The sequence below is a fragment of the Mobula hypostoma genome, chromosome 27 (genome assembly GCF_963921235.1).
Source record: "Mobula hypostoma chromosome 27, sMobHyp1.1, whole genome shotgun sequence".
Classification (NCBI taxonomy): Eukaryota; Metazoa; Chordata; class Chondrichthyes; order Myliobatiformes; family Myliobatidae; genus Mobula; species Mobula hypostoma.
The window spans coordinates 7,173,977-7,318,155 of NC_086123.1; the positions used below are offsets into that span (position 1 = coordinate 7,173,977).

General features: G+C 42.9%; 2 protein-coding genes across 2 annotated transcripts; one reads left to right on the plus strand and one right to left on the minus strand.

The window, feature by feature from the left end:
• Nucleotides 1-4,451: 4,451 nt before the first annotated feature.
• On the minus strand, nt 4,452-93,254 carry LOC134338487 (coiled-coil domain-containing protein 60-like). The gene is made up of 15 exons (XM_063034332.1): nt 93,167-93,254; nt 92,790-93,079; nt 92,174-92,263; nt 82,515-82,594; nt 61,701-61,886; nt 50,629-50,781; nt 44,475-44,579; nt 37,662-37,752; nt 36,315-36,588; nt 23,415-23,502; nt 16,646-16,744; nt 10,661-10,801; nt 8,154-8,288; nt 5,818-6,007; nt 4,452-4,841 (listed from the first exon to the last, which is right to left on the minus strand). The coding sequence occupies exons 2-15, from the start codon at nt 93,075-93,077 to the stop codon at nt 4,734-4,736; spliced, it is 2,028 nt and encodes a 675-aa protein (XP_062890402.1). The 5' UTR covers nt 93,078-93,079; nt 93,167-93,254; the 3' UTR covers nt 4,452-4,733.
• Nucleotides 93,255-118,777: 25,523 nt separating this feature from the next.
• On the plus strand, nt 118,778-136,644 carry LOC134338427 (heat shock protein beta-1-like). The gene is made up of 3 exons (XM_063034233.1): nt 118,778-119,310; nt 131,544-131,607; nt 136,006-136,644. Exons 1-3 carry the CDS (start codon nt 118,959-118,961, stop codon nt 136,367-136,369), a joined length of 780 nt encoding a protein of 259 aa, XP_062890303.1. The 5' UTR covers nt 118,778-118,958; the 3' UTR covers nt 136,370-136,644.
• The last annotated feature ends 7,535 nt before the right edge of the window (nt 136,645-144,179 follow it).

A 144,179-nucleotide genomic window follows, 5' to 3' on the forward strand; every position in this document is an offset into this window, starting at 1 on the left:
AATTCAAACAGGACAAACCAATAACCAGGGATACATAGACAGGTGTGGGACTGAGTTACCAGTCTTTGAGGGCTGGTTATAAGTAACTGTGAACCTACATGTGGCCTGCAGGGTAATTCATATGCTTATGCATCTGCTGGCTGAGCAGAAACATTTAAAAGTGTTTTAAAACCGAATGCCTAGCACTACATTGCTTCTATTGCAGAGAGTGCAAATTAAATGTGATTACATCCACTCCGTGTAAAACTGATTCGTCAGCAATATGACACTTCAGGGAAAATGTCACCTCAGCAGTAACATCATGTCTCAGCACATCACAGAAACCAGCCTCCCCTCTATGGACATGGCTGACACTTCCAGCTGCCTCAGTAACACAGCCAGCAGAATCAAAGTCTCCCATCTACCGTGAACATCTTCTCTTATCCCCTATCCAATCGGGAGGAAGATACAAAACCTGGAAGGCACATAGTACCACACTCAAGGACAGTTTCTACCCTGACTTTATAACTAAATGGATCCCGACACTCCACTTTCTCTGTAGCTGTTACACTTTAATTCTGCATTGTTATTGTATTGCTCCCTCAATGCACTGTGTAATGATCTGATCTGTATGAACAGTATGCAAGACAAGCTTTTCACTGTATCTCAGTACATGTGACAATAATAAACCAATTCAAATTCTCATTCCAAAATGACTGCATTCCTTGAATTCAGTTCAGGATTATATCACCAGAGAGTGATTAATTTCCAGACTGCGGGTGCATAATAGGAAAAGCTCATTTAACAGATCTGGCAAATGCATTATGAAATAAAACAGAAAGTGCTGGATGTACTCAGTAGGTCAGGCAGCATCTGTGGAGACAGAAACAGAATCAATATTGCAAGCTAAATCCCTTTATCATAATCTTTTATTTTGAATTTCAGATCTCCAGCGACAGCAGCATTTAGCCTTCTCTTCAAATCGGAGGCAGCCAGAATGGTAATGGAACAACCTTCCACCTTAACAGTTTACGTACAGCTCTTACTCGGAGTGAGGCAGGTAACTAGAGAGTGGGAGGGACGAGGATGTGAGATAGATTGGAGAGAAAGAGTGTGTGTGAGTGAGTGAGAGAGAGAGAGAGAGAGAGAGAGAGAGAGAGAGAGAGAGAGAGAGAGAGAGAGAGCTCAAGGTGGGGATGGGAAAACCTGAGATGTGAATTGCCAACTTTATTTACTTCTGAGTTTGTTTGGTTTAAATTTAAGGAACAACGTCATAATTAATTCTGCTGCTGTCTGTAATGAGTTTGTGTGTCCTTCCTGTGAATGTGTGGGTTTCCTCTGGGTGCTCCAGTTTCCTCCCACATTTCAAAGACATACTGGTTAATAGGTTAATTTGCCATTGTAAATCGTCCTATGACTAGGCTAGGGTTGAACAGGTGGATTGTTGCGTGGTGCTGCTCACTGGACTGAAAGCACCTGTTCTGTGCTGTGTCACATGGCTTTGTACTGAGCAAGTTGTGACTTACTGACTTGATTAAGGTTTTTGACAAGGTGATGAGAGTGATTGATGAAGTTAGAGCTGTGGATGTTGCCTACATGGATTTTAGTACTGTGTTTGTCGAGGTCCCCCATGGGAGGCTCATCCAGAAGGTTAAGGTGCATGGGATCCATGGTGAATTGTCCGTTTAGATTCTGAACTGGTTTGCCCATGGAAGACAGATGGCAGTGGTCGAAGGGACTGATTCTAGCTGGAGGTTTGTGATTAGCGGTGTTCCATAGGGATCTGTACTGGGACCTCTGCTGCTGGTGATGTACATAAATGAACAGGATAAAAATGTACCTGGGTGAGTTTGTAAGTTTGTAGATAGCATGAAGATTGGTGATGTTGTGAATAGCACAGAAGACTCGCAAAAAATACAGCGGGATATAGATCATTTGCAGATATGAAGGAGAAATGGCAGATAGAGTTTAACCTGGACCAATGTGAAGTGTTGCACCTTGGTATGTCAAATATAAAGAGACAATACACTGTTAAGGGGAAGACCCTTAACAGTCTTGATGAGCAATGGGACCTTGGGGTCCAAATTCAAAGCTCTCTGAAAGTGTCTACACAGGTTGCTAGGGTGGTTAAGAGTGCATACAGCATGCTTGCCTTTGTTAGTCGAGGCACTGAGTTCATAAGTCAGGAAGTTATGTTGCAACACACATTAAAGTTGCTGGTAAACGCAGCAGGCCAGGCAGCATCTCTAGGAAGAGGTACAGTCAACATTTTGGGCCAAGACCCTTCATCAGGACTAACCGAAGGAAGAGCTAGTAAGAAATTTGAAAGTGGGAGGGGGAGGTGGAGATCCAAAATGATAGGAGAAGACAGGAGGGGGAGGGATGGAGCCAAGAGCTGGACAGTTGATTGGCAAAAGGGATATGAGAGGATCATGGGACAGGAAGCCCAGGGAGAAGGAAAGGTGGGGGGGAACCCAGAGGGTGGGCAAGGGGTATAGTCAGAGGGACAGAGGGAGAAAAATGAGACAGAGAGGAGATATCCCTTGCCCATACTCTGGGTTTTTTCCCCCTCCCCCTTTTCCATCTCCCTGGGCCTCCTGTCCCATGATCCTCTCATATCCCTTTTGCCAATCACCTGTCCAGCTCTTGGCTCCATCCCTCCCCCTCCTGTCTTCTCCTATCATTTTGGATCTCCCCCTCCCCCTCCCACTCCCACTTTCAAATCTCTTACTAACTCTTCCTTCAGTTAGTCCTGACGAAGGGTCTCGGCCCGAAACATCGACTGTACCTCTTCCTAGAGATGCTGCCTGGCCTGCTGTGTTCACCAGCAACTTTGATGTGTGTTGCTTGAATTTCCAGCATCTGCAGAATTCCTCGTGTTTAAGTTATATTGCAACTTTGTAAAACTCTCATTAGGCTGCGTCCGGAATTGTGCACACAGTTCTGGTCACCCCATTACAGGAAGGATATCGAAACTTTGTGGAGGGCGCAGAAGAGCTTTACCAGGAGGCTGCCTGGAATAGAGAGCATGCACTATAACCAGAGGTCGGACACACCGGTGTTGCTTTCTAGGGAGCAGCGGAGGGTGAGGGGAGATGTGATTGAGGTTGATAAAATCATGAGAAGCAGAGATAGAGTAAATAGATAGTATCTTTTTTCCTAGGGGGTTGAAATGTTGAATATCAGAGGGCTTGCATTTAAGATCAAAGGGGGTAATTTCAAAGGAGATGTGAGGGGCAAGTATTTTACACAGAGAATGGTGGGTGCCTGGAATGCACTGCCTGGATGGTGGTTGAGGCAGATACTTTAGGACTTTTAAGCATCATTTGGATAGGCACATGGATGTGAGAAAAATGGAAGGGTATGTACATTGTGTAGGCAGAAGAGATAAATTTAGTTGGCCATTTGATGACTAATTTAATTTGTTCAGCACATTGTGGGCCAAAGGCCCTGTTCCTGAGATGTACTGCTCTATGTTCTGTACTGTATCTGTCAGGAATAACTAACAATGGCAAGTTTGCTTACTTAACCATGGCTGTCATTAACAGCAAAAAAGCCATGTGTTAAATTCTGGTCAGTCTTCTGACCAAATGTTAATTAGTAATAGCTGAAAACCCATTAATTTTGGACCCTCAGTTACCAGTAGATACCTCCCAGAAAACAAGAAATCATGTATTGAACACAGAGGTCAACAGAAATCATATTGATTAATTGCAGGATTAATTTCAAGTGAGATGGTAGTAGTCAAGGAGAGTTTAAAGATTTCTTAAAGAGAGATTAGCTTTGTTTGCCACTCATACATCAAAAGATACAGTGAAGTGCGTTGTTTGTGTCAAATCTAACCAGCGAGGATGTGCTGGGGGCAGACCGCTAATGAAGCCATGTTTCTGGCATCATCACAGCATGTCCATAACTCACTAATCCCTATAGCCCATATGTCTTTGGAATACCCCAGGCTTAATGGTATTGGTCCATTGTGTATAACCCCTTGTATTATTTCAATGATACCATAGCAGCACTGGATGGCAGAACTGATGATTTTTCACTGGTTCATCCTAGCACAAATTCTAATGGGTTGCTAATTGCCATTTTTTTGAGATTCTTTCTCCTTGTAAACGGGTTCTCGCTAGGTGTGTCGAGAAATCTTGCTCCTTCACTTTCAGTATTTAAAGTTTGGAAAAGTGTGCTTGTTAGTGCTTGGATGTTCAGAATGAGCAGGAGAGTCACCAAGAGAATCAGTGCACATACCCATGCCCTTAAAGCAGAAAACAAGAAAAGAAAAAGAAGGAGGGATGCACTAAGAAAGCTACAACAAACATCCAGCAGTTTAGGTTGATGCGGTAACTCATGAATGATATCCATTTAGAGTTGAGAACAAAATTTGGAAAAGGAAGTATCATTTCCATTGGTCTATAAATGGAAGGAATCACTTGTCAAAATAACAGGAGCATCTATTACCATATTAACTCCTTAGTTTAATCCATGCCCGGTTTATTATTGGAAAACTATTTAAATAATGTGGGCAGAATTACATGAGATGTTATTAAGGCTAACGAGCATCTGTTTTGCATTGCATTACAGTACAGCTGGCCAGTTTACGAGACTCTTCAAAACAGCAGCTACTTAAATCCCATTTGTGTTCTTTAACATCATACACAGTGATTTCAGTTCATTTATAATTGAAGAAAAAGGTACAGAACACTTCCAGAAGCTTCCATGTAATAACAGCTCATCACTTCCTCCTTCTGTGATCTTCACCTCATGGGTGGAGCACTCTGTATCCTCTGTGGCGTTTTCAATTTCAGCTGCAGCCAGCTGTCATAGTCCTCCATGGGCATCTGAATCACTTTGTCTCGCATGAACTGTGAAGAAAATGGTCAGGACTTGATGGGGGGGGGGGCTTTCAGATTGAGCCCAGCAACAGAAAACCGAGAATGATGGAAATAGTCAACATGTTAGGCGGCATCCAGGGAAGAATTAAGCAGAGTCAATGCTTCTCCAATGATGAAAGGTCATTGATCTGAAGTGTTAACTCTGTTTCTTGCTCTGCAGGTGCTATCTGACCTGAAGAGTATTTCTAGCATTCCGTCATTCCAGGTTTCCAGTAGTATTTTGAGTCTGGGATGTTGTACATACTCACAGAGGTACAGTAAGTTCCCTCTGATGGTTGGTCTTAATGTAAATAATGATAATAATGATTCTGTGCACCAGTTTTTAATCACTAACGTCTGTAAATAATGTTTAATTTTATGAAGGAATTTTATGAAAACAGTTAAGTATTGAATTAAAATAAAAATAGGTCATCAGTATTTTAACACATCTTTGTACATTTAATAAAATGTAGAAATTCTTCCCTTTTTTCATATTCATATTTGCATCTTTCAGTTAAATTTAATAGGAATAAAGGACCTAATCTGATTTGAGGAGACTGTAGTAATTAAAATGGAAAATGTTGGCATCTGTGGGCGTCACAGTAACCTAGGGGTCAGTGCAACACAATTACAGCATCAGTGACCCGGGTTCAATTCCACCACCGTCTGTAAGGAGTTTGTACGTTCTCCCGGCCACCGTGAGGGTTTCCTCCAGGTGCTCCGGTTTCCTCCCAAATTCCAAACACGCGCGGGTTAGTACCACCTCAGCACCATTGCATCCAGGCAAGGAAGGAGCAGCAATAAATAACACCTGGCCAGTGTTACCCCATCACTGAACATACACCTGAGCCCCTCTCTGTCAAGACTCCCTCCTTCAACAGAGCAATAAGGTTCAAGGTCCTTCCCTGCAGGAATGCTTTCCACCCACATAATCCCTGGCTGTTAATAATTCCATTAACGGCCTCACCTCAACTGCTGCGCTGATGTCCGGCGAGCAGAGCTCCCAATTCCACAACCCGTGAAGCACCTTGAGGAAGTGCTGTGGCCAAATCCTGAAGTTCTGCCGTACTCCGAACTTCTCCAGTCTCCTCAGAGCTCGGCTGATCTTCTGATTCCGTTGTACTGCCTCGGGAACTCTGGACAATAAACTGGAATACCTGAAACACAAGAGAAGGCAGAAGTTCTCAGTGCGTCATCAGGAACAACACTGAATGTAGAAACCGCTCAGACAGGATGACTCTCAACATCTCTCCACCACTGTAGCTCTTGCTTCACAATCAGGAGCTTCATGAAACACATATTGTGAAAGTCTCAGTGAGGATGGTGCCAGAACGTTCAACTGAGGTGGAACAAGATTCTCAACCTTTGCAACATCAACAATATTAACTCAATGACTATTTTAATTCATTCATTCAGTTGTATCACTCCACTTGTTCCCACCTGAGGGAAGCTACCATGGCACTAAGTGGGGTCAAACCTGTGATGTATGTTCAACTGAAGAACAGGGCATCTTAGCACACTAGGGATTGAAGGAACAAAGGATGTTTTGAAATATCTAGCCACCTCACCTATCTGGATCATATTCTTGGTTCTCATTTTTCACTTACTATACTTTCCCAGAGTATTTCAAGGATGCAGAGGAGATTTACCAGGATGTTGCCTGGATTGTCACGAGCCTTGCAATTTGCTTAGAGTGTTGAGCTTCCAGGGTTTTTGAGCACTTGTATTTGCCAATCAATATCTTAACTAGAGTCGTTAAGCCCTTGTGTTTTTGGTTTAATCTTGTCCATTTAATTGTGGTTGGTACATGTTTCATGTATTCTACGCTTATTTAAAGAGGATTTCCATTCAGTGTTTTGGAGGGGGCCATTGTGTGAGAGAGAGTGAGTTGTCTTGTGGTATCACTCTGAAGCTGTGCTGGTATTTTGATGCCTAACCTTTCTGTTTCCTCCTGGGGATCCTGCCTTTCTTCTGCACCTGGGTTCAGTCCTTTGAGAGCGCACCATGACAGAATTTCCCCCCCCCGCCCCCCAACCACTCCTATGGACCCAGTGGAGGTTCTGAGCTTCTTTAGTCTATTTTCAAGATTTTTTCCAAGGTTCTCTGGGTCACAAGGTCCGTACGGCCTCCCATGTTATGCAATGCTTCCGAGTCATGTGCTATGTTTCTGAGCTACATATGATCCATTCCGGATTTTCCAGCGCTCCCTCAAGCTCCAGGACTGCCTTGAGAGCTCCCTGTACTCACAGCTGCTGGCCTTAGGTGGGGAGGTACTGTCACCAGCCCTTGGCTTGTCATAGAGCCTAAGCTTCTTGGGCTTTTGAGCACCTGTATTTGCTAATCAATTCACACAGATACAGTAGTGTTTCTATGTTATATTGACTGTCCTGTTGTACATACTGTTTATTACAAATTACTTTTAAGTTGCAGATTGCACATTTAAATAGAGATGTAATGTAAAAATTTTTACTCCTCATGTATGTGAAGGATGTAAGTAATAAAGTTAATTCAATTCAATTCACTATCTTAAGTAGAGTTGTTAAGCCCTTGTGTTTTTGGTTTAATCTTGTCAAATTAATTGTGACTGTCACATGTTTCCCTCACTCTTTGATTATTTAAGAGGACTCTCATTCTGTGGCTTGGTGGGTGTGGGATCACTGTGTTGGAGAGAGTAAGTTGTCTTGTGATGTTGCTTGGTTGCTCCTCTGATATCTAGCCTCTTGTTCCTGTCTCTTCCTGGGGATCCTACCATTCCTCTGCTCCTGGGTCCAGTCTTTTGAGAGGATGCCATGAAAGGATTAGATGGTATGTTTTATTTTAAAGATTGGGGGAGCTAGGGCTTTTCTCTGCTGAGCAAAGGAGGATGAGGGGCAATGTGATAGAGGTGCATAAGATAGTAAGAGGTGTTGATAGAGTGGACAGATAGCACCTTCTTCCCAGAGCAGCAATACCTAATACAAGAGGGGGCATCATTTTAAGGTGATTGGATTGGGGGAAAGTATTGGGGGGGGGGGGGAAATGTCAGAAGTAGTTTTGATTACACAGAGAATGGTGATGTGTAGAAAGCCCTGCCAGTGGTGGGGGTAGAGGCAGATGTAGCAGGGACATTTAAGAGATTCTTTGACAGGCACATGATGAAAGAAAAATGGAGTGGGTATGTGAGGAGAAGGGTTAGATTGGCTTTGGAATAGTGTGAAAGGTTGGCACAACATTTGGCTGAGGGGCCTGTACTGTGTAGTACTGCTCTGTGTTCTGCGTTCTGCTGCAGTAGGAAAGATTTTGCGGAGAGCAGCTGACACTCACCAGGTTTCTGTTGTCCCTTCTGTTTTATTGCCTCTGGATTCCTGAAGAGACCTCTGCAGGTCCTTGCTGAATGTATAGAAGCTGGTTATGTTTTCCAGCGCACAGAATTTCTGCTTGCTGGTGTCCCACCGGTTCCTGTAATTGCCATTTGCAGAGGTAATCAGGAATGAGCTGACTGTCCCCCCACCACCTTTAGCCACCTCATTTGCCTCCTCTCCACATCACCACATCCTACCAAAGACAGCAAACATACTTTGGTATGTCACCAAAGACATAAATTTCGACTGATGTACTGTGCTTCCAAGGTTGTCAAGCCGAGGGGTGGTAGTGGGGACAAGTTCCCACTACCTAAAAGTGCTCCTCATGGCATATGCCTCAAATAGCCTCAAACAACCAAGTCCAACTCCTGGCCTTCTCGTGTGGTTTAGCCTCTAAGCCCGGCGGAACTGTTTCTACTGATGGGAGAAGGGGTGAAGGTGGGTCCTGGTGCCTTAAAATCAGTGCTTTGGGTAGATGGAGCTTGTCAGCCTGGGAAGGCAGTCCACCTAAGAGAGGGAAAACACTGATTTCAAACCTCCGCTGCCTTGCAGCCATACCCACTCATAGGAAAGGCTTCGGGAGTAAGCCCTGAGGACAAATCCGGAGCTGGAGTCCCTAAGGCAGTCTGACGTTGCCTGCAACCTCGTCCTGGCAACTCCTGCGACAACACTGGTGCCAAACTGTATCGGCCCTTGCCCTTCCCTTGGACAACATCGGTGTCATGGAGAGGGGAGACTTTCTGCATGGGCATCTGCTGGTCTTCCATACAACCTTGCCCAGGCCTGCACCCTGGAACTCCGTGGTCTCGTGAGACTAATGGATGCCACCACTGTGGAGAGCATTCTAACTGCATCACAGTTTGGTGTGGGGGCACTGCACAGGATCAAAATAAGCTGCAGAATGTTGTAAACCCAGTTGGCTCCATCATGGGCACTGGTCTCCCCAGCATCCAGGCCATCTTCAAGGAGCGATGCCTCAAAAAGGCAGCGTACATCATTAAGGACTCCCACACCCAGGTCATGCCCTTCTCATTGCTACCATCAGGGAGGAGGTACAGGAGCCTGAAGGCACATACTCAACGATTTCTGAATGAACATTGAACCCATGACACTGCTTCACCACTTTTTTTGCACTATTTAATGTAACATTTATATATATATTACTGTAGTTCAGTTTTTATTATAACGTATGCAATTGTACTGCTGTTGCTTAACCACGAATTTCACGACTTATGCCGGAGATATTAAACCTGATTCTGATACCATTCAGCACACACCACTTCCTAGTCCCAAGTTCAGGCCAAAAGCCTGATCGCTTTATGGAACCAATGCTCCACTCAGTGGCCACTTTATTAGGTACTCCTCTACATCTTCTCATTAATGCAAATATCTAATCAGCCAATCATGTGGCAGCAACTCAAAGCATAAAAGCATGCAGACATGGTCAAGCGGTTCAGTTGTTGTTCAGACCAGACATTAGGACAGGGAAGAAATGTGACCTAAGTGATTTTAACCATGATTATTGAGTGATTTCTGGTGCCAGATGGAGTGGTTTGAGTATCTCCGATACTGCTGATCTCCTGGGACTTTCACTCACAACAGTCTCAAGTTTACAGAGGATGGTGTGAGAAACAAAAAAAATCCAGTGAGTAGCAGTTCTGTGGGTAAAGATACCTTGTTAATGAGAAAGGTCAGAGGAGAATGGCTAGAGTGGTTCAAGTTGACAGGAAGGCGACAGTAACTCAGGTAATCACGTTTCAACAGTGGTGTGCAGAATAGCATCTCTGAACGCAAAACACATCAAACCTTGAAGTGGATGGGCTACAGGTGCACAGACCACGAACACACAGGAATACGCTCTGTGGCCTCCTGTACCTAATAAATTGGCCTCTGAGTATATTTCTTCATTGGAGACATAGAAGACTGCAGATGCTGGAATCTGGAATAACACACAAGATGCTGGAGAACCTCAATGGGTGAGGCAACATTGATGGACGGAATTGGGCAGTTGAAAATTTGGGTCTGGGCTATTTCTCTGATTCTCTGTTGGAGAGAATAAGACCCTTTGTTTTTTGCCTCTCTTCACTTTGGGAGGTTTTCCAAAGCCATGGTTAAAAGGTGAGTCCAGAATTGTGGGGACACACTCTAGTGCCTCTCCTGAACTTGAGGATTGCTGGTACATATACTGTAGCCAGCTTCTGACAGTGTTAGTTGAGACAATGGCCTTGTGTTAAGGAAAAAGAAAGACAAAATATCAAAATATTAGATCATTTAGAAATTTCCAAGCGCCTCATTCACAATCCAAACTACAAACAACAAAAGTGGTGTCAAGTTCACAGCAATCTTGTACTGTTAACACTTAAAATAAAAATCCCAACAAGGATTTAAACCATGGCATATCAAATTCAAAACTACATAAGAAAATAATTGGATTTCAGCATTGAAATAGAGAAGAAATTATCTGCCCACTTTTCCAAGGCTTCTAGGTTGTCATGGAGACACAAGGCCGCTTCCTTCGTTATCTCAATGAATTTCGACTGCATCTCCAGAGGGAGGGAGGATTTGCTGGCAGAAAACAGGCTGCTTTTTGAAATGGGGCTGGAAGGGGAACTGCATGTGAGAAAGGAAAGATTGTTAATATCATTTCCTTCAGTCCAAATGCATGGCACTTAATCATTCAAATGGCATTCTTAGTCAGCCACACCTGGTAACATTACACATACACAAACACACCCGTATTAAGCTCTGTGCTGACATATGACAAAAGATATAGAAGGATAAGTCAAAAACTGTACATAGCATTAATCCAGCTCTCTGTCTGCAAAAGCCAACTGGAAATTTAATTTTTTCACACAGCAATGCATTTAGCTCCATCACTGTTCTGCGAATCTGACTACTTTTAGATGCTGAAAAGAATTTTCCACCATTGCATTAACCCACTTGTGAGCAGAATAAATTCAGTCTGAACATCTGCTGATCTTTCAGCATCCAAAGTTGCTTACTGCAAAACTGGCCTGATGCTCTAAGCTTTATTCACAGTATTCGACCTGTTCACTGTCACTTTGATAGCATTCTGATTTGCTGCCGAGGATGTGATAGACCCTCCTTTGTCAAGAGTGTTCTTATGCAAGCTCAGGCAAAATGGTAAGGTTAATGCAGATGGCTCTGTCATGTAATTGCTATGGTGAAACTGGCGTGCAATCACTTGGTAACGATGTATCGGATTCCATTCTTCAGCACTGAAGTTGACTGCTTCGATCATTATGGTTTCCCCAGCACCCTTCCCTGAAGCCCAGATATACAAAAGGAAGGAGGTGCAGGGAAAACGCCAAGCCAGTCTGACAAGGGCAGCAACTGGAATACAGCTGAGAGGTATTCATACCATGAGAGTGTGCTAAACACTAGTTTCATTGACCATATCTGCTCTTTAAATATGCGAACAGTGGATCTCTGTAATTTCCCTTCTTCATGACTTTAAACCGAGTGTAGGTGCATTGGGAAGAATCAAGGCTGTGATTACTGTGGTGCTGTGCGTGGTTGAGCCCCTTGTTCCAGAAGCCGTTTTCCCCACAAGTACATGGGGACTGAAAATGAGCTGTGATGCTGAGTGTAAAAGAAAGTCAAGTCTGCTTCTGTCCTCACCTGATGTCCACAATGATGTTAGTGTCTGTCATTAGGTACGGAAACTGAGAATAAACACATTTCTCTTTCTGATGGCACAGCCACCCATGACCACCAATGATTGTGGATTCAACTTCAGACCATCCCACTTATGGTTTAGCTTCACACAGTCTGTACTTGAGGGCAGAACTACTGGAAATGTGTAGAGTTGTGAGGGGGAGGAAGCTCGGGAAAATAAATAATTGCTCCTTTGTTTAACTCCCAGGTCACCACCATGTGTGAGTTTCACCTTCTCAAAATCTCTGCTACAGACAACCTGTTCTGTCGGCAGCAGGCTCTTACCAACTTAAAATGAGCAAATGTCCTAACAACCCGGTTCCTTGGAAATCCCTCCATTCTGCCCCACCTTATGTCATTAGTCTTCTTAACCAACTTGACGTCAATACCAAGAATTCTCTCCCTAAACATTTGTGCCTCTTTCCTTCTAAATAGTCCTTGGATTAAATATCACTCCACGTAATGCTTTTCTTTCTGGTTTGGTATCCATGTTTTCTATGTGACATGCTTTCTTAAACTAAAGACCATGCATTTAAACTATCGTCAGCAAATCAAGAGAATACTCAATCACTTATTACAGATAGAGTTAAATTACTTGGAAGTTCAAAATAAATTTATTATCAAAATACATTTCTTCGGTTGTCCATCGAAATACGATGACAACGTCTACTCACCATATACAACGCTGAGATTTGTTTTCTTGTGTGCATACATAGTACATCCAAGAAACACAACAGAATCACACCCAACAGGACAAACAACCTATGTGCTAAGGGCAACAAACTGTAAAAATTCAAAAGAAAAAAAATAATAAAAAATATGTATTGAGAACATGAGATGAAAAGACCTTGAAAGTGAGTCAGTAGATTGTGGGAACAGTTCACTGATTGGGCAAATGAAGTTGAGTGAAGAGCCTGATGTTTGAGGGATAATAGCTGTTCCTGAACCTGGTGGTGTCGGTCCTAAGGCTCCCATACGTACCTTCTTCCTGAGGAGCAGCACCAATGGCCTGGGTGTTGGGGGTCTTTGATGATGTATGCTGCCTGTCTACAGCAGCGCTCCGTGTAGATGTGGTCAATTGGTGGGGAGGGTATTACCCGTGATGGACAGAGCCATACCCACTTCTTCTTTAGAAGTTTGTCAAAGTTTTACATATCACGTGAATCTTCATTAACCTCTAAGGAAATAATGGCACTGCCATGCTTTCTCTGTAATTGCACATATGCTGGGCACAGGACAGGTCCTCTGAAATATTAGCACCGAGAAATTTAAAGTTGCTGACCCTCTCCACCCCTGATCCCCCAGCCTCTGGTTTCCACCTCCTGAAGTCAATAATCAGCTCCTTGGTCTTGCTGACATTGAGAGAGAGGTTGTTGTTGCGGTACCACATGGCCAGATTTTCAATCTCCCTACTATCTGCTGACTCGTCACCACCTTCGATTCGGCCAATGACAGTGGCATCGTCACCCAACTTAAATCTGGCATTGGAGTGGTGTTTAGCCTCACAGTGACAAGAATAAAGTGAGTAGAGCAGGAGGCTATGCACACAGACTTGTAATGTGATGGGAGATTGTGGAAGAGATGTCTTTTGTCAATCTGAACTGACAGGGGTCTACAAATGAGGAAATTGAAGATCCAATTGCACAAGGAGGTATTGAAGACAAGGTCTTGAAGCTTATTGATACATTTTGAGGGTATTAGTGTTGAACGCAGAGCTATAGACAATAAGGAAACTTCCTGATGTACACATTTTTACTCTCCAGACGTATCAGGGTTGAGATGAAGAGCCATGAAAAGGCACCTGCTGTGGACCTGTTTTGCCAGTAAGTAAATTGGAATGGAACAAGTCACTTCTCAGGCAGGAGTTGATACGTTTTGTCACTAACCTCAAAGCACTTCATCACCGTGAACGTAAGTGCTACTGGACGATAATCATTGAGGCAGATTACCATGGTTGATTGAAGCCTGCTTGAAGCAAGTGGGTACCTCCGGCTGCCAAAGTGAGAGCTTTAAGATAACAGTGAATACTCCAGCCAGTTGATCAGCACAGGTCTTTAGTACTCGGCCAGGATTCACTCTCCTGAAGGATACTTTCAGGTCAGCCTGAGACTGAAATCACAGGGTCATCGGGGGGTGTGGGGGTGAGTGAAGGTTCCTCCATGTTTTGATGCTGAACGTGAGCATAAAAGGCATCGAGCTCATCGGGGAGCAAAACCCTGCTGTCACATATGTCGTTTGGTTTCACTTTGTGAGAGATAATAGCATTCAAGCCCTGCCACAGCTGTTCAGAATCCCCCAGTGACTCAAGTTTGGCCCAGAATTGCCATATCTTTCTGGGGATTGCGCCTGGACCTGAATGCCACTGATCTGGTCCTCAGTAGAGAGCAGACCTCATGGTTTATCCAGCACTGCTGGTTGGGGAGGACTCTGAATGATTTTGTGGGGACACTCTCATCCACAACTATTTTAATAAAGTCCATGACAACTATGGTGTTTCCACAGATACTAATATCCATGGATTCAGATCTTCTGATGATTCCACCGACTCAAAGCAATCCCTGCCCCACACGACCACCTCCTTGTTGTCCTTAACTCTGGAGCCCTGATCTTCAGCCTCTGCCTGTATGCAGGTAGGAGAAGGGCAGCAAGTGATCAGATTTTCGGAAATGCGGTCTAGGCATGGAATGGTAGGCATTCCCATTCACAGGACAGCAGTGCTCTCATATGTTGGGACAGTTGTGGATGCTGCAGCTTATATGCTGATGATAATTTGGCAGCGATTTCTTTAAACAAGCCTGACTGAAGTCTCCGACTATGATTTAAAATGTGCTGTGGTGGGCAGTTTCTTGTTTGATGGCAGCATTCAATGTGTCGAGTTCAACTTTTGATGGTATGTAAAGTGCAGTCAGGATCATGGAGGAGAATCCTCTTGATAAGTAGAACCGTCGGCAAATAATCATTAGATGTTCCAAGTCAGGGAACAAGAGTGCGACACAAGACCAAGAGTGCAACACAAGACCAAGACCGCTGCATCCGAACACCTCAGAGAGGTTATGAGGAAACACAGACCCCCACCTTTTGCCTTCTCCAAATCAGCAGTTCAGTCCATTCTGTGTATCAAGAAGCACTCAGGTCTGATCACTGATTCCAATGTGTTTGGAGTGAGCCACGTCTCCATTAAACATAGAACGCAGCAATTCCTCATTTCCCTCCAACACAGCAACCTTGTCCTTGGGTCCTCAAACGTGTTCGCCAGCGACTGTATATTTGTTAATAAGATGCTAGGTCGAGGAACTTTCATTGCTTGGTGATTCATTCTGGCTTGGAGTCTTCCCCTCTTCCCTTTCTTCTGGCTATGGTGATGTACATTCATCTGCTTAAAGGTGCCATACCTGCATTCTTGAGATTTACGTCTGCCAAGAACTTCAGAATATTGTGAAATTGCTAGTTCATTAAGCCAGTTCAAACATACATTGCTTGAAGGGAAATTACAGACTGCAGATTGCAACGAGTGTAATTCAGTAGAAGAATATTTACAAGTCTTGTAAACAGCCCACAACACGTTGCCCTGGTTCACTAGTGCCATCTTTGGGAAAAAAAACACTTAATTACTTACTTATTTATAGCAACAAAGCCAGAGACCATTCAATCCATCAGGTCCATGCTAGCACCCAACTGAGACATCCCACCAGTCTCACTCACCCTGTGACATCCTTGTATCCCAACAACTCATTTTCCTTCACATTTCCATCAACTCTCCTTTGACCCATTGACCAAGTATCTGCACCAGGGATTGAGTTACAGTATCCAATCACCCCACCAGTAAATCTTAGGGGTGCAGGAGGTAACCAGAGCATTCGATGCAAACCAGTGCAGTCACAGGAAGAACATGCAGAATTCAAAGTCATTCTTTTAATACAGTGTTTCCATTAATAACAGGTAACCTCTTTAAAAAGGCATTCTCTGATGACAGAAGGAATCACCCATTTAGAATCAACATATGCCCAACTCATTAACCATCATAGACCATACTGTATATTCCCATCTTCCTCCAAATAATTTCATTTTGGAATGCACTATAGAGTCATAGAATCGTGGAGCACTACAGCACAGAAAGAGGCCTTTCGGCCCATCTAGTCTATGCTGGCCTAGTTTTCTGCCTAGTCCCATCTATCTGCACCCAGACCCTCGCCCTCCATAGCCCAAACAACAGGAATTCTGCAGATGCTGGAAATTCAAGCAACACACATCAGGGTTGCTGGTGAACGCAGCAAGCCAGGCAGCATCTCTAGGAAGAGGTACAGTCGACGTTTCAGGCCAAGACCTTTCGTCAGACTCTTCCTAGAGATGCTGCCTGGCCTGCTGCGTTCACCAGCAACTTTGATCCCTCCATAGCCCTCTCATCCAAGTACCTATCCGAACTTCTCTAAAATGTTGCAATTGAACCTGCCCCTTGTTCCACACTCGCATTACCATCAGAGTGAAGAAGCTTCTCCTTGCATTCCCTTCAAATGTTTAACCTTTCAGCCTAAATCTATGGCCCACTTATTCCAGTCTCACGCAGTCTGAAGAGAAAAGAAGCCTTCATAACTCATAAACGATAGGGATGTGAAGCTCAGAAGGCTGGGACTAGTTCATATTTGAGAAGATTTAAGTCCTACTCTTATACCAAATGACAATGATGGTTAATTATAGAGATTTGTGATCCATCTTGTCACCATACAAACTTAGATTGCAGACAAACTTAGCAGGTGCTAACTTTAATTTGGAAAGTACCTTTTTGGTCTCTGCTGTAATTTATTCACATCAGCTGGTGGCTCTGTGCTGTGACTGGCCCGTGGATTCATTTTTCCATTACTCATGACAGCTGTTGAACTGCAGGAAATGAATCTTCATTACAAACCGTTAACGTTATTGATCGATGTATCAAAATAGCACGCAAATGTCGTTCAAAGCACATCATTCTTTTGAAGTGGAAGGACACGCTGCAAGGATGGTGAGTGATAGGGAGTCCTAGACAGAGCAGGGAGGCTTACTGAGACAAGAGACTGCGGCATAAAGCATGCAGCTGAAAGAACTCGGCAGGTCGGGCAACTTCTGTAGAGGAGAAAGGACCGTTGAGATCTATTGTTTGGACTGATCTTGTCTTCCACTCTCATTGTTGCAGTAGCAATCTCTCTCTGCTTCCCTCAGTAGTGAGAGAAAGCCTGTCTGAGTTACTGAAATGAGGTAATATACCATCGTTTTGGATAGTCTTGTTGGGGGCTTGTATGTGGGAGGTGGTAGGGCTTGCTTTGGGATTCTGATGTTTCTGTCATTCATTCTTTGGAGTGTTTGGTTTTGTTGATGACTGTGAAGACTAAGAACTTCAGGTTGCATACTGAACACACTCTCTGTTATTAAACGGAACCATCTGAAGGAGGGGTAGTGACCAATATAAAGAGGAGAGGGAGAAGGTGGATCCAGGTGAGTCTGGGTGAAATGAGGAAATAGCGACAGAGGCTGGGAGTTAACTGGTTAACTGTTGAAAAACATCAAAGGTCATAACCAGAGAAATGCATCCAGTTCCAGTCATCACATTTTAGGAAGAGAGTGAAGGTGCCATATTTCAAGGTGGCCATTTTTTTAGGAGAGGCGATTTGGCATTAATGTGCAAGATCATGATGGGTTTAGAAACAGCGCCTATATAAAAAAAAACAATATTTACCTGCCCACCCCCCCGGAAATTTTCATGTTTTATTGTTTCACAGCATTGAATCAGAGTGAATTTACTTTGATTTTTTTGACACTGATCAGCAGAAATATACTATATTGTGTCAAAATGAAAACAAATCCCTACAAAGTGATCTAAATTATTTACAAATATAAAACACCACCTTTAATATGACACACCAAATCATCACTAGTGCAGCCAATTGGTTTTAGAAGTCAGATACAGTAATTAGTTAAGGTGTCCTAGCTATATATAAACCTGTGTGCAGTCAAGGTGTTGCAATTGTTTGTAGTAAAATACATAGGTATCTGGCAGGTTCAAATGCTGGTGAGTCAGTATCCTGGCAAAAATCACACCATGAAGACAAAAGAACACTCCAAGCAACTCCACAAAAAGGTTATTGAAAAATACAAGTCAAGAGGTGGATACAAGATAATTTCCAGGTCATTGAATATCCCCTGGGAGTATAGCTAAGTCAATCACCAAGAAATGGATAAGTAAAATGGCACAGCTGTAAATCTGCCTAGAGCAGGCCGTCTTCAAAAACTGAGTTACTGTGGAAGAAGGGTACTAGTGGGGGTGGGGGCTACCAAGGGACCTATAACAACTCGGGAGGAATTACAAGCTTCAATGGCTGAGATGGGAGAGACTGTGCATAGAACAACTGTTGCCCAGGTGCTTCACCAGTTGCAGCTTTATGGGGGAGTGACAAAGAGAAAGCTACTGTTGATAAAAACTCACATGAAATCTCAGCTGGAGTTTGCTAGAAGACAAGTGGGAGACTCTGAAGTCAACTGGAAGAAGGTTCTATGGTTTGATGAAACCAAAATTTAGCTTTATGGCCATAAGACTAAACGCTATGTTTGGCGTAAGTCGAACATCGCCTATCATCAAAAACACACCATCCCTACCGTGAAGCATGGTGGCGGCTGCATCATGCTGTTGAGTTGCTCCACTACAGTAGGCCCTGGAAGGCTTGTGAAGGTAGAGGATAAAATGAATGCAGCAAAATACAGGGAAATCCTGGAGGAAAACCTGAAGCAATCTACAAGGGAAATGTGACTTGGGAGAAGATTTGTTCTCCAGCAACACAATGACTCCAGGCATAAAGCCAAAGCTACACAGGAGCAGCCAAGTCAGAGTCCAAACCTCAATCCGATTGAGAATTTGTGGCTGGACTTGAAAAGGGCTGTTCACTCATGATTCCCATGCAATCTGACAAGAGCTTAAGCAGTTTTGTAAACAAGATTGGGTAAAAATTGCAGTGTCCAGATGTGCAAAGCTGATATAGACCTACATAGACTCAAGGCTGTAATTGCTGCCAAAGGTGCATCTACTAAATACTGACTTGAGGTGGGTGATTAATTATGTAATTAATTATTTGATGTTTAATTCTTGTAATATATTTAGACCAATTTGTAGAAATTTGTTTTCACTTTGACACAAAATAATCCTTTCTGTCTTCCTTCTGTTAGAGATCTGCGATCACTTCATAGGCCCTGCTGTCAGGCCTGGGTATGGCTCTTCCTTCTCTTAGCGACCTGTGATCACTTTGTAGGCCATGATATCTGGCCTAGATTTGCAGCTGATGATTCCCCTTTTTATAGCTGATGAGAATGCAAACAATATTGAGATGTGAGGAGAATAAAATTGGATTAGCATCGGGTTCGTGCAGAGTACTGACGATCAGCACAATCGGCTGAAGGCCCTGCTTCATTGCCCCATGACTTAATCTTCAGGTTTTGAGTTTTTAGTGTCCGTTAAATACTGGGGATTTGTTGCCTCCGGATGCTCCATTAAACACTGAAGCAAATATATAACTTGCTATAGATCTCACACTGAGAAAGTAATAAGCTGGATTGACTGCTGCTCCAGATAGAAAGGGGGTTAACACTTGGGCTCTAGTGCTGGCAACAGGATACATTAATGGAAGCATCACGGTTAACAAATAAATGATTCCAGTTATAAAACTAAATATTAAAGAGGACCTTATTAACTCGATACAAGGGTTTCTATTTCCTTAAATATCTGTTGAAATAAATATTTGTAAAAAAAAATTGGCAAATTCATGTGCATTACAACTTCTAGACACTGGCAGAGAGAATCAAAATCAGTACTCAGTTAAGGGTCACCAATTTTGACTTTGTACAAGTAGTTTCAGGTGCAGGAATAGGGGACATTAAGTACAATAAAAATCAATGTTAAGTACTTCATTTAAGAAAATATATATTGTTTTTCTCATGTTACAAAATATGCTGTCAGAAATCTTAGTGATTGTCTCATTTAAAGCTGTTACTGTGGGCATCTAGATAACAAAAAAATTCCAATATGATTTGTTTTATAAGCTTAGGTAAGTGACCTACTTGCATTTGGCTAACTATCCATCGACTATCAAATTAGATGAGCTTTATTTGAAACATGTACATTGAAATATAGAGTAAAGTGCACCGTTTGTGTCAATGACCAACACAGCCCACATATGCGCTGGGGGCAGCCCGCAAGTGTTGCCATGGTTCCAACACCGACATAACATGCCTACAACTTACTAACCTTTACTAATCTGTATGCATTTGGAAAGTGGAAGAAACCAGAGCACCTGGAGGAAAGCAGGTGATGACAGGGAGAATGTACAAATTGCACCCTGATTGCCAGTGCTGTAAAGTGTTACACTAGGTGCTACATTACAAATGTAGCTCAAGGAACTAATAAGTATTCTTCCTCTCTTTTTGTAAGACTGCTGTGACGTGAATTTAGAAGATTGAGGGGGGATCTTATTGAAACGTATAAAATCCTAAAGGGATTGGACAGGCTAGATGCAGGAAGATTGTTCTCGATGTTGGGGAAGTCCAGAACGAGGGGTCACAGTTTGAGGATAGAGGGGAAGCCTTTTAGGACCGAGATTAGGAAAAACTTCTTCACACAGAGAGTGGTGAATCTGTGGAATTCTCTGCCACAGGAAACAGCTGAGGCCAGTACATTGGCTATATTTAAGAGGGAGTTAGATATGGCCCTTGTGGCTAAAGGGATCGGGGGTATGGAGGGAAGGCAGGTGCAGGGTTCTAAGTTGGATGATCAGCCATGATCATACTGAATGGCGGTGCAGGCTTGAAGGGCTGAATGGCCTACTCCTGCACCTATTTTCTATGTTTCTATGAGGGCACAGGAAATCACAAGCAACATTTCTCTATGACAAATTCCTCCCCAAATTGTCTACTTTTCCCCTTCCCCACATGTGGTGCCAGTCAGAAGGAGCTCGTGGGATTCTTTTACTCTGCACTTGGATCGGGTCTGTGTTTGACAGAAGGGCGAAGATCAACACGGAGTGGATGAAATCAAATTTGAGAAGAATTCTCCACAGCCTTTCTCTGCTGACCGTCAAAGGGACTTGGGAGGCCAACGCACAAGCTGATGTCCAACCTGCTCAATCTAAACATAGCCAGGAAAAGAGGACACATGCAAGTTTTGAAGAATTGATGTATGAAGAAATGTTGACAACATTGGGCCTACACACTGCAATTTAGAAAAATGAGAGAGATTTATTACTGAAAGATATAAAATTTTGTGGTGGATTGAGACAAAGGGTGTTCCTTGGGAAGGATTTCAGAAATTTCAGAATTCCAAACTCTGACGCCCTAAGCTGTAACAGCGTTGCTGTGCGTCTATTTACTTAGTATTGTATTTGCACAGTCTGTCCTCTTTTGCATATTGGTTGCCTGTCAGTCTTAGCTTGTGTGTAGTTTTTCATTAATTCTATTGTATTTCTCAGCGGATGAGAGGTGACCTGATAGAGGTGTATAAGATGATGAGAGGCATTGATCGTGTGGATAGTCAGAGGTTTTTCCCCAGGGCTGAAATGGCTAGCACAAGAGGGCACCGATTTAAGGTGCTTGGAAGTAGGTACAGAGGAGATGCCAGGGGTAAGTTTTTTTATGCACAGAGCGGTGAGTGCATGGAATGGGCTGCCGGCGATGGTGGTGCAGGTGGATACAATACGGTCTTTTAAGAGACACCTGAACAAGTACATGGAGCTCAGAAAAATAGAGGGCTATGGGTAACCCTAGGTAATTTCTAAGGTAAGGACATGTTCGGCACAGCTTTCTGGGCCCAAGGCCTGTATTGTGCTGTAGGTTTTCTATGTTTTCTATGTTTCTTTGTTCTACAGTGAATAACAGCAAAAAAAAATCTCGGTAATATTTGGTGATCTGCAGCACTGTGCAAAAGTCTTAGGCACATATACATAGCTAGGGTGCTCAAAGACTTTTGCACAGTATTGTAGTAATTTTATGTATTGCACTGTACTGCTGCTGCTGCAAAAAGAACAAATTTCATGACACATGTGAGTAATGATAAACTTGATTCTGATATGGGTCTCTACTGTGGACTGAGGGTGTGACGGGGGTAGGGAGAGGGCAATCACGGTTGCGAAAAGGGGAAAGGAGAAGGGAGAGGGGAGGGAGCGGGAAGCACCAGAGAGATATTCTGTAATGATCGATAACCCAATTGTTTGGAATCAAATGACCTTGCCTGGTGTCTCGGGGCTGCACTCATGTCACTATCTACTCCTGGCATTCCTTCTTTGACGCCTGTCCCACACCCCTCCTGCAGCACTCCACTCTTGCCATTCCAAACACCCTTTACTCCCGCCAGATTTACAGCCTCACTTTCCGCTCCACGTTGACAAATAAACTACTGTGCAAAAGTCTTTGGCACCTGAGCTACATATACGTGTGCCTAAGAATTCTGCACAGTACTGTCAATGTACTTTCATAATAAATTTACTTTGAATTTTGAATCAGTTGCAGAGCGTTCTGATCCCATGGAGGACCCATAAGTTAGATTAGATCCCACAAAGTCATTGTGCTGGGAAGTCATCCTTGACCTGAGGGGCTGAACAAGAAGATCTTTCCATATCATTGCCCCTCCCTATATATCATCCTGCTATCCCTGTTTCTCTTTACATCACCTCTCCTTTCGATACTGCTCATACTTCACATCTTCCCTCCCTTGATGCAGGCACTAGCATGGATATTTCAACCACTTCAGCACTGCACAATCCCTAGGATAATTTATCACAGGGCAAAGTTGCTCTTTAAGGGAAGCACTTACATAGAAACACACCAGTGTTATGTTGGGGTGATCTATTGCAACCCGTGCTCCCGATGCGGCCTCCTCTACATCGGTGAAACCCGACGCAGATTGGGGGACCGCTTCGTCAAGCACCTCCACTCCGTCTGCCACAACAGACAGGATCTCCCGGTTGCCACCCACTTCAACTCTGCTTCCCATTCCCATTCGGATATGTCCATACATGGCCTCCTCTACTGCCACGATGAGGCTAAACTCAGGTTGGAGGAGCAACACCTCATATACCGTCTAGGTAGTCTCCAGCCCCTTGATATGAACATAGAATTCTCCAACTTCCGGTAATTCCCTCCCCATCCCCATTTCACTCTGCCCCCTCCCCCAGATGCCTATCACCTCCCTCATGGTTCTGCCTCCTTCTACTACCCATTGTGTTTTCCCCTGTTCCTTCTTCACCTTTCCTGCCTATCCCCTCCCTGCTTCCCCTCCCCCACCCCTTTATCTTTCCCCTTACTGGTTTTTCACCTGGAACCTACCAGCCTTCTCCTTCCCATCCTCCCCCCACCTTCTTTATAGGGCCTCTGCCCCTTCTCTCTTCAGTCCTGATGAAGGGTTCCGGCCCGAAACGTTGACTGATCGTTTCCACGGATGCTGCCCGACCTGTTGAGTTCCTCCAGCGTGTTGCCAGTGTTATGAATTGTTTCAAAGGTAGTGGCAGAGCTTTCTGACAAAACATGAAACAAATTGTACCTTTGCTCATTGTTTCTTGGATCTTTCTGTTCTCCATGAAGCTCTGTGTTTATGCTCTGGTGTACAGAATCAAGTAGTTTCTGAAGATCTGTCAGAAAAGCACAATGGTGGAATTCAGAGCACACTTTCAGATTTTGCTCCTCCTTGCCATCAAGTTTCAAGTTTTTGGGTGTCAAGATCTCTGAGGATCAAACCTGGTCCCAACATATCGATGTAGTTATAAAGAAGGCAAGACAGCGGCTGTACTTCATCAGGAGTTTGAAGAGATTTGGCATGTCAACAAATGCACTCAAAAACTTCTGTAGAAGCACCATGGAGAGCATTCTGACAGGCTGGATCACTGTCTGGTATGGAGGGGCTGCTGCACAGGACCGAAAGAAGCTGCAGGAGGTTGTAAATCTAGTCAGCTCCATCTTGGGTACTAGCCTACAAAGTACCCAGGACATCTTCAGGGAGCGGTGTCTCGGAAAGGCAGCATCCATTATTAAGGATCTCCAGCACCCAGGGCATGCCCTTTTCTCACTGTTACCATCAGGTAGGAGGTACAGAAGCCTGAAGGCACACACTCAGTGATTCAGTAACAGCTTCTTCCCCTCTGCCATCTGATTCTAAAATGGACATTGAACCCTAGGACAATACCTCTCTTTTTTAACATACGGTATTTCTGTTTCTTTGCACATTTTTAAAACTATTCAGTATAAGTATACTGTAATTGATTTATTTCTCTTCTAGATTATATATTGAATTGAACTGCTGCTGCTAAGTTAACAAATTTAACGTCACATGCCAGTGATAATAAACCTGATTCTGATTCTGCTGCAATGAGGTGTGTGGTCTATCCTGCCAATGCGTGTACAAATGGGGAAATGGCACTCCTCCCCGTGCTGTTCTCTGGCAGCAGGTAAGCAATTTAGCACAATTATTCTCAATCTGATGTCAGACAGGAAAGACCATTGATGGCCAAGACATCAAACAATGGAATTGGAACTGGTTTTCTGTGGTCACAGGGAGATCAGTTGCCATATCAAGACATGATGCATTCAGAAAGGATGCTTTCTATTGTGCTTTGAAGAAGTGTCTCTCCAGTGACTCTGAACGAAGACTCTCTCTTTGATTCAGGTATATATGATCTAATCCACAACATATGATCTGATACCACATATCAGCAAGGTCACTGGCAGCTGAGGTGATATTACTACTGCAGTTCTAGAATTTGGCCAAAAGGAGTCTCCGAAGTTAATTTATAGCCTTACCCTCTTCACATTGACAGAGGAACCACAGAGAATCTGTAATCATGACCGTTGAAGTCCAACTCTCGTTACTTCAGATGGGCCTCTCTGCCAAGGAGTACAGGGAAAGTCTTTGCCAATAAATTCCTAACTTGCTCCTTCAGTTAATTTTGTCCATTGGGAGACATGTTTGATGTACCGCAACTTCAAGACAAATGTAAAGAGTAGCAGCAACCAAATGGTCTTATTCAACCTCAATAAAGCTTTCAACTACGTCAGCCAAGAAGGATAGTGGAAATCCTTCTCAAAACTGCTTTCATCTGCTTCATCTCAAACAAGCGAAGCACACCAGATATCTCAGTGATGCTGTAATTGACTTTGGAAATGCAATACATAAGCAAGACTAATAAATGGTACACTTTTGGAGGCTTGACTACCATTGACTTGTTCACTAAATCATATGACAGATTGGGTCTTACATCAAACATAAGCAAAACAAAGGTACTCCACCATCTTGCTCCCATTCTACAACAACATCCCTTCTCATTAAGTGTCCAAGATGAGATCCTGGAAAACATGGTCCACTACCCATACCGTGGAAGCCTCTTCTAAATGGAGGAAGATAAAACTACTGAATTCACTGCCTCTTCCAATGTTACAGCAATAGCCTTTGGCCACCTGAAGGAAACAGTACTTGAAGAATATGATCTCTAACCTGTCAATAGTTCATGGTTCAAGTGTGACCTCTGCTAACCTATTATGCTTCAGAGATGTGGACTATCTACTGGGGGCAACTTGAAGTTCAAAGTCCCACAAAATGCTATCTTGAGATCCGTTTTCTTTACAGGAGAAAGGAAATACAATTAAATTTTATGAAAAACTATCCATAAACTGTTGAAGACTGACAAACGCCAATGTACAAAAGACAAACTGTGCAAATAAAAATGAGACCGAGAACATGAGTTGTAAAGAATCCTTGAAAGTGTAGGTCATAGATTCAGTTCACAGTAGTGGTGAATGAAGTTATCCACACTGGTTCAGATGGTTTTAGGATAATAACTGTTCCTGGACATGGTGATATGGGACCTAGGGCTTCTGTGCCTCCTGCCCAATGGTAGTAGTAAGAAAAGAGCATTGTTTGGATGGGGTTGTGGAGTCTTTGATGATGGACGCTGCTTTCTTGAACTCAAAGCACTGGAAAAGTACCACCAACACAACCTCAAATCCTTCAAACACAAAAGCAGAATGAACAAATTAAAACCATAAAATATAGAACAGTGCAGCTCTGTATAGGCTCTTCAGACCATGATATTATGCTGACCTTTTATGCCGACCCCATGATCAATCTAACCCTTTTCTCTTGCAGAGCCCATAACCTTCCATTTTTTTTCACACCTCTTAAAATATGATACACCTCTATCAAGTTGTCTCTCATCCTCCTTCCCTCCAAAGAGAAAACCCCTAGCTAAATTAATGTCAATTTCTTCTGCTAAGCCAACATTCCCAGTATCAAAGCTGTAATCGCATAGCCACTCCAATGGTGGACCACATTGTCTCCATGCCTGACACTATATAGTGCTATCAGCTCACTGGTGGGGCCCAATCATGGCAAGCATTTACTCTGTATCTTCTCAAAACCTCATTGAAGAATCTAACATTTTATTAACTTATGAGAGAGTCTGTCCTGAGGGGAAATATTCAGAGAGATACCAAGAACCTCTGGTCTCTAACACAGTAGAATGGAAGTTCAGTGAAAATTTAACTGGGCCAGGAAAATGGATGTGGGTCCTATATTCATCTCATCAGCCAGAATCCACAGAAGTAAGTCAACCTCAACCTAAAGGGATTCTTTTTGAAGAAGGTCTGAAAAATAGAGCCCTGATTCTATTGACACATTTAACACATATGACCAAAAACACACGTTTTTGATTCTTTATGAAACATAGAACAGTACAACACAGTACAGCACCTTTGGTTCACGACATTACGCCAACCCTTTAAACTAGTCTAAGATCAGTATAATTCTTCCCTCCGTTATAGCCCTCTGTGTTTATTAATACCTTTAAATTTCGCTACGCAGAAATCTGCAGAGCTCGTCAACTCAAAATGTTTAGTGTTCAATGACTTTAAATTTTTACAACCACAAGTAATTATGATTGTCAAAAATTGAAGAATAAATAAATGTAGAGTTTTGGGTTCAGTCTTGGCTGTCAGGAAGCTAAAATTTATTTTAAGAGGATTATAAGAAGAGCATCAATTATTTTTAAAATGCTATCACTTTTCAATGCTCCTTAAAAAGAATGATATTCATAATATAAATGTTTACACGTGTGCGCACACACACACACACACAGCCCAAAATAAACTTCAGCAGTAACTGGAGAAAATTGTGTAAATGCCTATATGCATCTCTTTCTCCAGCTTTTCCCTCAAAGTTATAGTGGAAGAGCTGGGTAACTCAGCAGAATTCTTATCCCCGTCCAATGATTTCACTGTCATGGGGTTACAGCTCTCCATTTTAGCTGTTGTGCAGGCTTTGCTTTCTGTGTTATTGCACTGGGGGATTGGGAGTGCTTCGCTGGGAGACTGAGATTACTGAGCTCGGAGGATGAATACCATGGATGGCAATCCACCGAGATCATCTCATCTCGTACAAGCCTGCTTCTGACAGAGTGAACTTTAAAAAAAAGTCTTCAGAGATGTTATCAGGGTTATGTTTCCCTGTGTGCCTTGACTTTGGATCGATCCCAGCAACCTGCTGCTTTTAGTTCTAAGAAAATTTTCCAAGAATGTAACACATACTTTAGGATTAAATTTCTCGATGTACAGGCTACACAATGCTTAATGTTAGCAATAAGTTGCAAACGAGGTCCCAAGCAATGAAACACAGCAGCCTGCTCATCTAACAGCTATCTAAGGGAGAGAAGGAAATAGAGGAGGGAGCAGATATATTTTTGAAAGATCAGGATATTGAGGGCTATGAAGAATTTAGGGGATGACACCTAGGCGGATCTGCCAGGATGGGCTTGGTGGACCAAAGGGCTTACTTCTAAGCTGTACGGTTCTGTGACACTTTAGTCATTTTGAAGTTGATGTGGCCGATGTGAGGGGCCGAGTGGCTACTTCTCCTCCTGTTTTCTGATTTTGCTACATTCAATTGACTGGGGGACAACTTCAGGCTTCCTGCTGGTAACTGAGTTTTCCATTGTGACTGAGTTCAAACATTTCAATTAAATGAAGAAAAAGTTTCTTTGGTTACTTCTAACAAAAAAAATGCCAGAGGCAGAGGTTTGGCAACTATATTATATATATAATTGCAATACGAGGAGTACTTCTCAATGTCTAGTTGCTTATTAAGCAGGAAAACAGTGCTTTGTAATTTTATTAAAAATGTTTTGTGTTTCTTCAACCAAGCCTAAAAATTCTAATATTAGTGAACTGTCTGTGGGTTAATCATTTTACGTCTGTTATTAAAGACTTGAGTGTTCATCAAGTTGCCTGCATCACTGTTGGGAAAAAACTGTACTGTCCCTTTTTAACAAACTCTGGGGATGGCCATGTTACACACCACAGTCAATTTCAGTGAACATTTGTAGCAACTTCACGTTGTGAGAAGCATCCCGAACTGGCAGGGATGCAGTGAACGGCCTAGATAGAGTGGATGTGGAGAGAATGTTTCCTAAAGTGGGGGTGTCCAGGACCAGAGGACACAGTTGCAGAACAGAGCAGAGATGAGGAGGAACAACTTTAGCAGAGAGTGGTGAACCCATGGAATTCATTGCCACAGCTGGCTGTGGAAGTACATTTGGAGTGGAGGTTGATAGATAGTAAAGGCATCAAAGGTTCGGGAGAAGGGAGGGGAATGGGTTTGAGAAGGGTAAAAAGTCATTTCTGATTGAATGGTGGAGTAGATTTAATGGGACGAATGGCCTCACTCTCCTCCTAAGTCTATGCTCTTGTAGTTCTGCTACTCATTTTGTAAAACCTCCTCTGTCCAACACTCTGCTTGGGAGCCCAAGCAGGATTTTGCACTGCTGATCTCCTGGGACTCCTAAGGCTTAGAGGTTAGAGAGAAAAGTGCAATAATCAAAAAATAACATGCAGTGAGCAGCAGTTCTGTGAGTGAAAATGCCTCGTTCATGAGAGAGGTCAAAGGAAAATGGCCAGACTGACTCAAGCTGACAGAAAGGTGATAGTAACTCAGATAAACACGTTACAACAGTGGTGTGCAGAAGAGCATCTCTGAATGCACAACATGTCAAATCTATGGGCTACAGCAGCAGAAGGCTGTGAACACACACACACACACACACAGCATCTCTCTCTCTTACACACAACAATGACACGTACATTTACAAACACTAGACATGGTCACACACAGTATCTCTCACACACGTCACTGAACTTCTCACTCACAGACCCACAGACCTACATGCAGACGCAATCACACACAACACATCTCTAACAAACCTGCACACACACAATATAACTGTTCACCTATTTCCATTCTCTGAAACTGTCTAGAGGTTTGGAGACAAAACACTAAGGATAATCGAGTGGAAAGACAGTATAGAGATTATTGTTAAAATAGCAGGTACACCAATGATTGAGGAACAAAATATGAGCTATCTGGGCAGTGAAGATTTTAAAACAGGGATAGCTTACAAAACAAGCAATTATCTCTGCCACAGTACTGACATCCTGCAATATTAATTAGTGTGGAGGAGATAAGATGAAAAGTTAAGCAGGCAGCGCCCTTCACTGGCTGCTGGTGGTATTACGCCTTCTGTACCAGCAGCTGAGGAATGGCAAAATGATGCAATTCTTTGATTTCTTCTTTTGCCTGGCATTGATTCACCCTAACCCTAACCCTAACCCTAATGTCATGAAGTTTGATGTTTTGCGATGGCAACACTGCACAACACATAAAAAATTACTGTAATTTATAATGATATTTAAAAATAAATAAAAGGCATTCGCTAGTCTTGCGAGACCATGGATCTGTGCCTGGAAAGTCTTCACTCTCCAGGGGGCAGGCCTGGGCAAGGTTGTATGGAAGACCAGCAGTTGCCCATGCTGCAAGTCTCCCCTCTCCGCGAGACCGATGTTGTCCAAGGGAAGGGCATTAGGACCCAAACAGCTTGGCACCAGAGCAATGTATGATTAAGTGCCTTGCTCAAGGACACAACACGTTCCCTCGGCTGGGGCTCGAACTCACGACCTTCAGGTCGCTAGTCCAATGCCTTAACCACATGGCCACATACCCACACTTAAAAATAAGTAAGTTTTACAAAAGTGAGGTTGTGTTCATGGTCCACTTGGATGGGAAGAAGGTGTTTCTAAAATATTGAGTGTGTGTCTTCAGGATCCTGCAACTGCTCACTGATGACAGCAATGAGAAGAGGGCATGTCCTGGGTGGTGGGGGTTCTTAATGTTGGATGCTACCTTCTTGAGGCAATGTCAATCGAAAACATCCTTGATGGGGGACATATTCACACGAGAAATCCCTTGTAGTCTTGCCTTTCTTTTAGTCTTTCTTTGAGCAGTTTGCTGTTGAATTGTTCCACTTAGTTTGGAAATGCATTTTGAACCCACCCCACAAAGTTTTCCCCTCATTACTAAAGTGCTATCTCTGATTTTGTGGCCAAAAAACATCTCTTGAGATGTAAGGTAAAAGGGGGATGTCGGGGGTAAGTTTTTCACACAGAGAGTGGTGGGTGCATGGAATGCACTGCCAGCAACTGTGGTAGAGGTGGATACAAATGGGTCTTTCAAGAGGAGCTTTCACATGGAGCTTAGAAAAATAGAGGGCTATGCGGTAGGGAAATTCTAGGCAATTTCTAGAGTAGCTTACATGATTGGCACAACATTGCGGGCCGAAGGGCCAGTAATGTGGGCCGTCAATTTCTGTTTACAGTGATGTTTTGTGTTGCTACAAAACGTTTGCTATGGCAACAAATTCAACAGGTTTACCACCCTCTGGCTAAAGAAATAACTCCTAATTTCAGTTCAGAGGGGTGCCCCTTTATTCTGAGGCAGTTCCCTCAGATCCTAATGGAAACATCCTCCCCATGTCTGCTTCATCCAGGGCTTTCAATATTCAGTTGGTTTCAGTGAGATCTCCCCTTGTCCTTCTGAACTCCATCATGTCTAAGCTCTGGGTCATTGCTCCTCTTAGGTTTAGCCTTCCCTGGGATCATTCTGGCGAACCTCCTCGGCACTCTCTCCAGGGCAGCACATCGTTCCTTAGATTCAGGGCACAAAACAGATCAGGATGAACAATGCCAACAGGGAATACTGACAACTGGAACATTTCAAGCAGCAGGAGTACGTGCTGAGGTATGCAATGAAGTTTGGTGCAGCCAGTGCAAAGTCTTTGTAGGGAAAGGCTACAGTCTGAGATCGTTCTGCTACTGGACACTGAGGGATGAAACGTATATATACACACACACATTAGGGATAAAGTTTATTTTTGAAATTTAAAGAACTGTTCAATTTGGCACCAAAATGCACACTTGTCAACTTACCAAGTCACATCAGTGGAGGATGAGCACAAAACTTCCACTGGCAAATACTTCAATGGCAAGATAAAATATGTGGTTTGCCCAAGAACTGCCTATTAGTGTCGCAATAATCACCTTCAATTTAGATTGCGAGACAGCTCAGTCAAATACGTTTCCTCTTCACATTTGCTCTAAGTGATGATCTACAATTTACTTGCTGCTTCAGTGATGTGTTAATACAGCTGACATTAAGGAGAGTAATAATTGCTGTGGTTATGAGCCTGTTGCTTGGAAATTCAGCAGCAACTGAGGCTCATGCTTTAATTGTATTTTTGCACTGTTACGGCCTTTCCTTTGTGCCATGTGTAGATCGTACAAAAGTATTCATCTATGTCTAGAGCAGGGCTTTCCAACCTGGCGTCCATGGAGCCCTTGGCTAATGGTAAGGGTCTGGGATATAACAAAAGTTGGCAAACCCTGGCCCCAGAGCTTCCTGGGGGAAAGAGGCAGGGCTGGGTCAGAAGGTGGAACAGTGATGAGGGTCAGTTGCTGACAATCAGTGATCGAGAGGAATGGAAGTGGAGGGAATTCAGCAGGGCCGAGCGCATGTATTGTGTCATTTGTGCCTGGGACAGGGTTGTTGATGCCAGTGTTGGTCACCAACATGAGCCAGTACCATTGAGTGTGGGGCCAGTAAATAACAAACTTCAAGGCCTTCACCATCCAGGACATACTGTACCCTCTTCACATTACTATCATCAGGGAGGAGGTGCAGGAACCAAACTCAACATATTAGGAACAGCTTCTTCCCCTCTACCATCAGATTTTCAAACAGTCCATAAACACCTCAGTATTTGTCTTTCACACTATTTAGTTCTTTCTGCAGCTTTTAGAAATGCTTTTGTTCTGCACTGTAGTCCCGCCACAAAACAACAAATTTCACGACACACGTTAGTGATAATAAATCTGATTGTGATATAATCAGAAAATATCAAAACTTCACTCAATGTTCTGGACTGGTCAAACCTAACCTCCCACTTACAAATCTATGCTGGCTCTCCTTAACTAATGCAGACTTTCTGTTGGGTCTCTTTTTTGGCTGTAAGGTGACGAATCTCAAGGTTGTATATAGTATACATACTTTGATAATAAATGTGCTTTGAACTTTGACACGCACCCTACGCCCTCCTATTATGTTTCATCCCGTTCACAGCATCCCTTCATCCAATGGATACTGGCTTTGTTTGGCTACGGTTTCCTCTTGTGGAAATATATCAATCAAACTGTTCCTGAAACCTCTCCTCCATAAGAACCTCCCATTTTTCTGTTCCAAGTTTCCCTGTCAATCTTTGTTCCCACTTTTCATGCAGACAGTTGCAGATGGAATTTAACACAGGGAGGCGTTTTCTGCAAAAGGAATGTGCAGGAACAAGACACAATAAAGCTCTGATAATGCAATATCTTTGGATGGCTCTAGACTATAGATATTGTGCCTTTTGATACTCTAACACAGTTTTAATGTTCAATAAACTCTCAAATGAACCTCATGTGTTTAAAAGGGGGTGCTGGAAACATGAGTTTAAATTGGTTGTTAGCATTGTGGTAAGTTTAAAGGAGAAGTTTAAATTGGTTGTTGGCATTGTGGTAGGTTTAAAGGAGAAGTGGGGGTGGCAGAGTAATGTAGCAGTTCGTGCAATCCTTTACAGCGCCAGTTGTAAGATTGAACGTCGATTCCCACCGTTGTCTGTATGGGAGTTGTACGTTTTACCCGTGACTGCGTGGATTTCCTTCAGATGCTCTGGTGGCCTCCCATGTTCCAATGATGTATGGTCAGGCTGAGTGAACTGTGGGCACGCTATGTTGGTGCCAGAGGTCTGGCGCCACTTGTGGGCTGCCCCGCCCTATCCTCACTGATTTGATTTGACACAAGTGACGCATTTCACTGTATGTTTTGATGCAGAAAGAAAAGATGCTCTTTCATCTTTAAAATCTGGGCCCCAAAGGACATAAGGGGACTTGGGCCTCAGTGAGTTTAAAAGGAGCACCGTAAACAGCATCCAGAGAGACAGACGTTGGTCTATTGAGATTTCCAAACTGATCAGATCATGGATTATTGGACTTTTACTAGGCATATTGCCATAGTTCTGCTGCATCTACAGGAAACAAGTGATCTTTTGCCGGCGGGGGGGGGGGGGGCGGGGTGGCTGATGTGCAAAGATTTTTGAAGGTGGTTTGATTTCTTAGATAGCAGAAACTCGATCCCACCTGTGTCCTCTTCCAGTTTACACGTCCTCCATTAATGGCTCCTTGACCCTCTCCATCACTAGTCTTACAATATAATGATCAATCTATTTCACTGACTGACACTTTGTCCTCTAGGACCAAGTCATTGCCCAGAAATGCATCACCCCTAATGCATCAATGCTTCCTACTAGTCGGTCTGAGGATTTCTTGGTCATGTGTTCTACACCTGTTACACAGTAGTTGAAAATCATGAAAAACCTGCATGTCACGAATGTGAAATGTGTGCGATGCAATCTAATTTCTGGCTAAAAAAAGATTAAAACTTCCAGTTTAAGATGGCGCTACCAAAGATGTGTGACAGCTTACTGATAATTGAAAAGCAAAGAAATTCAATTAAAAAACATTATTAATAAAACTTTTTTGAAGAAAATGGTGATAAACTATCACTGCAAACAATGACAATGCCGGTGAGGGCAAAGCAAACTCGAGGGATGTGCCCTGCCAAAACCAACGCATTTGGAGTTGGAGCTGTGCTGGTTACAGTGGACGCCTCGGAGAGGAGATGATGGGACAGAAGAGTTCCGATCCCTGTCCAGCTGGCCCAGGAGCGAGGGTGGATCGCTCCAAGCGCTGAGCTGATTTGGAGAGGTCAAGAATAGCTTCTTCGGCAGTGAAATCCTGCTCCAAAGCGGATCACTGGCCGGCGTGTTCTAGGCCCGGAGCGATTCACTGCAGCGAAGCCTGGGTCCCAATGCGAGGTACAATAAGTGGTTTGGACAATCTAAATGCCAGCCCAGGTAGACTGGACGGCTGGGTGTTGAGTGAAGTTTGGTTGCTCTGGGTGCCAAGCCAATTTGGAGAGATTGAGAATGGTTTCTCCGGCAGTAAAATGCAGTCCCAAAATGATTTGTCGTGGTGAGGCTGGGTCCTTGTACTAGCTTCGAACAATTTAAACACTGGCCCAAATAGACTGGGGGGGGGGGGTTTCCTCTCTTTGTGACTCTGAGGCTGTGTGAATGCCCCCCCGGCTACTGTGCCTTGTGTCTGTGATCCTTGCGGCAATTTGCCCTACTAATATGATGAACTGAATGCCGAGGCATTGGACCGACTCTGAGCTGCTCCGGGATCTAAGGACTCGATTTGGTTCGGGATGCTGTTGTTGTTGCTTGCTTCTATTGTTTGCGTGATTTGTTTCTTTCTCTCTTTCTCTGTGGGGACTGGGTCTCGTCTTTTTTTTAATTTGGGTTTTTGCCACTGCAGGTAAACAAAGAAATCTCAAGGTTGTATAATTTATACAATCTTCGATAATAAATGCACTTTGAATTTGAATTTTGATTAATAAAATACCATGTAAAAAGCAAGCTAATGCAAAAGCTGAAGTTAATATTAAATTATTAAATGTCTCAGCCTGAAACGTCGACTGTACCTCTTCCTAGAGATGCTGCCTGGCCTGCTGCGTTCACCAGCAACTTTGATGTGCGTTGCTTGAATTTCCAGCATCTGCAGAATTCCTGTTGTTTAAGTTATTATTAAATGTGTTTTTCATTATATAAATGCAAAAAGCACACTATAGAAAATGTTAGCAAGAGAAAATTCAAACTAGATGGTGGCACAATACAAGTTATATTAATGGATTTATTCCCAGTTGCCAATACACAAGTCAAATTTCTGCTCGTCTGTTCTTGCCTCACAATGGCCTGCAGGTAATGCTCTGTCAGTGTCAAAGAACAGCACAAGTTAATTAGCAAATTAAAAAAAAGAGGCAACTGAGACCATGTAGCAGTAACCTCAGAAGAAATGCTTCCTTTGTTTCAGCGCTGTATTTCCATCACCTACACGTGCCTCCATTATGCAGTTATCATCTACAGGTTAAACGCACCCAGTGCACTATGAATTCTGAGTGACATATTCACTGTGTTACGATTTTATTAATTTAACAAAGTCATTAACCCAAGGTAAATTAGCACGAGCAATGGACAGAACATTATACAAATTGCTGTATGTTGTATTAATAACTCATCAAGGACATTAAACCTATTATTGTGAATAAGCACTCAGCTAAAACTTGCGGATTATTATAGTGAATTAGTTCTCAGCTAAAGACTGTTCTGCAGTTGCGGACGTACATTTTCATTAGTACTCATTGTTCTCACTGTTACCATTAGGCAGGGGGTACAGAAGTGTGAAAGCACACACTCAACGATTCAGGAACAGCTTATTCCCTTCTGCCATCCAATTTCTGAATGGATATTGAAACCATGAACAGTACCTCACGACCGTATTTTTTTATTCCTACTTTTGCACTACTTACAATATTTAACTATTTAATATGTATATCTACTTCCTGTAATCTCAGTTTTTTCTCTATTATTATGTATTGCCTTGTACTGCAAAGACAACAAACTTCACAACATATGCCGGTGATATTAAAACTGATTTTGATTCCTTACTGCTGCAGAGAGAAAGTATTCATTTCATTGAACTCTGCAACCATCAGGCTCCTGAACTGACGTGAGTAACTTCACTCACAATTCTGAACTGATTGCACAACCTACAGACACACTTTCAAGGACACTACAATTATTTATTTTCATTTGAACAATTTGTCTTTTTTGTACACTGACGGTTTGTCAGTCTTTAATTATGTATAGTTTTTCATAAATTCTATTGTATTTTATTTTACTGGAAACTCCTGCAAGAATATGTATCTCAGCGTAGTATATGGTAAGATACCTATACATTGATAATAAATTTACATTGACTTTGAAACAACGAAAACTTAAGAACAACTTGCAGATGGAAGGATGTCTTTGGACTCACTGATTGAACCACTAAGAGGCAGTTTTGACAATTTTTGCATTATTAGCCATTCTATAAAATTTGTAACAAACAAAAGGTTTAGTACATGATCAATCACACTTACAGTCAGATATTGGCTCCTCTTCTTGCTCCTGTTTGTTTTGGGTGCAAAGGCTGCTTATTGTTGAGTCGTCATCCGGAATCTCAGAAAGGGACTCCAACACAGCTGCCGGAGTCCCTGCTCCTACATCTTCAGAGATGGTGACCTCTGAGGCGGTACTGTCAAACACTGGGGTCATAACAGAGGAGGAAACAGTGGCAGGTGAAGCAACTGATAAGGAGGCTCTTCTGGGCCGCATTGTTGTCTTTTGCAGAACCCTGAGAGTGGATCTTTTGAACTAGAAAACAAACATTTCAAGGAGATAGTTTGCATCTGCAGATAGACAAAAATGAATATATACAATGTGTACAAGACCATACAAGATAATTAGGGCTAACTGAGAGAAAGTTTTAATTCTACTAACATGGTCCTGATTCAGATATAATTAACTCTTTGAGGTTAATGGACTGCACTTGGGTCAAATCTGAACATGCACTGCTAATCTATCACGCTAAAGGGTTCAGTGGAACTATAATTGCAGAACATGTGCCACTAAATTCTGTATACTAGTAAAAATAAAGATTTTTTTAAAGATTAAAGATTAGCTTTATTAGTCACATGTACATTGAAACATCATACAGTGAAATGTGTCATTTTGAGTCAATGACCATTCCAGTCTGTGGATTCTATTGTGGGCATGCCCATAACTCAGAAAACCCTAAACGTATTTCTCAGTGATGTGGGAGAAATCTGGAGGAAGCCCTCACAATCATGACGAGAAAGTACATGCTCCTTACAGACAGCGGCAGGAATCCCGATCGGTAATCGCTCGCGCTGTAAAGCGATCGTGCTAATGGCTACGCTACAGAGCCGCCCACATTGAAATAACATCGACATCAAAAATGTTTAGCAACAATTTCTACTCCATTTCTTTTCATAGGTCACTGATCTTCATGGTAAGTAAGTAAGACATAGAATAGCTCGCTAATTGATTCAAGATTTTCTGGTGTCTACATCCCACCAAACCCTCACGGTGACCGGGACATTTGAAATGTTTCCTTAATGCTGGATTGAAAGTTTGCCTTAAATATATTGGCTCAAGTTCTAGTATGAGCCTTAAACTAGATCCTAAAGGCAAAGTATTATTGTCTGAGAAAGGCTATCATTTAAGTATAAAGTACTGCAAAAGATTTCAGCTGCAGCAGTATAACATTTTATACACAACGGTAAAATAGGCACAGTGGTTGTCAAAAACCAGGTATTCCATTGCCATTTGAGACAGGTTAGTGTCTACTGGAAACAGAAAGAAGGAACTTCATCCAACATAACATCACTTTCTACTGTGCCTTAAGGAGTTTCTGGCCACTTTACCTTGGACTGTGATATGAATTGCTCCCACTTGTATTCTATCGATTTATCTTTACTGATTTTCCTGGATACATTTTTCATTCCACCAGAATCCCTGAGCAGAGAAGAAGAGAAAGTGTGAGTTGCCCAGGAGGTTGAGACAGCTCTAAATGAGGCATATTCTATTCAACCAGCTTGCAGTTCACCAACAGAACAGTGCCTGTGTATAAAAAAAACATTAAAAATAGCTTTTATGGTCTCTCTCATGATCGTATTAAAGAGGTTGCAACTGTCAGGTGCTCTAGCAACCAGGTAGACGTGGAGTTTTACATTGAGGTAAAACTTCCGGTTTAAGATGGTGCTGGTGATGCCCAGCGACTATTTATCAGTGTCAAAAAAAAACAGAAAAGAAAACTACTAAGTACCTTACTAATTACACTTTATTAATAATGATCAATGGTGACAACGGAGAGGTGAGCAGCGACGGAGGTGAAGAGGCAGGCGAGAGAGAAATGGTTGAAGAAAGTGGAGGGGAGCAGAGGCACGGGCACAGAGAAGGCATGCCTGAGGCAAGCGAAAGCCAAGGCGGGATCAAAGCAGCGTCAAGGCAGAGTCGTGGCATCCACGAGAGTGCGGAAGGTCCCGATGTCATATCAACTTAAGTGCCAGGCTGAATTGGAAAAGTCAGGGTGTCGGGACCGTAGGCAAAGCGAGGGTCGGTTCTGCTCGCTGCTCCGTGACGCTTTATCGGCTCTGCTCTTAACTGAGGCTGTGATCTGCTCTGTCTGCAGTGATGCCTGGCTTCACATCTGTGATCTTGTAAAGCTTACTCAGCTTTGCGATGAACTGCAGCTGTGGTCGGCACCAGCTGCATAACACCTGGCTTCGTGTCTTTCGTAAAAATTCAGTGCTGTTGCTATTTGCTTACTTCTATTGTTTGCACAATTGTTTTTTTTTTGTCTCTTTGCGCATTGGGTGCTTGATGGTCATCTTTTTTAAAAATGGGGTCTTTTCAGGTTTCTTTGTTTCGTGGCTAACTGTAAGGAGACGAATCTCAAGGCTGTATAATGTGTACATACTTCTTGATAATATGCGTCCTTTGAACTTTGAAGTCTCTGATTGTATTTTGAACTCTGTTGCACAAGTTTCTTTCAAACAGATTATTTGCACTTAATAGAATTTGTGTGTGTGTGTTCATTTGTGGAGAGTGGCAAGGGTGATTATACCTGTTTCTCCCACTCTCGAGAGCACTCAAATGTAAACAGTTTTCAAGTTCCAGCTAAATTGGAAGATTGGAGCTTTATAAGTTACTTAGCCATCCCCTGTACCCTTGAGCAACTAAGGATGGTTGGAAATGTCTTGCACATCAATTTCCAGTCAATTAGTAATGGATTTAGAATCTAATCTGTAAAAGGAATTCCAGAACGTGATCTTCTTATGATTCTGTAGAAAAGCCTGTGCTTTGACACTTAAAATAGACATCGGCACAGTGGCCTCATACATGTGTACAGCATTTACAGCAGAGAGACTAGTTAGCCAACTCATCTAGTTACATTAGTGTTCATAATCTATACCAATCACTGACCATCTCCTTTCTTCAAAATCTACTGGCCATAACTTTCCATTTCCTTGGTCTGATGTACATATTTATCCAGATTTCCTTAAATTTAATTGCCTGTGCTACTCTTTGGATTTTGATTTCCATAATCTAACCATCGTGAGTAAAGGGGCATTAAGTACAAACCCTTCCAAGATTTGTTGAAGACTATTTAATATCTTTAGACCCTGTCTGGATTCCCTCCCCAGACAAGACAGCATCTTCACCTCCACTGTGTCGTTATCCCGAGGCTGCCCTCTTTTGTCCTTCCGGGAAGAAAGAACTGTCACCTGATCAGCCTTTTCTGCTGGGTACAATTTTTCCTTTTGTTCCTAAAGAGATTCATAAAGGGATGTGAAGGAACTATATAAACGTGACCCTTTTCATTCGCTTACACTGTAATTAGCTGTGACCAATGACCAGCTATGTCAGCGAATGGATTCCACGAGCCCCCCGGAGGATGAAGATGGCCTGTCCTGGCATTGGAGACAGTGTGTGTGCGTGGGTCATTGGAACAGGACTTGTTTTGCTGTTGTGTTCTTGTTGTGTTCTGTGTTGTTCCACTGAGCATTGTGGGCTTGCGATTTTGGCACTGGAGAGCGTGGCTGCCATTAATTACATCATTAGGTTATGTTTGTTAATGCCAACAATGCACTTCATTGCATGTTTAAATGTATTTGCAATAAATAAATGAATTTGAATCTGAATCCATTAAGTGAAAAGCACGGGGTTAAGTTACTGGACTAACAGCTCCTTGCAAGCTGTAAAGTTAATCTTCTTATAATGATATAGTTCAAGTTTAATTGTCATTCAACCATTCAAGAATACCCATGAATACAGAACACCAGGTCCATGCTAGCTCCCAGAGGAGCATTTCCATTAGTCCCATTGCTTCTCTCCTTGTTCCTCTATCAAGTTCAAGGTCAAGTTTAATTGTTATTCAGCCATACACATGAGTATAGCCAAACAAATCGGCGTTTTTCTGGGGCTAAGGTGCAAAACACAAAACTAACAGTCACACATAGCACACAGTACATACAATATGATAGCAGAGAGACATACAATTACAAAAAACAATATTAAAAAATAATAATATAGCCCTAGTCCCTGCGTGCCAAGGATTGTAGATTGATGGCGCATGAATGTTGTGCTGGAGACATGCTTCTGCAAGAACGGCCGGCAGCAATTCCTCGTATCATGAAGTGCAGCCACGGATGAGTACAATCCAGCTTGTCTCCCACTAGGGGGCAGCACCCACGGGAGGGACCCACCTCCAACCTAGCGTGGAATCCAGCGGCACACGGCCAGATCCAGCGTCCTCTTCCCCAGCAGCGAAAACAGGCAATCGAGGCATGAATGAGCCTCTGGTCCCCACCACAACTGAGGCCAAGCAACTCTTCCCCCTCCACCGGTCTCACCAATGGACCAGAGAATTGGACTTGCAGTATTCCACGTCACAATTATTCATCAGGGCCTTGCGATCACAACCAAAACGTCCAAGACCATCATCTGCTCCATCCATTGGATCGCGCCCCGCCTCTGCGCACTGACTCTGATGCCTTCTTCCCTGGGTGGCTGAAGCAGGCTACAAGCAGTGCAAAACGAGTCCAGTTCCACCATCATCTGGTAACTCACTGGTGAGGTAGCCCTGCTGTCCTCTGTGTTCTGGATAACCAGCAGTGTCATGTGATCATGAAAAAGATGTAAAGAATGAACAATCACATCTTTGGTTGGACCCAGGAAAGCTGCTGCATCCAAACACGCCACCATCTTACCACTCTGCTTAACCAGTATCATTTATTTGTTATTATACATGCCCAACAACTCCCCTTTGACTCATTTTACCAATAGCCTGGAGGTCATTTACAGTAGTCAATTGACCTATTATGCCAATTTATCTCATCTAGTTTTCCAATTCTGGATTTCTTTTAAAGCATAGAGTTACAGGGTTGTCCTAAAAGCCCAAATGGTTCACTAATATCTTCAAGGAAGGAAATCTGCTATTGGGAAACAACCAGGAATGGACACTTAATGCCAGTGAGGTCCACATTGTATTAACATAAAACAAATTTTATGAATTCTGAAGTCTTCAAGCTAAAGTGGTAACTATTTCTGTTTCCACAGATGCCATCTAACCTGCTAAGTATTTCCAGAATCTTATGTTTTTGTATCAGAGTTCCAACTTCTACAGTTTTCGGATGTATCTGGCATATCATTTAGAAAAACAGCATCACAGATACATAGCAAAGGATGAAGACACAAGAGAGCAGATGCTGGAATATGGAGCACAAGTCATCTGCTGGAAGAACTCAGCGAGCCAAGCAATGTCCGTGGTGGAAGAAAGGTGGTTGACATTTTAGTTGAAGACACTGTGTTAGAGCCAGGAGTGTAGATGGAACTTAGTCAGCATACGGAGACCAGAGGGAGAGGTGAAACAGGTGCTGGTAAGTGACAGGAGAAACCAGCTGGGGATGGGGGTGGAGGTGGAGGAGATAAGGGAGATGGCGGCAGGTGAGGGAGGGGAGGGAAAAGGTAGAGACAAAGGCTGGAAGATAACAGATAAACTCTTCTCGGGCTTCCAGCTGGGTATAGGTATCAATTTTTTACTGACGTTTCGATGACAACTCTGCAATCTTCATCAGGGATGATGCCTAGGCATGTCTAGTCCGGTGGTACAGCCATCATCCGTCCCTCCTGATTGGTTAGTCCTCAACCAATCAGGTTTCTGCTGTCCCTCCTTGTTTACAATCGAAATCCAGTTCTTACTTAGAGCAAGGCCTTCATCTTTGTTAATATTCTTTTTCTCTAGTTTTATTTCAATGGCTTCCTTCACCAGGCAGTCCCAAAAGACATTGGCAGGGAGAGTAGTTTCGTGCTGTCAAAGTCAATCCTACGGCCATTGCAGATATCAGCCAGATGGGGTGCAAGGTGGAGACCCCCATCAAAGACCACAGGAGGTGTATCCGTTTGGGTTATCCAGAGATATCGGTGATGGAAGAACATTGCATTCACAATGGCCACATGGGATTGACTTTGACAGCACAAAATCAATGTGCCATGCCAATGGCTTTCGATACCACCTGGTGAAGGAAGCTGGGTGTGTTGGGGGGGGTGAGTGGGAGGAGATGGGAAAGGTGAACCAAGGGAAAAGAAATCCAGGGTGGATAAGTTTGTTGGTGGTGGGCAGATAGAGCCAGGTGTAGGAGGGGAATAAGCCTTGGAAACGAGGGGGAAGTGGCTGAGAACAGGTGCAAATAGTGAACAAAAGGGAGAGAGAACCGGGCTGACAGTGATATCAAAATAATCACAAGGAATTCTAGTTCAAATGTAATAAAATGTAATTTAATTGTTTACAAGTCATATTCTACATTCAGGACTTTTAATATTCTAGTGTTCCTTTAACTACTGATCATCCAGCTCTGCTTCCATCATTGTAACTAATTGGAAACATATATGCCTTTGCATTTCTTTAAATATCATTTAAAGTAAATCGAAAGAAATGCCTGATAAATAATTTCCTTCTCCAACCCCTCAGGTCCACTGGAACAATTAACAAGAATTCTTCAAGTGACCACATTATTTTTAATTTCCACATGTTTACGTGATACTGACAAATGACTTCCTTCCACAGAACAGGGCTGAAGTTTACAACCAATACTTGATACTGGCTTCGGTAATTACTTATTGACGGTCATTTTACATTTGAAGGAAGCAATTTGTTCACAGGACCTCCCAAAGCACTTAGCATCTAACAAAGTGCTTTTGATGTATAGATTCTGTTGTAATTTATTCATCACAGCAGTCAGCTTCTCTGCAGAACTTTCCAATTTCCTGCAATGTAATGACCAGCTAATTTGTTACAGCGAGGGCAGCAAGGACAACAGCATCTGGAGCAACAAACAATTTGCTGGTAGAACCAGGGGAATCAAGCCATTATCTGTGTGAGGAAAGGAGTGGTCAAAGCTTTGGGTCGGAGAAAAAATACAAGCTCCTTTCAGACAGTGGCAGTCTCTGGTGCTGCAATAGCATTACATTAACAGCTACACTACCAACCTGCCCCAGAATGCCATTGATTGAGGAATCTGGCGCTTGACTCCAGATCCCATTCAGCTGCTTAGGTTCAAAACATCACCCTCCAAGAGTACAGGTTTGCACCAGAGTTTTACTTGTCACTTGAAAGACGGAATCTAGAATGGTTAAACATTCCCTTGGTAGCGAACAAGACGTTCACCACAATCTTTGTGCTCAAGACCCTGAAGAAAGATGCAAGTGTGTGACCTGCTTCAGAGATGAAAGAACCACCAGGTGAGCCACAACTGTACTGTTACTCAAGGGATGGGGTGGGGAGTGGGGAAGATGTTGGGGACATGGGGGAGTTTGCACTGACTGCAGGAAATCTCCACTCAGAAAATGCTGATTAGGTGAAACAAAGTTGTAACTTCCAAATCCTTGAAATTACCCTCCAAATATCCGGACCTGCATCTCGGTTTTTTTGCACTACCTTACTTTCCATTTTCCTATTTTCTATTTATGATTTATAATTTAAACTTTTAATATTTACCATCGATTTGTAATCCAGGGAGCGGGAAGCGCAGAATCAAATATCGCTATGATGATTGTACGTTCTAGTATCAATTGTTTGGCGAAAATGAAGTATAAAGTATGCTGGACGAACTTAGTGAGTCGGGCAAATAGTTGATGTTTTGAATTGAGACCTTTCATCTGGACTGTTTTTTTTCCAAAATCTGTCTCCTTCCTCATTCAACACTTCCACAAATACACCTTGTAGAAGCATGCAATGGATAAACGACCAGGAAGAAGATATTAGTTGGCTTGGAGGTAAGTGCTTGAAAGTAGGACAACTACAGTGTATGCAGCGATTTACCTGGGGGAGTAGACGAGAAATCTTCAGCCATGTGGGTGTTTTATAAGACAACTGCACTGCTTCAAAGAGCTCTATATGAGGTCATGCTTACCCTCAGCCATTAGGCTCTATAATGAATCAAGCTATAGCCAGGGAAGTGACAACTCCCCCCTGTTTGACTGTGGTAACTTATTTTTATTCTTTCGACCTGTCTTCTAATATTTGTATCTTTGCACTTGTAATGCTACTGTGACACTGTAATTTCCCTTGGGATCAATAAAGTATCTATCTATTTATCTACCTGTAAAGCTATAGTCCAAATCAGTATCACTAAAACAAACAGACAAGAGAATCTGTCAATAGTGGAAAGTGTTACCTGGCACTCCAACAGCTTGAAACAGGGCCTATCGTGCTGGGTGGTTCCGCAGCCACAGCCTCCAATAGCCAGTTCAAGGCACAGAGCTGTCGATGAAGCGGTTCCCTGTTTGAAGGCAAGTGCAGAAACAAAATGGAGGACATTGATCGCATTTATATAAGTCCATCACAAGTTCAAATCCCATACATGACATATACGAAACGGATTCCCTCAACAGCAGTAATGTAGAAATAATGAGATAGCGGGTGTTTGTTTAGGGATAAATATTGGATAGGTCAATGGGATTACTCAATCACTCCTCTTCAAAACAGCATCAATTGGAAAAGCACCTCATCCAGAACAGTACCTCCAAAAGTATGAGTGTGGAGTGAGCTGTCATCATAAGCAGTGGATGCAAATTCAACTGTAACATTTAAGAGAAGTTTAGATAGGTGCAGATAAGAGGGTATGGAAGGTGACGATCCAAGTGCAGGTAGATGGGACTAGGCAGGAAACCAGATCAGCATATACTAGATGGGCCAAAGAGCCTGTTTCTGTGCTGTAGTACTGTATGACAAAAATGCAGAGCTCTCTCACTACGTGAAAGGGAACGTATTGTCAGCCCGGATCCTTGGTCTCCGGAGCTTCATGAAAACGCGACACAACAGATGGGAAAAGGTGCAGCTGAAAAACGCTGAGAGGACCTTTGTTGGTCATGGTTGACCATGGATGTTGCATCCCAGTTGCCTATGTTAATACGCAAACCAGTATGCAGTCCAGGGCAGTAGTATATGGAGAGCAAGCTGCTACCCGTGCAGCAGGCTCCCCTTCTCCACGCAGCTGATGAATCCAAAGAAACGGCCGAGACTAATACTGTTTGGTGCCAGTCGCACCCCAGGAGCTTCCAGTTAGCACTGAATTCAAACTCTGCACGGTCTAAAATAGCTCCACACCTCAGAATGAGCATTAAACCACGACAAACAGCAGCCCAGAACATGAACATAAGAAAACAAAGCTGGAGTAAACTACTTGGTCCCTCATGTCTTTTTCTTACTTAATAGTTGGCTGTTTACCGCAATATCACTTTCCTGCACGACCTATTTCTTGATTCCCTCTATATCCAAAAATCTATCAATTTCTACCAAATAGCTCAAATGCCATCTATAAACTTGCTGATGATATAACTATTGGCTGCATGCTTTCTGTGGGTTCACTCTCCTGAAAGATACTCTCATGTTGGAATCAGAGACTGAAATCACAGAGTCATCAAAGTCAGGGTGAGGGGAAACGTGTGCCTTGAAGGAAGGGTCAGAGTTTTTCCATCTGTGCTGCAACTAGCTCCAGGATCAGTAGAGGTGCGTGATTAGACCAGAACATAGCGATAGAGGACCGAAACAAGGTGAGGTAGTAAGGTATGAGGGATGATGGGCAGGGAAGGTGCTGGGAGCAGGTGCAGGGAATGAAAATCTTAAAGGGGACTTGCTTGCATGAGGTTGCAGACATCAAACACAATGGCAGGAGATGGGATAAACCAGCTAGCTCCCCTTTAGCTGACCGAGACAGGTTTTGCATGTGTGCAGGCCATGTAAGTGCAGACATGTCTTAAATGCACGACAAATAACTATCTGCTGGGCATCAATAGGTTGGGTCACAGAGGACGCAATACTAGCCTGACCTTTGAGAACCATGGTCTGGGTTTGATTGAATTCTTTTGTGAAGCACACAAAAGCATCGCACCATCTGATGATTTTCAACCTGTTTTATTCTCCGCATAAGATTATATCTCAAAAGTAGAGAATTTTACTTCCAGGTTATCTATCAGTGAGAATTCTTCAGCCCGGTTGGCTGTTCAGCCTGTTTGATGTTATCACAGATACTGGATTCCAGGCATTCCCACAGCTGGCAGTGGAATGAAGTCAACATAGGGATTGGGAAATTGACACATCATCTTTGTGAATAACTTTTTTCCAGAACTTTAGTGAGCAGTCACTGACCCTCTGATTGCCAATTTGGGCTCTTCAGAGGTTCTGGCCTGAGAATTCTATCAGAAAAAGAATCAGGTTTACTAACACGGGCATATGTTGTGAAAGTTATTGTTTTGTGGCAACTGTACAGTGCAAGACAGAAAAAATTATGATAAGTTACAACATAAGACTACAAGACATCGGAGCAGAATTATAGGCCATTGAGTCTGCCCCACCACTTCATCATGGCTGATTTATTATCCCCGTCAACCCCACTTTCCTGCCTTTTCCATGTGACCTTTGACACCCTGATTAATCAAGAACCTATCAACAGTGCAGAAGGGGAATAGCGGAATGGTGCTTATGGGCTCATGGACCACTTAAAAATCTGATGGCGGTGGGGAAGAAGCGGGGACTTCCTCCCCAATGGCACGAAGTGGCACTGAGCTAGTTGTGGCATCTCTGCTGTGTGGTTCAGACAGCTAACCAGGTAAAACTGGAGATTTGGAAGAGATTATTTCTGATTTAAAAGACTCAGTAAATTTTTTTTGTGATACAACTGTCACTACCAACTTGAATGTAGTGGTTTTTTTGAACAATTTAAATATTAAAACATATTTTCATCTGTGCTGCTCATATACTTGCCAGCATATATCTATTAGAGCAGCCCGTGGCTTATCACCCATAGGTGCTTGAAGGATTGGTCTGATTCCTCCCATTCTTTGCCTGTCTGTACATTTCCATTTCCTTGCAAGACATCTCTCCCTCACTGCAACATTTAGGATGTTCTGGGCACTGAATGCTTTTCAATCACTATTCCATAATGTCATAGCATAGAATCTGGTACAAAGGCAAAGGGTGGTGGGAACTTGGACAGGGATACACCGGCCTGGAACTAGGTCAAACTCAAAACAGCCATTATTACTAACCCTCCACAAAATTCCCCGACAACATTCACATCGCCAGAAGGTTTAAACAGAGAATGGCAACTGTAAGGCCTACCCAAAAATATCCACCCACTACTTGAGCATCCAGTATAGCTACTTCCTCACAAACCAGGTTCAATCCCGACCTTGGATACTGCCTGTGTGGAGTTCGCACGTTCTCCCTTTGGCCATGTGGGGCTTTCCTGTAAGGTCTGCTTTCTTCCCACTTCCCAGAGATATGTGAGTTGAAAGAGTTGATGCGAATCTGGGGAAAATAAAGTTGGGGATCATACAAGGTAATATAAATGTTTGGACTCAGAGGACTGAAGGGCCTTTATTCTGTGCTGCATAGGTCTATAACCCTACTGAATTCAAAACTTTAACCACTGCCTTACTTCACATGAGCTATACACTCAGTGGCCATTTTATTAGGGACACCTGTACACCTACTCGTTGATGCAAGTATCTAATCAGCCAATCATATGACAGCACCTCAGTGCATAAAACCATGTAGACATGGTCAAAAGGTCCAGTTGTTGTTCAGCCCATACATCAGAATGGGGAAGAAATGTGATCTAAATGCCTTTGACTATGGAATGATTGTTGGTGCCAGATGGGGTGGGTGGAGTATCTCCGAAACTAGGATTCTTCATGCACAACAGTCTTTAGAGTTTACAGAGAATGATGCAAGAAACAAAAAACATCGAGTGAGCAGCAGTTCTGTGGACAAGAACGCCTTGTTAATGGGTGAGGTCGGAGGAGAATGGCCAGACTGATTTCAAGCTGACAGGAAGGCGACAGTAACTCAGATAACCATGTATTACAACAGTAGTGTGCAGAAGAGCATCTCTGAATGTACAACATGCTCAACTTTGAAGTGGATGGGGCACAGCAGCAAAACATACGGGTGGTACCTAAAAAAAGTGGCTACTGAGAGCATGAACTATTAATTAAAAGAACTGACTGCTGGCAGAATCATGAATCATGAATCATGAGCCATGGCAGAATCAGTATGTGCCCAGATAAAATTATACATCGGTTCTCTGTGAGGTTGTCATTGCAATCACATACTTCAAACATAAAGATGCAAAATCATTTCATTCTCAAATAAAGATGGTAAAAAGGGCAATTAATGACAAACCAGCATAATTATGAAAACAGACCTGCAAGGTGATTAGAGCTGATTGTTCAAAGGAAGTCAGAACCTCCAGTGTAATTAAAGCACTGATGAAGGACTCTACTTGCCAGATAAATAATGACACAGAGATTCAGCAAAACAGTTTCAAAACTGTCATCATAACAAGACACACTTGGAAAGTTTAATGTTACAATTTGGAAATTAATGTCCTATCATGAAAGATGTAACAGGTGGAGACAGATTCTTATACAGTACACGTTCTGCATTTGAAAAGGTTTTTCAGTGTTTAAAAATATAAATGAGACAGAAAGAATTTTGTTTTATTTGCAAGATTTACTCATTATGTATGTACACTAGAAGTTTTTCCACCATTAAAATTTCAGCTGGATCAAATATGGTAAGATAGGAGCATTATACACATATCGCATAATGCACGTTGAGCTTGTTTTGAATCGAGTGACAATTTTTTATTGCCATATTTTTGTAAGTGAAACATGTCAGATTATGACTATTCTTTTCTAAAATTGTATTTTATTAAATATAATTTGGGATACACAGTAAATGTAGAGGTGAGAGCAATAATTACAGAGCAACAGACGGAGAAGCAGAGTTCAAAAAGGAATAGTGAAATCATCTATTTGCATCCAAAAAAGGTAAATGGGAAACATTTTCTTAATAGCAAAAGACTAGAAATTTAGATTATCAGGACACTCAGTCCTCGTTTATTGTCATTTGGAAATGCATGCATTAAAAAATGATACGACGTTCCTCCAGAATGATATCACAAGAAAACACAGGACAAACGAAGACTAAAACTGACAAAACCACATAATTATAAGATATAGTTACAACAGTGCAAAGCAGTACCTAAATTTGATAAAGAGCAGACCATGGGCACAGTAAAAAAATGTCTCAAAGTCCCGATAGACTCATCATCTCACGCCGGTGACAGAAGGGAGAAACTCTCCTTGCCATGAACCTCCAAGCACCGCCAACTTGCCGATGCATTGGAAGCACCCGAACGCAGCGGACTCTGAGTCCGTCCGAAAACTTCGAGCCTCCGACCAGCCCCTCCGACACAGCCTCTCCGAGCACCATCCTCTGCCGAGCGCTTCAACCCTGCCTCGGCCGCCGAGCGAAAAGCAAAGCCGAGGACTCGGGGCCTTCCCCTCCGGAGATTCTGGATCACACAGTAGCAGCGGCAGCGAAGCGGGCATTTCCGAAGTTTCACCAGATGTTCCTCCGTGCTCTCACGTCCGTCTCCATCAAATCAGGCTTGTGCACGGCATCCTACTTGGCAAATAGCAGACATCACCACTGGAGCGGCCGCTGCGAGCTGCGTCGCGCCGCCATCTTCTCCTCCCGATTTGGAAGACGCAGGAGATTTGAAGTCTAGGTACACGTATGTCTAAAGTATGATTTACACTCTCTGAAAGTGTGAACACCAGTAATAGTGTGGGAAAGAAGGTGTACAACATTGTAGTCTTCATCTGTTTGGACATCGATATAAGAGTCAAAAAGCCATTTTGCAGTGGTACAAAACTTTGCTTAGACTGCATTTAGAGTATTGAGCTTGGTTCCAGTTGCCCCATTATGGGAAGAATGTGTTGGTGGTGAAAAGGAATAATGGATGTTATCTACATTAGGGAGTATTAGCTATAGGGTGAGGTCGGACAAAGTTGGATTGTTTACTCTGGAGCATGAAAAGCTGATCGAAGTTTATGAAAGTTCGATGGGCACAGATAAGGTAAATAGTCTGAATATCTTGCCCAGGTTAGGAACGTCAACTACTACTGAGCCTAGGTTTGAAGTGAGAGGGGGAAAGTGTATAGGAGGTAAGCAGACCAGGACTTTTTTTTTACATGGACAGTGGTATGAGTTTGGAATGTTTGGTGATGGAGGAAGGAGATATGATAGTGGAGGCTGAGGCACTTAGACATGCAGGGAATGGAGTGATATGGATGATGTGAAGGCAGAAGGGATTAGTTTAGTTTGGCATCATAGATGGCACAACACTTAAACCACTAAAGTACAGTAGGTGTTCAACTCAAGGGAAAACACATCCACCATGTTAGATGCATTAACTGGTTCAACATATAGAGATTGGTGCACATGGTCACAACTGTATTATTTAGAGTTATACTCACAGATCTTTTTCTGTAAATCTGGTTGATATCAAACTACAATGTACCGGAGTGTAGGGTCGGGCAGTTACATTCTTTCCTTTTCTAGATGCCTTTTGGGAGTGGTGCTGAACTGTTTTCAAGTGCGCTGACAGGACTGGTTCGGTTTTGAAAAACCTGCACAAAAGACCAACACATAAAAGTAAGAGCACAGGCTACTACCACCAGAATGCAGATCTGATCTGTAGATAGGTAGGCCACAGACTTCAAAGTTAACTCTGCTTTTCTTTTCACAGATGCTACCTGATTTGCTGAATATTTATAATATTTTCCATTTCCAATAGAATGACCGGTTTTCATCGATGCACCATGGAAAGCTTCCTATCCAGATACATCAAAGATTGGTATGGCAACTGCTCTACCCCTCACCACAAAAAAACGCTGAGAGTTGAAAGTTAGAGCTCAGTGTATCATGAAAACAAGCCTCCCTTCCATGGACTTCTCACAGACTCTGTAAAACAGCCAGAATCAAAGAATCCATCCATGCTGGACATTCTCTTCTCCTTCCTCCCAGCGGACAGAAGACACAAAGCTTGAAACCACATATCATTAGGATCTTTCTTTCTTTTTAAATCTTTTTATTAAGTAAGTATACAAAAAGGTAAGCCATATAGACACTAATACATTGTTAGAATATAATAAAATTACAGAAGATATTAAGACAAAAAAAATACTACAAACAATGTAATTTAAACATAACATACCAAGGTAACATAATCGTATACTAATTTTATATATATATCAATAGAGAAAAAGAAAAAAAAACCCCAAAAAAAACCCACTGTGCAATTAACTAAAAGCAAAGCAAAGCAATGGGCTAACTTGAAACCAAACAGAGTTAAATTTAAAATCACGTCCTCAATCCCGACCTCCATTAAAAACAGTAAAAAAAACAAGAAGGGCATATATTACATTAAATGAAAATATTGAATAAAAGATCTCCAAGTCTGTTCAAATTTAAATGAGGAGTCATAAAGATTGCTTCTAATTTTCTCCAGATTCAAGCATAATATCATCTGACAAAACCAAAAAAAGGTAGTTGGAGCATTAAGCTCTTTCCAATGTTGTAAGATACATCTTTTCGCCATTAAAGTAAGAAATGCAATCATTCTACGGGCTGAAGGGGAGAGATTACTGGAAATTTTAGGTAGTCCAAAGATAGCAGTACATATCATTAGGATCAAGGACAGCTTCCTTCCTGCTTGCTATGAATATTGAATGGCTTCCAATAAAACAAGATGGGGTCTTGACTTCAGAAAATACGTCATTGTGATCTTGTACTTTATTGTCTACCTGCACTGCACTTTCTCTGTACTGTAACACTTTATTCTGCACTCTATTATTGTTTAACCTTGTCCTGCATCAACGCACCATTGTAATGAATTGATCTATATGGACTGTATGCAAGATATGTTTTATACTCTACCTTGGTAAATGTGACTTTAATAGCTAACTTACCAATTTATTGCAGCCAGAACAATAGATAGAAAGCAACACACATCAAAGTTGCTGGCGAACGCAGCAGGCCAGGCAGTGTCTCTAGGAAGAGGTACAGTCGACGTTTCAGGCCGAGACCCTTCGTCAGGACTCATAGGTAGATACTTTATTGATCCCAAAGGAAATTACAGTGTCACAGTAGTATTGCAAGTTCAAGTATTCATTCAGCATTAACAATACCAAGAAAGTGTTTGTTGGATGCTGTGTTTGAATTCACTCTGGTGACGATAATACTGGTTTCCCATTTTCAGCAGTCACCATTTGCTAGTTGATGGACAGGTGCTATAGAAATGCTGCCACCATTTTCTCATAAATCTCAATGCATGTGGTAACAAGACTAAAGTTTCCGAGATTTTCAGGAGTGTGAGGAGCTGAAAGACAGCTCTGTGTATGGATTGGAAAGATGACACAAGGCTGGATCTCAGATTTTCAAAGGATAGCCATTGATGGAGTAACAATTTCTTATTCCACATGTCCCAGCAGTCTTACTGAGTCACCACACTCAAGTAATGCATTTAGTAACTTGTTTCACACAGAGCAACTTAACATAAAAGTATTTTACACAAAATGGTGGAGGAACTCAGCAGGTCAGGCAACATCTATGGAGAGGAATAAACAGTCAACCTTTTGGGCCAAATCCCCTCATCAGGATCACTGAGTCCGGATAATCGGGATCATGGACAGCAAGGGGAATTGAACTCTGACCGTTAGCACTGTTGTAGCATGATGCTAACCACAACACTAACGTGCCAGAACTCAGAAGGTCAAACAGTATATAGAGAGGGAAATAAACAGTCGACATTATGGGCCGAGACCCTTCATCAGGATGGGAAAGGAAGTTGGCAGAAGCCAGTATAAGAAGATGGGGTGGGGGCAGGGGCAGGGGGAGGATAGCTTTAATTCAATTGATGGAAAGAACACATGACTAAAGTCTTTACATACATCTGGAATGTCAATGACGTCGCTGAGGCTCAACTCAATTTTAACTCAACAAACTGAGCTATAAGTATCCCTGCTTTCAGCCAGGTGAAGATGGCATTGGCAAAGGGTCTGGGCCAGATGAAAAGCATTTATTTTAATATATCCATACAACTGATGAGGTGCAGCTCCACAAGCTTACTGTGGCTTGAGGGAAAAACAACACATCTCCATTCAATACTCACAAGGTACTGGAGGAGCTCAGCAGGTCATAGATGTTCAGCAGCATCTATGGAAAAGAGTAAGCAGTCAATGTTTCGGGCCAGGACCCTTCTTCAGGCCTGAGAGGGAGGGTGGAGATGCCTCAATTAAGACCCGGAATGTCGACTGTTTACTCTTTTCCATCGATGCTATCTGACCTTCTGAGTTCCTCCAGTATTTTGTGTGTGTTGCTTTGGATTTCCAACACTTGCAGATTTTTTCACATTTGTGTCTTCAGTCAAGGTCTGTTACAGCCCTCAATTCAACATTTACAGTACATAATAGTCTTTCCTATTTCCAGAGCTGGCCAGTTCTGATGTACAGTCATCCACCTGCTCAACTAACTCAGTTTTTCTTTCTCCACAGATGCTGCCTGACCTGCTGTTTTTTTTTTCCAGCATTCTCCTTTGTTTCCCATTTGCAGCAACTGCAGTATCTTGCTTTCTGCAACTTGAACTGGAGAACACTTATTTATCTAGAGCCAAAAGAGACTGCAGCTGGAATCTGGGACAGAAGGCAGCGAGGATTATGCTGCAGGCTGCAGACAACTGTTGCCATGCTTCCAGTGCTAACGTAGCTTGCTCACAATCCTGACCCGGACATGTGGGTGGACACCAGAGCACCTGGAGGAATCCCACGTGGTCACTGGGAGAACGTACAAACTCTTTACAGGCAGAAGTGGGAATCAAACCCCAATCGGTGATCATAGGCACTGTAAAATTATTGTGCTAACTGCTACACCACTGTGCTGCTATCCTACACCTCTATGTATAGGGTGGGATACAGGATCTTAGGTGATAGTTGGGACCAGATGAAGGGGGTGTGGGGGGATTTAGAATGATGGGAAAAGGTACAAAAGGGTTGGGAAAGGTGAACAAAGGTAGATGAAAAGAAGGCAGATGGGTAAATGTATGTGGGAGGAGAACATGGACAATGTGAGGTCCCCCTTTAACTGTCTACTGGGAGCAATACTGTTATACGGACAGCCATGGTCTCCACCCCGTCACAGACATTTCCATTCTATCTCTCTCCCCTCAGTGTTGCAACGAACGAGGTGAACCCAAACGCAGGACACAGGCACGGAGATTGAGTTAGGATGCAGACGCGGGTGTGAGCGTTGAACGGCTAACAGGAGGGAGTGCAGGAAAGCAGGAGGCAGGCAGAACTTACCTTGACACGGAGTGTAGAATGGAAAGCTGCAGAGAAAACTTTTCTTAGCACGGAGGAACGGAGCTACACAGGTAAACCTCGGTGCTGAAGTAAAACTTAGAAAACTTATCTTGACATGGAGAGACTGAGTTTCACAGGTAAATCTCGGTACTGAACCAAAACTTATAACACACGATCCTAAGCGGCCGGGAAACGTTAATTACCACACTGGCAAAACCAACCATCTGGCAACTAGTGGGTGCAAAGCCGGGGTTCTTATGCTGCAGGTTTTGATGAAAACTAGGTGTGCTGCCATCAAAGGAAATTAGGAGAAAACGGGGAATTAACGGTCAGAACTGTGGCACAATCAAAGGGAATTAGGAGAGAATGGGGAATTAACGGTTGGGACCATGACACTCTGCAGTTTAAAATACACTTCCATTCTTACTTTTCCAATTCTGTTGGAGGGCTACCAGCTCTCAGTGTCGACTCTGCTTCTTCCCCGTACAGATGCTGCCCGGCATGCCGAGTATGTGCAGCGTTTTCTGTATGTGCTGAAGAAGAGGCTGCACGTTTTAGAACGCATCACCAACACCTGTACTAAGGAGAAGTTAGGCTAACAAGGGCCCAGGCAGGCACTGGTGCTAAGTACCTCCACTGCCCACTGAAGTTCTGAGGTCAGGGCACCATGCTGCTGCTGCTGGAAAAAAATTATTTTCAACCCAACAGTGCACTGAGAGGTGGATTTACAGGTACATTTGTTCAGTGAGGACAGCATTTCCGTACTCTTCTGCAATTTATTTAAGTAATTTCTGCATGTTGGTTTTGAATCGGATTTCAGTGGCAACCAAGAAAAGGCGGCCTACCACAATAATGAGCTAGGCTGGTCCCCAAGATTCAGTAAGATCTGCTTTTTCTCTGGCCCTGGTTTCCTCACGTTAAAGAGCCCGAGCCCTTTTTAATCTACATGGCACCTTCGCCTGAATGCAAACCGTTTCGTAAGCATTGAAAAAATGTTTAGACTTTTATGGTCTGCACATAATAAATGGCCATCATGAGGAATAAGGCTATCACAGAGGTACTTAGTGAAAACCAAAACTGCTGCTCAACATCATTTATGGGATTAAGGGGTTTAGTCAGATGATTTAGAAAGCTTTTGGTATTTCAATGTATGGTAGATAATCCTGAACTCTGGTGTAGGTCTGCACTGACTGCAGTGTGGGAGAAAAGTACAATATCAATCCTCATGGTGTCTCATTTTGAGGCTTAGCTAACATCATTCATTTCAAATTCACATTAAGCTGAGGCTTTACAGATTAAAAGGCAGCAATCAGCTGTATCGAAGGGTTACCGCTGGTTGGGAAAGAATTGCGTAAGTCTTGAATTTCAATCAAGAGGTTCATAAAACAGGCAACAGCAACTAATGGAGTGCCTGAATTTACAGGATAAATTATTACTCTGTACAAGGCAGCATGGGCTCTGCTTTAGTAAGATGGGAGGCAGGTGGGGTGGTGGTAAAGTACGAAAAAAGACAGAGGAGGGGCACCTGAGACTGCGAATGCTGCAAACCTGTGGTAAAGTCTTAGGGGCATGTATATAGCTAGACTTTTACACAGTACTGTAGTATTTTTATGTATTGAACTGTACAGTTGCCACAGAAAAAACCATGACAGATGTGAGTGATGTAAACCTCACATCTGATGTGGTTCTCTATTATGGACTGAGAGTGGGAAGGGGGCAGGGAGAGGGGAATCATGTTTGGGAAAAGGGGAAGGGAGAGGGGAATCATGTTTGGGAAAAGGGGAAGGGAGAAGGGAATCAAATTTGGGAAAAGTGGAAGGGAGAGGGGAGAGAGCGGGGAGCACGGAGAGACACTCTGTAATGACCAGTAAACTGATTGTTTGGAATGAAATGAACTTGCCTGGTGTCTCAGTGCTGGGTGTGTCTGCACCTGGGCCAAAACTGCACCCCCCCCCCACCCCGGCACTTCTTCTTTGCCACCTGTCTCACACCCTTCCTGAAACAGCCTACCCTCGCCATTCCCAGCATCCTTTGTTCCTGCCAGATTTACAAAGTCACCTTCAGCTCCACGTTGCCAAATACAGTGCTGTGCAGATGTCTTAGGCACCCCAGATATATATATATATCTGCCTAAGATTTTTGCACAGGGCTGTAAGTGTCACTGGAGGAACTCAGCAGGTCCAGCTAGAGGGAACAAGACAGATGAGACCTTTCAACAGAACGTCCTTCACCTTTCTAGAGCCAATGGACTAACAACGAAGGGTGCTCACTGTTAAGTTACAGCAAGTGCGACATTTAGTTTACTCAGTTCTGATAATTTTTTTGTTAAAGCTGTAGGTATTGCCTTTGGTTAAGTGACCAATACTGACAGAACACTGGGAAGCTAACAGGAACTATGTGGTGCAGGAGTAAAGGCTTCCAAGTGGCACAATATATAACGAACATACCATCATGAGCAATTGGTCCTTGCAATCATTCCTGCACAGCAAACCGTAAGCTGTTTCCAAAGCCTAAACCTCACACCCAGGTTTTTATCGCCTCAGTGCAACAAGAAGGCAGCCAGGAGATTTAGAGTACTGGAATCATTTACTTCCATCCAGGGCCAGTAAAGAATCAGTTTTGTGAACGGTGGCAACTTGTACAGTGCAGATCACCCTTTCACCCTTCCCCGTGACTGCACAGTCACGCCTTGGCTTGGGGCAGCTTGATGACTCAGAGGAAGAATGTGCTCACAAAACCAATAATTAAGTGTGGTGCTAAAATAATACTAATTGCTGATCTGAAGGATAATGATGCACCATCTGTGCAGGATATGCCTGGAAGATAAACAAGAACCTAGAAAAGTTTGGCACAGGCAACCTCAATGTGATTAAGCAACACACAAGATCCAAATTCCATCACACGATATTATGAACAGCTAAGTGTGAATTGTTAGCATCTTACTAAAGTGTAGGATACCACTGTGTGGGAAGACGAAGAAAATATTTAACCCTTGCAGTATTTATTGCTCATTTTTATTGGTCCTGGCCAGCTTCTTGACCTGCTGTTGATTGTCTGGGGAAGGTATTTACACACTACTATTGGGGAGGGAATTTGAGGATTTACACTCAGTTACAATGAAAGACTGGCAATGTATTTTTTTTTGGCGTGTGCCTACGTGCGTGCGAGTCTGTGCATGTGCATCCACATGTGCGTCTTTGCGTCCGTGATGATGTCTTTTTCATGGCTCTTACAAGGCGCAGAGCAAGAGAGAGACTGTGTATCACACCGCTCCTCACACAGACATTTTATCGCCGTATTTTCCCTTTTATTTTTTACGAGGTCGAGTTGCGATCTCGACACTCAACCCGGCACGGATGGAAAGCGTGCGCGGGGGCGGACCCGACTGGTTTCGAACCCGGGAACCTCCGCTCCCGGGTCCGGCGCCGATGTCGTTGCACCACCAACCGGCCCGGCAATATATCTCTAAGTCAGAATGTGCGGGACCTTGGAGGCGTCCACGTCCGCAGAGAGCATTCTAACTGGTTGCAACACTGCCTAGTATGGAGGGGCCACTATGCAGGATTGGGAAAAAAGCTGCAGAAGGTTGGAAACTCAACTAGCTCCATTATGGGCACTAGCCTCCCCATCATTGAGGACACCTTTAAAAGGCAATACCTCAAAAAGGTGGCTTCCATCATCTGGAATCCCCATCGCCAAGGACATGCCTTCATCTCATTGCTACCATCAAGGACGAGGTACAGGAGCCTGGAGACACAGAGTCAACATCTCAGCAACAGCTCTTTCCCCTCCTCCATCAATTTCTGAATGGACAATGAATCCATGAACATCACCTCACTATTTCTTCCCTCTCTTTTGCACTACTTACTGAATTTAATTTTTCTTATATATACTTAATGTATAATGTATAGTTGTTTTTTAGTATGTATTGCAGTGTACTGCTGCCACAAAACAAATTTTATGACATATGCCAGCGATCCAAAATATGATTCTGATTTTCATTCTGAGCTGATCCTCATTGTTGGCAGAGATTGCAAGTTTATGATAAGCTGTGGAACAAGCCCCAGTGAGTTACCGTAGAGCACTCTGTAGGTGACACATGCTGCAGCCAAGGTTTTGGTTTTGATTCATCATTATTGTCATTTGTACCAAGATGGCCGGCTGGTGCGCAGTGAGATCAGCGCCGGACTCCGGAGCGAAGGTTCCCGAGTTCGAATCCAGGCCGGGCCACCCCCGCGCGCGCTTTCCATCCGTGCTGGGTTGAGCGTCGAGCTAGCCACTCGGCCTCGTAAAAGATACAAGGGTCGAGTCAGGGACGTTCATAACGTGACCCGGTTAACCCTGACACCACGTGCCAGACAAGAATGACGGAATGTCTGGTACGACACGCTTAAAAAAAATTTGAACCAAGATACAGTGGAAAACTTATCTTGCATACAGTTCTTAGAGATTAACTCATTACATGGTGAATTGAGCTAGAATAAGGTAAAACAGTAACAAAAAAGTGCAGTGCAAGTAAATAATAAAGTGCAAGATCCTAACAATGTCAAGAGTCCATGTTATTGTACAAGAGTTCTGTTCAAGAGTCTAATAACAGTTGGATATAAGCGGTCCTTGGGCCTGACAGTACGTGCTTTCATGCTTTTGTATCTCCTGCCCAATGGGAGAGGGGAGGAGAGAGAATGTCTGGGGGGTGGGAGAGGTTGCTGAGGTCTTTAATCATGCGGATTGTTTTGTGAGGCAGTGGAAGTATGGGCAGAGTCCATAGAGGGGAGGCTGGCTTCTGCAATTTGCTGAGATGAATCCACAACCCTCTGCAGTTTCTTGTGGTTTCTGCAGAGCAAGCTGTGATGCCTGCAGAAAGAATGTTTTCTATGGCGCAAAAATAAAAATTGGTAAAAGTCAACAGGAACATGCCGAATTTCTTTAGACTCCTGAGGACATAGAGGCGTTGCTGAGTTCTTGTGGCCATGTAGTTGGACCAGGACAGCTGTGTTGGTGGCAGAACACGTGAATGCTCAGAGAGGTGGATAGGGTACCAATCAAGCAGCTTACCTTGTCGAGTTTTCTGGGTGTTGGCAGAGCTGCACTTTTCCAAACCAGTGGAGAGTGTTCTCTGCAAATACAATATTCAGGAAACTTCACAGCAACCAGGACAAAACAACTTCCAATCCTGGTGTGCTTTGTGGTAAGTTTTGGGAGTCAGACAATGGAGTCTGATACCCAGCCACTGACCAAAGCCTGCAGGTCACAGTGGCAATGACCTGTCCAGTCACAGTATGACTTTGGTCAACAGTGACTCCCAGAATTTTACCCAGGAGTTTAAAAATGGAAGAGTTATCATTTCACCCAGACACTCAGAACGTAGAAAACAATTAGTATGGAAACTATGCTCCAAACCACTGAAGGGGAACATTCACTTGCCTTTAGCTCACCCAGTCTTTGACATTTTTCAAACTTTTGCATGGCTCATTGTGGGATAATGAAACCTAATGCGCAGAAGACACAAAATGGACACAGTATATTACCACATCTATGTGCTTACGTTCTACTTTGAAGGAGAAGGAAGGGACTGCGCTTTTATGTAGATCATCTTTAGAACAAAAAAGATCCTAAATTTCTTTCAGTTGAAAAACATGCACATGCAGGTAAACTTCATTTCTGTCACTGTAAATAGTGATTAGCATTGAAGCTGACAACCTTTCTGCCAGATTCCAATCAATATTCCTCATAAAGGTTACACTCGGTGGCCAATTTAATAGGTACACCAGTATACCTGCTCGTTAATGCAAATCAGCCAATCACGTGGCAACAACTCAATGCATAAAAACATGCAGACATGGTCAATGCGTTCAGTTGTCAGACCAAAAAGATCCAAAAAAATAATTTAAAAAAAAACTTTGTCATTCTAACCATACATCAGCTCTGCAGGGCAGAATGAGACAGCGTTTCCCAGGAGCAGTGCAATCATAGCATAACAAATGCAACACTAAATAATAAACATAACAATAAATAGTAAAACACAACAGCCACATGTCAGTTAAATCAGTTATAAGTGTCCAGTGCAAGTTAAAAGTGTCCAAAGCAGAGTCAGGTGGAGCAGCTATTTAGCAGTCTGACTGCCTGTGGGAGGAAGCTGTTTAGTAGCCTTGTGGTTTAGTTTTGATGCTCCTGTAACGTTTGCCTGATGGCAGAAGAACAAACAGTTCATGGAGAGGATGTGAGGGGTCTTTAATGATGTACCGTGTCTTCTGGAGGCATCGACTCTGAAAGAGGTCTTGGACAGAAGGTAGGGAGACCCCAATAACCTTCTCTGCTCCCCTAACCACCCTCTGCAAGGCTTTTTTGTGGACAGCACTGCAGCTGGAGTACCAGGTTGTGATGCAAAAGGTCAGCACACTCTCAACCACGCCTCTGTAGAATGTAGTTAAGGTGTTAGTGGGGAGTGATGCTTGTTTAAGCTTCCTCAGAAAGTGCAATCTCTGCTGGGCCCGTTCCTGGACCAGGTGAGATTGTCCGAGATCTGCACCCCAAGGAACTTGATGTTTTTCACTCTCTCCACTGTGGAGCCGCTGATGCTGAGGGGTGTGTGCTCAGGCTGAGACTGTCTGAAATCGATGATCATTTCCATGGTTTTGGTGACATTAAGCATCAAGTTGTTATCCCTGCACCAGCTCTCTAGGTGTTTGACCAAACATCAGAATGGGGAAGAAATGTGATCTAAGTGACTTTGACCATGGAGTGATTGTTGGTGTCAGTCGGGGTGGTTTGAGTATCTCAGAAACTGCTAATCCCCTGGGAATTTTATGCACAGCAATCTCCAGAGTTTATGGGGAAATACTGTGAAAAACAAAAAAGAATATCAAGTGAGGGGCAGTTCTGGGAGCAAAAATGCTTTGTGAATTAGAGGGGTCAGAGGAGAATGGTCAGACTGGTTCAAGCTGACGGGAAGGCAACAGCAACTTAAATAAGCGTGTGTTACAACAGTGGTGTGCAGAAGAGCATCTCTGAATGCACAGTAGAAGACCATGAACATGCACTCATTGGCCACTTTATGAGGTACAGGAAGAACCTAATAATGTGGTCACTGAGTGTATCATGGAAAAGGAAGGATGTACAACAGTGAAATTCCCATAGGAATAGAATCTATCAAAATAGCCTCAGGCAGCTCAAAGTTTGCAAGCACCAACCTTTTCTCTACATCCTGCTCTTCCTCAGAGTCCTCATCCGAAGAGAACTTTGGGGGCTGCCATGCCGTTTTGCGTTTCTCTATCAGATTCCTCTGTTCCCTCAGTTGTGCAGTCTCCTTCTCCTTCTCCTCTCTCTTCAGTCTCTTGAAGAAACCTTGCCCTTGTTTCGCCGTTTTGACCAACTGCCTGTCAAACAAGAGCGTGATGTATCAGGATTAGGTTTAGAATCCCTCTGCACACCAACAATGCACACCACACTGAACCAAAACCCACCAAGCAGCCAAACATTGTGCATAAATTACCCTGGAAGAAGGTTGTCTTTGTTGCCACAATAAATGTCATTATAGTTCTATTTTGTGTTCCTGTTTTTTTTAACACATAAACACAAGAGGTTCTGTAGATGTTGGAAATCCAGAGTAACACACACAAAATGCTGGAGAACTCAGCAGTCCAGGCAGCGTCTATGGAGAGGAATAAAGAGTTGACATTTTGGGCTGAATAAAAGGGGAGGGGGGAGAGGAAAAGGAGCACAAGATAAGCTGGAACTGCAATAAATGACATCTGAAAAAGTCATATCAGTACAGGCACTGGAATCAATGAAACCCCTAAGAACTGAATGATGTTGGCAACTTGCATGTTTGTAATTTTCAATAATGACTTCTCTTGAAATATTTAGACAAAGTACATGTGCAAAATGAGGTTTGATACCTGTCCGAATTTTAAAGCAGCCCAGAACCTAACCCTACATCAAAACACTGCAACTTCAGCGGAATTAGTGTGAGGAGACTTGAATCACTTCTCTTTTTCTCTGATGCACTGATAATCAAATAAAAACAATCAAAGTAAAATCTAAGAGGTTCTTCATCATCAAAGATATTCAGAAAGCCAGTGTGAATTAGATGGAAAATAAGAGAGAGAGGAGTTCTCTCTCTCTCCACCCATTGTAAAGGGGTTTGCAGAAAACACTGTGGAAGGATCTTGGCAGGATGAGCTGCGGAATTGTTGGTGTTTGGATTGAGACCCTGCATCAGGACTGGGATTGGAGAGGGAAGGTAGGCAGTATAATGAGGAGAGAGGGAGAGGTGAGTGATCGCTGATATGTCGAGCACTTGTATCTAATGGTGGAATCCCTCCCCAATTTTTTTTCCCCAAACCCTGTTCTAAGATGACTAAATATCTGCCACTCTTTTCTGCATGTAGATGTTCACTCTTTGAACTAACAAGACATCCTACTGTTGTGAAAGAACTGACCTAAGTAAATTATTGTCCCAGCTCAGACTTGACTTAATTAGTGACAACCTTTGATATGGTCCTGTGACCCTCAATATGACAGTAATATAGGTCATCCAATTTTGATTTCATCCCTCTCCTTCTTCTACTAGTAGCTGAGCGTGTAGATGCCCCTCCTCGTAGATCCTGCCTTGCTGCCTGCTAGATGCATGGTAGACTTCCAGCACGTCTAGGATAATCAAATCCCACACAGCCAAGTACATTACAACCAGTGAGGCATCACCTTCAAAAGCTTTATTCACCTTGAAGGAATAGATAGACAATGTCAGCTTGATAAGAGTTATATATTGCTTAGTCTCCTACCTGCTTACATCGGAGATGGAGGACAGAAGTTCTGGGAGACGGGGCTGTCTCTGGCCTTCAAAGCAAAAAAGCTTGAAACCTAAGATGTTTGGCTGTGAGGTCATGAGCGAGTCATCCTCTTCCTTAAAGTCACGAAAAACATGTGTGTCTGAGAAACAAACAAGCATCGTACTCCAGGACAGGGCTGAGTAGCGGCTCTTGACCAGGTATATTGACCAGGATTGCAACGATGTGGCACGGCATGGTATCCGTTCCTGTTTTAACGTGGACTCTAGGGGTGGCGTGAACAGATCTGCTCGGTATCCAGCCGTAGCCTTGGATACTGCTTTGGGCTATTGGCTGGAAAGTCACCAGCAGCAGAGAAAGACGGACAGTTATTACCAAAACCGAAGCATGACCAAAGACAGATCTGTCAACTCTTAAAGACTTTAGAAACTGACCCTGTGTGAACAACTCCAGTGTTACACTGTGTTCAATAGTCAATGCAATTCAACAATGTGTCCAATGTACAATGAACAGAAGGAACAGAAAACACAGGAAAATAGGGGAAGGATTAGGCCTTCCACTTGGCCCTGAAAGCCTGCTTCACCATTAACTATGATCATAGCTAATCTATCCCATGCCTCCATAGCTCTCAATCCCTTGCCCTTTCAAAAAATGTATCTAGCTCCGTTTTAAACACTGCTAATGAGCAACCTTTCACAACTCTCTGGGGCAGAGATTCACCACCTTCTGCAGAGAGGGTCTCGGCCTGAAACGTCAACTGTACCTCTTCCTAGAGATGCTGCCTGGCCTGCTGCGTTCACCAGCAACTGTGATGTGCGTTGCTTGAATTTCCAGCATCTGCAGAATTCCTGTTGTTTGATTTCTGTATATCCTGGTCTTGAAACCTCTCATCTGAGATTCTTCCACTAGTGAAAACACCTCACCATTTATCCTGTCATTTCCCCCTTGGGTTCTTATATATTTCAGTAAGATTGCTGTTCATTCTTCTAAGTTCCAAAAAATACCAGTCCAACCTGTTTAACGTTTTTTGATGGAACAGCTCTGTCATTCCAGAAATTACCCCGATGAATCTCCTTCGCACTGCTTCCAATGCTGTCATATCCTTTCTTAGGTAAAATAACCTGAGACTTTGCACAGTACTCTTATACAACTTTCATATTTCTACCTACAATCATTTTGCAATTACAGACAGTGTACCATTTGCCATCTCAACTACCTGCTGCAACTGCTGGATAAATATTTGTCATTGGATAATGTATGTGTTTTTATTAAAGCAGCTTCAAACACTATTAGGGGATAAGGTGCATTATTCAAACATCCTGTTTGCATACGTAAAGAACACAAATGTAATCCAATACTTACTTATTAATCAGTCACCATAACAACTGCAAATGTCAACGTGTTGATACCATTACATATTACCCAATGATTTTCTGAAAGACGAATTACTTGCAGTAAATCTAGTTCCACCAGAGCTCTGATAGAGCAGTTGTTTGCATAGAGCCACTACCTTTTATTTGCGTCTCAACAGCATTATTAAGAAAATTAACATGCTATTCACAGTGAAAGCAAAGCCTTAATTAATGCTGACTGTTTACATGGAAAAAGAAAATCCAGTCAATTACTTTCCTTGATACATGTATTATAGAAGCAGTGTATACAATACAAAGCTGATGCCTGCACTGGAAACATAATCGCTAGGGTAAAATAAATGAGTATTGACTTCAGGATTCCCTTCTAAGCTTTCATCTTCCACAGCTAAACAAGGCCATAAGTGAAGAAAAGGGTACAAGCAGAGAGAAATGAACAGAGAGATCCATGGTGGCTGGTGATGGCCAAACTGAGAGTCAGAGGAAATTTATTATCCTGGTGCGTACATGTCGCTATATGTTGCCTTGAAATTCATTTTCTTGCAGGCTGTTGTAACATGAACAAAGTCACCAGAGTTACTGAAGCTAGTGGATATAGAAGTGTTTTATTCAACAAAAGTGAGCAGCAGGCATCATGCTGAGATGCTCTTGGAGGAAGAGGCCTCCCGACCTAATATTACATGATATTTTTAAATGCTAAAGATCAAGGGTAACAGCAGGACAATTCTACAGCTACAATGCATCTCCAATGCTTCCTTTGAATGACATATAATTTTCACACCCACACCGCCTTCTTCACACCCACATTCAACACACAGAATGAATGTTACTCAGCATTGTCTGGTTTGCGATCAACTCCAGTGTACAGCTCCAAGAAAACTACTGTTCAGGGCTGCATTTTAAATCCCATCTATAATCCACGTTCATGTTGGACAACTGGACACTGGTGCTATATACCCTAACTCCAGAATACTCCCTAACACAGGCATTTACAGAAAAAAACCACAATAGAATTCACAAAAAACTACACATAAAAATACTGACAAACAACCAATGCAGAAAAAGAATAAATAAAACTGAGAACATGAGCTGTCGAGTCATTGAAAGTGAGTCTGTAAGTTATAGAATCAATTCAGAGTTGAGGTGAGTCGTTCTCCACACTGGTATGGGAGCCTGATGGTTGGGTAGTAACTGCTCCTGAACCTAGTAGTGTAGGTTCTTCGTGATGGCAGCAGTGAGAAGAGAGCATGGTTTGGATGCTACGGGACAATGATAATGGATGTTGCCTTGTTGTGACAGAGTTCCTTGTACAAATACGCTCAATGATGGTGTAGTCAAAGGGTGCATATTTGAAGGAAGGGTGAGACTGTAGTAGTGAAGCACGTGCTAGTTCAGCGAGGGGTGGGCCTTTGGTTTTGACTGAGATCTAAGTAGAGGAGGACATTATTGGAGATAGATAAATATTCCACGAAGAGGTCAGAGACTGGGAAGAAGGCTGTCAACTAATGAGAGAAGCGTCATTAGTCTGCAGTGCTGAGGAGAGTGTGGCAGCTGCTCTTGACTTACGCTCTGCATCTTACCTGTTTTAACCTGCTGTGTTTCCTGCACGATAAAGTGGGTGTAACATGAAGTGGTTATCAAACTGGAGGCACAGAGCTTTTGTTAAACGCAACACTGGAACATCTGCCTCTGTTGTTAATCAAAACCATTCCCCCAAACCCAACTCCAACATTGACACTAAAGCAGGGGTTCCCAACATTTTTCATGCCATGGACAAATACCATTAAGTAAGTGATTTCCAAAAAAGCTTCTGGATAATATTATCTTTGGATCCAACAGCACTTGTTAAATCTGGCAATAGATTGAACTCGGAACACTACAGAAAAGTACTTCATGAATCCATTAACATTAGAAGCAAACATTTAGCAACATAAAAATCATTATACAATTACTGTAAAAGCTTCAAAAGTAATATTAAACCATGGGTTGAAGTAGAGAGAAAGTAATAAATGAGGGGGAAAGTATTGTGGTGAATACGTGTGAAGTAATGCCCATCAATTCTCAGGTACTGTATCATATTCAGTAAAAATGAACGGAAGTCAGGAAGCTAAATTATGTACTCAACAGAAACTACATAATGAGAGCTTCATAATATAGGAAAATTATACATAGCTAAATTAAAAAATGAGTTGCACAGTATATTGCTTCCAAATATAAAATGGTGAAATCCTTTTTGCTCTTTGCTCTTTAACAATTCCTTGGGCCTTGCGATTCAATGTGTTTGCTAATCCTTACTTTTGCTAACACTTACTAATCCTCCCAAAACGATGTGAGAACTGATTCGAAATCTTCACAAGTGCCATACCTGCCCCTACACCTCCTCCCTCACTACCATTCAGGGTCCCAAACGGTCCTTCCATTTGAGGTGACACTTCACCTGTGTGTCTGTTGGAGTCATTTACTGTATCCAGTACTCCTGGTGTGGCTTCCTGTGTGTTGGTGAGACTGACGTAGATTGGGAGATGCTTCGCCGAGCACCTATGCTCCTTCCGCCACAAAAAGCGGGACTTCCTGGCAGCCACCAATTTCAATTCTACTTCCCATTCCCATTCCAACATATCAGTCCATGGCCTCCTCTACTGCTGTGATGAAACCACACTCAGGTTGGAGGGACAACACCTTATATTCCATCTAGGTAGCCTCCAAACTGATGGCATGAACATCAATTTCTCGAACTTCCAGTAGTTGTCCCATCCACTCCTTCACCATTCCCCATTCCAGCTTCCCTCTCTCACCTTATCTCCTTACCTGCCCAACACCTCCCTCTGGTGCTCCTCCACTTTCCCTATCTTCCATGGTCTTCTGCCCTCTCCTATCAGGTTCTCCCTTCTTCCTCTTACCTCTTTCACCAATCAACTTCCCAGCTCTTTACCTCACCCCCTCCCACTCTCCCAATTTCACCTATCACCTACCACCACTTGTACTTCTTCCTCCCCTCCCTGCCTCTTCTTCATCTGACTTCTCATCTTTTATTTCCAGTCCTGATGAAGGGTCTCAGACAGAAATGTCAACTGGTTACCCTTTTCCATGGATGCTGCCTGGCCTGTTGAGTTCCTCCAGCATTTTGTGTGTATTGCTTAATCTTATACTTTGACCAGGCTGTTAAACTCATCTAACTACAATTCTGTTTGTAGGCAACAAAGTATTTAACAGCAACTCGGAATGTCTGTATTTAACTGCAGTAACACACATCAAAGTTGCTGGTGAACGCAGCAGGCCAAGCAGCATCTATAGGAAGAGGCGCAGTCGACGTTTCAGGCCGAGACCTGACGAGGGTCTCGGCCTGAAACGTCGACTGCGCCTCTTCCTATAGATGCTGCTTGGCCTGCTGCGTTCACCAGCAACTTTGATGTGTGTTGCTTGAATTTCCAGCATCTGCAGAATTCCTGTTGTTTGCATTTAACTGCAGTGTTGTGTGTGTGTTCTTCCTGTACTCTTTCAACCTTTTGCCTGTTTTATATGTTGTTGTAGAGTTACCTGGGAAACTAATTATAAGTCTCTTGTAGCCAAGGCAAAGTATTGAATAACAATGGTTTCTAAGCAACTAACAGCACTGGTTCTGAACTTGATTGTGAGCATAAATCAGCACTGCACCAACAACTCTTATACACGGATTTACTTCCTCTGATTATGGTATCTTAACTCTATAGTTCATCATATCTCCATACATCCTTATGATTTAGGATGCCATTTCAACCCCTCCCCATTTCACCTATCACCTGCCACCTTGTAGTTCTTCCTAATCATCCACCGCCTCCCCCCCCACGCCACCTTCTTATTCTGACTTCTCATCTGGAAACTACCTAGTGAGTCAAATGCCAACATCTCATTATTTCCAAATAACCAAATAGTGGATTATAAAGGTTTGCTACTGGACCTGTTAGAGTGGATTTCTTTCTGGGTAGATGATTTGTTAACACTTAAATGACTTTGGCCACCAGACTTCTATTTTAACTGTTTGACAAAGGACTGTGGATTGAGCCCACCACAATGGGCATCCTAAAAGGTGTGAATACCAGATGTTTCTAGTAGTTTGACTTGATGCTGTAGTTTCGAAGGCAGTATCACCTATACATTATAAATACTAATTCTTCTATGTTAGCACGGGAAATGCCAAATAAATGTATCGTAGACTTACCTTACATTCCTAAAGGCTGTGGATACCAACCCAGACATGTTGGCGTCAGAAGGAAAGGATGAAATCCTAAGGTGTGATGTTTGTATGTAGCTTCAAAAGGAAGCATTGTCTATAACTTCTAAGTAGCGATGGCCTTTGTGTTTAGCATATAAATATCGAGCCCACATTGGGCTAGCAGACCTTTCTACTGAAAGCATCTCTGTCAGTATGGTGCCTGCTGTACCTTGTTGTGTCGAATAAAGAAGCTGCTTTGTATCTACCAGTGACTCTGTCTCTCCGGTGATTTCATCCACGCTACAACAGACCCACATATTCCTACTATCGAAATAGCCAAACATGATTTTGCACAATGCCACTAAACTCCTATACTGCCAGGAAATATGTTCTGGTCCCAGCTGGGGAAGATCCAGCCCAACCAATTTGTGTTCTATTTAATGGTCTGTTCAGATTATTGGTTGCATTATAGTTTGATTTTAGTGCACAATAAAACTTAATGGAAAGTAGAGGAACTTATAATAAGCCACACACTTTGTGATTTTCTTCCATGCCTCCCATAAATCTGACATGATAAATCATAAAGGAGTCTGTAAACACACAATGATAATGCAATCATGTCCTAACCAAAGCAGTGGGAGTTGCTGGTTCAGCGCTATAATTTCAAACATCCTACAGCAGTTATAATATCAATTTTAAGTGGATTGGAGTGGTCTTTGGTCTTTAAATTGTGCTTGTTGTTTTTCATCACTGTAGCGGTTACTTGAAAATTATCCAAAGCCGCTCAGAGCCTGAGTACGGGGGTTGGTACTGTATGATTGACTGTAGGCAACCGTTGATCCCAGGGGATTGTGGGCTTGTGCCTCTGGTGGACTGTGTCCTCTCCAGGGCGCAAGCCTGGGCGGGAAGGCTTGAAGAATCGGCTGCTGCCCGTGCACGTCACTGATGTAGTCTAAGGGAAGGGCAAGCGCCGATGCAGCTTGGCACCAGTGTTGTCGCAGGGGTTGCCAGAGTGAAGTTGTAAACAACATCAAACTGCCTTAGGGACCCCGGCTCTGGATTTCTTCCTCGGGGTTTACTCCCGAAGCCTTTCCCACGGGTGGGTATGGCCGCAAGGCAGCGGAGGTTTAAAATCTGAGTTTTCCTTCTCCTAGGCGGGCCGCCGTCGAAGGCTGATGAGCCCCACCTGCCCGACACGCTTCCAAAGTAACAAATTTCCAAATCGAGAAAGGAACGTTCGATCCTTTATTGCAGAGCCAGCAAAGATGAACAATCTTGTAGCGATAAAAAAAACTAACAAAACTAAAACTATCAATATAGCGAAATTAATGTCCCAATTAGCATAACTTAGCAGTCAATCTAAAGTAGCGTAATAGAGGAATTAACGGTAAACAAAAGAAAATCGCCCCCAGCCCACTCTCTGGCTCTAATTAGACTAAACTGAACTGAGCATGAATACGTAACCGTATTCTTTCGCTTCTACCACACCTTAACCCATGTGAGACATCACCATTTATAAATGCCCAACACAAAATATGGTACAGACAGATAGAAAGTAGGTACATGGCTCCTGCAATCACCGAGGAAGGAGAATTTGTTTAAAAGTAGGGAGTTTGTTATTTAAGTGTCTATTCAGTTTACTATTTAAGGATCTGGGTCTAAAACCACAGTTTACCAAGTGTGCGGTGTCTGACGCTCAACTTGAGAGCAAAACAAGAACAGACCTGTCTAACAAAATCTATATCAAGTACAAGCACATGAGCACCGAAGTGTTTTTGAGAACAACAAAGCACAAGAATGGGGTAAGAATATTCGTTGCATAGTGACAGAAGCAAGAATGCCTAAAAATTAAAAGGCATCGTAAATTGTTGTTTCAAAGCAAGCAAACCAATGTATGTGTGAATGGAAACTTGCAGTCAATCTGCCAGTGGATGTCTGTGCACGTGGTCAGGATCCGCCTTGCATCATTGTGTCAGATGCACGGAAGAACCAAAATAAAAGGTGCAACTCTTAATATACCCTGACTTCCCCACTAAGTTTTACACTGCACTGAGTATAATCACAATAATTGCGGAACTGAAAGATATCGTGATAGGACAGATAACTTTACTAATAAAGTTTGACACCCAACTAGTTCCCCAAGCATTCCCCACTAAATGCATCATGTTCTAGAGAAAGAAAAACTATTTTTTTTTGCAAGTTCTGTTTTCAATTGTCCTTCTTATGACAAATATAGCTCTGGGGACCTACCATTTCTGTCACAAATTGCTCTTCACTATGCAGGTAAGTGATTGAAGTAGATCATACACGGTAAGGCTGCGGATTAACTGGCTGCCAGCGCATTGTGAACCATTACCTTCACGGAGAAAATGGACAAAGTCTGGGAAGGGAGCCAAAACAGTTGCGTGTGTAGAGCTGTGTGGAGCTGCTTGAGAGACAAGTGGTTTGGGTCACAAATTAATTCAGTCTCTTTGTATTTAAAAACAGATCAATACCAATGGAATGAAGTCTAGTCCATGACCAAACAGCTGTCACTTACCTTGCTCTTTAAGCGCTTCAATTTGACAATTTTTCAGGCACATGACTGTCATTTTGTTGATGTAGATTTTAATTAAGAAGTTTGCCTGATCTGGATGAGAAGTCTGAGCTACAGCCAGTGTTTACGTAGACAGCTGAAAATACCGACAAGTGTACATTGAAGAGAATGGGTCCTTCGACTCACAATGTTGTACCAACACTTCAACATACTCCGAGATCAAAGTAACCCTTTCCCCCCCCTCCACATAGTCAGATAGTGAAGAGGGTTCGAGAAGGTGAGCCCTCAGAAGGTGACAGGCTCTGATGGAGTACCTGGTAGGGTTCTGAAAACCTGTGCCAACCATTTGAGTGTGTTCAAAGATATTTTCAATCTTTCATTGCTACAGTCGGAAGTTCCCACCTGCTTCAAATGGGCAACAATGATAGCGGTACCCAAGAAGAGCAGGTGAGGTGCCTTAACGACGATCGCCCAGCAGCATTCCCATCGACAGTGATGAAGTGCTTTCAGAAATTGGTTTTGGTTAGAATTAACTCCTATCTCCGCAAGGACCTGGACCCAGTGCAATTTGCCTATCTCCACAATAGGTCTACAGCAGATGTGTCCTCATTGGCTCTTCCTGTGGCCTTGAATCACCTGGGAATTACTAGTACTTAGTGCAGGCTGCTATTTATTAAATACAGCTCAGCATATAGCACAATCATTCCTACAGATCTGATCAAGAAGCTCCAAAACCTGATCCTCTGTACCTCCCTCTGCAACTGGATCCTGGACCAGCAGAAGACCACAATCTGTACGGATCAGAAATAACATCTCCACCTCACTGATAATTAACACTGGCGCAACTCAAGGACGTCTGCTTAAGCTACTGCCCTGCTCTCTCTACACTCACGACTGTGTGGCTAGGCACAATTCAATTGCCATCTATAAATTTACTGATGATAGCAGTAAATTCTGCTAACATTGTCAGCAGAATTCCTAGATGATAACAAGAGGACATACAGGAGTGAGATATATCAGCTAGTTGAGTGGTGTCGCAGCAACTGCCTTGTACTCAACATCAGTAGGGCCAAAGAACAGATTGTGGACTTCAGAAAGGGTAAGATGAGGGAATACACACAAGTCCTCATTGTGGGATCAGAAGTGGAAAGAGTGAGCTACTTCAAGTTCCTGTGTGTCAACATCTCTGAGGATCTATCCTGGGCCCAACATATTGATTCAGTTACACAGAAGGCACGGCAGAGGCTATATTTCATGAGGAGTTTGAGGAGATTTGGTATGTCACCAAAGACACTCGCAAATTTCAACAGATGTATCACAGAGAACGTTCTAACTGGCTGCATCACTGTCTGGTATGGGGGACAGGGGCGAGTTGGGGGGGGGGCTACTGCACTGGATCGAAATGAGTTGCAGAAAGTTGTAAACTCAGTCAGGTCCATCATGGGCACTACCCTCCCCAGCATCCAGGACATTTTCAAATATCGATGCCTTGAAAAGGCAGCGTCCATCATTAAGGACTCCCATAACCCAGGATATGCTCTTTTCTCAATGCTACCATCAGGGAGGAGGTACAGGAGCCTGAAGGCACACTCTCAGTGATTCAAGAACAGCTTCTTCCCCTCTGCCATCAGATTTCTGAATGGACATTGAACCCATGAACACGACCTCACTACTTTTTTGCACTAATTATTTAATTTAACTTTTATATATATTTCCTGTAATTCACTGTTTTTATGATGTATTGCAATCTACTGTTGCCACAAAACAATAAATTTCACAACACATGCCAGTGATATTAAATCTGATTCTGATTTCATTTCATCCATATGCCTATCTAAAATTGTCTTAAATAGTCATAGTCATACTTTATTGATCCCAGGGGGAAATTGGTTTTCGTTACAGTTGCACCATAAATAATAAATAATAATAGAACCGTAAATAGTTAAATAGTAACATGTAAATTATGCCAGTAAATTATGAAATAAGTCCAGGACCAGCCTATTGGCTCAGGGTGTCTGACCCTCCAAGGGAGGAGTTGTAAAGTTTGATGGCCACAGGCAGGAATGACTTCCTATGATGCTCTGTGTTGCATCTCGGTGGAATGAGTCTCTGGCTGAATGTACTCCTGTGCCCACCCAGTACATTATGTAGTGGATGGGAGACATTGTCCAAGATGGCATGCAACTTGGACAGCATCCTCTTTACAGACACCACCGTCAGAGAGTCTAGTTCCATCCCCACAACATCACTGGCCTTACGAATGAGTTTGTTGATTCTGTTGGTGTCTGCTACCCTCAGCCTGCTGCCCCAGCACACAACAGCAAACATGATAGCAGTGGCCACCACAGACTCGTAGAACATCCTCAGCATCGTCCGGCAGATGTTAAAGGACCTCAGTCTCCTCAGGAGATAGAGATGACTCTGACCCTTCTTGCAGACAGCCTCAGTGTTCTACCCTAAATGTCACTAATGTACCTGCCTCTACCACAACCACTAGAAGTGCACTATTCTTTCTGTCAGAAAATACTTCTGACATACCTCTATACTTCCTCCAAACACTTTAAAATTATGCCCTCTTGTATTAGTCATTGCTGTTCTGAGGTAAAATGGTTCTGGTGTCCACTCTACCTATGCCTCTTACCATCTTATACCTCTCTATCAAGTACCACTCATCTCCCTTCACTCCAAAGAAAAGAGCCCCACCTTGCTCAACTTTTCCTCATAAGACATGCTCTCCAATCCAGGAAACACCCAGATAAATCTCCTCTGCACCCTCTCTAGTTTCCATATCCTTCCTATACTGAGATGTTCAGAAGTTAACACAACACTCCAAGTGTGGTCTAACACTTTCATAGAGCTCATTATCTTGTGGACCTTGAACTTAATTCACTAAAGTAGCATTTCACGCCTGTCACATAAGGACTGGACACAAGCAAAGCATGTAGCCTCATGCTGTAGATGCATGAATTAGCACCTAATTGAACTCTAGGTAGCAAAGCAGTGTGCACAACTCAACCTGGACCCTCCCTTCACCTGTTCCCTCACAACCTGAACATAACAGCTATTTAAAGGGTCTTTTTCAGAGCAGGATTATTGCATGAGATTGCGAATAACACAAAGGGAAGCCATTTTTTAAAATCACAGCTTCAGTTTATATCCACGGTGATGAAGTGTTTTGACAGGTTGGTGCTGAAGCAAATCAACCCCTGCCTGAGACGTGACTTGGATCTGCTCCAGTCTGCCCACCGGCGCAACAGGTCAGAGCAGATGCCATTTCATTGACTCTTCACTCAACCCTGGAGCATCTGGGCAGCAAAGATGCATACACCAGGATGCCCTTTATCGCCAGGCATTCAATACTACCATCTCCTCAAAACTAATCAATATGCTTCAAGACCTTGGTCTCAATACCTGCTTGTGCAATTGGATCCTCAATTTCCTCACTTGCTGACCCCAGTCAGTTCAGATTAGCAACGTCTCCTCCACAATCTCCATCAGCACAAGTGTACCACAAGGCTGTGTGCTCAGCCCCCTGCTCAACTCAGCTTACACTTACGACTGCGTGGCTAAACCCAGCTCCAATGCCACTTGTAAGTTTTACTTCACCACTGTCGTAAGCCAAACCAAAGGTGGTGATGAATCAGCATACAGGACGGAGATTGAAAACCTCGCTGAGTGGTGCTACTGCAACAACCTCCTACTCAACATCAGCAAGACCAAGGAGCTGACTATTGACTTCAGCAGGAGGAAGCTGGACGTCCATGAGCCAGACCTCATCAGGGGATCAGAGGTAGAGAGGGTCAGCAACTTTAAATTCCTCTTACTGAGTACCTGTCCTGGGCCAAGCACTTGGGTGCAATTATGAAAAAAGCACAGCAGCGCTTCTACTTCTTTACAGGTTGCAAAGATTCAGCGTGACATCTATAACTTTGACACACTTCAACAGATACGTAGTGGGAGAGTATATTGACTGGCTGCATCACAGCCTGGTATGGAGACACCAATGCTCTTGAATGGAAAGTCCTACAAAAAGTCGTCGATATGGTAAAATCCTCCATTGAGCACATCTACATGGAGCCCTGTCACAGGAAAGCAGCATCCATCTTAAGGACCCCCACCACCCAGATCATGCTTTCTTCTGTCTGCTGCCATCAGAAAGAGATTCAGGACCCTCAGGACTCACACCACCAGATCCAGGAACAGTTACTACCCCTCAACTATCAGGCTCTTGAACCAGAGGGGATAACTTCACTCAACTTCACTTGCCCCATCACTGAACTGTTCCTACAATCTACAGACACATTTTCAAGGATTCTTCAACTCCTGTTCACTATATTTATTGCTTATTTATTATTATCATTTCTTTTTTTTTTTGCATTTGCATAGATTGTTGTCTATTGCACACTGGTTTTCCGCCCTGTTGGTGTGGTCTGTCATTGATTCTGTTATGGTAATTAGATTTATTGAGTATGCCTGCAAGAAAATAAATCTCAGGATTGTATATGGTGACATATATGTACTTGATAATAAACTTACTTTGAATTTTGAACTTTGAGCTCCTTTAATTTCTTTATAGGTTTGTGACATGATTTTAACAGCTCAACTGGGCACATGATGAGTGGTGAAGGTTAAAGGTTGTAGGGGGTCATGGTAGTGATGTTAATGCTTGAGGGATGGTTACAAAGTCATCACCACCAAGGCAATCTTCTGGTGTCCAATCCTTCCCACTTCCCCTACAATCAATCAGCCTCCGCTGGTACATTTGATCTAAATGTAACACACTACAGAGACCACAGAGAGTTGGTTTACATTTATTTGGTACCAAATAATTGCTTGGAAGCTAAACTGTATATAGTGCTTTTTAAGAACTTGTGCAGTAAAGTCACTATACTGTTCGCACATGGACCCATGTGGCAAGTGTTTCTCTTGAACAGCTGAATGGGGGACAGACAGAGCTGCAAGAGTCACTCAGAATGTTAGATGGGCATTTGCTGTTTTGAGTTATCTGAGATCATTGCCTGTGCTTTGTTCCTTCTGAAGTCATGCGGGAGAGGGACAAGAACCACGATAGACTGCGGTATTTGTCATTTGGCATTCCTTGAACCACAGTACCCTGTCCCTGGATAGCCCAACTGGACTGAAGGTAAGTGAAAATACTTGTCTACATCCTTGATCATCCACCCTTAGATTAAGACCACTCCCACACAAACCCCAACCTCCACCTACCTCCTTGATCACACTATGCTGGTCAGTCTTTGACCTCTCCTGATTTCCCCCTCTATACCTCAATAGCCTGCCCGTAATCCCTTTCTACATATGATGACTGGTTCCCAATCCCTCCTCTCTCCCCCACATAAGGAACAACCAGTCCTTGTTCTCAATCATCAGCTTCTCCTAGAATAATGAACTGGTTCCAATCCCAGACACAGACCTCCCAAGGCCAACTCAGGACTGGGCAGCATGCTTCTGCCTACACATTTGTGCCACACCCACTCAATTTCACCTAAGGTCCAATAACCTAATGACTGTTGGTTTACTCCAGTTGTGCTATTCTATTACATCCAAGAAATACACTCGAATTTTTGGAGCTGCTATTTTCTTTTCATGTGTTTTGATTTCAGCACCGGAACCCTGGAGCTGCTAAGACTACTCACATCCTAAAGCTGAACAAAATAAAATTTAGTCTTTAAAACTTGAAGAAGCTAACATTCTGGCCTTTTAGATTCATTGTCGAATTTGGAGAAACTAGGAACTCTAACTTCCTTTCTTTCTGTACCAGAACTGGGCGTTCCGGCCTCTCATAAACAAGAGATTCTGGAGATGCATCCATGGAGAGGAATAAACAGTCTATGCTTTGGGCCGAGACCCTTCATCAGGATTGTAGAGGAAGTGGGGGGGAGGGGAAAGAAACCAGAAAAAGAAGCTGGGGCGAGAGGAGGAGTACAATCTGGCAGGTGATAGGTGAAGTCAGGTCAGGGGTAAGGTGGGTTTGTGGGAAGAGGGGGATGAAGTAAGAAGCTAGGAAGTGTTTAGTGGAAGAGGTGAAGAGCTAATGAAGAAGTCATGGTCATATAATAGAGCTACAACCAGAGAACTCTAGCATATGAATCTGTTCACGGGAATATAAGGGAAACACCTTGGCATTTGAGACGTTACAGCAGAGGCCAATGCTGAGAGAAAGAGATCTAAAATATTGGACGTTTGGTGGGTAAATTTCAGCTATAAAGAGTCTAACAGAAAGCAGAATTAATCTTTGAGAACAGTGGCAGATCTACTCATTGGATAGCTACGTGGAAAGAAAAGCTTTAGAGGGATGTGGGCCAAGCACATGTAAATGGTACTGGTTTAGATGGACAACTTAATCGGCCTGGGTGAGATAGGCCAAAGGGCCGGATTCCGTGCTATACATCTCTACGACTCCACTGTCAACTAATATGCATTATAACAAAAGAAAATACATCTGGTACTCCAGAAAGACCATGCACACAGGTCTTCTCTTCCTCATTACAAAAGGGACCATTGCTGAGAGGTGCACTTCGTACTCTACATGGTGTTATATTCATTCATGGCAGATTCCAACAATTAATTGCTCAACCCTTCTAAACGACCATTGAAATTTCATATCAAGTATGTTAAATCCTTTAATCTTGATTAATACTTTCACTTCTAAATTCCCCATATGTTAATCTGTCCTAGTTGATCTTCCATTTATTAAATTCTTATGAATTCCTGATTTATTCAATCTTGCTTAAACAGTTCAGTGATTACAGTTAATGCACTTTGGAAAAGTATCTTAATTAACATCCATTTCTTAATGTGCGTCATTAATTAAGAGGCTGAAGCAATGACAGACAAACCTCTTCATCGTCAATGAATGGACATATTAAGTCCTGACCTAAAACAAATAAAATTCTCATCTCCTCCCCTATTTTTCAACACCCACTCTCCTGAAGAGCTAACTTGCTCTTCAACAACCTGCTCAAGTTATTGGATTGCTTGTGCCTTCCCCAGTCATGTGAATGGTTAGATCATTATGGGAACACTGTGTATAGTTCGGGCTACAATATTATTAAAAAGGATATCCAGGTATCAGGGATAATGGGGAGAAGAGTGCAGTTGGCAATATGGTTTGCAAGGTTGATGAAAGAAGACCGAGGTTCTACCTCTAGTGATCAACCTGTGTTTCCTTTCTTTTGTAAGCAGAAAATTGAGAGATGATTCATCAAGGTTAATTAAAATTCACAGGAGGCAATAAATGTTCATGTAGAAGTCCAGAACAAGGGGTCACAGTTTGAGGATAAAAGGGAAGCCTTTTAGGACTGAGATGAGGAAAAACTTCTTCACACAGAGAGTGGCGAATCTGTGGAATTCTCTGCCACAGGAAACAGTTGAGGCCAGTTCATTGGCTATATTTAAGAGGGAGTTAGATATGGCCCTTGTGGCTAAAGGGATCAGGGGGTATGGAGAGAAGGCAGGTACAGGGCTCTGAGTTGGATGATTAGCCATGATCATACTGAATGGTGGTGCAGGCTCGAAGGGCCAAATGGCCTACTCCTGCACCTATTTTCTATGTTTCTATAAGTCCATGTAGAAGAGAAGATGGTGGTGCAACATAGATTGCAGCGGCCATTCTGGTGATGAATATCTGTTAAGTAGGATGCCATGCACAATCCTGATTTGGTGGAGACGGGCATGAGAAACATGGAGGAACATTTGGTGAAACTTCTGAAATGCCTGTTTCACTGCCGCTGCTACTGTGCAATCCAGAATCTCCAGAGGGGAAGGCCTTGAGTCCTCGGCTTTGTCTGTTGCTTGGCGGCCAGGGATGGGGTCGAAGTGCTCAGTAGAGATGGTGCTTGGTGTCAGAGAGCTGGTCGGAGGCTCGAAGTTTTCGGATGGACTCAGAGTCGGCTGTGGTCGGGTGCTTCCAGGGTGCTGCATCGGCAGGTTTGCGGTGCTGGAGGTTCATGGCAGGAAGAGTTTTTCTTCCTTTTACCGTCTGTGTGAGATGATGGGGCTATCGGGACTTTGAGACTTTTTTTTACTGTGCCCATGGTCTGCTCTTTATCAAGTTACAGTATTGCTTTGCACTGTTGTAACTATATGTTATAATTATGTGGTTTTTGTCAGTGTTAGTCTTGGTCTGTCTTGTGTTTCTGTGATATCATACTGGAGGAACATTGTATCATTTCTTAAAACATGCATTGCTAAATGACAATGAACAAGGACTGAGTGTCCTCATAATCTAATCTAATCTTTGAAACCTTTGCTTAGTGGATATGGAGATTGTGAAACTTACCAGCATGAAGAGTCACTGGAACAACTTATTCAAATTTCAAAGTAAATTTACTATCGAAGGACATATATATCACTATATACAACCCTGAGATTCATGTTCTTGCAGATAAAACTCAATAAATCCAATAATCATAGTGGAATCAATGACAGACCACACCAAAAGACAACAAACTGTGCAAATACAAAGAAAAGAAATAATAACAATACATAAATAAGCAATAAATATCAAGAACAAGAGTTGAAGAGTCCTTGAAAATGAGTCCATAGGTTGTGGGAACAGTTGAGTGATGGGGCATGTGAAGTTGAATCCCCTTTGGTTCAAGAGGCTGATGGTTAAGGGGCAATAACTGTTCCTGAACCTGGTGCTGCGAGTCTTGAGGCTCTTGTACCTTCTTCCTGATGGAAACAATGAGAAGAGAGCATGACTTGGGTGGTGGGGGTCCTTGATAATGGATGCTGCTTTCCTATGACAACACTCCATGCTCAATGGCTTTACTTGTGATGGATTGGGTCTTATCCACTAATTTTTGTAGGATTTTCCATTCAAGGGTATTGGTGTTTCCACATGAGGCTGTGATGCAGCCAGGCAAATTCTCTCCACCAGCTACAGAAATTTATCAAAGTCTTGGACGTCATGTCGAAACTTTGCTCACCCAAAAGGAAGTAGAGGCACTGCTGTACTTTCTTCATAATTGCTCTTACGTGCTGGGACCAGGACAGGTCCTCAGAAATGATAACACCTAGGAAGTTAAAGTTGCTGACCCCTCCACCTTTGACCCCCAATGGGGAATGGCTCATGGACCTACAGGTTCCTCCTCCTGAAGTCAATGATAAACTCGATCTTTTTGGCATTAAGTAAGAGGTTGTTGTTATGGCACCACTCAGTCAGATTTTCAGTCTCCCTCCTGTATGCTGGTTCATCACCACCTTTGATTCAGCCCTTGACAGTGGTGCCATCATCAAACTTAAATATTGCATTGGAGCTATGGTTAGCCATATTGTCGTATGTAAAGTGAGTAGAGCAGGAAGCTAAGCACACAACCTTGTGTCGTGCCTCTGCTGATGAAGATCGTGGAGGAGATGGTGTTGCTAATCTGAACTGACTGGGGTCATTTTTATGGATGTATTTGAGGGAAAAACTAGATAAGCAATGAAAGAGAATTCTATAGAAGGTTATGCTGACAGATGTAGATGTGGAAGGACTGGAGGCGGCTAAGGTGAAGGAAAACCATTAATGTTCTAGTAATCAAATAAATATTAGAAAGCTATTCCATCAACAAGACATCATAGGTGACTTGGCTTAATCTTGTTGAGATCCATTGTCCATTATGGTACCGGATTACAATGGCCAGGCAATTAGATTGATTAATTTGTTTTTATTTACACAGTAAGTCCAACAGTTGAACCAACTTCATCCCTCATCAGAGATCAGGTGGAATGAGAAAATGAATCTAACATCTTCCCAGCCTTTGTGTACTATGCCACTTGCCCATTTAGGGGCATTTGAGGGAGGTGTTATTTTCTTCTTTTTCACGTGGCCGTGTCATTGGAAGGAAAACAGCAGTAAAATTAAACAACGAACTCTTCGAAATCTATCAACTTCCAGAACTCAAGAGAGTGAAGCAAATTATAAGCTGCTGGAGGGACTCAGTGGGTCAGGGGTCAACAGGAAGCAAAGGGGCTGTGGACCTTTCAGGCTGAGATCCTGCATCAGAACTGAGTAAAACACGGATGCTCCTGATCTAGTTAGGAAGCACTTGGAAAATATCAGAACTTAGCAGGTCATTTTGACTTCGGATGAAGCAATGGAGACAAGTCATTGTTACCTTTTAATTTTGTATTATACACTTCCTCTCCTCCAAGGACTCTGTCTCAAGATTCGCTTATTCATCACGCATACTGTACACAGAAATATACAGTGAAATATGTCATTTGCAATAGCAACCAACACACCCAAGGGTGTTCTGGTGGCAGCCCACAAGTGTCAGCAAATTTTCCAGCTCCAACATAGCATGTCTGTCCTTCACCCTGCCCCGTAAGGCAGACACCATAATCATAGGTCCCGCCCAGCACAGACATTCTCGCTTATACCCTCTCCCATCTGGCAGAAGATAAGAAAGTCTGAAAGTACGTATCACCAGGCTTAAAGACAACTTTAACATCACTGTTTTAAGACTATTGAACAACTCCCTAGGACAATAAGATTGACTCTTGACCTCATTAGTATTTACCTGCACTACACTTTCTCTACAGCTGTTACACTTTATCCTGCATTCTTTTATTGTTTTACCTGTACTACCTCAATGTAATGAATTGTTCTGTATGCAAGACCAACTTTTCACTGTACCTCGGTACATGTTGCATTAAACCAGACCGAGCCTTTCTTGATGGCACTGAACTCCCTGTTGTGAACATGATTCTACCAATATTCATAAGCACATACTATGAGGAGCTATTTATAATTATGAGAAAACCTGGTCATATTCTACTCTCCATCCCAGCCCTGGTGGTATTGGGAGCAAATACAGCACCAAAACCTCTGTCCTGGCTTGATCTGAATTAACTCAAACTTGCCATCATCCCGGGCATCACCTGCACAGAGAAGGAGTATGAAAGTTTCAGTCAATGATCTTACATTATAATAGGTTCAACTGACCCCAAATATTAACCCTATATGCTTCTTTGTCACCTGCTCGATCTCCTGAAAACCTCAAGCATTTTCTGTTTTTATTACAGATTTCCAGCATATGTGGTATTTTCGTTTTTTGAATGTTCAAGCCTCAAGAACTTAATTGCTCGCTGTGATGCTTTGCCCTTACCTGGTGTGCAATAGATCCTTACTGATAGTTTTCAGGTCTTTGTCTCTGTGCTTCAGATGTATACGATTTTCAGCAGGCATCTAGGGAATTAGAGCAGCATTAAAAGCATACTGAGCCTTTACCTCAAGCTTGGAATTAGTCCAAAACATAGAAGTACTAAGAATGAGCTTTACTATTTTTAAGGTGATTTGAACAAAATACCAAAAAATAATAGTGGAAACTCATGTAATTCCTTGCTGTTTTCAGGAGACTGGTAACTCAGAAGGACTGTTACCTTTTCATTATACCAAGTGATGTGAGCCAATGACAATTCAGGTATGAATCTTGTAAATCGAAGATCCATACAAAGGATGTACTTTTGTAATAATCACATTGTTACTGAGATCCAGACTCAGAGCTTTAAATGATCTTCATGATTACTCAGGCAATTTTAACTATTGAAAAGTGTTCCAAACTGGAGACCAAGGAAATAGCACTACATGCCCATACCAAAGCCAGTAATTATTGGGTTCGTGTGAGCACGTGGCCAAGTCGTTAAGGCATTGGACTAGCGACCTGAAGGTTGTGAGATCGAGCCCCAGCCGAGGGAACGGGTTGTGTCCTTCAGCAAGGCACTTAATCACACATTGCTCTGCGACGAAGCTGGTGCCAAGCTGTATGGGTCCTAATGCCCTTCCCTTGGACAACATCGGTGTCGTGGATAGGGGAGACTTGCAGCATGGGCAACTGCTGGTCTTCCATACAACCTTGCCCAGGCCTGCGCCCCGGAGAGTGAAGACTTTCCAGGCGCAGATCCATGGTCTCACAAGTCTATCGGATGCCTTTATTAATTATTGGATTCACCGATGCTGCATCAGTTGAGTTAGCAGGCTTATAATGGACATGCTTGGACTGACAATCCACAAGGCTAAGAAGCTGATTATAGACGTCAGGAGAGGGAAATCAGAGGTATATGAGGATCAGAGGGTCAGCAACTTTAAATTCCTAGATGTTATTATTTTGGGGAACCTGTCCAAGGCCCAGCACATAAGTACAACTACTGAAAAAGCACGGCGGTACCTCTACTTCCTTAAGAGTTTATGGAGATTCGGAATGACAACTAAAACTTAGACAAATGTTTATTGATATGCAGTGGAGAGTATACAGAATGGCTGCATCACAGCCTGCTATGGAAACACCAATGCCCTTGAATGGAAAGATCTCCAAAAAGTAGTGGATACGGCCCAGTCCATCATGGGTAAAGACCTCCCAACCATTGAGCATATCTACGTGAAACACTCTTACAGGAAAACAGCATCCATCATCAGGGACACCCACCACTGAGAACATGGTCACTCCTCACTGCTTCCATCAGGAAGAAGGTACAAGGGCCTCAGACTCACACTACCAGGTTCAGGAACAGTTACTACCCCTCATCCATCAGGCTTTTCAATCAAAGGGATAATTTTACTCAACTTCATTTGCCCTAACATTGAAATACCCCCAAAACAATGGACTCTTCATCTCATGTTCTCGATATATATTGCTTATTTATTTACTGTTATTATTTTGTCTTTCTGTATTTGCACAGTTTGTTGTCTTCTGCACGCTGGTTGAACACCCTAGTTGGGTGATCTTCCATTGATTTTGTTATGGTTACTATTCTATAGGTTTATTGAGTATACCCACAAGAAAATGAATCTTAGGGTTATATATGGTGAATATTGATAATAACATTTACTTTGAACTTTGAACTCATAGAACTTAAATTAAGTTTATAAAAGATCTCCGCAGGGGTGGAGAAGATGGCATGACACAGTGCGCGCGGCTGCTCCAAAACGATATCGTATTTGTAAGTAGGTACCGTGCACAATCCTGATTTGAAGGAGACAGATGTGAGAAACACGGAGGAACATCTGGAGAAACTACTGAAATGCCTGCTTCACTGCCGCTGCTACTGTGCGATCGAGAATCTCCGGAGGGGAAGGCCCTAAGTCCTCAACTTTGCCTGTTGTTTGGCGGCCGGGGCCGGGGTCGAAGTGCTTGGTAGAGATGGTGCTTGATGCTCAGTGTTGCAGGGCTGGTGGAGGCTCGAGGTTTTGGGACGGACTCAGAGTCAGACTGTGATTGAGTGCTTCCAGGGTGCTGCATTGGCAAGTTTGCGGCGCTGGAAGCTCATGGCAGGGAGAGTTTTTCTGCCTTCTACCGTCTGCGTGAGATGATGGGACCTTCAAGAGACTTTGAGACTTTTTCTTACGGTGCCCATGGTCTGTTCTTATCAAATTACGGTATTGCTTTGCATTGTTGTAACTATATGTTATAATTATGTGATTTTTGTCAGTTTTTTAGTCTTGGTTTGTCCTGTGTTTCTGTGATATCATTCTGGAGGAACATTGTATCATTTCTTAATGCATGCGTTACTAAATGACAATAAAAGAGGACTGCATGTCCTCACAATCTAAAAAGCAGATGTGTCTAACCCCATAGCAGAGATGTCTAAAATTAGGGGCCATAGGTTTAGGATGAGAGCAAGCGGTTTAGTGGTTATCTGAAGAAGAACTTTTTTGCCACTTGGCTAAAATCAGGAATGCACTTCTTGAGCTGATAAAGGCAAGTGTCCTTATGTAACGCACTGTAATGGTTTCTCTGTAATGTTTCACTGCTAAGGCTAATGAAATGGTTTCTCTGTAATGTTCACTGCTGAGGTAATGCTTTCTCTGTAGCAGCAATGTTTGGGTTATGGCTGAAGATAACAGGACCGTGGTATGCATGTTAGGCAATCAGGATTTTGTTGCTCTGTCTTGTGAATCTGGAAGGAGATTTTTTCACGGGCTTTTGCTGGGGAGAGATGAGGAGAGAAGATGCAAATGGAGAGATTTGGTAGACCACCAGACGGGGTTGACTCGGAGCGAGGGTCCGAAAGGCAGCGACGATCAGAGGAGGTCAATGGTGAACGATCAACTTATCAGTGAGTTCCAACTTTACACAACAGACTGTTTAATAAGATTGGGCTCTCTTTTTTCTTTGTTTCTTTACTAACCATATAGTCAAAGTCAGAATTATAAAGCTTAATCGTTTAATCGCATATTGTGTACTGTTTGTTATTTCAGGGTACTGATTTGTAACAGAGGACACATCACGCAGCATCCGCCCAAACGAGATTTCTTAAATTTGGCCGGGCCGGGGGTTATCACCCTATAGATTAAGCCGCTTGCCGAAGCGAGAGTTACACATACAACAGTTACGACTTTTTTTTATCGAGCACTCAAATTGCCAAGGCATTGAATGGTATGGAACAAGTCCTAAAAGATGTGATGAGTACTGATGAACATTCGACAGGGTAGACCAAAGAGCCTGTTTCTGTACTGCGTGACTCTATAGCTCCAATTTGGGAAAAAGAACACTTGTCAAAGTAACAATAACAGAAAACGTTTTCCTTCAGAATGTCATAAAAACACACTGGGGAGGAAAACCCACTTTCTGCACCTGTCTGACCTACCTCTCTCTATGGCTCCAGATCAACGCCTTGTGTTGGCTCTTAACCACCCTCTAAAATGGCCCAGCATCCACTTCATTGTGCTACTACTTCTATATTGAAACAGAAGAAGAATAAACCTAACAAACCACTTGGCATCAATCTCGGCAAACTAGGCTGTTTGCACGATTTTTTTTTTGCGCGGGGGATTTATGTTTTCTTTAAACAGATTCCATAGTTTTCTATGATTTGTGGATGTCTATGAAGAAGATGAATCTCAGGGTTGTATACTGCATAGATACATACTTTGATAATAAGTAAATGTACTTTTTACGAAGTCACCAAGGGCCAGCACAGTAGAAGTTACGTATCACCACCATGACAGTCATTTTACTTAAATATCTTACTTAAAGCGCAAGAAATTCTGCAGATGCTGGAAATCCCGAGGAATACACACAAAATGCTGTACTTGGCAGGTCAGGTGTCATTTATGGCATGGAATAAAGATTTGACATTTCAGGAGTAGACACTTCATCAGGACTCATGACGGGTCACCATAAAGTGTCCAATGAAAGGCTTGGCCTGAAACATCAACACTTTATTCCTTTCCGCAGGTGCTGCCCGACCTGCTGAGTTTCTCCACAACTTTGTGTGCGGTGCTTAAAGTTTCTATTGAGTTTAAACTTCAAAATTAATTACCTGAGAATTGCTGAAAAAAATTACAGAGGAACTTAGGCCAGATTTACAAAAAAAAAAATTAGTTTTGGGTAACGCCATCATATTAAGCTGTAATTTGTGGAATTCCCAAGGTGACAGTATACATTCATGCACAACAAATGGATGGAGTTATCTACTGAATGCATTTGTTAAAGTCTAATGGGAAACTGAAACACAATCAGTCCCCAGTTAGCAATAGAAATAAATTCTTTGGAAAGATAATTGCATTAAACAGCAGTGTATGTGCACTGCATTGGACTTCCACCTTCTGCAGAATTTCATGTGCTTACGACATACAATCACTTTATGTATAAGTGTATTGTAGCAGACTTACAGCAGTGTAACAGCCCAAGGGTAAAAAGTGTTAGAAGATAATTTCTGTCATCATTAGGGGATTTCTGAAGTTCAGGTTGGTACGAGTCAAATATGCTGCATTGTAACCACAACATTCAATTCTAACAAGGTGTTTCGAAGGTTTTGAAACCCTCTTTTCATAATTCTCTTCTTGATTCCCTTCATGACTATACAAGAGGGATGGAACAGCACTTAACAATGCACAAGCTGTAGACAATAGGAATCCAAATGTTGTGTTTACTGATGAGATGTGCAGGGAATAAAGGAACAGATCTACAAACATACACTCAGTACATGGTTATTTGAGTTACTGTTGCCTTCCTGTCAGCTTGAACCCGTTTGACCATTCTGCCCTGACCTCTCTCAATAAATAAATCTAAGAAAATAAAATTTACAAGGCGTTTGTGCCCATAAGACTGCCGTTCACTGCATTTTCTTTTGTTTCTCATACCACTCTCTCTAAACTCTAGCGACTGCTGTGCGTGAAAATCCCAAGAAATCAGCAGTTTCTGAAATACTCAAACCACCCTGTCTGGCACCAACGATCATTCCACAGTGAAAGTCACTAAGATCACATTTCTTCCCCCATTCTTATGTTTAGTCTGAACAAAAATAGAACCTCTTAACCGTGTCTGCATGCATTTATGCATTATGTTGCTGCCACATGATTAGCAGATTAGATACAGGTGTCCCCCGCTTTTCGAACGTTTGCTTTACGAAACCTCACTGTTACGAAAGACCTACATTAGTACCCTGTTTTCGCTTTCAGAAGGTGTTTTCACTGTTACGAAAAAAAAGCAGTGCGCGCCCCGAGCAGCCGCTCTCCCCGGATTCGGAACGGAATTCTCGCCGGCACTGCTTAAACACGTGCCTGTGAGCAGCCGTTTGCAAGATGAGTTCCATGGTGTCGGAAAAGCCTAAAAGAGCTCCTAAGGGTGTTACACTTAGCGTAAAACTAGACATAATTAAGCATTTCAATCGTGGTGAACGAAGTAAGGACAAAGTGAGTTTGGCTTGTGGAAACTTACAAATATGATGTTAAAGAGGTTTTGGCATCCCATGACCAAGATCTGATAGATGAAGAGCTGAAGCAATCGGAAGGAAAAAGGATAACAATCGAAACCAAATGAGTAATGATAAAGTACGACTTTAATTTTGAAAGGGTACGTCGGTTTAAGGGATATTTGCAGGATGGTTTGAGTCCTTACAAAGAACTGTGTGATAGAAAAATGTGCGAGGTTCAGCAGTCAAGCAAACCTTCCACATCAGCCACAGCAGACGACGAACCTCCACCTTCGACATTGAGGCGGGCAGAGATAGAAGATGACCTGCCTGCCTTAATGGAAACAGACGATAACGAGATAACACCCCAGTGTCCCACCACCCCAACCCCCAGGCCACGGACAGGTACCGATTCGCGGAGAATGCAACGGTAGCCGGGAGGCACATAGCACATCTTTAAGAAAAAAGCCGAAATAAACATGTTAATTAATTAGGTCCCGCCGACATGTAATTGTCGGCCCAGATCAGAGATGATGCAATCGGAAATCGGCACTGATCTGGGCCGACAATTACGTGCCGGATGGCACCTAATTAATTAGCATGTTTGTTTCGGCTTTTATCTTAAAGATGTGCTGTGTGCCTCCCGGCTACCACCACACCCCAGCATGCCTTGCGGCAATGTATCGCTCGGCGGCCTGGAGGGTGGGAGCCACTGCACCACCCAAACTCTGACTCAGCCTAACACACCATCATCAGTGCGCTCAGCGCTGTCTTCCTGATTCCGGTAAGTGATACTACACCGTACATACGTTATTTCTACTTTATATAGGCTGTGTATTTTTACATGTTATTTGGTATGATTTGGCAGCTTCATAGCTTAAAGGTTACTGGAGAGAGTGTTCTTGCCAACAGCGTTTGCGTGAGGTTTTCTGCCGACGGCGCTTGCGTGAGATTTTCGCTACGGAGAACAGTGCAGTAATGATTGTGGAAGAGTATTTCTACTTTATATAGGCTGTGTATTTATCATATCATTCCTGCTTTTACTATATGTTACTGTTATTTTAGGTTTTATGTGTTATTTGGCATGATTTGGTAGGTTATTTTTGGGTCTGCGAACGCTCATAAAATTTTCCCATATAAATAAATGGTAATTGCTTCTTTGCTTTACGACATTTCGGCTTACGGACCGTTTCATAGGAACGCTCTACCTTTGGATGGCGGGGGAAACCTGTACTTGTATTAAAAAGCAAACAGGTGTACTTAATAAAGTGGCCACTGAGTGCATCTGACCATCCTTGTCCTCTGTGAAATCAAAGCCGCAGTACTGAAAAAAAACCTTCAGCACACAGTCACTCATATTTCTCTCAGATAAGTACCATGTGGCTAAGTGCCAAATCAGAGAGTAACTGGCAGTTTAAATCCTGTTGTTTATTCCAGTTTCCCATTTCAACCTCTTGTTGAACTCTGACCCTCTGATTTACTCATTGGGAAATGAATACCCTATACGTTCCTGGTCAGTCCACACCCTCATATCCTGTAATCCTGAAATTACACTTGTAGAAACAGCTGATTTGAAAGAGAGGGATTTGCACGTCTCTATTGGCCAAGATCGTAAGGGACTCCATTTATTGTTGTCTCTTCGAGCTTCATTTTCATTGAGCTATAGAACATAGAACAGTGCAGCACAGAGCGGCAATTTAATTCACAATGTTATTCTGACCCATATAAGCATACTCCATGACCAGTCCAACCCTTCCCTTCTATACAATGCATAACCTTCGATTTTTCTTATATCAATGTTCCCATCTAAGGATCTTCTAAAATGTTCCTATTATGTTCAGCATGGAAACAAGCTCTTCAGCCCATCTAGTCTGGGCCAAACTATTAATCTGACTAGTCCCCTTTCATACCTGTCCCATCCACGCACCTACCCAAATTTCTCTTAAATGTTGAAATTGAACCAGTAGCCACCACTTCCACTGGAAGCTCATTCCACACTCTCTCCACCCTCTGAGAGAAGAAGTTCCCCCTTAAACATCTCACCTTTCACCCTTACCCCATGACCTCTAGTTCTAGTCTCAGTGGAAAACCTTATCTGTACCCCTCATAATTTTGTATGCCTCTATCGGAATCTCTGCTCATTCTCCTACACTCCAGAAAATAAAGTACTAACCTAGTCAACCTCTTCCTCAAGTTCTCAAGTCCTGGCAACATCCTTGTATATTTTCTCTGCATTCCTTTAATCTTATTGATCTCTCTCCTGTGGTTAGGTGACCAGAACTGCACACAATACCCCTAAATTTGGCCTGAACATGTTATACAATTTCAACATAACTTTAATTTCAGATGATGGTACGAAGACCGGAATCTGCTCCTCATCACACCGCATAATAGGGCTGTGCACTATTTTGAAAACAAGGGACTCCAGAACTTTCACTTAGAGTCTATCTGCAAAGCACTTGGATTTTGCAGAGTCTATCTGCAAAGCGCTTGGATTTTGCAGAGTCTATCTGCAAAGCGCCAAGAAACAATAACAAATACTGAAGTGTCAAAAATAACACGATATGGCTGTGGACGTTACCCATTCAGATCATCAAATGCCACAGGACATGCTCAAAACACTTCTGCTCAACTGCCCAGCAAACCATCAGCACTGCCAGCCAGCAATAGCCAACTCTTTCCAATACGCTACTGTCAAAAGTTCACCCGGAGGAAAGAGGTGCTCACATTTAATTATTAACTACTTCCTATGAGGATTTGTGAGATGGAGATATGAGGGAATGCAGCTCCTAAAATGTGTACTAATTGCCTTGGTTGCATGAGGAACTCAGTATCCAAGCAGCATTTGTGGTGGGAAACTGGTAGTCAAGGTTTGGGTCAAGACCCTTAATCTGGACTGAAAGAACAGAGGGAGATAGCCCGTATAAAGAGCTGAGGTGGAGTAAGAGCAACCAAGTGGTAGTTGGATCCTTTTGAGGGGTGTGATTGCCAGATGGGCTCAGAAGTGGAGGGAAGCACTGAAACAGCAACAGAGGCTGGGAGGTGATAGCCGGAGGCAAAGTGCTGCAGGTGATACTTCTGGTAGAAAGGAAAAGTGGCACTTTCAGAGGCCGATGGGCGATGGTGAACATTTGAGTAGGAGCACTTGAAACAAAGGCTGGTGACTAATTATGTGCCACAGAGTTAGTGTTGGGACCCTTGTTATTCATTATTTATATACATTACTTGGAAGCAAGTCATATTTGCAAATGTCCTGAAATGAGGAGGTGTCGTTGCGAGTGAAGGAGAGATTATAGACTACAAGGGGATCTTCATCAGTTAGGGAAGTGGGTGGAGGAGTTGCAAATAGATATCAGTATAGATAAGTGTGAGGTGATGAATTTTGGAAAATCAACACAGCCTAGGAGTTATACTGTGAATTATAGGGCACCAGGAAGTGTAATGGAACGGAGAACCTAGGAGTAGAAATGTATAGTTCATCGAATGCAGCATCACAGACACACAGGGTGGTGAAAAAGGCATTTAGCACGCTGGTTTTCATTGGTCAAGGCACTGGCTATAGGAATTGAGACAGTATATTGCAATTGTTCTTGGTGAGGCCATACCTGGAGTACTGTGATGAGAAAATCTGCAGATGCTGGAAATCCAAGCAACACACAAAAAAATGTTGGAGGAATTCAGCAAGTTGGGCAGCAGCTATGGAAAAGAGTAAACAGTCGACGTTTCAGGCCAAGACCCTTCATCAGGACTCACGTCCTGATAACGGGTCTCAGCTCAAAACTTTGACAGTTTACTCTTTTTCATAGATGTTGGAGTACTGTGTATTGTTTTCGTCAGTTTGAGGCCTGCAGCTTACTCCAGACAGTGCAAGAGAAATCAGCAATTCCATCAAGTATATGAGCAAAGAGTGTGGGAAACCCTCAGCAAGTCAGGCAGCATCTGTGGAGAGATAAACAGAATTAACATTCCAGGTCTGGACCCTTCATCAGAATCTGCAGTTCATTTTTTTCCATTTCCATTTATTGTTGAAAATTTTTCCAGTTCTGATGAAGGATCTTTGACTTGAAATATCAAGTCTGTTTCTCTCTTCGCAGACACTGCTAGGAATTCCCAGCATTTTCTTCAAGGTCACCTTATTCTCCTTTGGCACAGTTGTTGCGCTGGAGTGTTTGGCTTCTTCTGGGCGTTCCTCCATGCTACTGATGGTCTCATCAATCACGGTCTGGACAAAGATAAAACGAAGCAAAACCACTCAAGTACTGTAGTGAAATCATCATCACGTCAGTTCTAACTGTTAATTCTAGCAGTGCTTGCAGCGATTAGTGAGGGGATTGATTTCCCTTGAGATTCATAAACTAAATAATCAGGTAAAGAAATTCTTCACTTAAAGCGCCTTATATCTTCTCAAAACAAAGACATCCATCATTCATTTCACATGGCACAACATGCGAGAACGGGCTTTACAGAAAAACGTAAAGTTTTATAAAACTGGTGCAAGACTGCAGCCTAAACTTAGTTTTGATCATGTCAAAACTTAGATAATCCTTTTTTATTATGCATGGTCTGAACACAAGTGAGTACTTGCTAATTAAGAATGTTGCGTTGTGTCGGGATATGTGTACAGTATGTTGCCGTGTTTAGTGAGGGATTGTTGTCTGTGTGTGTGATACACGTTGTCGTGCTTGGAGCGGTTTTCTCTGAGTGAACACGTTGTCATGTTTAGTGTGGGAGCCCATCGCTGTGCTGACCTGATCGAGCTGCCCCAGCGAGTGCAGGATGAACTCCGTGTGTCCAAGGCGCAGCGGCTGCCCGATCGCCTCGTACGGTTTCCAGATGACTGAGCGGTAGCCCTGCTGGCGCAGCTGCTTCTGCCTCCGGCGGTAATTCTCGCGGAAAACCTGTTCCCTGCTGGGCTCGCAGGGCCTGTAGACGGTCAGACTTCTCGCCTGCACCTTCAGCCCTTGGGCAGGAGGGAAGGGAAGGGGCTTTATCGCCACGAAAGACCGCGGGTCCAACACTTTGCAGCCGGCCGGCATGACTGGGAAGAGAAAAAGAAGTACACTCCATAAAGATTAATTTTGTAATTTGCAAAGTCAACATTTAAAAAAATACATCCCAAACCCACCGGCAACCTTTGCGACGCAGTTTGAGAACCGAATATTCAATAAGGGTTCCTGTCAATGAGAACCGTGCCCCAAGTTTGTTTAGTTTCCCGGGTTACGGGGACGGCGCTGGGTCCACGTGAACAGCGTGTGCACTTTCACCGCCGTCTCAGAGTTTTCATTCCCGACTGTCGTTCAGTGGGATAGAAATGTTACCAAGTAGACACACCGCTTCTTTCAGTTAAACCAAGAGACAAGTATTTGCTCAACCTCTCCACGAAATGCGTTTAAACTCTGGGCAGCAGAGTTAAGAAGGGTGCGTGGTGTTTGTGCATTAATTTACTATACGCTGAACAACGCCAGTGGTATTCGTACAATTGGGCAAAAAAATGACTGCAACGCATAATAAATATCCGTGGCACACTGACAACCAACATTTGCATGCACACACACGAAAAAAAATACAGGCAGAGGGAATCCTTCCCGCAAGATTTGGTTGCTTTAATTCCGTCGGGGTGGAGGGAGGGTTTTAGGCGTCCCTAGCGTGCCTCAGGATATGCCGGCCTTCATTCTGCCATCGCCCCTGAGAACAGACCACGAGCAGTTTGGTTGCATGTGTTGAATACGTTTGTACAAGTGTGCTTGGGTGTAGATTATGAGGACACTCAGGCCTCATTTATTGTCATTTAGAAATGCATGCATTAAGAAATGATACAATGTTCCTCCAGTGTGGTATCAAAAACACAAGACAGACCAAGGCTAAAACTGACAAAAACCACATAATTATAACATATAGTTACAACAGTGCAAAGCAATACCGTAATTTGATGAAGAGCAGACCATGGGCACAGTAAAAAAAAAGTCTCAAAGTCCCGATAGCCCCATCATCTCACGCAGATGGTAGAAGGAAGAAAAACTCTCCCTGCCATGAACCTCCAGCGCTGCAAACTTGCCAATGCAGCACCCTGGAAGCACCTGACCACAGCCGACTCTGAGTCAGTCCGAAAACTTCGAGCCTCCGACAAGCCCTCCGACACTGAGCACCATCTCTACCGAGCGCTTCGACCCCGGGCGCCAAGCAACAGGCAAAGCCAAGGATTCGGGGCCTTCCCCTCCGGAGATTCTGGATCGCACAGTAGCAGCGGCAGCGAAACAGGCATTTCAGAAGTTTCACCAGATGTTCCTCAGTGCTTCTCACGTCTGTCTCCATCAAATCAGGATTGTGCATGGCATCCTGCTTGACAAATAACAGATATTCATTCTGGAGTGGCCTTTGCGCGTCACCATCTTCTCTTCACCTATGGGCATCATTGTTCCGTTTCTTTTAGTGTATGTGCCTGCCTATGTGTGCTGTACAGTACCTGCATTTCCACATGCATAGGTTGCACGTGTGGGATGTGAATGTTGCAGTTCCATGCAACTGCGCATGAGTATTTGGCATGTGGGTGCAGGTGGTGTATATTTACTCCTAGGTTGTGGTTGTTTCTAACTTATGTATTTCTTGTGCACATAAAATCCGAAGTTTCAAAGTACAATTATTACCTAAGTATAATACACGCCTGAGATTCATATTCCCCACAGACTGCCATGAAACAAAGAATACCATGGAGCCCGTTCAAACAAAATGCCAAACCACCCCCACACACACAAAACAAACGATGCAAACCGCAAAAAAGAGCAAAAAGCAGAATATAAACACAGAATCGAAAGAGTTCAGATGCATTTCAGTTCAGCTCAGAGTTCGTTATCTGCCCAATAGCAACTAAAAGGAAGCAAACAGAAGCTAGAAACACATCATAACATGAATTAGAGTCCAATCTACAAACTGCGTCGATTAAACATTGCCTAAGAGCTCCGACACCGTCTTCCGACAGCATTGAAGGAGAGAGAGGACATTCAAATGCGAGGACCTTCCCTCGGGAGCAGCGAGCGAGAGACAGAGAGGCCACCACACCCAGACACTCTCCTCCAGCAGCTGCGAGTGAGAGGCTAGTAGACAGTGCAGAACACTCTCTCGCATTCCACACTGGCCTCGACGATTTCAGTCTTCCCCCAGCACTCATTGGCGAGATCAGTGAGAAATGGAGTCGATCATGGGCCCGTGCTCTGTTTCCAGGCTGCATGCTTCACTCACAGCCTTGTGGAACCCAAGGGCAGCAAAGTGTCAGATCGCTCAATCGGCCCAAAGACGCACCACCAAAATGTAGATCACAGGCTGCAACAGTAGCAGAAAAAGAAGATGTAAAAGAAGTGAAAGAAGTAGCGTTGTAACTGTTTGGAGGATATCGTCGTTGGTTGTGTTGTCTTCCTTCCCAGAATCATAGAATTGTGATGACTGTGATGTCGAACTATGCTCATCCCATTTGCCTGCACCAGGCCCATATCCTTCTGAAGGATCGAAGAAAATTAGCTTTATCTGTCACATGTACATTGAAACATCAAAACATGGTGAAATAGGTCACTTGTGTAATTGTTTGCGATGTGCTGGGGCAGCCTGCAAGTGTCGCCATGTTTCCACCGGAAACGTCGCATGCCCACTAACCCTAACCATGTGTCTTTGGAATGTGGGAGGAAACCAGAGCACCTAGAGGAAACCTGCTTGGTCATGGGGAGGACCTTCAAACTGCTTCCAGAACAGCGGTGGGAATCAAACGCCAGCTAACGATCGTTGGCACTGAAAAGCAATTGCGCGAACTGCAATGCTACCGCATCTCCCTATCTATATATCTTTCTAAATGTCTTTTAAATGTTATAATTGCATCTGCCTCTGCCACCTCCTCTGACATTTTGCTCTCGATAAGTATCACGCTCTGTATGAAAACTTACCCTTCAGATCTCCTTTACAGTTCTCTTTTCTCACCCTAAACCGGTGCCCTCTTGTTCTGGACTCCCCCGTCCTGGGAAAAAGCACAGTACAGGCCCTTCAGTCCATGGTGCCATGCTGATCTATATAAACCTCTTCCGGAGTTAATCTAACACTTCCCTCCTACCAACTCATAACCCTCCATTTCTCCCACGTCCATGTCTTGCCTATCTATGAACCTTTTAAATGTCCCTATTGTATTGGTCTCTACCACCATCCATGGGCTGTATATTCCAGACACCCGCCACTCTCTGTGTAAAGGAAACAATCTCTGACTTTCCTCTCTTATCCATGCCTCTCATGAGTATGGACTTTGCACCAAGTATCATCCATGTTCGTGTGTGCTGTGTATGTTGGTTTTCCTTAGTGGACAGCTGCTGACCACTCCAGTCTTGACCTGCATGAGCTCCCAAACATGGGAACAGGGAGCTACATAGAGACCTGAACTAGCGTGGATAACTTCAATCACCACTGCTCTGAACTGAATCTATGATCTACAAACTTATTTTCAAGGACTCGTTATAACTCATGTTCTCAATTCATTTTTACTTGCTCACAGTTTGTTTTCTTTTGTTTATTGGCTGTTTGTCAATCTTCATTTATATATAGATTTTCATAAATTATATTTTATTTAGTTTTTATACTTGAAAATGCCAACAAGAAGATAAATCTTATGCCAGTGTATGGTTACATATACATACTTCGATAATAAATTTACTTTGAACTTTGGGCTTAAGTACAGGGGTTGGTGGTTGCTTGGTAACACCATCCGGAATGCCAATCAGAAGATGTAGTTGTTCTCCTTCAGCATTCCTGAGTCATCAGATGCGATTGCTGGAGGGTGGCTATGTCCATGTGAAGCCTTTCAGCTGTCTTCCAGACATCACTGACATCATGGAGTTTATTAGAGAGGCCAGTCATCATTATCTGAATATGCCAACATCCCAGTTTTGGAGCTGGTTCTTTTCGCTGTGCTGTCAGTGTCTTCAGTCTGCGTTACCTAATTCACGGGCACCCAAGGAGGAAAGCAGACCGTGGTGACTCTGCACCTTTTTGACCAGGGGGATGCCCAGTTTAAGGCAGGCAGCAGCTGTCCAGTGAGATCCGAGAATCCCTCCCACCATCAGAAGCAATCCCTGGTGCCACACTGTATGCCAATCGAGCGTAGTAGTTTATGCGGGAGGAGAAGATAGCAGTGCTCCTGTGCGTGCGCAGCCCTCCAGTGAAAAATGATATTGTATCTGTTAAATAGGGGCCGTGGACAGTTCTGATTTGATGGAGAGGGACGTGAAAGCACAGAGGAACATCTGGAGAAATTTCTGAAACACCCGTTCGCTGCCGTGGTTACTGTGTGGTCAGGAATCTTTCGGAGGGTAGGCCTCAAAATCCCCGGCCTCGCCTGCTTTTGGCGACCAAGAAGGAGGTCGAATCGTTTGGACAGAGATGGCGCTCAGTACTCGGTGTCGAAGAGCTGATCGGAGCTCGAAGTTTTCGGACGACTCAGAGTCGGACCGTGGTCGGGTATGGCAGGGAGAGTTTTTCTTCCTTCTCCCGTCTGCGTGAGATGTGGGACATTTGAGAAACTTCGAACTTTTACTGTGCTCATGGACTTCTTCATCAAGTTATGGTATTGTTGCACTGTTTGTAACTATATGTTATAATTATGTGGTTTTGTCAGTTTTTTCAGTCTTGGTCTGCCCTGTGTTTTGAGATATCACACCGGAGGAAATATTGTATCATTTCTTAATGCATGCATTACTAAATAACAATAAAAGAGGACTACGTGTCTTCATAATCTAACCGATAACTGCTGCTTTCCGTGCTGTGTCAACGCTATGAGGTGAAGCAGGAACGTCCTCTCCTAAATAGTGTTGACATTGCAAGGTAAACTTAAGCCAGGGCAGTACGATATGGAAAGCAAGCTGTTGCCCATGAACGGGACTCCCCCTCGGCACGCAGCTGATGAACCCAAAGGAATATTACAGTCTGGTACCAGCAGCACCACAGCAGTTGCCAGTCAGCATTGAACTCATTGTAGGGCTGCCTTAGGGACTCCAACTCCAGATTTTTCCCTCAGCGTTTACTCCTGAAGCCTTCCCCATGAGTGGGTATAGCTGCAAATCACCGGAGGTTTGAGATCAGAGAGTTCCTTCTCCTAGATGAGGTGCCAACTATGGTTGATGAGCCCCACCTGCCCGAAGCGACCTTTGCCCCTTCTCCTAACGCTAGAAAAGGTTCCACTGGGCTTCCACGGCCTCCTCTACTGTAAAGATGAAGCCACACTCAGGTTGGAGGAACAACACCTTATATTCTGTCTGGGTAGCCTCCAACCTGATGGCATGAACATCGACTTCTCTAACTTCCGCTAGAGCCCCACCTCCCCCTCATACCCCATCTGTTATTTATTTATATACACACATTCTTTTCCTCTCTCTCTCCTTTTTCTCCCTCTGTCCTCTCACTATACCCCTTGCCCATCCTCTGGGTTTCCCCCCCTCCCCCATTTCTTCCTCCCTGGGCCTCCTGTCCCATGATCCTCTCATATCCCCTTTGCCAATCACCTGTCCAGCTCTTGGCTCCATCCCTCCCCCTCCTGTCTTCTCTTATCATTTTGGATCTCCCCCTCCCACTTTCAAATCTCTTACCAGTTCTTCTTTCAGTTAGTCCTGACGAAGGGTCTCGGCCCGAAACGTCGACTGTACCTCTTCCTAGAGATGCTGCCTGGCCTGCTGTGCTCATCAGCAATTCTTATGTGTGTTCCACTGGGCTTAGTAGCTAAACCGCACATGAAGGCCAGGAGCTGGACTTGGTTGTCAGAGGCTATTTGAGGCAAAAGTCATTGGCAGCATTCCCACAACCCCCACCCCTACACCCCCCAGCTATGACAATCTTAAGGAACCCTAAAAACTTGAAGCACTAAACTGCTGGATTTGAGATGTGGCAGGAAACTCGCAGCCACAGGCAAACTTCACACGTGCAGCACCAGAAGTCAGGGTTAAACCCGGGCTCCCTGGTGCTGACTAACAGCAGCTCTAGTAATGACACCACTGTTGTTCTTTAAATTTAGCGTGCCAGCTTTCTGCTCATGGAATAACAAACTCCTTGCTTTTGATGACCGTTAACTTATATATGAGATGCTTTTCATTTCGCTCTTTGGGGTGGTTTTATAGATTTTTCACAAATAAAACTTTGTGAGGTGTTTTAGGTTCAGGAAAACCATAACGACTCGTTTATTGTACGCCAAACACAGAACTCAGAGTGGGGTAACAGAACTTTATGTCATCATGTCAGACCAGCATCTTAAAGTGAACCCCAACTCAATATCGGTGATTGTGAATTATGAACATTTCCACCAATTACGTTGCCCTACACAGGCCTCCCCAGAATTCACTAAAACCGGCATTGTGAGCCTGTCCAGAGCTCGGATGAGCGGCCCGGCTCGGCTCCTGTGTTCCATGGGTGGAGGATCTGCAGGTACGTCTGGCTCAACCTGAGGTGCGTTGACACACTCATGGTCACGTTGTGATGCCAGGGTCATGGGAGCAGAATCCTCCAAATCTCGGTGGGCCGGTTTAAGGTGATCAACAGAAATACATTCAGGTTTACGCCTTTTATCTGTGATGGAAGTCTTTTCTCTCTGTTGTAAAATGCAGAACAGGCCATCGTAATGGGGCCTAAGGGGATGTTGGAGTGCGTCATTGTGGACAAAAACGAACGAGGTGGAATGTAGGTCAACAGGAACCCAAGAGTGCTGTACACCATGATGGGAGGTGGGAATAGATGCAAAGCATTTGAATTTACTGATAAGGGTGGAATGCTGTTGAGAGACCGACCAAGTGGTTGTGGGGTCAGGAATAAGATCACCTGGCACTCATAATGGCTGCCCACATACCAACTCGACTGTGGATGACTGCAGGTCCTCTTTTGGAACATTTCTGAGCCCCAGCAGGACCCACAGGAGACGATTGTCTCTGCCTGGCTGGGTGTAGACTATCAGCCATTTTAACAAGCTTCCTATAGTCCTTCACGGGTACATTAGCGAAGGCTATGGGAACTTGATCAGGCATCAGCTGCATGAAGAGTTGGTGATTTCTCAGGAGAGACGGCATGAGGTCCACTCGCTCTGAAGGCTTACCATTGCTGAGACCGGGCAAAGAGAGCAACTCTTCGGCACGCTCTGATTCTGATAGTTCAATAGTCTGTAAAAGATAAGCTTCCAGCAATCGGTATTTATTGCGTTCGGCTGGGCGTTCTAGTGAATTCACCACTCTTGGATAGTAGAATGTGTTGTGGTCCACAGTGATTTCTCACGGTGTGAATTAGGCTTCAGCCTGTACAAACCAAAACTCCGACTGTTTCAAAGCAACTCTGTTGTCCAGAATGTTCAATAACTCTGGAACCTCCCAGAACATCGGAGTCACCAATGTAGGTATTTGCAAATAAAATAACGTGAGATGTTTTATGTTTAAGGAAAACCATAACAACTCATTTATTGTACCCCAAACTCTGAACTCAAAGCGTGGTAAGAGCACTTGGTGTCATTACATCATCACTTCAGACCAGCCTCTTAAAGTGAGCCCCAACACAGTGGCGAGGGTTGTGAATTATGTACATTTCTACCAGTTACATTAGCCTACAGTTTCCCTCATTATGGGGTTCCCATCAGACCATAGCATAGAACTGTACATAGTTGTGTACAAATGGTTCCTTGTTGGGAACAACTGCACAGGAAAGAATCTTGTGCACAAAGTATAATAAAAATCATATTGCTTATCTAGGGGATTGATCTTCTGAAGTTACATTTGGGATTGAGCAAACAATGGAAGCTCTGTCTTTCCCTGAAAATTCAGCACCTGAACTGTGAGTGCTTGGTATCCAAATGGAAGTGTGATCCCTTTCCCTCTCCCTAACCGATTTGAATATGGAAAAGACTGCAGAAAATATGATGTAAATTACTTTAACAAATATAAATGGATTTGCAATTCTGAAAATCTCATTTAAGAGTTTAAAATGTTATGAGAGATGCACAAAATTCATGCTGGCTTAAATATCTTGAATGTTGTATAGCTTTTGGTAACTTTGGAATGGGCACACAATAGGCTTAACTAAGTAAAATGATATTCAAATAACCCAGAGGGAGATTACCTGTGATCATTCCAAATCTAATTTAGTACAGTATGTTGCTATCATTTTCTAAATTCACTTCTCAACCTATGCATGAAATGTATGTACATTAGTTCTGAAATAGACTAATAAGGTAGGGCATTTGGCTCTGATAAAAATTTCTATCAGAACACATTTCAAGGTATTGTGGTGACAAATTGAGCTGGGGATGGAAGTCATTTACGGGTTCTAAGTGACTTACGCAGTTTGTGCATGCACCAGGGGGTATTGGAAAAGAGATGGAACGAGTTTTAAAATTGGCTGTGGATTCATTATCATCCTTTTGTTGACAAGTGATAAGAGTTAAGATTCCACTCACAGTGTGAAATTCTTCTCTAGTCTGTCAATCAATGATACGTTAAATTATTAATGCATCACTTGTCATATTCTAGATGGCTAGTTGAATATCTTATGCTGCATCATAAACATTATGTATAATAATATAGGAGCTAGAATATTTGCAGGTTTTTGATTTACAGTCCTGTTTTGTGAGGGTTAGTTTACTTGTCGGTCGAAAGCGGCTTCCATTGATTGGCCCGTCTGAAAAATGCAGCAGCTTTTTCTCATTGTTCACCCTTGTGTGCTACAGCACCGATGTCTGGTTTCATGCATCTCATAGGTATAAGAATAGCAGATGCTGGAGGCTTGCTCTCTCTTTCCCTTTATCTCCAAGGGCTTATGCTGAAAAATCATTGGGAAAGTTTGCTTCAGACTTACGGGGAGAACACTTGCACATTTGCTGCATCCACGACTGTGTATTGATGTCTTTTTGCGGGGGTGAAGGGGATTTCTTCTTCCCATCTCTTGTCTTGATCCAGAATGAAGCTTCTTTCTCAATAATTTTTAGCCGATTGCAATTGATTTAGTCTTGGAGGATAGATTCATGGGAATGAATTGAGTTCCAGAATCACAGAAGCTGGCTGGTAGTGATCATTATGTAAAGTGATTCTGAAAAGTGTCAAAGTAAATGCTGGGAATACTCAACTGGAAGACGAGCAAGTTCAGTGATTTGACACAAATTGCAGTGCTAATTAGTTGCAGAAATTGATAATTTGTTTTGGAGAGCAGTAAGGTCTGACGTATATAAATCCATAAAGACAGCTTCATTACTTGGTTGTAAAACCAGAACACTCAGCAGATCAGACTCTTTCTCCTTCTCTGGGTGCTGCCTGCCTGACCAGGATTTTCTGCTTTCGTTTTAGATTTCTAGCCTCTTCAATATATTTTACTTTCTTTGACTTCTTGTTCTTTGGGTACAGTAAGTTTTCAGGTGGATGCTTGGAAGCCTGGACTTCTTTCTCGCCTTCCATTGTCAAAGTGTCACCATCAACAACCTGATGTCATGAGTCAGATCACTGTTGCAAAGATCAATGCTTCATCTGTATGGAGTCTATTGGCTACCCTGGTTATAACCTGATCACTTTGCCTAGGACTTAAGGCTGACTTATACTTGTGTGTACGGGCTACGCCGTAGCCTACGCAAGTGGCCTACGCCGTTGTGAGCACTTATACTTGTGCGTTGGTGTGTCTGCGTCGCTCTGCAATTCACCGCCAAAACGCTAGTTGGCGGTGGGGTTTCTATGCCACTGTGTTGAGTTTCTTCCTGTACTTCAAACAATGGCGATTGAAACTGAGCGCACCATGTTGGAGTTGGAGCTAATAAATGTTGAACAAGAGTTTCTTCTCTCTCAATTCTGAAATGGTGGAGAAGAAGAAGCAATCGGAAATGCGATGCTACCAAGCGGACCAATCACAGTTGTTGCGGTCTGTGTCGCTGCAACGTGTAGTTACGTTTTGGGAGAGGTGTGCGTTAGACTATGGCATAGGGTTTGGCGTAGAGTACAGCATAGAGTATGTGGCTACGCTGTACCTAAGGTGTATATTTGACACAGAAGTATAAATTGGGCTTTACAGTGGACCATCTTTCCTTTACCCATATTTACTGCTCTAGTTGCCATTGTTGACTGTTATTTGCAATCCAATTCACCCTCTTGCTAGAATTTAGAAGAATGGGGGCAAGGATCTCATTGAAACCTATTGTATATTGAGAGCCCTGTATAGAGTGGGTGTGGAGAGGATGTTTCCTATTGTGTTAGAGCCTTGGACCAGAGGGCACAGACTCTGAATATGGGAACGTCAATTTAGAACAGAGAGGAGGAGGAATTTCATTAGCCAGAGGATAGTGAATCTGTGGAATTTATTGCCACAGGCAGCTGTGGAGGCCAAGTCCTTAGATATATTTAAAGCGGAGGTTCATAGGTTCTTGTTTAGTCAGGGCATCAAAGTTAAAGGGAGGAAGCAGAAGAATAGGGTTGAGAGGGATAATAAATCAGCCATGATGGAATGGCAGAGCAGAATCGATAATTCTGCTTCTTTTCTTATGGTCTTAGTTCTTGCAACCATGGAAGTTCTGAACTGTAGATGGTTTGGACATTCTTTGAGTGATGAGCTCTAGAGTTAATGACGCATCAGTGTGCAATCAAGTGCTAGCTCTGCTTACCCTGCTTATTCTCAGTGAGCGCTCTGCCTGATTCAATCCACCTCCAGGTTGCTGTGCAAAACATTTCAAATCCACCATTCTTCCATTGAATCAGATAAAAGGTTCTTTGGGAACATGTGAATGGGCAATGTCAGGTGCCTATTCCTCGTGGCCTTTGCTCAGTTATAAACTAAGTATATTCCCTTTCATTCTAAATACCGTTTGCTTACTTTTATTGTTTGCACGAATTGTTTTTTCTCTCTCTGCACATTGAGTGTTTTTCAGTTTTTTTTTATGAATTCTTTTGGGTTTCTTGTTTTATGGCTGCCTGAAAGGAAACAAACCTCAAGACTGTATAATGTACTTTGATAATAAATGTACTTTAAATTTTGAATTTTGGTATTTTCAAAAGACACTTTCAAAGCACAAATAGGAGATTAAAATAATACAGGAAAAGGAGAATAAGAAGAGTACCTCATGTGGCACAGCTGGTAGAACAACGGACTCATAGCTCCAGTGACCTGGGTTCAGTCCTGACTGCCAGCGCTGTCTCAGGTGGAGATTGCATGTTCTCCTTGTGACATTGTGCCCTCATTTCCTCTCACATCCCAAAGACACAAAAGTTTGGTAGGTTCGAAGTTTCATTTATTATCAAAGCCATATACAACTCTGAAAATTTTCTTCTCCAGATAGCCACGACACAAAGAAAGAACGTGAAAGTCATTCAGAGAGAAGTATCAATCCAATCCCACCCCACCCCACCCCAGTATGAAAAGGAATGGCATCCGAATCATTAACCCCCCACACAACACGGAACAGGAACATCACCCCTCAAAAACAACCCCTCCCCTCATAAAAAACTAACAGAAGATCAACCCCCAAACACCCTCTCCTCGCACAACCAGACAGAAAAGTAACAGATATTAAAAAAAACACTGGCTATAAAAAGTGTAAGCCAGAAAAAGTCCACAGTCCATAAAAGCAGAATTGCGGCACCATCCTACAATATCCCCAGCATTCATCGAAAGTGAGGGGCACTACTCGAGGCGGCGAGGCCTACCCTCCTGCCACAGCAAGCCACACAACAGTAGGCCGCTCACAGACTCCTTCTTCAACAGCGACCAAAAGGCAGGAAGTCGGCGCCGAAACATGTGCCCACTTCCTGCATTAATTGTAACTTTGTGTAGTGCAGGGAAGTAGTGGAATTGGAGGTTTGGAGTGGGGAGTTGATGGGAGTGTGGGATAAGTATAAAATTTGAATAAAAGGGTGCTTGATGTCAACTGCAGACTTGATGGCTGAAGGCCTAGTTTCTGTAGTGTATGACTCTGTGATCTATCTAGAATACAGAAAACACAGCTGGAAATTAAAAACTACTATGCGACAGCCAAAGAGAGGATAAAAACTGTTGGTGTCACTGAAAGGAAATGATAAAAATCTGTTACTATGAAATTACTTTAAAATTTATCCCACTTCAGTATACTGTATCATTTTGGAAGCGGGCTAGAGCACACAGAAGATATTTTATTATGTCGTTTAGCCCTCTAGACCTGCAATGAATTTATCTGCTGGGCTGTGTAGAAGGATAATTAAAGGACCATCGGGCTTGATTAGGGAGAAAAAAAATGAAAATGTTCTTGTAAAACTGGAGGGGGCAACTAAGACAGCAGCTGAGGCACTCACCAAGATGTAGGGGGAAAATATTAATTTCACAGTGAAGGCAGGAGAGCAGAGGTAAGGAATGAAGGGAAAACAGGTAGTGTGGAGAAACTACTGAGCATTAACCAATCGTCTGGCCCAGGTAGGTTGCATTGATGAGGGAAGCAATTATGGAGATAACTGACTGATCAAAATTTCTTTCCGATAACAGCAGCTCGAGAAAGAGAGCACACAGATGTTAAACGCCTCGAGGGAGGAAAATGGGATGGAAATAGGAACAACAGGCTCACCAACCTGACAAAACTGATGGTAAGTCAATAAGAGGCTGCTGTTAATACCATTTTGTACACATAAGACATTGAAATTGAAACATGGCTGGCTATTCAATAAAATCAGGAATGATCCACTGTCCTTCACTAAACCTATATCCTAGAATATCTGAAAAGCAATCACTCTATCTTGAACATCCTCAGTGACAGCCCCTCTGGAGACATTTTTCTCCTCTTCGTACTGAATTGCTGACCTTTTACTTTGAGACTGTGAGCATTTAGTTCTGGGGATCCAATCCAGAAGAAACGTCAAGTCTTCATCTATCTTGTCAGCCCCTTAAATTCTGGACATTTCAATGCGATCAGAATCCGATGTATTATCATTGACATATTGTGAAATGTGTTGTTTTATGGCAGAAGGATAGTTCAAGTATAAGTTACAAAAATAAATAAATAGTGCAAAAGATGAATAACGAGGTAGTGCTCATGGGTTTATGGACCATTCAGAAATCTGATGGTATCGGGGAGTGTGAGTCTTCAGGCTTCTGTACCTCCTGTCTAACGTTACTAATGTGAAGAAGGCATGTCCTGGATGGTGAGGATCTTTTATTATGGATGATTTTTTTTCAGAATTCTAGTATGCACAGTCTCAGTCTGTTTAATATCTCCTCTCATGACAAACCACCATACCATAGATCTTCACTGCCTTCCTTCCAACACAGGTATATTTTTCTGGAAGGATATACAGTACCATCTCATCAACTGCTTTACCACTCAGCAGCTATCTCCTGCGTTGCCTGTGGAAGAGTTTGTAATTTTCACACTGGCCTCATCAACCACCTGAAACCCCATAAAACCAGACTGGAATCAAGTTATCCTCGATTCCCAGGAGCAGGATAGAGAGAACAGACTTGTAAACACTAGCCCAGACTTGGTCTCATTAGTCTTCTATATAATTAGAGCAGAGTATCTTCAGTCTTGTACTCGATTCTCTTTATGGTGTTTGCCTTCCTAATTGCTTGTTGAACCTACAGTAATTCATTTTCAAGGACATCCAAATCCTTTTGAGCACTGTCTTGTTTCCACATTTAACAATTTTAAACATACTGAAATCCTCACTTTTTCCACTTTGCATTCCATTTGTCATGCTCTTGCCTGTTCATGGAGTCTGCCTATATCCCCTGAATCTCCAGCATACCTTCTTCATAGTCTATACTCTCACTTAGTTTTACATCATCAGCCGATATAGATACAGTATATCCCACCTGGCCCCTCATCCAAATCACTAAATTAGATGGTGAACAATGGGGCCACAGCAGCAAACCTCATCACACCTATTAAGCACAATCTCAGAAATTGAAAACGACCCTTTAATTGAATGGTGTCTTTTGTCAATTACTTAGTCCTCAATACAGGCCAATTTATTCCCCAGAACCATGCACTCTAATTTGTTTTAATAATCCTGGGTATGGCACGTCATCAAAGATCTTTTAAAAGTGTAAGTATAACACATTAGCTAGTTTATCCTCACAATATAAACATCAAACTTCAAACAGATTTCTCAAATGTGATTTGCATTTCAGAAATCCATATTGATTCTTCCTATCTAATCCAAGACTTATTTTTCAAGTGCCCTGTTCTCCTTTCCTTAATAGTCAATTCCAGCATTATTTTTACAAGTGATGTCGGGTTAAATAGTCTACAATTCTCTCTTTTCTCTGCCTCTCTCTACTTTCCTAAATAATGAAGTTTCATTTATTACCTCTCAATATGTGGAGCCATCTTGAACTGGGGTTCCCAGCCTTTTTTATGCAATGGGCCAATACCATTAAGCAAGGGGTCCGTAGACCCCAGGTTGGGAACCCTTGATCTAGAGTCTATGGAATCTAGAAACTTTCGACCAGTGCATCCACTCTCTCCGTAGCCAACTCATTCGAAGCCCCAGAATAGAATTAATCAGATCTTGGAGATTTGTCCCTCTCCAAGCATTAACTTCTACAATGCTTATTTAAAAAAAAATATTCATTTTCCTGATCTATCACTCACAGCAGAGCTGTTTTTCTATCTTGTTTCCAGATTGGATATGAGAGAGTAAATAGAGTGGCAGTCAGTCCATACCCTGCCCATCCATGTACCTATCCAAATTTCTCCTAAATGTTGAAATAAAACCCGCATCTTCCACTTCTTCTGGCAGCTCGTCCACATTCGTACCACCCTCTGAGTGAAGAGGTTCCCCCTCTTGCTCCCCTTAAACATTACACCTTTTACACTTAATCCATGACTTCCAGTTCTCGTCTCACCCAACCTCAGTGAAAAAAGCCAGATTGTGTTTACCCTATCTATACCCCTTCTTATGTACTGTACTTTCTTCTTGGCACCAAAGTTCAACCATAGATAAAGGTTAATACATCATCTTTAAAGCCTGCCTCTCCTATTGTTCCTGTAATTTTATCTCTTCTGTAGATATTTCTGTAATAATGATTGTGGGAATTGGACGGCCTTAGTCACTTCAATCATGAACAGGTTTAACGAAAGGCAGGCAGCAATTTCATCTCTACTAGTCTTTGAACCTGTCCTGAAAGTCATCAAGCAACCATTGTAATTTACTTTGTATTCTGACAACTACTCTTGTGATGGGAAATGTGATTGAAGTTTCTTGACATAATGACTCTTTGCAGAAGCTTTAACTTATTGTGGAAACTGACGGCAGTTGAAGTTAATTCAGATAGAATCTTATCCTTCCCTTAAGATAAGCTTTTGCTCATGGTGGAGAATATTACAGATGAATATTCGGTCCTAAAATTAATTTTTATCTGGCTATGAATATATTCTGCCATTGAAGAAGACAATGATAAACTCCAGCACTTTGAGAAGTCTATATAAGATCTCACCGGCTGATAAACACCTCACAAAACAATAATATGAGACATCTTTAGATTTGCTATGAGTTCCAACTTTTGGATAGTTTTGCCAACTTTCAATGAGTCTTCCTATTTGAAACTTCCCAAGTATGTTTTTGTAATATTTTCATATTTTAAGTGCCTCTTGTAAAATACTCATGATAAATAATGCATGGATAGGAGGAAAGATATGGGAATATGGGTCACATTTCAAGCATTTGATAAGGTTTGCATTTTTTTCTAAACAATAGATGCTCTATTCCATACAGCAATGATTCAATACTTTGTCAAGTACATGCTTCAAATCAAAATCATGGATTGATTCATTCCTTCTTCATGGCTCAATATTTGGAAACACAACACAGAAATATTGATGACTGAGGTGAATTGTTAAAGAAATCCTTAGGTTATTTTGCATCTTGTTTGCTGTATTAGCACTAGTCTGGGATGGATACTCTCTGCAGTGTGATACAAAACTGAATGCTTTATCACTTGCTGAAGATTTTGAATTAAAATTGTAGCTTCTGTAATACTCCTAATGAATTTGCCATCTGTTTTCCTGTGATCACACACTTACATCAGTCCTCTGTGTATAGTGATGAGAATACATGGCAAAACAACTATATTGGCTGAGAACTGTGGTGTTGATTTTCACTGGGCATTTAATAATCATAAAACAAATTTTGGTTGTTCTGTCAGCTTCCTTAATCAATCAATTATTTCTGTTTAGATATTCTATCTAGTATGTGTAATGCGTCTAAGCAGAGAACCTGCGAGACCTGCACTTGCAGGCTCCTTCCAGTCTCTGTCTGGCTAATATGAGTCACCTGTACTCGTTTCTTACTCATCACCGGCAGCCTGTTTGGACCCAACTCTCATCCACAGCCCTCGATCACTCATCAAAGAAGCTAACCTTAACCAGTTATTCCTAGCCATCAGTTACCTTGTTGCCTTGTTGTGTTAGTATCTGTTCTCTCTTGTTTTGTGGCCCCTCGTGGCTTAAAGTTATCGCTCACGCTAAATTGTCTCTGCTGCTCTGCTTTTGTCTCAAGCCTCCTCTACATTTCCTGGCAAGAACCAATCATTTTCTCCCTATCCATGTGTTTTTGGTGTCAAGGTTTTGACGAGTAGTCACATGGTTAGCCTGGATCTCAAACAAAGTAACAGTTGATCAGATACTCGATTTGCATCAAGAGCTTAGAGATTCGACATAGAGTCAGAGCCACTGGGCACTATAGCACACCGACTGGTCTTGTGGCATGTGTAATCCACGTTGACCTGATTTCTGCCTAGTCAGCCATGATTGAATGGCGGAGCAGACTTGATGGGCCAAATGGCCTAATTCTGCTCCTATGTCTTATGGCCTTATGGGCTAAATGTTACAATTGAACCCATATCTATCACTTCCATTTCTGCTCATTTCACACTCACAACACTCCCTGAGTGAAGAACCTTCCCCTCAGGTTCACCTTAAATATTTTTACCTTTCTGCTTAAACCTGACTCCTCCAGTGTCACCCAACCTGAAGGGAAAAAGCATGCATGCGTCCACCCTGTCTACCCCCTTCATAATTTTGCACACCTCTTTAAGACCTACTCAATGTCTCGCGCTTCAGGGAATAAAATCTTGAACGATTCGACCTCCATAACTTAGCTCCTCAAGTCCTGGCAATATCTGTGGAAAAATTTTCTGCAGTCTTTCAAGGTCATTGATATCTTTCCTGTAGATAGGTGACCAGAACTACACACAGTCATCTGAATTTGGTCACCAATCTCTTACACAAGTTTAGCATCCCAGGTCCCCTTGTTCCACTGCAAATCTCAGTGCCCTCCCATTCGTTGTACAATTCTCTTGATTTATAAATGAAAATTATCACTATAGATATCCTATATTCATATCATAAGCATACACTATAGTGTACATGTGTTTTAATGCAATCATAAAGAAATACTGGAGGATATTCAGATGAAAACTTGTAGTGATCCATTTCACTTTCATGGTTTGTGTTGCCCATTTTGCAGTGATGAGTGAGATTTTGCTGTTGAGGCATGGCTGTTTCTCATCTTCCAATAACGAGTGCAAATTCTTCTTCCAATTCTGGCTAAAAAACTTCTGTTTTCTCTTACTCCACATCTTACAGTCAGTAATGTTGTTACCATCAACAAACTTAGAACACTGGACTACTAACACTTAAATTCTATAAGCACAGCTTGTAATACACGGGTTCATAATCTGAGAAGGTATACTACAGAGAGCTTACAAGCCCATTGGTGTATTGGCATCAGTGGCTGAATACAGTCTTACTACAGTCATCTGATCTCTGAGGGTACCCTGTGCTGGTGTCATAGTCCCTGATATGTGAGGGTGAAATTACAGGATGTCAAAGAGTGAAAATCCCCTGAAAACCACATTTAAACTGTGAATGAGCCAAGCGTGTAACTTGTGAGCTGCTGTCTGGCTAGGCTTGTGCAAGACAAAAAATCATGGAAGTCACCGATTCAAGATCATGTTTTGCAGGTTGTAACCATCAGTCACCGTCGTCCTGGCTATCCCTCGGGGTCGAGGATGATGGTCTTCGTTCTGAAGAAGTGGCCCACAGAGTGAAGACATCTGTGCGTGTATTTGTTTAACATGTACTTGGTGTTGCACTCCAAGAAGCACACGGTACTTCACAAATCAACCAAATGATTCGAATGGCATGGAAACCACGACGATTGGAGCTGATGGATTTGTTGCAGCCTTCATCCGCTTTCACAGCCATTGAGTTTGAAGTAACTTCGTCCGCCTGTTCCACCACCGAGGTCTTGGTTGAATTGTTCTTTGTCAGGGACCTCACCCTCGACCTTACCGCCATGGGTGACCCTACCAGGAGCATAGCTCCAGACGGCATCGCTCTCGGGATCACAGGACCACACAAGCTTCTCCACCACGACACGGTGACAATCCACGGAGAAGATTACCATGAGGTTTTTTTTAACCATGAGTAAAAAATCAGTCTAGAAATAATTTCTATGTTAAAATAATATCTACACATCAGAAATACTTGACGGTTAATTTGCTTACATCCAACCTGACACTCTCTAGAAAATGCAAGGCTCTTCTTTTTTTCCTTTGTAGTCCCAGGAAAGGTTCCAGATTGTTGTTAAAGAACCAATTTGTTTCAATTAAAACAGCTTTGGTGGTTTTACAACCTAAAGGGATTCCAGTCATTCACAATGTAGCTACTTAAATGCTCTCAGATTATGTGGGGATGCGCAATAAATTAATGACTCTTTGTGTGAGCATTATTTCAATATGTGAGGTGGGGTCCTGGACTGATTGTAGAACCGATTTAACTTTCAGGCACCAGTGGACAGAATGTGTGCCATTCCTCCATTCCTCCCTCTCCTAAACGTGTAATTTGGCTTAGCACAGGGGAGGAATATTGATTGTCAAATTGTCCATCAGTGTGTTTGACACTCCGTGATATTTTTTAGCTAAAGCCCAGTCATTAATATGTTTCAGCTCCCTGCAAGTGCCATCTAGCATATATGCTGACATCCCGAATTGCTGCAAAATGCCTGATTCTTGCCATATCAGCATCACTCCCAATCTAAAATTTATACAGTTTCTGTAAGTATTTATCTCAGATGGCGGAGATTGATAAGGAGTATTCTGAAGTTATGTGAATAGAGCAGATATAAACAAGAACCAGGCTTTTTCTCTTCTTGTAAATGTAAATGAGTTTGGGAAGCTTTCAATTAGTCTTCAGTTTTTATTGTAAGTTGCAAGCAAGTGACCCAAAGTTGAATGCCCTCAGACTAAGAGATATGGTTTGCAAAATGGTGACCACAAGATGTTTCTTCTCATTGCTACCATTGAGAAGGAGGTATAGGAACCCGAAGGCACACACTCAACAATACAGGAACAGCTTCTTCCCCTTTCCATCTGATTTCTGAACCCATGAACACTACCTCACTACTTTTTTATTTTTATTTTTATTTTTTCACTACTTCCTTACTTTGTAATTCACAGTTTTTTCCTTCTATTATTATGTATTGCATTGTACTGCTGCCACAAAGACAACAAACTTCATGACGTATGCCGATAATATTAAACCAGATTCCGATTCTGAATCTGGTAACAAATATTCTGGACTGGACAATCCAGGGAGGGATGATCCAGTCTTCCTGAAAATGTTGAAGGACAGCCTGAGCTCAGGCCACCAGGAAGTTTTAGATTTGGGGGATAGTGGGGGGGATTGACCTAACCTGTGATAGTATCATGGGCTGGGGAGATAGATCAGAGGAGGATAAAGAGAAGCTATAAAGCAGCTGCAGCGAACGTAGCTGCCACAATGTCACAGAAGACTTGCTTTGTGTGCCGACAACCAGGACACCCAGCAAGGGAGCAGCGGATTAGACAGATCTGTTACTGCTGTGGCCTCTCAGGCTATGGCTGGAGGCAGTGTCCTAAAAAGAGGGAAAGGTGTGTGAGTTTCCCTCCAAAATAGGCAGAAATGACAGCAGGGTACTCTTTCTCCAAATGACTGCTGACTAGTTTGTAGAACCAGCGTGGACAGCATCCAGGTCAAAGCAGCCAGTGGCAGCATCCATTGCCAGAAGTGGTCCACCAAAAATGTTTATTAGGGGGCTGACCATGTGATATGCTGGTGGACACAGGGTTATCAGTGTCAATAATTGATCTACCCTTGCCTGCTACTGGAGAGGTGATGTACACTACCAGTGCAGGGGTGAAACAACGAGGGCAGAGAGAAGTGAGCCTCATGTTCTTGAGATTGAGGGAGTGTAGCTTTCTGCAGATTATTGGGTGTACCCCAATAATGAAAGGATTGTCCTGGGTAAGGCAGGTGCTGTCATAGATTCAGGAAATAACATGGACAAGACAGGGACAGCAAACATGTTTCAGCCACAGAGCAGACAGTGAGATAGCAACTCCAAGTAAGAGCAGGAGACGGGGAAATGTACGTGAATCATGTCAGGAGTTCCCAAGTGTAGGGGCCAAACACAGTCAAAAAGTGTTGCAGCAGTGCTACCTGTAAGGGGTGGCAGCAATTAAAGACTCACCAGAAAGGAGAGAGTAAGGAGCAGATAGGGAATGAGTGGTGCAGATCATGGGGCAAAGAGAGCAAAAGAAATAAAAATATGAGAAGTCAGAAATTGGAGGAAGAAATTACTGGAGTCAATTGAGTAGGTTTATGTGGAGTGTAAAAGACCATTGTAACCAGGTTAACACAATGAGGGATGGAGCATAACAGGTTAAAGAAAATTAGAGAGAGGGAAGATCGTCCTCCCACAGCTGGGGGATCAAGTCCCGGTGAGGGAGCAGCCTGAAAAGGCAGGGTTTGCTCCCAGATGGATAGGACAACAGGTGTTGCTTCAGACAAATGTGTGTGCAGACTTGGAGAGGCAGCCAGTGAACTCAGGTTAAACTGTATGACTCACCTTCTTGCTTCCCTCACAAACAGAGCAAGAGATCAAGTCCACCCATTAACCGTGCCATTACAGAGAATTAAGTGATGAACACCAGCATTCTGCATCACACCTGACCACACTTGATGGAAGTAGGCCAACAGCTGAAAGAGAACAGAAACGCAAAAGCAGAAGACAGAGAGAGAGTGTGACAGCAAACGTTAAATATAATGGTATTAGTCCTCAGTACTGAAGGCTGCTTCTTGAAGGTGGATGATTAGTTATATAGATCAGAATAGAAAGGTGTTTGGGAAAATTATATGGGAAAAGATCTGAGTTATGGCAGAAACATCAAGTTCCACAGCTAAAATGGCAAGGCAGTCTGAGAAAGAGAAGAAATTGCACACAGCACCTGAAGGCAGCTATCCCAGTCTGAAATGGAAGCGTACACAAAGAAACTGAGCCCTTTCAGTGGTCAGCCAGGTGGTAGAAAGGACAGTCTGGGAGGGAGTGCCACCAGGGCGAGGTCCTTATAACCATTCAAGTAAAGACCAAACCCTCCTGTACATAGATCAAAGGGAGTCAGAAACATGTTGTCAGATTAGTTTAACAATCTTCTGTCATGGATTGGAACGCAAACTGTTGCCTTGAACCTGACACAATTGCTGGTGCCCCTATCTGCAGAGTAACTACTGATAGCCACTGTTGAGTTTTAGCTATCAGATATTAAGGAGTGAAGGCAAGGATGGCTAAACTGCAGTGTGCCAGCAGGGTAGGAGGCAACACACACATGAAGGGCAAAGCTGCATTTTAAAGACAGGTTGAAATTGAGAGGACAAAAGTATCCAAATATCCAAGAAGAGGATCAAACTACTGGAACATCTCTGTTTTGTCTTGTAGATAGCCAGTTAGGGATGTTAGTATAAATGTAGGTACACTTAGAGACATGGTAGGTTAGTCATTGGGGAAGGGATCTGAAGTGAATGGCATTTTTGCTGCCTTACTTAATCTGATCCTCCTTAAAGTTTGGCATTCCTGGGACAGATTTCTGTCCAGAGGCCAATAGGAGGGTATGTTGGGGATCATCCTGAAGTTACTGTATATTACCATCCTCAATATGTCTCTCTTGACTCTGATCATAGTCACAAAAGAATTTGCAATTGCCTCTGGGTTAGGAAGTTGTGTATTCAAGCTCTGCTCTAAGGAATTGTGGCCAAACCTGGAGACAGGCACCCCAGCGCAGTCTGGAGGAAGTGCTGCACTATCAGTGGCTGGGTTCTTTGAATGACACGTTAAACTAAGGCTCCCTCTGCTCTCGTTGGTGGCATGACATTATTTCGAAGCATCACAGGAGGGTTGCCTCTGCCAGCCTGTTCATTATTACGTTGCTGATTACTGGACCGCTACAGACGTTGCTGGTCCCACTTCCCACATTGCAGCAATGACTAGGATTTAATAACCTAATTTGAGTGTGAAAACTTTGGGAAATTCTTAAAGCGGAGCAAACGGCACTATACGAACAAATGTCCAGATTTCTTCAAGTTATCTGCCAGTTACAATTGTCTGTCCATGCAGATTAAAGATTGCTAGTTGGGATAAGTACTTCAAACAAATATTATTCTTGGACTGCTGGTGATATTAACCATGATCACAATTATCACACTGGCAAATTTCACAAATTATTAAAACTACAGTGCAAGTTATCAATGTATTAAGTATCTCAAAGGCTTGGTATTTATTTTGAAGGGTAGAGAGAAAGTATGTTTAGAATATTGACCATAGAACATAGAAGAGAAAACAATGTAGCAACATGCATTTAAGCCCACCAAGTCTGTGTCGAACATGATGCCAGGCTAATCTAATCCCTCTGCCTGCACATGATCGATATCCTACCGTTCCTGAATGTCTGTATGCCTATCTAAAATCCTCTTAAAAGCCACTTTTGTACCTGTTTCCACCACCACCCCGACAATGCATTCTAGACACTTACTACTTGCTCTGCAAAAAACTTACCCAGCACATCTCCTTTCACGTCCCTCTCATTTTAATGCTTTGCCCTCTAGTATTCGACAAGTCTTTGTCTTGGGAAAAGGATTTTCCCTCTTAATGCTGCTCACAAATTGATCTTCCTCTGTCAGGTTACCCCTCATCGTCTGATGTTCCAGAGAAAACGAGCCAGGTTTGTCCAGCCTCTCATTATACCTAATATTCTCCAATCCAGGCAGTGTCTTGTTATACCTTCTCTGCACCCTCTCCAAATCCTCCATATGCTTCCTGAAATGGGGCACCACTTTTAGGTAGCCCACACTTTAAGTGCTAGACAAATTTCTAATTATCAAATTTTTAAACGTCAGGGATTATGCAAGAAAACCTCCCAGAAAGATTGACAATTTATACTAGCAAGGAAAGACTAAACAGATTACCAAGAAATGAAAGGAATGAGGATAACCTGAGAAGAAAACAATGAAGAGAGTTTGAGCCCCTCAACAACATCTCCTTTATATCTTGCACATCTGCCCTCACTCCATCCTCTCACCATCCTAATAGGGATAAGGTTCTTCTTGTCTTTACCTACCACCCCTTGAGTTTCCGTATGCAGCATATCATCTTCCATAACTTTCTCCATCTCCAGCAGGTTCCTACCACTAAGCACATCTTTTCGTCCTCCCTTTCTGCTTCCAACAGGGATCACTTTCTACGTGACTTCCTTGTCCACTCGGCCCTCAATACTGATCTCCCTCCTCCCTGCAAGAGGGACAAGGGCTGCAAATGCCTCTACAATTCTTCCTTCACTACCATTTTGGGCCCCAAACAGGTTCACCCGGTGAGGCAACACTCACCTGTTGGGGTTACCTACTGTATCCGGTGCTCCCAGTGTGGTATCCTCTATTGTGGTGAGACCCGATGCAGACTGGGGAACCATCTTGTCGAACACCTTCACTCTGTTCACAGCAAAGGGCAGGATCTCCCCTTCCTTATCCATTCTCAATTCGACTTCACATTCCCATCCCATCCCATCACATCCATGGTCTTCTCTACTGCTTTGAGGTTGGAGGAGCAACATCTCATATTGCATCTGTGTAGCCTCCAACCTGATGGCATGAACATCAATTTCTCTAACTTCCAATAATTACTCTCCCCTTCTCTCTTTTTCATTTCCCTATTCTGGTTACCCTTTTCTTTCTCCTCAACTGCCTATCACCTCCCTCTGGTTTCCCTCCTCCTTCCCATTTTTCCTACGGTCCACTATCATCTCCTGTGAGATTCCTTCTTCCAAAGGTCTACAGGATAGCAAATTGTGGCATGCTATGTTGGTGCTGGAAGAAGGCAAGAGGATTCGAGTACGGGAGCAGGGAGGTTCTACTGCAGTTGTACAAAGCCTTGGTGAGACCACACCTGGAGTATTGTGTGCCATTTTGGTCCCCTACTCTGAGGAAAGACATTCTTGCCATAGAGGGAGTACAAAGAAGGTTCACCAGATTGATTCCTGGGATGGCAGGACTTTCATATGAAGAAAGACTGGATCGACTAGGCTTATACTCATTGGAATTTAGAAGATTGAGGGGGGATCTTATTGAAACGTATAAAATTCTAAAGGGATTGGACAGGCTAGATGCAGGAAGATTGTTCCAGATGTTGGGGAAGTCCAGAACGAGGGGTCACAGTTTAAGGATGAAGGGGAAGCCTTTTAGGACCGAGATGAGGGAAAATTTCTTCACACAGAGAGTGGTGAATCTGTGGAATTCTCTGCCGCAGGAAACAGTTGAGGCCAGTTCATTGCTATAGTTAAGAGGGAGTTAGATATGGCCCTTGTGGCTAAAGGGATCGGGGGTATGGAGAGAAGGCAGGTACAGGGTTCTGAGTTGGATGATCAGCCATGATCGTACTGAATGGCGGTGCAGGCTCGAAGTGTGGAATGGCCTACTCCTGCACCTATTTTCTATGTTTCTGTGTAACACTTGCAGGCTGCCCCCAGCACATTCTAGAACTGTATAAGTCAATTTTAAACAACATATTTCACTGTTCCAATGCTTCAATGTACATATGACAAATAATGCTAATATTTAATCTTTAAATATTAAATATTAATCTCAGTTGTTTACCTCTCCTGCCGATTGCTTTTGACTTAATTCCCCTTGCCCCTTCTTCTGGGCTCCCCCCATCATCTGCTTTCGACTTCTTCCCCCTCTCCACTTTCTTATTTGGCTTCCGCTCCTTCGGTTGCGGCCCTCCACCCGAAACATCTGGATGATGCTACGTAAGTACTTCATTCCATCTGTAGATGCTGCCTGACCTGCTGAGGTCTGCCAGCATCTTGAGTATGCTGTTCAAGAGAGTTTGAGAGTTTAGATGTGGAGAAGACATTTTAGTTTGGGGATATCAAAAAATAAAGGCCAAACTATGCACCAGGGTATAAAAAAAAGAATTACCCACATGGAATAGTCTGGCAAAGAGAATCACTCTATCAAAAAGCTGGATGGATAACTAAAAAGAAAATCAGTGAAAGCATATAACCTAGTTGAGCTGAATGCCTTTTTAGGCTGGATATTTTGCTTACTCTAATTACTGTAAGCTCTACCAAAAAAAAAATCGCTGCTGGTGCTTTGAGAGAATTCATCCGAAATGCTATGACAAATAAAGTGCAAAACAACAGTATTGCATGAATATAGCAAACAGGAGCAAACTGGGAGCCTTCAAAGGTATAGCTTCCAGCAGAAGATTGAAGAAGTAACGTTAGCTTGACAGTTCTCTGCAATCCTTTCTACTGAATGCAGGCTATAAATACAATTGTTAGTTTCCCTTTGTCACATCTCTATATATAACTTCTGATGTGTTGGAATGTGACTGCTGTGTGCTGTTTCTCAGAATGATCTAACATTGTTCCCTGTGACAAATTGGAAGAATATTTATTAGTAGTGAAGTTATGTTTGGGGTGCAGGACTAGTGTATAAATACTGTCACGTACGACAATAACCGGCACAAGGAGCATGCTTCATCTGGAGTGAATTTAGGGAGTTTCACTTAAGCACAGTTTTACTGTTTGAAGTATTTCGCCACCCCCTACCTGAGAAAATGTCTTTGTTACCCTTCTTTGCCCGGAGTTACTGGGATCCCTTCAGGAGCGGTTACTTTCCACGCTGCCAGTTTGATCAGGATTTTGGTCTCCCTCCTTACCCTGAACAGCCGCTGAGGGACTGGATAGGGTGGGTGGAGGATCAGCTCAGCGCTAACTGGTCCAGGAGATCATGCCCCGTCCTAGCCGAAAACACAGCGGCCAGTCATGGCTCATTAACTCTGTCCCAACAACCTGCCTGGGGAATGCCCATGCAGAACTTGGACAATTGGAAGATCTGCCTTGATGTGAAACATTTTACCCCTGAGGAACTCCAAGTGAAGACACAGGAAGATTATTTGGAAATTTCAGGTACGTCATTGACTGGTAGCAACACCTTGATAACATCAACAGATTCCACCTACTTCTGACCCTCTGACTCGAATCTCTCTACCACATTTGGTAGTGAGTTGCCCTGACAAACCTTTAAGCTCCAGAACTCTCTCTCTAAACTCCTCCTCCCCCTTCCTCTCTTACACCTCCCTGGCAATCTTAAACCTCTTTAGCAGAACTCTCTCTCTAAACTCTCCTTCCCTCTTCCTCTCTTACACCTCGTAGCAATCTTAAACCTCTTCAGGTAAACCTTTGCCGTCCCTCATTTCATCTCCCAAGCACCCCTCTCTCATGATGCAATATCTTCATATCTTAAATGATGCTACAAGCTGTTACTACAGAAACTGTTAAAATTACTATCATCGTTTTCACTCACAAGAACACAAGAAATAGAAGCAGGAGTAGTCTACTCAAACCCAAGTGTCCCTTCCACCATTCAGTAAGATCATGGCAGATTCTCCACCTCAGCTCCATTTTGTTTTATTTCCCATTAGCGAGTCATAGATTCACAGAGCACTAAAAACACAAAAACAGGCACTTCAGCCCATGTAGTCCATGCAGACCTGGTTTTCTGCCTAGTCTCATCTCCCTGCACCCAGACAATAGTCCTCCATAACTATTCAAACTTCATTTAAATTTTATAATGGAAACCACACCCACCACGTCTGCTGGCAGCTCATTTCACACTCTAACCCGCCCTCTGAGATTCCTCTCAGATACTCCACCTTTCACCCAAAACCAATGACCTCTTGTTCTAGTCTCACACAGCCTGAGGGGAAGAAACCTGTCTGCATTTACCCTATCTATGTTCCTCATCATTTAGTAGATCTATATCAGATCACCCTTTATTCTCCCATGCTCCAGGGAATAAAGTTCTAACCTGTTCAACCTATCTTTGAAACTTAGGTCCTGAAGTCCCAGCAACATCCAAGAAAATTTTCTCTGTACTCATTCATACTTACTGATAACTCCCTGCAAGTAGGTGACCAGAATATTCTAAATTTGGCCTCACCAACGTCTTATACAACTTTAGCATAACAGAACAACTCCTGTATTCAATGCCCTAATTTTACAAAAGCCAACATGCCAAAAGCTCTCTTTATGACACTATCAATCTGTGATGCCACATTCAAGGAACTACGAATCTATATTCCCAGGTCCCTAGGTTCTACCACATTCTTCAGTGCACTACCTATCACTGTAGAAGTCCTACCCTGGCTTGTCCTCCAAAAATGTAATGCTTCATACTTGCCTGCATTAAACTGCATCTGCCATTTTCAGCCCATTCTCCCGGATAGTTCAGATCAATTTGCAAGCTTTGATAACTGTCCACACAGTCCACTATGGTCCCAACCATGGTGTAAACTGCAAATATGCTGATCCAGTTTAGCACATTATCATCTAAATCATTAATATAAATGATAAACAACAATGAATCCAGCACAAGGCCCTGTGGCACACCATTAATCCCAGGCTTCCTATCAGAGAAGCAACCACCTACTATTATAAACTCAAGAAATTCTGCAGATGCTGTAACTCCAGAGCAACACATACAAAATGCTGGAGGAACTCAGCAGGTATCAACCTAGCATCTATGGAAATGAACAAACTTTATACTTTATTGCTGCCAAACAATTGATACTAGAACGTGCAATCATCACAGCGATATTTGATTCTGTGCTTCCCGCTCCCTGGAGTACAAATCGATAGTAAATATTAAAAATTTAAATTATAAATCATAGATAGAAAATAGAAAATGGAAAGTAAGGTAGTGCAGAAAAACCGAGGGGCAGGTCTGGATATTTGCAGGGTACATCCCAGATCCGGGTCAGGACCCGTTCAGCAGTCTTATCACAGTTGGAAAGAAGCTGAGACCCCTTTTGGGCTGAGACCCTTCATCAGAACTGGAGAGGAAGGGGGAAGTTGCCAGAATAAAAATGTGGGGAAGGGGGAAGAAACCAAAATAAATTGTCAATATTTTGGATTAAAAATAACAATCTGGATGCAAGCTTTCATTCCAAACCATCAGAAGTTCCTTCCCACCGGCCCCTAAGAAGATGCTCATCCCATTGAGTTTCTTCTGTAGACTGTGTGTTGCTCCAGATTCCAGCATCTGCAGTTTCTTGTGTCTCCACTAGTTACTGATTCTATACAGTTCATTCAAAAGGAATAATATTCGAGCATTGCCTGATTCATCTGCACACTGGAGCACGTTTAAAGTCAGGGGTATTGAATGTTACTCTATATTAATGGTACATTCTTTTAACAATGATGTCAAATTAACGTTTTCAAGGAGAATTAAATTAAAATTAAAAAAGAATCAAAGTTCAAAGTAAAATTTATTATCAAGGTTCATGTACTACCTCAAGATTCATTTTCTTGCATTGCATTCACAGTAAAACAAAAAATAAAACAGAATCATTCAGAAACTACACCCAAAAGACTGACAAACAACCAATGTGCAAAACAAGAGAAGCTGCAGTAAACATAAATATATAAGTAAATAAAAATACAGAGAACATGAGTTGTAGAGTTCCTGAAAATGAGTCCATAGGTTCTGGAATCAGTTCAGAGTTGAGGTGAGTGAAGTTCAGGAGCCTGATGGTTGAAGGGTAATAATTGTTCCTGAAACTGATGGCATGGGATCTGAGGCTCCTGTAGCCTCTTCCCAATGAAAGCAGCATGAAGAGGGTATGTCTTGTAAAATTGAAGTTAAATTCTTTGAAGTTTCATTTCTTTCCTCATACTTGTCTCAGATGTAACTACAGATAGGCATCCGTTAGTCTCGTGAGACCATAGATTTGCGCCTTGGAAGGTTTCCAGAGTGCAGGCCTGGGCAAGGTTGTATGGAAGACCGGCAGTTGCCCATGCTGCAAGTCTCCCTTCTCCACACCACCAATGTTGTCCAAGGGAAGAGCATTAGGACCCATACAGCTTGGCACCAGCGTCGTCGCAGAGCAATGTGTGGTTAAGTGCCTTGCTCAAGGTCACAACGCGCTGCCTCAGCCAAGGCTCGAACTAGCGACCTCCAGATCACTAGAGGAATGACTTAACCACTTGGCCACGCACCAACACTAACTACAGGTAGGCTTCTAATTACAGAAGATTTTTTGTCAGATTTCTTTTTGCTGAAATATTGAACAGAAAAGAAATCTGTACTACAGCTTCATCACTGAGAGAGCAGGGAGGCACAAGAGCACGCTGAACAGTATAGAGAAAAGTTCCACTCTATTACAGTAAGTGAAGTTCCTACACAGTCTCAATGCACTACTTTAGAACCCTCTGTATGTGGCTCACACACAAATGTTAACTCTAGCGTAACCAAAGAACACAATGAAGTCAATAAGCAATTTCTTTTACAAGAAAGCTATGGCTTAGAATTTCCTCTTTGGTGTGAGGGAGCTGCATTAAGAAAGAACACTGGAGATTGCTGGATAACTTAGCCTTGAAAGGTAATGGGCGAAGGTCAATGGAAAGCTGTCGGAGACGTACAGAACTAAATGATGCAAGGATGACAAATTCAGAATATTAATTCAAGCTAACCCCTGTAGGATGTGTGATAGTATGTTGAAATAGGCAGAAGTAAAAACATCTATATTTGCATGCTGTGCTTCAGGACCTCAAGACAGTTGAGTGTACTTCATAACCAATGAAGTCCTTTTTGCAATAATACACAAATAGATACCTGAAACACTGAAACAAGAATTGTAATGTGTATGAAGGTGGAATTTAAGTTGCCTACAAAGCACGTTCCTTACCAACGGACTCACTGCAGAACCAACTTAGTTGACTCTAGCAGAATGCCAGAAATACAAGAGCATCATTGCTATTACTAAGGAGAAGATGCTTTGGAAGCTGAAAAGCATGAAGGTAGTTAACTCACCTGGACCAGACTGGCTACACCCCAGGTTTCTGAAAGAAGTATCTGAAGAGATTGTGAAGGCTTCAGTAGCGATCTTTCAAGAATCACTATATTCTGGAATGGTTCCAGAGAACTGGAAGATTGCAAATATCACTTCACTCTTTAAGTGGTTGGAAAGATGTTGGAGTCTATTATCAAGGATGAGGTTTCGGGGTGCTTGGAGGCACATGATAAAATAGGCCAAAGTCAGCATGGTTTTCTAAAGGGGAATTCTTGCCTGACAAATCTGTTGGAATTTTTTTGGAATCAGATATCAAGCAGTGCAGGACCATAAATGAATCCCCTTCTCAATCTTCCATACTGTGGCACGACCAACATGTCAATCCTCCAGGACAAACAAGAACCTGTTCAAATTTCATCCCTTCTGTTCCAGAAGCAGAATAATTCCAACTCTAGTTACAATCTAAAGACAACCCTGGGCATATGCACACTTGGAAACTGGGCACCAAATGACTACCAGTTCTTTTCCGGGATCGTGAAAGAGGACATGATTTGAACTGAACCACCAGAAGACCAAGACCACGCAACACCATTCCACAAAACCAAGGTCCACAATGAAAGGAAAAGCAAACTCAGTGACTCAGGCAGCATTTGTAGGCGATGAACAGTCAATGTTTGAGTTGGAGACACTTCCTATCACAGTAGTGTAGCGGTTAGCACGATGCCACTGCAGCTCGGGCCGTTCTGGGCTTCAGAGTTCAGTTCTGCCACAGTCTGCAAGGAATTTGTTCATTCTTCCTGTGAACTACGTGGGGTTCCTTTGGGTGCTCCAGTTTCCTCTTTCGAGCTAAAGACATACCAGTTAGTAGGTCGATTGGTCATTGTGAATTGTCTAGTGTCAAACAGGTGGGTTACTCTGTGGTGCAGCTCATTGGGTTGGAAGGGTCTGTTCCATGCTGTATCTCTTGGCAAAAAAGTAAATATCTACAAAGAAACGCTGGAAAGCATGGATTGATTTCTATATTGCAGTGGAGGCAAGCAAACATGATGAAATTCACCACTGCTTGTGGTGTGCCAGGATAGTCTCTGACTGTGAGGAATGGATGCTTGAAGAGTGACCTCAAACTCAGCATCAGGGCTCACAGCTTTTCTATATGCTTCGAAGACAAGGGGTACCTACCTAGAGATCTCAAAGCCACTGAAAGACCACCAATGTTGTCAATGTGAAATCTTCCAAATACACTGGTAAGACAGACAGACAACACCAACATCCTATCCTTGGCCAAAATCCTCAGTCTTGTGTCTCTGACCATGCTTAACCAACTTCAAAGGATGGGCCACGTCATCCTCAAAGTTGACATGAGGCTCTTGGAAGAAGCACTGTACTCCAAACTTAGTCAAGGCAAAACTTTTTGAGGAGAGCTGAAGAAGGGCCTCCAGGGTATTCGCAGAACCTCCCTGAAAAACTGTAGCGTCCTCACCAACTCATCGGAGTCCCAAATTTTGATCGGTCAAGACAATGGAGAAACATAGAGTGAGGCACCAGTAATCCAAGTCCAGTAGGACAGCAAGCTCCTCGAATCTTTTGGAGACAACACTGAAGGTGAAACGAAAAGAGCAGAAAGAGTGCAGAATAACCCACTCCACTGGACCCTGTATGCGTCAGCTGTCCCTTCTGCGGCAGAGCTGTGTAACACACTCTCATCTCAGAATCCACAGGAGTAAGTGTGAAACAAATCACCCTTATCTCCAAGGAACGGCATAAGAAAAAAAAATACTTTCTCTTGGTGCTTGATGCAGGATGAGCTGAATGAATTTCTTCACCAGGGAATATCTTGCTCTCTTACAAAATACTTTCCGTGCTCCAGGAATTGGTTGTGAGTCATAATCTTATTGGCATTGAGGTGATTCATCTACATATTGGGAGTGACATACAAAAGAAGGAATCACATTCAAGGGCAAGAAAATTTAAATAGTTTATGTCTCTTGTCTGAAGGAAGATTTACAGGCATGCTATTCAGAACCCTCCATTGCATACATCACCATTTTGAAAAAGAAAGCCACAGGGCAACCCAGTGACTCAGTGTATTATCCACGACAACATGGAGCCATAAAGATTAACCTTTTGCTTCTGTTATGCTCTCTCAGTATGATGATAGCAAAACTATTGTTAGATACAAGTACTCCTGGACCAGGTTCCTATTCAGAGCTTTCACCAATCGTTGGTCTAAACTGCACCCATTTATCCTTAAACAATAGGCTTGGGAACCGATAAACAGACCACAAAGAATTGCATACTTAAACAGCTTCTTTCCTCTTTCGGACAAGCTGTTAATGCAATTGTGTAGCTTGCTCCCTCACTAGCCCCTCACCAACACTACAGCGAACATCGGTTGGGATCTGTCCTCACTCCTGCTTTTTGGCTTCCCATTGCCGACTGCCTGTTTGGCAGTTCAGAGTCAGGCAACTGGCTGTTAAAAGTTACCCACCCTGCCTCATTATTGCAGTTCTGTAATTAGCACTTCCTTTAGGGCTACTGTTGCCTTGGGAACTATACTCCAGGGTCAACACCATCTGGGATTAAGGAGAAAAAAAGTCAGATTCACCAGCAAGTAAGCATTCTGCAAAATATCACTTGTACAGCTATTTCAACGGACCAGCCCGTTAGCTTATGATATTGTCCTAGAAAAGAGCTGAAAGCATTAACAGCCATAATAATTAACAAACATGAGCCTCAATTATTAAGCCAATAATCAGCAGCACTTGTGAATGCTTCCTCCTCACAGCTTAATGATCACAACACAAAAACTTTTGATGCCTAGAAAACTCCATTGATAGTCAAAAAAAAACAGCAAATAGATTGCTGTAGTAAATAAAGAAAAACATCATGCAGTGAATTAAATACAGTAATGTTGCAGCATGTTGCTGTAAGGAATAAAATATTACCAACATTAAAGTAGAGAATTGCTGAACACAGCACTGCAGATAATCAAGATTACAAATGAAAATATCATGTCCGATCTGCAGCGTGGCACAAGGCGTCTTCACATCTCCACCACAATGTAAACACGAGCAACTCCTGGGCTGCATATTGAAGCTCACTGCAGTTTAAATCAATAAATACTCAAACACTAAAAATTGTCATGTTCACAGCTCCTGTTCGCACAGGAAAAAAGACCCTTCATTCTCTGCCAGTCTCTTTCCGTGATTTTTTTTGTGTATTGGCAATGTTATGTGTATATATATATATGGCACAGGTTGACAGAGAAATGGAGGGCTATGTAGAAAGAAAGGGTAGATTGATCTGAGAGTAGGGTAAAAGGTTGGCATAACAAAGTGGGCCGAAGGTCCAGTACTGTTCTATGTTCTATATCTGCCCAAGAATGGGCGATTGTATTTTAAATATATGCTTTCTTCTCATGGCATCTCAGGAAATGCATGCTTCTCTGGCAAACAGCAAAGTTATTGGGAAATCCAAAGGTTAAGAGTCTTTGCTGTGATTTTTAGTCACCATTTAAAATCACCATGGAAAGCAGTCCCATTACTGCAAGCTGAGCAGGAATGCTACGCAATGGCTCATAGATTTGCAAGACAACCTATCCCTTATGAAGAAAAGACAAAGTTGCACAGGAATGCTTAAGACAATAAAACGGCTACAAAATCTTGCAAACACATCATAAACAGTTGCAACAACATTTTAATCCCTCGTGCATCAACCTCACGTGGGAGAACCATGTCTGCTTCATTAACAAAATGGCTCGGCAGAGGATATACTTCTTGGGGCAAGGGCTAAAATTCCATCTTATCCAGAACAAACTGGAGCAATTCTACACTCCCCATCACAGAGAGCATCCGTGCATCTGCAAATGCTGTCTGGTGTGGTGTAACATCCAGGTACAATATACGAAATCTACAGCATACTGTCCGTTCAGCAGAAAAGGTCATTGGCTGCAGTCTACCATCACTGCTGGACTTGTAAATGTTCAGGACAGGGAAGTGGGCAGGTAAAATCATTGTGGACACTACCCACCCTGCAAACTGTCTTTTCCAAAAGCTCCCTTCTAGAAGTACTAAAGGGCTATTAAAACAAAAACTTCACACTATCTTAAAAGTTTATACCCCCAGGCAGTTAGTCTTATCAACCATTCTAGCCACCACCACCGCCCCCCACCACACACACACACACACACACACACACACACACACACACTATTATCCAGTCACTGCATTACTCTGTAAACAATTTAAACCATTTTTATAATACTACTTACATTGTAAATACATATCAGTATTTATGTATTTATGCACATTTAATTCAATATCCATGTACTAAACTCAATTTATTTTATTGAATTCTTTATTATTTATACAGTAATTGTCAAATGTTGTCACTTTTTAATTGCATGTCATGTCAACACACACCACAACAAATTCCTAATACATTAAGTGTATACTGTGAATAAAGTTGATCCTTGGTCCTAATATGAAGAAGAAGAAAGCCTTCAACTCTAAGTGGAGTCATCGGGACGCCGTTCTTTTTGCAGGCTTTCTTATTTTTACAAGGCCGAGTTGCTAGCTCGACGCTCAACCCAGCACGGATGGAAAGCGTGCAAGGGAGCCGGCTGGATTCGAACTCAGGAGCCTTTGTTCCGAAGTCTGGCGCTGATGCCACTACACCACCAGCTGGCTTTTATCCTAATATAGTTAATAATCTTGTATTTCTTCAGGGGCACAATAGAGTGTACGCTATGGCTGGCTATCTAACAGCTACAGGCAGTGTCTGGCTCCCACATTAGATAGGTTACCTGGTCGGGGTTACAGGCATATTGGTACGGCAGAGGCAATTCTGGGTTGTGCCTCAGGCTTGTATAAAAAGTGAAGTTCTAACCAGGGTGAGAAAGAATCTAGTGCTTTCCTGGCATATATAATGAATAAACTCTTCTCAGGCTTCCAGCCGGGTACAATTATTGATTACAACCAACATTTCGATATCAAACTCTGCCAACTTCTTCATGGATGATGTCTGGGCTTGTCTGGTCTGGTGGTATTTAAACCCCCATAGTTCATCCCTCCTGATTGGTTAGTCCTCATCCAATCAGGTTTCTACTGTCCCACCTTGTTGACAATTGAATTCCAGTTCCTATTAAGAGGGAGACCTTTGTCTTTGTTAAAATTCTTTTCCTCTAGTGGGACAGTGGAAATCTGATTGGATGAGGACTAACCAATCAGGAGGGATGGACTATGGGGATATAAATACCACTGGACTAGACATGCCCAGGCATCACCCCTGATGAAGATGGCATAGTTTGTCATCAAAACGTCGCTTATAATTGATACCTGTACCCAGATGGAATCTGGAGAAGTTTATTTTAACCAGGGTGTTTGTTCAATAATACCAGGCTAAATCCACTAGGTGGTGCTATTGCCAGGACAATTGAACGTTCTGTGTAAACTATTTACTGTTACCAAGCATCAATATTTCTCTAACATTTCTGCTTGCTATTTTAACAGAAATATTAACATTTACAGTAACATTTTGTGAGTCCTTGTGTCAATTTTTGTTCATTTCTTCCACCTGGTGCTGCTTAATTCCTTTCCCAGTTCTGCTGATAGGTCATTGATCCGAAATGTTAACTTTTTTCCTCTCCACCCATGTGGGCTAACAACTGTTGAGTATTTCCAGTAATTCCTGTGTTTATTTGTTCTGTATCTGTACCTGTTAATATCTTGTGACACTGTCTTATACTGAAGGCATTAAAACAAGTCTTATCCACTTAAAAATGCTAACATTGGCTAGCAATCCACAGATATTTCATGTTTTGAAGATTCTGGCCTGATAATGCCTTTGCATCTGTACTCACCTGTATGCATATGTTCATATAAATCATTTAAATGGCTGAAAATATCATGGAATGTTGGGCATATCTAATCTACACATGTTCCTGTATATCCAAATTCCTTTGCTCTTTTGCATCTGTTCACTTAACCCTGCCAATACATAAACTCCCAACCTATGTTTGTTCCAGGGCAATGGGCAGTTTTGCTACCAATCATTTGCTAGGTGAAAAACTGGTGACCAGGCAGAAAAAATATATGCATTTTCTTTTCCTTCATTTTTAAAAAATACGTGCATTTGGGATCTGCTTTATGTTATCTGTTTCTTTGAATGTTTTTATTTAAGACCGTAGACCATAAGATATAGGAGCAGAAGTAGGCCATTCAGCCCATCGAGTCTGCTCTGCCATTCAGTCATTGGCTGATCCAATTCTTCCAGTCATCCCCACTCCCCTTCTTTCACCCCATACCCTTTGATGCCCTGGCTAATCAAGAACCTATCTACCAACGCCTTGAGTTTATCATGACTTAACATTGAAAAATTAGAGGTTCGTAAGAAAGCATGGTGCAGGCATGATGATGAACTGAGCTGAAATTTACAAGTTCTTCTTGTACCTACACGAGTTTCATATACACTGGTGTTTAATTATTTCAGCTGATTTACGTTCATTATAAATATGAACATTTTCTAGAGATTGGGAGAAAATTTGCTGCTGTCAGATAGGGTGTTGGATGCAATATTGAGGCTAACATGCAGGCTTGTGTCTCAAGAGTAAATTGTAGAACTTTAGAACAAATATGTTTAAAAATGTAATGCTTATTTATCAAGTTTGCGGCGCTTGGAGGTTCATGGCAGGGAGAGTTTCTCTCTTCTACCGTCTGCGTGAGATAATGAGGCTATCGGGACTTGAGACTTTTTTTACCGTGCCCATGGTTTGCTCTTTATCAAATTACGGTATTGCTTTGCACTGTTGTAACTATATGTTATAATTATGTGGTTTTGTCAGTTTCAGTCTTGGTTTGTCCCGTGTTTCTGTGATATCTTTCTGGAGGAACACTGTATCATTATTTAATGCATGCATTTCTAAATGACAATAAACAAGGACTGAGTGTCCTCATAATCTAATACCAATACTAAGGAAGTTTTTCTTAAAATGTAGGAGTATGAAATTCTGTAGAAACCCCAATGTTGAGTTGTATGAGAGGATTTTATGTGACAGTTTCTAATGACATAATGCCAGTGTGCAGTGCTGTGACAAAGTGTGTAACAACATCGCAAAGCCAATGTCCTGTGATGTCACAATGAAATCCTTTGTGACCTCACGATACTTGTCTTCAAACGAACTTTTCTATCACAATGCCAGTGCTCGGTAATTTCACCATCTAGTCATAACTATATGTTGCACCAGAGTATCTTGTCGAAATGCTCTCCCAAAACAACATCAAGCAATGTGCCTGTCTACCTGTCCTGCAGTCTCTATCTGCAACACTTGTTGCCAATTCAATGGAGCAAACAATAAATACACACCAGAAAATGACTTAATTTAACAACTACAAACCACAGGAATTCTGCAGATGCTGGAAATTCAAGCAACATACATCAAAGTTGCTGGTGAACGCAGCAGGCCAAGCAGCATCTATAGGAAAAGGGTCTCGGCCTGAAACGTCGACTGCGCCTCTTCCTATAGATGCTGCTTGGCCTGCTGCGTTCACCAGCAACTTTGATGTATGTTAATTTAACAACTATGCTTATTTATCACAATGTAGCTTCCATCAATTAACTTTTCAGTTTGGCAATATCCTGTGATATTTGCAGGCATTTAAACAATAATTTGATAAAGGTGTCCTTAATGTCCAGATGCTCCAAGAGATCAGTGTAGGGCCAGGGAGATAGTGTCCACTATAGACCTGCTTTGGCAGTAGGTGAATTGCACTGGGTTGATGTCGTCAGCAAGTCTGGAGTTAATACAGCCTCTTCAAGTGCTTGATGATAGTAAATATCACAGCCACTGGGCATATACTAAGCAACCTACAATTATTTTAACCACTTGGCTCCTATGTTACTCGGGCATTTATTCAGTCATAGAATTGATTACAGTAAGTGAACTTGCTTTACTGTGTGCCTTTGTTCAGTTTTCAATCTCTTGAGTTTATAAAGCATTCTACTTAGTTTTTCCCAGCATCAGATTTCTGATACTTGTTATGCTGGTGTCAGATTTGATCTGACTCAGGTCCCAGAGGGAAGACTGCATGGTGACGGCAGGAGGGGAGAAGACATGCTGGTTGGTTTAGGGTTGCACCAGCAGCAGAAACTAGGAGCTCTATGGGGAAACAAAAATTAGTACCAGAATGAGCACCGCTATTGCGTCCAAAGGTATTTTGCTGTATTCTGTTGAGTTTACTTCCAAACAAAAGAATGCATAAGTGGGGAATCCCAATGGGAAACAATTTGCTGATTTGTATATTTTGATCATCGTGCCTTCTGTATCTTTGTTCCATATTGGTTTGCTTTCAGGGAACCACGTGGAAAAGGAAAATCAACATGGGTTTATTTCTAGAACTTTCACAAGAAAGTACAAGTAAGTTTGTTTTCCATCAAACTGTCGTCTTCACATTAACCCAGCTGTGGTGTTTAACAAGATGACTAATGGGAACTAAATATAATTGGGAAACAGAAAAGGAAACAAACAAATGAGTCAAGGAAAAGTTCTTGGCAAATAAATATTTTATATTTAACGCTGGTAAACAACAAAGAAAAAACAACAAGTGTAAACAGACAGGAGGTTGTGTAAAGTCATGTGTAGATGTTTTGAGATTCACTGAGTAGGAAGATGAAGAACATCGTAGGAGGATGGGGATTGAAAGGAGGTAGGAAGAAGAAAAATTGTGGGGGTTGGAACTCACTGTTCTTAGAATTACCTTAAACAAATACTTGGTTACATGCTGGATGTGCAATAATTCGGAAAAACTGTGAAGTCAGATTGGTCTGGACAGCTCCTCACATGTGACATAAATTTGATGGGCTTCCCTCTCGTCATTAGTATATGTTTCTGTCATTCTGTGAAGGATAGCTATGAAAGAGTGTGGGGAGAGAGAGAGCATTCGAAAGAGAAAGGCGAGCAGAGAGAGAAGAGACAGAGAGAGAGTGTGAGGAATAGTATTGAACAAGGAAATTAGCTACACCACACTTGGTGCAAAGGGGGAATCAAATTTCGGTGTTCTGAACGGTGGTTCAATTTATTACCTGTAAGAAAACGTAGGTGAAATTTTTCCATGCCTGCCTACTCCCACTCTTGAATGTGGGGACAGTGTGGAATCTGAGCTGTGTTATCATTTAAAATAATTCTAGTGGTCTTCAATAGCCGGTTCCTATTTTGCCAATTCCTACCAATTCCCACATCTATCTTCCCACCAATTCCCACATCATTCTTCCCACCCTATCTCCTGGAAAAATGCTATTCCCTTTTTTCAGTTCCTTTGTCTCCACCACATCTGTTCCCAGGATGAGGCTTTCCTTTCCAGGACATCAGAAATGTTCACCTTCTTCAAAGAACGAGGCTTCCTTTCCTCTACCATTAATGCTGCCCTCATCCGCATCTCCTCCATTTCCTAGGCATCTGCGCTCACCCCATCTTCCCACCACTTTAACAGAGATAGAATTTCTCTTGTCCTCACCTACCACCCCATGAGCCTTCACAGCAAACACATCATTCTCTGCACTTCCACTACCTTCAATGCGATCCTACCACCAAAGACATCTTAACCTCCCCTTACCTCACTCTCCGCTTTCCGCAGTGATCATTCCCTCCATGATTCCCTTGTCTATTCATCTATTTCCACTAATCTCCCACTTGGTCATTTCAGCCCGAAATGTTGACTGTTTATTTCCCTCCATAGGTGCTGCCTGACCTGCTGAGTTCCCCCAGCATTTTGCATGTGTTGCTGTGGGTTTCCAACATCTACATAATCTATTGTGTTTATGAGTGCAAGGTTGTTGTTAAGAAATCATTCAGCCAGTTGATCTACCTCACTCCCCTATGCTCCCTTATCATCTGTGACACTGCCAATAACAGATGTGTCATCTATGAGTTTATAGATGGCTTTTGAGTTGTGCCTAGCCACACAGTCATGGGTGTGGAGAGAATGGAGCAGTGGGCTAAGCACACATCCTTGAAGTGTAGCAGTATTGACCGTCGGTGAGGAGGAGATGTTACTTGCGACCTGCACTGACTGTGGCCTCCCGATGAGGAAGTCAAGGATCTGTTTGGGAGGTACAGAGTGCCACAGATTCACTCCTCTTTGGCTGAAGAAATTCCTCCTCATCTCTGTTCAAAAGGGGAATCCCTTTATTCTGAGGCAGTGCCCTCTGATCTTATTGGAAATATTCTCTCATGTCCACTCTATCCAGGTCTCCCGGTCCATCAACACTTCCCAATCTAATACCATTGAAATAACAAGCTCCTTTCTCTTCTGACTGTAGTGGATAACTCTATATTTATTCATATAACACTACACCTGCCATGGACCAACCTGCCACAGATCCGTTGTTGAAATCTTGAATCCACTCTGCTTTGTCATCTCAACTGACAAACCCACCCATTTGTCGGGTAATTCTGAAAAATTACATTCTATTCCTTCACCTAGATCATCAATCTGTCTGGGACCCCAGCCCTGATTTCCATAGAATCCCCAATAATACTCCCTGCAAAAACACACACTTTTACTCACACGTAAGAGATTCTTCAAATGCTGGAGATCTTGAGTGGCACATGTGGAAAGCTGGAGGAGCCCATCTCCTGTGGAGAGAAATGAACAGTCGATATTTTAGGTCAAGACCTACCTCAGGGTAGGTCAATCCTTATGAAGGGTCTCAGGTTGAAACATTGACAGTTTATTATGGTTTCTGGCCACTAGTTCTGATCTGACCTCCTGGTGGATGTGCCAGCTATCAGTCAGCTCACTGTGGCTCACTCTGAGCAAGGTGTGCAAACCCCACGGGCATAGTATGTAAATAAATGTTAAGGCATGACTTGTGTGTGCGTGCGCAATATTGTTAACTGGGACATATTCACCATCACAATGGTAACAGACACTGCAGCTAATTAAAATCAATATTTAATTGAGTAAATCCAAATACAAATATCAAATTGGAACACATCTCGATCTCCTCACTAACTTTCAATTCCCTGGCCTTGGCCGCTTTACTTTCACCGGTCCCTATAGAGATCTATCCTCCATCAAGAAGACTTTAAAGCTCATGGCTTGTTTTACCTCTCCACCACCACCCTCCTCCTCCTCCCTCACAATTTCTCCTTGGGCTCCTTCTTCTTTCTCCGGACGAGGGTCGCTATGGCACCTGCATGGGCCCGAATCTTCCTGCCTTTTCATTGGCTACATAGGACAGTCCATGTTCCAAGCCTTCCATGCCAATGCTCCCCAACTCTTCCTCTGCTACATTGACGACCGCATTGGTGCTGCTTCATGCACCTATGCTGAGCTAATCAATTTCAACAACTTTGCCTCCAACTTCCACCTTGCCCTTAAATTCACTCATCTCTCTGCCTCCATCTCTGCAGAAAAATTATCGATCAACATCTTATAGAAACCGATCAATTCCGACGGCTGTCTTGACTCTATTTCTACACATCCTGTCTCCTGTGAAAGTGCTATTCCCTTTTCTCAGTTCCTTCATCTCTGCCACATCTCTTCCCAGGATGAAGCTTTCCTATCCAGGACATCAGAGATGTCCTCCTTCTTCAAAGAACAGCATTTCCCTTTCTCTATCATTGATGATGCCTTCACCCACACCTCCTCCATTTCCCAGACATCCGCATTCACCTCATCTTCCTATTGCCTTAATAATGATAGAGTTCTTCTTGCCCTTAACGACCACCCCATAAGCCTCTACACCCAACACATAATTCTCTGTATCTTCCGCCAACTTTAAAGGGATCCTACCACCAAACTTACCTTTACCTCCCCCCACCACCCATTGCTTGCTGCAGAGATCACTCCCTCCATGATTTCCTTGTCCATTCATCCCTTCCACTAATCTCCCTCCTGGCACTTGTCATTGCAAGTGGCCAAAGTGCTACACCTGCCCATTCACTTCCTCCGTTGCCTCCACTCAGAGCCCCAGACAGTCCTTCCAGGTGAGGCAACATTTCATCTGTGAATCTGCTGGGGTTGTTTATTGTATCCAGTATTTCCAATGCAGCCTTCTCTGCATTGGTGACACCTGTCATAAATTGGAGAACCTCTTTGTCAACCACCTCCACTCCATCTGCCAAAAGTAGAAATTTTTGATGGCCAAACATTTTAATTCCAAATTGCATCCCCTTTCTGACATGTCAGTCCATGGCCTCCTCTTGTGCCACAATAAAACCACCCTCAGTGTGGAGGAGCAACACTATATATCCTCCAGCCGGATGACACTAGTATTGATTCCTCCTTTTCGTTAAAAACAAAACTCTTCTTCCTTCCCTCTTTTTCTACTCCCCACTCCGACCTTTTACCTCTTCTCACCTATCTATCAATTTCCTCTGGTTCCCCACCTCCTTCCCATTCCCCTATGGTCTACTGTCCCCCTCTATCAGATTCCTCCCTCTCCAGCCCTTTACCTTTCCCACTCACCTGGCTTCACCTATCAACTTCTAGCTTTCCTCCTTCTCCTCACCCCCATCTTTTTATTCTAGCATCTTCCCCCCAACCTTTCGAGACCTGAAGAAGGATCTATGCCCAAAACAACGACTGTTTGTTCATTTCCATTGAAGCTGCCTGACGTGTTGAGTTCCTCCAGCATTTTGTGTGTGTTACTTAGGAATAAAATCCCGAGGCATAAAATACAGGATACAAAGTAGGCACCAGCTTGGGGGAACATAATCGATAGTATGCATTCCTGGTTTCCTATTTGCAAATCAGCTTTGGTTTCCATGAAATGAATTCATGATTTTTTTTCCACAAAAATATGATTTCAGGCTTCCGTCAGGTGTGAATTCCAGGTCCGTGACCTCGACCTTAACCTCCAACGGCATTCTAATTGTGGAAGCTCCCCTCTCCAGACCTACGGAGGTAGTGATTCCGGTTCAAATTGAGAAGCGGCCTGAAGATGTGAAGGAAGTGGAAAAAGAGGAAGAGAAGGAGGTGCTGAAGAAACACAGTGAAGAGGAGGAGATGAGTCAAGCAAGGGAGGCAGAGGAAGAAAAAGGGATTTCCAAAGAGCCGGGCAAGGAGATGAAGGAAGAGCTGGACAAAGGGAAGGAGGAGGAACAAGGAAAGGAGGTGGAGGGAGAGAAGGCACAGCAAGAGGAAGTGCTTCTGGAAGAGCAAGAGAAAAAGTAACCAATGGAGAAAGGAAAAGATACATGTGTATAGCAGCAAAATATTCGTTCAAAGTAAATTCTCACAGATTACTTCATTGATTCAATGTTTTTCTCTAAAATAAGTGAAAGTACATTTTAGATAAATGTAGAGAATGAAAAAAAATGCTTTGACATTCTACAGTACTGTGGAAAAGTCTTAGGCACATATATATAGTAGGGTGCTTAAGATCTGGCACAGCACTGTAGTAATTTTGTGTATCGCACTGCTGCCGCAAATAAAAACAATTATCATGACACACGTGGGTGATGGTAGACCTGTTTCTGAGTCTCTATTGTGGGCAGAGAGTGGGAAGGGGCAGGGAAAGGGGAATCATGGTTGGGAAAAAGGGAAGGGAAGAGGGCAGGAAGCGGGAAGTACTAGAAAGAAATTCTGTAATTGTCAATAAACCAATTGCTTGGAATCAAATGACCTTGCCTGGTGTCTCGGGGCTGGGTGTGTCTGCACCCGCACCAACCCCCTGCCCCTGGTGCTCCTTCTCTGCTACCTGTTCCGCACCCCTCCCGCTGCACTCCGCCCTTGTTGTTCCCAATACCCTTTGCTCCCGCCAGATTTACAAACTCCTTTTCCCCTCTACATTGACTAATACAGTACTTTGAAAAAGTCTTAGGCACCCTAGCTTCCTTTTCTTTCTTTCTTTCTTCCTCTCTCCCTCTCTCTCTCTCTCTCTCTCTCTCTCTCTCTCTCTCTCTCTCTATATATATATATATATATATATACACCTAAGACTTTTGCACAGTATTGTAGATCAAATACCAAATCTTCACATTCTTCTCCGACAACAATAGAATGAAACTCTTGGCCACACTTATCCTTCTGCATAAATTCAGCGATGTTATTCATATCAATGGGGTTAATTTACAAAACACCTCATGATGAATTGAGTAGGGAGTCCTTAAACATAAGACAGGGATATAATACAAACACGTTTTGAACCACTTTGAGCAAAGTTTGAGCTACATTTCACTATTTTTCTGGTTGCTGTGACATTCCACAATAGGAATACACTAGATGGTACATTGATGGTGATACCCATATGCGTAATTGCCCATTACATATCACTATATTTGTCATTGGTGACATAGTGGCATTGTGGTTAGTGTAGCACAATTAGAACGCCAGTGAGCCAGGTACAATTTGCAAGGAGTTTGTACTTTCTCCCCATGACCGCACGGGTTCCCTCCAGATGCTCCAGTTTCCTCCCACATTCCAAAGACGTACGGGTCAGTGGGTTAATTGCTCACATGGGTGTAATTGGGTGGTGTGGGTTTATTGCCCAGAGGGTCCCATTACTGTGCTGTGTGCTGTGTGTCGAATCACAATAAAATAAATTTTTCCATCTGCAGTCTTAGTGCACGGCCAAGTGGTTAGGGTGTTGGGCTCACGATTTGAAGGTCGTAGGTTCGAGTCTCGGTCAAGGTAGTGTGTTGTGCCTTTGAGCAAGGCACTTAATCACACGCTGCTCCAGTCCACCCAGCTGAGAATGGGTACTGGCAAAATGCTGGGGGTTAACCTCGTGATAGATTGGCGTCCTATCCGGCGGGGGGGGGGGGAGTCTCGTATTCTCAGTCGCTTCACGCCACAGAAACCCGCATAAGCACCGGCTTGATGGGCCACAAGGCTCGGGACGGACTTTAACTTTAACTATCTAGAGTCTTACTGGGCTCAAGGATACTTATGATTAGTTGTGGGTTAAAAATAAAATGTATCTTAGGTACCTGAAATGAAAAGGGACATTTAAGCACATTTAAGAAATAGGAACAAGGGTAAGCCCAACATGTATTAGGCAGTGATGCAGTGGTCAAGGGCCATTCTGGAAGCAAGGGGTGGATGAGTAATGATTGTACCATCAGAGAAGGCGAAGTGAGATGTGGAGAGGGTACATATTCATGGGATAACATCTGGAGCTCAGCCACTGGCCACAGTTCAGCATTAGCTCCCTCTGTAATGGAAAGCTCCATGGGTGTTAGGACATGCTATCCGTTCGACTCCATTCAGCTTCTGTCCTCTCGAGTTTAGCACCATCCTATTCTTCAAATGGGGAGAGTACGAGTAACGTGGGGTGACACTGAGTATGTTTGGGAGATGTTGGCTTTCTTTGCACTATTCTTTGTAAACCTCAGAGACTGCCGTGCGCGAAAATCCCAGGAGATCAGCAAATTCTGAGAAGCTCATACCACCCTGTCTGGCACCAGCAATCATTCCATGGTCAAAGTCACTTAGATCACATTTCTTCCTTATTCTGATGTTTGGTCTGAACATCAACTGAACCTCTTGACCATGTCTGCATGCTTTTATGCACTGAGTTGCTGCCACGTAATTGCATTAATGATCAGGTGTACAGGTGTACCTAATAAAGTGACCACTGAATGTACAATTGCACATGGATGTAAATGTAGGTCAAGCATCACCAAAGTAAAATGGCATGACGCTAGTTGAGTATTTGGATGGCAGAGTAATATGACATATTAAACTGTGAGAACAGTGTGTGTTGATATGGATATGTCAATTACTACACCAGACATCCCACCTCTCCTGGAAGTTCCGGGAGTCTCCCGCATATTGATAGCAGCTCCCTGACACCCACAAATTATATAAAATATCCCAGAAATTGAATTTTTTGAGAGGGAGAGCGAGAGCTGGAGTGGGAGCGAGAGCGAACATCCTGATTGGTCTCTGTTTGCGCTAAGTCGACCTATCAGTTTTCTCTGTGGGCGGGCTTCACAGTCGACCTCGGTCTCTCCATCAGTTCAGTTTCGTGTCCTGCACCACCATGGCAGAGGGTTTCAAAAAAAAATATAAAGCGCACTTCACCCCAGACTACACTAAAGTGTACCCCTGCCTGATAGGGGTCAAGAAATAATGACAGTGTTGCTCGCTGCACTGTTTGCAACAGTGACTTTTCTATTGCCCAGATGACTGTAAAAGACATCTGTGAGTTTAACAGGCATCATTCGTTCATTAGCATAGCTAACGTTATTTAAACTAGCTGGCTGGCTGCTAAGGAGCTACTCTATTGATGTCCTACGTGATGAGGCCAAACTCCCTGTAGACTTGCTTAAAGTTGTAATAGAATAAACATGATAATATAATATATTATAAGTACATATTTTAATGTCACATTTTCTGCATATACCCAACTTGGTTTACAGATTAGACAAAATCACTAAACAAAGTATTACATACATCCTTGGAGATCGATGGGGGGTGGGTGCTACCTCCCTGAAATGAGTTTTAGCAGGGTGGGATGTCTGCTACACTGAATGCTGTATCATTTTAAATAATTACCAAATAAACCTACGGCATCTTAGGTGGAATTTTACAAGATCACTGATGAAGGTGAGGTGAAGACCACTTTCCTGTCCACTCAAACTAGTCTGAGATATTAGCAAATGAAAAAATAATCATTAATAAAAATTAAATGGCAGGGGGATGGAGGGTTATGTTCAGCTGCAGGTTGATGGGAGTGGGCAGATGAGCCAAATAGTTTGGCATGGGCTAGATGGGCCAAAGGGCCCGTGGCTGTGCGGTAGTGCTCTATGATACAATGGCTCTAATGAAACTTCGTTCATATATACTCCGCACATTAATGTAGGAAGTCTTAATCTGCATTGTATTGGTCTTGAGTCTCAGCACCCAACTGCTGCTGATTAGTTAATAATTGACATCAAACAAACACCTCCTTTGTTGAAACGACATTAAAAGCATTGCCCATGTGGTCAGGGTGACTCTTCAAACTGGGTGAAGACGAGTTACTTTGGTAGAGGAACTTTATTCTTTATGTACCGATGACATGGTGGCTGTAGGTGATATTGATGTTTGTAGAGTCCTTGCAAGCTCTTAGCCTTGACTCCAAACCCTATGATGTTAGGTCACGTGCTAACTTCTATCTTCAGTAACAAATCAGTGTTCCTTCATGTTGGACATTTACTGGAGAAAATATTGAATGATATAAAGCCACTGTGTTAATTCAGATTGGAGGACTTCTATACCTACTAAGATGTGGTTTGTTTGTGGCATCATGGCCTAAATTGAGTCAATAACCCCTGGATTATTGTGAGCAGTTCTTTATTTATTGAGCTATCACATAGAATAGGCCCTTCTGGCCATTTGAGCCGTGCCACGTAGCAACCCCCAATTTAACCCTAGCCCAGTCATGGGACAATTTGCAATGACTAGTTAATGTACTAGCCAGCACGTCTTTGGACCGTGGGGCGCACCATAACCCACACGGTCACGAGGAGAATGTACAAACTCCTCACAGACGGAGGCCGGAATTGAACCCTTGCTACTGGTTCTGTAAAGCATTGTGCTAACCACTACACCACCATGCTGTTGGGCCCCTATTCTAAGAAAGGACGTGCTGGCATTAATGAGGGTCCAGAGAAGGTACACAAGAAAGATCCTACGTATGAAAGTTTGAGGAGTGTTTGATAGCTCTGGGCCTGCGCTCGCTGTAATTGAAGAATGAGGGGAGGATCTCACTGAAACCTTTCGAATATTGTAAGGCCTAGATAGGGCGGTCATGGAGGGGATGTTGATGATGTTCCCATAGTGAGGCAGTTAGGACCAGAGGCACAGCCTCGGAATAGAAGGACATCCCTTTCGAAGAGAGAGGAAAAGGATTTTCTTTAGCCAGAAGGTGGAGAACCTGTGGAATACATTGCCTCAGGTGGCTGTGGAGGCCAAGTCAGTGGGTATATTTAAGGCGGAGGTTGGTAGGTTCTTGATTTTTAAGGGTATCAAAGATTGCAGAGAGAAGGCAGGAGAATGGGGTTGAGAGGGAAAGCAAATCAGCTATGATGGAATGGCAGAGCTGACGATGGCCGAATGGCTTAATTCTACTCCTATGTCTTATGGTCTATTATAGAGATGTTCATCATCTGCAGGCCAGAATCAGGAGTACTGATGGAGCACACCACTTATGAGCTGCAATTACTCACAAGAGCATAAAATCCACGCCAACATCCCCACAATTGCTCACGATAATCCGGGAGGTAATGACTCAATTTAGTCCATGTAGGCTTTCAGAAGAAAGGCAATCAGAGCTTGGAAGCAACTATAGTCTCACCATCACCACCCTGATCTCAAAGACAAACAAAAAGAAGTAATTAAATTGTTCACTTTGGGAAATAAAGGAGAACTTGCCCAGTTTTGGTGGAAGTTACAAGTATATTAATTAACCAATCTACTCAACTTTAAACCAATAGGCTTTCTTGTATTTAGAATAACTTTCAGAGTAAAGAAAGAGTGAATCTGAAAGATATTGCATGATATCATTAGTTTCTCTTTTACCTTTGCTCTATTACTTTATTGATTTTATTTCTTACATCCTTCACATAGATGAGGAGTAAAATCTTTATGTCATGTCTCCAGCTAAATGTGCAATGTGCAGTCATAGTAATTTATAATAAATAAAACAGACAATGTAATATGGAGTAAACTCAGATCATCGTGAGTTCATCAGTCTGGTGACCTGGTGGAAGAAGCTGTCCCGGAGCCTGTTGGTCCTGGCATTTATGCTGCGGTACCGTTTCCTGGATGGTATCAGCCGGAATAGATTGTGGTTGAAGTGACTCGGGTCCCTAGTGATCCTATGGGCCCTTTTTACCCATCTGTCTTTGTAAATGTCCTGAATCATGGGAAGTTCACAACTACAGATGCACTGGGCTGTCCGCACCACTCTCTGCAAAGTCCTGTGATTGAGGGAAGTACAGTTCCCATACCAGGCAGTGATGCAGCCAGTCAGGATGCTCTCGATTGTGCCCCTGCAGAAAGTTCTTAGGATTTGGGAGCCCATACCAAACTTCCTCAACCATCTGAGGTGAAAGAGGCATTGTTGTGGCTTTTTCACCACACAGCTGGTGTGTACAGGCCACATGAGGTCCTCGGTGATGTGGATGCCAAGGAACTTGAAGCTGTTTACCCTCTGAACCCCATATCCATTGATGTCAATAAGGGTTAGCCCATATCCATTCCTCCTGTAATCCACAACCAGCTCCTTTGTTTTTGCGACCTTGAGGGAGAAGTTGATCTCTTGACACCACTGTGTCAGGGAGATGACTTCTTCCCTGTAGGCCACCTCGTTATTGTTTGAGATAAAGCCAATCAATGTAGTGCCATCAGCAAATTTAATTAGCAGATTGGAGCTGTGGGTGGCGATACAGTCATGGGTATACAGGGAGTAAAGGAGGGGACTCAGTACGCAGCCCTGAGGGGCTCCTGTATTGAGAGTCAAAGGGGTGGAGGTGAGGGATCTTCCTGCCGGCGATCTGACAGGAAGTCCAGGATCCAGCTGCACAAGGCAGGGTCAAGGCCAAGGTCTCTGAGCTTCTTGTCGAGCCTGGATGGAACTATGGTGTTGCATGCTGAACTGTAGTCCAATAACAGCATTCTCACATAAGCATCCTTCTTCTCCAGATGTGTAAAGATGGTACGTAGAGCAGTGGCTATTGTGTCATCTGTCGATTGGTCGTGCCAGTTTGGGTGGTAGCAAGCTGCAGATGTAATCCTTGACCAGCCCCTCAAAGCATTTGCTTATTATTGAGGTGAGTGCGACAAGGATGCCAGTCATTCAGACATGTTACCTTGGTCTTCTTTGGTACAGGGATGATGGTGGATAATTTGAAACAGGAGGGCACTCTACTCTGGGATCTGAGTTGTTGGAGTTTCGCAGAAGCCCACACTGAATGTAAATCTAGATGTTAAGAGCTGGTGCTTTTCCGCTACAGTCTTGTTTTCTTCCCGTTCAGAAAGGAAAATAACTCATAAACAGACTGCAGCCTTTTCCACCTGAACGAATGTCTGAAAAAGTCAATCTAAAGCAGCTGAATATTGTCATTATATCCTCCCTCTTAGATATTAAAGTCATTCAGAGGATGTAAATTGCAGAATGAGTCAATGCTGAAAGAGATCTTTCACTATTTAAGACTAACAACTCAATTTATTTCAGCCAGTAACAGGCAGTGTAAAACTGGAGGTGTCCTTTTTGGATGGTAAGCTACTGACCTTAGCCAGTCTGGCCCATGTGATACTCCCACTCAGCGTAAAACTGGAGGTGTCCGTTATGCATAGCAACCTTAGCCATTCTGGCCCATGTAATTAATTTTTGAGGCTTACAATTGATTATTAACATTCTCTCAAGTTCCCAGAAGCAGGCAGAAAATGTAATTGCAGACTCTACCCACCCTGCAAATACTCTTTTGCAAAAGCACCCTCAGGAAAGCACTACAGGGTCATTAAAGCAAAATATTCACACCATCTGAAAAGTTTCTTCTACCAGGCAGTTAATCTGTCAATCATTCTAGGTGACCGCCCCTCTATCTATTACTCCTGCACTCCACTGTATTGTAGACATTTTAAACCACTTTTTATAATGCTGTTTACATTGCAAACATGCTGGCTTTTATTTATGCACATTGTTTTCCTTTTCTATCCTTTAATCACTAAATTTAGTTTTAAAAAAAATATATATATGGCTGTGTACATACATCTACTGATGCTTCTGGACACATCTGTATATATATATAATTATTTATAAGTATTGAATATTGGTTTTTTATAGAAGTTCAAATTTAATTGTCATTCAACCATACATGAATACCCAAATGAAACAGCATTACTCTGGGGTGAAGGTGTAATCACGGTAACAACAATCATTCACTGCACAAGATACATATAGTACATATAAAATAACAAGCACATATAGAACAGCAATAAAACCCAGTCACACAAGAATATATTGTCCAATCTCTGAGCCCATGAATATTGT

Excerpts from the sequence above, each read along its gene's own strand:
- LOC134338487 (XM_063034332.1), bottom strand. The coding sequence starts at position 93,077 with ATGCCGGCCGGCTGCAAAGTGTTGGACCCGCGGTCTTTCGTGGCGATA. Across the intron at positions 50,782-61,700 it reads GAGCAGGATGTAGAGAAAAG|GTTTTTCAAAACCGAACCAG; the intron begins GTTGGTGCTTGC and ends TCTTTTGTGCAG. Across the intron at positions 23,503-36,314 it reads AGAGGAGCCAATATCTGACT|ATCTTCAGAAACTACTTGAT; the intron begins GTAAGTGTGATT and ends CTTTTCTGACAG.
- LOC134338427 (XM_063034233.1), top strand. The coding sequence starts at position 118,959 with ATGTCTTTGTTACCCTTCTTTGCCCGGAGTTACTGGGATCCCTTCAGG. Across the intron at positions 119,311-131,543 it reads AGATTATTTGGAAATTTCAG|GGAACCACGTGGAAAAGGAA; the intron begins GTACGTCATTGA and ends GTTTGCTTTCAG. Across the intron at positions 131,608-136,005 it reads ACTTTCACAAGAAAGTACAA|GCTTCCGTCAGGTGTGAATT; the intron begins GTAAGTTTGTTT and ends ATATGATTTCAG.